The sequence below is a fragment of the Onychostoma macrolepis genome, chromosome 03 (assembly GCF_012432095.1).
Source record: "Onychostoma macrolepis isolate SWU-2019 chromosome 03, ASM1243209v1, whole genome shotgun sequence".
Taxonomy (NCBI): Eukaryota; Metazoa; Chordata; class Actinopteri; order Cypriniformes; family Cyprinidae; genus Onychostoma; species Onychostoma macrolepis.
In genome coordinates this window covers 28,462,683-28,584,578 of record NC_081157.1, presented here as the reverse complement: position 1 = coordinate 28,584,578, position 121,896 = coordinate 28,462,683, and the positions used below count along the sequence as shown (strand labels likewise).

General features: G+C 36.7%; 6 protein-coding genes across 13 annotated transcripts; 2 read left to right on the top strand and 4 right to left on the bottom strand.

Moving 5' to 3' along the window:
- Positions 1-1,695: 1,695 nt before the first annotated feature.
- ubfd1 (ubiquitin family domain containing 1) lies at positions 1,696-11,204 on the bottom strand. 3 transcript variants are annotated; one of them, XM_058769927.1, is made up of 7 exons: positions 11,072-11,204; positions 9,892-10,173; positions 9,161-9,369; positions 8,977-9,042; positions 5,453-5,558; positions 5,286-5,368; positions 1,696-4,126 (listed from the first exon to the last, which is right to left on the bottom strand). In XM_058769927.1, exons 1-7 carry the CDS (start codon positions 11,085-11,087, stop codon positions 4,016-4,018), a joined length of 873 nt encoding a protein of 290 aa, XP_058625910.1. In that variant the 5' UTR covers positions 11,088-11,204; the 3' UTR covers positions 1,696-4,015. The 3 variants fall into 3 exon arrangements, with proteins under 3 accessions (XP_058625910.1, XP_058625911.1, XP_058625908.1); XM_058769928.1 differs by having other exon boundaries at positions 11,055-11,079; XM_058769925.1 differs by lacking the exon at positions 11,072-11,204 and adding an exon at positions 10,941-10,980.
- A 493-nt stretch (positions 11,205-11,697) lies between these two features.
- Positions 11,698-22,226, top strand: LOC131536803 (UNC93-like protein MFSD11). Its single transcript, XM_058769920.1, has 14 exons — positions 11,698-12,020; positions 12,466-12,646; positions 13,698-13,753; positions 14,287-14,394; positions 14,483-14,562; positions 15,034-15,130; positions 16,396-16,454; positions 16,636-16,780; positions 17,137-17,186; positions 17,343-17,408; positions 17,497-17,622; positions 17,751-17,925; positions 18,284-18,419; positions 20,367-22,226. The coding sequence occupies exons 2-14, from the start codon at positions 12,557-12,559 to the stop codon at positions 20,517-20,519; spliced, it is 1,341 nt and encodes a 446-aa protein (XP_058625903.1). The 5' UTR covers positions 11,698-12,020; positions 12,466-12,556; the 3' UTR covers positions 20,520-22,226.
- A 132-nt stretch (positions 22,227-22,358) lies between these two features.
- On the bottom strand, positions 22,359-36,641 carry LOC131536804 (uncharacterized). 3 transcript variants are annotated; one of them, XM_058769922.1, is made up of 9 exons: positions 36,572-36,641; positions 36,086-36,159; positions 34,714-34,849; positions 34,457-34,620; positions 34,158-34,297; positions 26,359-26,515; positions 26,188-26,281; positions 25,997-26,063; positions 22,359-25,887 (listed from the first exon to the last, which is right to left on the bottom strand). In XM_058769922.1, the coding sequence occupies exons 2-9, from the start codon at positions 36,147-36,149 to the stop codon at positions 25,435-25,437; spliced, it is 1,275 nt and encodes a 424-aa protein (XP_058625905.1). In that variant the 5' UTR covers positions 36,150-36,159; positions 36,572-36,641; the 3' UTR covers positions 22,359-25,434. The 3 variants fall into 3 exon arrangements, with proteins under 3 accessions (XP_058625905.1, XP_058625904.1, XP_058625906.1); XM_058769921.1 differs by lacking the exon at positions 36,572-36,641 and adding an exon at positions 36,256-36,561; XM_058769923.1 differs by lacking the exon at positions 36,572-36,641 and adding an exon at positions 36,373-36,561.
- A 1,417-nt stretch (positions 36,642-38,058) lies between these two features.
- LOC131536802 (uncharacterized) lies at positions 38,059-44,215 on the bottom strand. Its single transcript, XM_058769919.1, has 10 exons — positions 43,959-44,215; positions 43,798-43,871; positions 43,207-43,333; positions 42,950-43,113; positions 42,633-42,793; positions 42,367-42,523; positions 40,516-40,609; positions 40,339-40,405; positions 40,144-40,229; positions 38,059-40,034 (listed from the first exon to the last, which is right to left on the bottom strand). The coding sequence occupies exons 2-10, from the start codon at positions 43,859-43,861 to the stop codon at positions 39,242-39,244; spliced, it is 1,713 nt and encodes a 570-aa protein (XP_058625902.1). The 5' UTR covers positions 43,862-43,871; positions 43,959-44,215; the 3' UTR covers positions 38,059-39,241.
- Positions 44,216-44,462: 247 nt separating this feature from the next.
- Positions 44,463-54,658, top strand: nsmce1 (NSE1 homolog, SMC5-SMC6 complex component). Of its 4 annotated transcripts, none has more exons than XM_058769932.1 (12): positions 44,463-44,607; positions 44,753-44,837; positions 44,933-45,084; positions 48,830-48,974; positions 49,376-49,501; positions 49,746-49,884; positions 50,088-50,194; positions 52,981-53,058; positions 53,386-53,532; positions 53,664-53,780; positions 54,032-54,158; positions 54,269-54,658. In XM_058769932.1, exons 6-12 carry the CDS (start codon positions 49,767-49,769, stop codon positions 54,364-54,366), a joined length of 792 nt encoding a protein of 263 aa, XP_058625915.1. In that variant the 5' UTR covers positions 44,463-44,607; positions 44,753-44,837; positions 44,933-45,084; positions 48,830-48,974; positions 49,376-49,501; positions 49,746-49,766; the 3' UTR covers positions 54,367-54,658. The 4 variants fall into 4 exon arrangements, with proteins under 4 accessions (XP_058625915.1, XP_058625914.1, XP_058625912.1 ...); XM_058769931.1 differs by having other exon boundaries at positions 49,444-49,501; positions 50,076-50,194; positions 54,269-54,655; XM_058769929.1 differs by having other exon boundaries at positions 50,076-50,194; positions 54,269-54,655.
- A 498-nt stretch (positions 54,659-55,156) lies between these two features.
- On the bottom strand, positions 55,157-60,559 carry kdm8 (lysine (K)-specific demethylase 8). The gene is made up of 7 exons (XM_058769924.1): positions 59,674-60,559; positions 58,898-59,070; positions 58,689-58,821; positions 58,536-58,583; positions 55,833-55,982; positions 55,648-55,740; positions 55,157-55,522 (listed from the first exon to the last, which is right to left on the bottom strand). The coding sequence occupies exons 1-7, from the start codon at positions 60,130-60,132 to the stop codon at positions 55,358-55,360; spliced, it is 1,221 nt and encodes a 406-aa protein (XP_058625907.1). The 5' UTR covers positions 60,133-60,559; the 3' UTR covers positions 55,157-55,357.
- Between the last annotated feature and the right edge of the window lie 61,337 nt (positions 60,560-121,896).

Below are 121,896 nucleotides of genomic sequence, written 5' to 3'. Positions count from 1 at the left end.
CAAAAAATGTGTGTACCTATGATTTCTCAATGTTCACTTATTGCTGTTGTAGTCCTAACATGCAAATCACTTTGGATAAAGAGTCTGTTACCCGTTACCTTCTTTATTGATGAGAACATAGGTTAACGAGGTTAAAAAAAAAAATCCAGTTGTGTTGTACTGCCGCCGCCCACTACACACCTGAAGGCATATTTTTCATTCCTCAAGTCAGCGATAGTGGTCAAAACTTGTCTCTTTTTTCCTTCTTAACCTGAGCTGTGCACCTGTGATCCATGACAACAGCAAATTTTTGGAAAGCAAGTACTCAAGTAGCAAAAAACATATTAAATGTACTGTTTAATTGCAATTGAAATAATACATCTGAGATATATCCGTTTAATTGGGACCGCTCAATAAATTAGTTCAAATGGAAGCTTTTTAGCTATATGAGGTTAAACAAAAGGATAACGTGTGATTGAGTTGCATGTAAATAAAAACATTTACACAAAATAGAAAAAAAGTACTTAAGTATTATTTTGCTGCATATATTCATGAACCAGCTGTGTAATGGTTTAATATTCAGAATATTTGAATGTAGCACTTTTTTTACATTATGTAATACTCGTATTTTCGTTCAGAGGCACTAGTTGATACTGAAACACTTTAGCCATCAGAGAGTATTTTGAAATAAAATGCTAAACCACAGACAGCTGTATAATCTTTCAAATGAAATATAATTCTAAATAATTAAGTAGCTTACTAAGGGGGTGATGCATCTAACTTTCTCATAATAAATAATACGTTAAGGACTAGTTCACTCAAAAATGAAATTTTGCTGACTGTTTACTCACTCTCAGGCCATCCAAGATGTAGATGAGTTTGTTTCTTCATCAGAACAGATTTGGATAAATTTAGCATTATATCATTTGCTCACCAATGGATCCTCTGCAGTGAATGGGTGCCGTCAGAATCCTAACAGCTGATAAAAACATCACAATCCACATGGCAAGTGTCTTGTGAACGAAAAGCTGCATATTTAATAAAATAAGTAAAATAATAAATAATATTAGTATTAAACAAAACCATCATTTGTAAATGAATTTGTAATAAAGCATTTTAACTTTAAACCATCTGTTCTGTCCTAAATATGAGTACACCTCTTGTCCTCTCGCATCAAAATCCTCCAACATATTTGTTTAGAAGTGTTTTGGACTGTTTTCACTTGTAAACAGTACTTGATCTCTGCATATTTCTCTCCTGATTCAGACGAAGTGACCTTTTCACTGGAGAAATCAATATTATGAACAGATGACTCTTATTTTAGCAGGAAACAAAGGTTTAAAGTTAAAAAACACTGTAATGATGGATTTGTTTCTTACAAACATACAAATTTTCGCTTCACATGATGCTGACTGGACTAAATTCATGTCATTACTTGTGGATTATTGTGATGTTTTTATCAGTTGTTTGGACTCTCATTCTGACGACACCCATTCACTGCACAGGATCCATTGGTGAGCAAGTGATGTAATGCTAAATCAACATCTTGGATGGCCTGAAGGTGATACATCTTCATTTTAGGGTGAGCTATTCCTCTTTCTATTGAACTAGATACATACTCTCCTGAACAAAATCTTAAGATCGGGGGAATCGTAACCAGGTTGTAAGTACAGCTTCAAAATGCCAAAAGAAGAAACAGGAGCGAGCGACAAAAAATAGAGAATAGGCAATTTATTGAAAACTGCATTTACAGGCTGTTCATCAGCTGATCAAAAGTTTAAGACCATATAGCCTTAAAAAGTCAAAATCTGCACAAAAATATGGCTTTCATGTCATTGTCCTTCAGGCAAACACACTGCCATGATCTCCTGATGGCAAAGGCAAAAAGTCCTTCTGTCTTTGAACATGGCAGGATTGTTGAGCCACACAAGCAACGCACCATCGCTGCTGAGGTTGGACACAGTAAGACAGTCATTTTACATTTCTTAAAAGATCCTGAGAGTTATGAGACAAAAAAGTCAAGTGGTAGACCCCAAAATAGACCAGGGGAACACGCAAGATGGTCCAAAAGAGTGACGTTATTCTCCTGGAAGAAGTCCTTTCGTCAGGTGGGTGTTGAGAACCGCAGCGTTGTCCTGTTGAAATACCCAGTCGTTAGCGCACAGACAAAGGCCCTCAGTCAAGAGGGAAGCCCGCTGCAACCTAAAGATCCATTATCCCATTGAAGGAAAAAGCACCCCAGATCACGATGGAGCCTGCTCCATTGTGCAGCATAGAAAACATCTCCAGTCGGATCTCCTAGTCATGCCAGTAACATCGGAAGCCATCAGAACCGTCCTGGTTTTTTTTTTTTCTCGTCAGAGAATAAAACTTTCTTCCACCTTTCAATATCCCATGTTTGCTGCTCCCTTGCAAATTCCAAACGGCAAGTTCGTGGCGTGTGAACAGACGTGGCCTTTGAAGACGTTTTCTGTTCTTTAAGCCCTTCTCTCGCAGATGCTGTCTTATGGGTATTGGGCTGCAGTCAGCATCAGTAAGGGCCTTAATTTGGGTCGAGGATTGGCCTGTCTTCACAGACAGCCCGTCGGATCCTCCGGCGCAGTGCAGGTGAATTTTTTTGGGGTCTACCACTTGACTTTTTTTGTCCCATAACTCTCAGGATCTTTTAAAAAAATGTCTTACTGCGTCCAACCTTAGCAGCGATGGGGCGTTGCACGCGCACTTGCTTGTGGGGCTCAACAATCCTGCCACATTCAAAGACAGAAGGACTTTTTGCGATGATTTGAGATCTGCGCAGATTTGAACTTTTTAAGGCTATGGTCTTAAACTTTTGATCAGCTGATGAACAGCCTGTTTGAGTTTAAATGCAGTTTTCAAATAAAATTGCCTATTCTCTATTTTTTGTCTTTTGCTCCCGTTTCTTTTTTTGTCATTTTGAAGCAGTACTTACAACCTGGTTACGATCCACCAGTGCGAAATGCAAATACTTGTAATGCTTCCCCCGATCTTAAGATTTTGTTCAGGAGTGTTTATACTGAAATATGGTTTAGGAAGAATTTAAATTGTGAGCTGATTCATAGTTTGAAAATTAAAAATGTAAGTATACAGGCAAATTTATTACAGAAAGGTCACTGAAATTCTTCCTTCCTTTGGGCTTTATTGAATTAAAAATGCTTATCATTGGTTAGCACCATGTTTGAAAAAACAACATGCATGATCAAAATAGTCAATCATCAGCAACTTAGTAAAATGACTGAGTATTAAGGGCACATTAACATTATTTTCCCTAATATAACATCTGATTTGAGAGGGACTTGGACCTAGAGATGTTGCTGCATTTAACCATGAAATATTAAGATATTGCCTTTGTCAAAGTATCATGTGGTTGAAAGTACAGAGACTGAGCAACTGTACTTTTGGGTTGTAATTCTGCATCAAGGCTCCTGCTGTCAAGGCAAAATGAGATGAGCTCTCCATGTGCTATTAAAAGTCTTGAAGAAAATGCAGAATTTTTTGAACCACATAAAATGCAACAATGCTCTTTTCACCTGGATTAATACCATATTTGAGAGTTACATCGTTGCTGTTTTACATGTAATCTATAATCCGTGCAATGATAAAAGCTGATTGTAAAATTAATAACTGAGTGAACTATTGACTTTGGCAAGATTGCTCGAGTTGTATGGTAAACCGAGGAATATACTAGATAAAATCTTTCTACTGCATCGATCATTTTCCTTAAATAATTTTTATTTCTTTCAGAATAACTACGAGAAATGTATATGCAAGTTCTGTACAATTTTCTGCTTATGCTTGGAATTGCTTTAAAAAAAACGAGAGGTGAAACAGTTTGAAAAACGGGATGCTGACACTTAGTGCACTTAAAACCCCCAAAATATTTTGTCCAACAGCAATCCTTCGGTTTGCTCTGGATATACTTCAGAAAAATCGGTTCTTCAGATTATTTTGTTGGCTCCAGTTAATGTTTTCAATCTTTTGATCTGAATCCCAATTCTTCAGTGTCTATAGAGGCACGTTAAAAATACTGCCATTTTCCGAGAACTGTGTCTTTGATTGCATCAACAAACTGTGTAGGCACCCAGTAGACCCAATATTGTGAGGCTTCTGTTGGACCCAGCTGAAATGCCTAGGGTGACAAACAAACAAACAAAACATATTTATATAGATAGATAGATATAGATATACACATTGTCAAGATTCCCAACCGCATTCTCGCATTCAAAGCTGCGCTGAATGAACGGAACAGCACGGGACATCAAGTTGCCTATATAATCATGACGGGTTTAATTCACCCACAGAGACGGAGAAGGAGAAATGATTCGCGTTCATCTGAAGATCCACCGGAGCTCTGAGACGCGCGCACCAAACGCGCTCTCTGCACTCACTAACAAAGCATTTAAAGTCATTGTTAGTTGTTTAACTGTGTGATGGATTGGACAAGCCTCGCCTGGGCTCATTTATTTAGGCTGCCGACTATGATACAACTTTCTGGTGTTATGACTCCATTTTTTTATTCTGTCGCTCTAGTGTCCTGAATGCGCTTGTGACTTCAGCTGTTCATTCATACAGAGATGTATTCAAGCAGATGTTTTAATCTGCTGAATAAATGAAACATTTCAAGTCTCTCACCTGTAAGCAACTGCTGTCAGTCCCAAACAGTAACTGTGAAAGCAGCCATAAAGTGCATTTCTTTTGATTGTATTGCATCACTGCCCTGTTATTCTTTCTTTCTTATTTCTTTCTTGCTTCCTTGCTTTCCTTTTCTTTCTTTATTTTTTATTAATTTATTGTTATTATTTTTATTTCTCTCTTATTATTTTTTTATTTAATATTTTCTTTCTTTCAATTTAATTTTTTATTAATTATTTATTGTTATTATTATTTCTTTTTCTCTCTTTTCTTGTTATTTTTTTATTTCTTGTTATTTTCTTTTTTCTTTGTTATTTATTTTTTGTAAAGTATTAATTATTAGAAAATGTTTGAATAAAATATTAAAAGATTAATAGCAGAAGTTACTGTTATTATTTATTGATAGTTTAACTAAAGAATTAATCAACTGATAAGAAAATAATAAATGGATTAACTGAAAAAACAATCGATAGATTAGTCGACAATAAAAATAATTGTTAGCTGCAGCCCTACTGACTAGAATCATCAGTTTTGCGTGATACAAAGGGGATAAAGCTTCTATTTCACTCGTTCCGCTCTGCTGTCCGTAAGTGTTGGGCTTATTTACATCAGAGTGCGCAAACACAAAAAAATAAAACGTTACGATAAACACATACCATCATATGATAGTCCTCGTGACCCTCTATTGGCTCAGTCACAACATTTTTGATGGAACCCATCGGGATTTTTTCTGTTCTTTCTGCAGGCCAGAAAAAACAAATCAAATCAACATAGGCATAAACCGAGTATTGTGGATAAATGATTAATTAAATGATGAAATCACCTTTTGTTCCGATCCACAACTGATCCTGTTCCAGTTTAAAAGTGAGTCGTACTTTTCCGCCAGATTTGTTGTACATTCCTGATAAAGGCACTGTTGGCAGACGCTCCTGTTCAACGAAAAAAGAGATCACTCAGTTGTCATTAGTGTGCACAAGGAACTTATTCTGCGTCCTTAAAAGAACCTTACAGCTGGGGAAATGAAGGGCATGATCACTAAACCACCATGCACATGATGCTGTAAGACATTGGGCCTCATTCATGAAACACGAGCAGAACGAATTTTTGTGTAAATCGTTCATAAAGCCATGCTGATGTAAACTTTCGATTTCATGAAAATGTTTGTATTTTCAAAATGTTAGTTGGTACGAAAGGAATGTGCACCTGCTTCCTACCACACCTAAATGGTGCGAAAAACGTTCTGTGTTCTTTTTGGCAAACTGATGACACTGAATTTTGATGCACTTTTTTATTTTTTTTGCATCTGAGTTGATAACTGTAAAATGCAGCGCTCGTCACTGTCACTATTTACCCAGAAGTAAATAGAGGACGGGTGGGACAAATAGTGATCAACCATCCTACTTATACAACGACTGCCTACAGCAATGGAAGTAGGGTGACCAGATTTCTCATGGTTCAATACGGGATGGGGTATAAGTTTTAACTAATAAAAGTTATTTTTTATATAAAAATAAAGAAGCAAATTACAAACCATAAGACAAGTAGATAGACAATAGATACAAAATAAATATTAAATACAACCCGAATTCCTGAAATGGCATCAAATTTGAAATGAGCTCATTTTGTGCATAAAATTTTAAAATTTCTCAGTTTAAACATTTGTTATGTTCTCTATGTTCTATTGTGAATAGAATATTGGCTCATGTGATATGAAAGTCTTTTAGTTGTCATTTTATTCAAATTTAAAATACGTCCCAACATTTCCGGAATTCAGGTTGTAAACTCGTTTTTCTAATACAGCAGGTTAAACGTATACATTTATTTAACATCTTTTGTTGTTTGATTAACATTTCATGAGACAGACAGGTAGGGCTGCACAATAAATCGAAATGAAATCGCAATCGCGATTAGACAGAAGCTGCAATTGTCATGCGTATCTTTTAGTGAAGCACGGTTCTGTGATCAGCAGTAAATCTCCATCCGAAGGCCAGAGGACGCTCTCGCGCAGAAACTCCGAATACACCCCACAGAAGAAACCCAGGAAATGCCTATCCCAACTTTTTCTTCAGTACGGAAGTAAGCCTATGGGTGAGACTTCCGGTTCATTAGCTGCTATAGGTAAATAACGAGGAGAATAACAACGTGCAGTAAACGGTAAAACTGTTTGCACTACAAACCAGTGTGTTCATAATTAAGATAATACATTAAATTAATATGATAAAACGCACCAATTTTCAATATCACTTTGAATTCTAACCGGTAGTAGTAGACCATCCGGGAATCTCTGGCATACTTTTTTAAACATACTATGATTTGGGACATACTAATTCTATTTTCGAATACAATTTAGGACGGATAGTATGCGAACTGGGACACAGCATCACACTCTCAGACCCCTGCGCTTCCGCTAGTGACGTCACTTGCAATCTTTTTTTATTTTATTCTATTTATTTATTACCTTTAAATTGAATCGCTCAACATTCTACAACAGTAGCCAGGCGGTGAAGACAAGAAAAAAGAAACTAAATTACAATGTGCAATCGCGACTTGCACTTTTCGCTACTTGCGAAGTCACTTGCAATCGACACAAATTGTGCGTGTTGCCAATGGAGACAAGACGCTGTGGTGGTTAATCGATTAAATTTACTTAGTACCATAACGCACAGGGTCCTGCAACTCATCTGTAGGAGAAAAAGACACGACTCGCAAATCAGTGGACACAGAGCAGCAGAATATGAATGCAATGCGCAAAGTCTCTCGTTAAGCATTTTCCTCCCGTAGAAAACCATAAACACATAATATGGCTTAATGTATTAAGATAGAACTATTAAAAGATCAAATTCGATACTGAACTGATGATCGCGCGGGTTCAAGTTAATCGATAACGAATTGTGATTGAATTGTAATTTTGTTCTACGACAAGCTTGGCTACCTTTGATTAAGCTGTTTTTGTGTAACAGAACACTTCTACTACTCGCTCTGATCACCCAGTGGTAAAGAAATTTTGAAATGGGACAAAAACATGATTTTTTCAAAATAAGTCGGGACACGAAAAATAGAGCGGGAAAAATGGGACGTCCTATGGAAAAGTCAATATTACTGGTTACTGCTTTTTATATTTTGTAAAATGTAAAAAAATGAGATACTAGTAATAGTTGCCGCCGTGGATATCCCAAATCATAGCACCTAAAGTGTCTCAGCTGGAAAAACGCTGTGCCACCAAAACGTTTTCAAGCGCCATCAGCTGGTCGTTTTAAGAAGAGTGCCTGACATTTTTTTCAGCTGGCTAAAAACTCTTTGGTGGACACAAACTTATTGAATATTTATTGTTAGGCATATGGCCTCTTAAGTCTTTTTTGCATTTATGCAATATACTGGAGCCAAACCTGAGAAAGCAGACCCACAAAAGATAATTTAAAGCCATTATTGCGTTAAATGTGATGCGTATTAAATAGACATAACAAAAAGTACCTTTAGAAAGAAATATTTTGATTCATGAAAATGTATTACACAAATGTTTAGGCTACAAGAGCCTAATATAAACTATGGAACATAAAAGAAGATTATTTGAGAAAGTAGATAAAAACATCTCAGTGTTTTTTATTCATACAATGAAAGTTATTAGTAACCAAAGCAGCTTGGTTACCAACATTGTTCAAAATATCTTCTTTTATGTTCAGCAAAGGAAAGTAAGTCATGTAGGTTAAAAATGACGTGAGATTGAGTAAATGATGACAGAATGATGTTATTTTTGGGTAAACTATCCCTTTAATGTTTATGGATACTCTAAATGAGAAATTAAAACTGCCAGTCGGTGGCGGTAAATATGAGTAAGTCATTAAGTCATTCATTTGATTTGTTCAAATGGCTGATTCATTCAGAAACCAAACACCGCTGCGTGATGCTCAGAGACGTAAAACCGTTCTGCTATGGCTTTATAGGTAATATTTTCTTGGCAAACTTGAGCAATAACAGACAATGCTGTGTTTAAAATAAAACAATATTAACTTCTTATTTACTAAACCATTGTTTGAAATCAGATTTACACTTGTGCTATTCGGGACAAAAACTCATACGGACATTTCTGCCCCAATATCTTGAATTTTAGGGGCCCATAACTGCATTTATGGATTATATTAAGCAGTGAGTTGCTGCACTTCATGTTAGTCAACAGGTCAAGGGCGGGGCCAGTGCATTAAATACATTCAAATATTTTAATCACGTTATTTTTTCATAACTAATTAATTAAATTAACAGCCCTAATATGCATAAAAGCCATTTGGTATGGCATGTGTGCATGAACTGGCACAGTCTAATCATATCCTATGCCTCACAGCTTTTGCATACCTTAGCTCCTTTTATAGATGGCATGACATCATCTGGTTTTCCTTTGTCCAAAACTTTTCTATGTTGCTGAGAAAAAAAGCATCCACAAGTACATTTATAAAATAGAAGTACATGGGTAGTTATAGGAATCCTTTCCATCATAACTTGATAGAGTTCACATTATATAAATAGGTTTCCCACCCACCTTTTGCCTGCACAATGGCTCCTTTTTGTTCTCCTCAGCTTTAACCTCTTGCTGAATAACTTCTTTTGGTGTATTTACAGCTAGTACATCATTTATTGTAGATCCAACCACCATAATCTTTGCACCATTTGTAACTTTGATTTCTCGAAGCGTCTTGTCCTCTGGTAGCAGTCCTTTGTACATCACTTTCTGCATAGCAGGTGGAAGACCTGATAACCATACAAAACACACGCAAAAAGCATTTGTATACAGTAATTTCAATCCTGATATGATATGGTGGTTTCATATTACATTACATTATGAAGTCTCACCATGAAGCATTTTATTGATGTTTTAGTAGTGACATGAGACAGACCAAGGTAGTTTTGTGCTCAAAAATAACAATATACAGTTCAAAAATAACAATTTGGTAGTCAGGTTTGGACACACCAACTATTTCTATTTACTACATTTTAAAATGATAGTCATTGCTGGAGGATGTGCATTCTGGGATGCTTACGAACTCTTTTGAAACCGATTTAAAAAAATCTGATCATATATCTTTACATGGGATTGTTTTTTACTTGGATAATGGATAATGACAGACTCTGCCAAATTAATTTAAATATTGACGCTACTGTCTACTGTAAACATGCTTTACAGCTGGAATTGAATTTGTTTCATAATTGGTGAAACAATTTTATATTGTCCTCAGAAGAGGTTTGAATGATATGACATGATATGATGATTACCGGTGAGTGTGTGAATCTTCTCTTTCAGTTTAGAACCGGTGCCATCTAAAGGCATTTTAAGGTCATATTTGTTCTTGTTCCAAATGATTTTCACTTCCACCATCTCTTTCCCCTCGTCACTTTCCTCTCCGTTGCTGACAGCAGCGGGCTGAGCTGATGTGCTTTCACCATCGGTAAGAGATGCTTGTTCAGTCCCTGCTGCATCTTCTTGTCCAGCAGCTTCGCACAACACTTCTGGTACCATCTGCGTGACCTCAGCCTCCATTCCTACTACCTCACTTCCTGTGGGAACAATTATCAGATAAGGAATCATATTGTTAAGGAAATTTAGTTTTCAAGGTGCAAATATTGACCCGTTTCAAAGCACTGACATGACAATGTCAAATTGTAATATTAAAACAAAAACTAATCTTCATAGGACAATACTTTATAACCAATACGATACACAGCTAATATTAACACTTCTGAGAAAACTAGGTAACTATATAAACCTTACAGATAAAAGCCGAATTAGTGTTTATTCTAGAGTCCCACCCATTACTTGTACGTTTTACTTCTCAAATAGTCCCAACTAGACCGTCCCTACAGATTTGAATAGCTAACTGACTAGCTGCTGTCCAAAGGTTCAGAAACATCTAGTAAATTCCTTTATCGTCATTTGAACCCAACTGTTGAACTAAGACCAGTAACTGACTGCAAGCATGAACGACACGACTGAGCCCGTGTTGTAATCGTACACAACTGACTCATCGGTAACTTAGCCAGCCCGCTGTGCTAATATTCGCAAGCTCATATCAAGACTGTGCCTCAGAATTCAGTGAGCTGTCTATGTAGACAGCATCTTTGGGTACTGTGGGTTCGATTGGAACCTTCGTTTAAACGTTCCAAACGCTTCCGCGATGCCCATAAGCGTTAATCGAAAGTTCCAGAAATGGTCAAACGTTTCAGCATCCCTCAAAATGCTGTCTAGTTAGACTGCTCTCTATATTTTGTAACACAGCCGAAGTTTTCGACATGGCTAATCACAGAATATCTAGCTATTATTTCACCCTGACAAGTTAAAAGAGCATCCATTCAGTGTAATACAAGTGTCAAATAACTGGAACCGATGTAATACGCCGCAAAATAACAGCGCAAAGACTGTGCAAATGGCATTTAAGTACGTTTTCACGCTACCTACCATCCTGCGCCGCCATGATGATTGTGTACAATATGAGGAAAGGCTTCTGGGAAAGAGCGTGCTGTCAGTGAATGAGCTCCGTGGCTTCCCGTAGTGACTTTGCGATTTTAAAACCTGCTTTATGAAACGTAACGAGGACTTTTTTGGAACCGTAAATTCAGTGATATGGAATGGACAAAATTCTGACTTATTTGACAAAAAAAAACAAAAACAAAAAAAAAGATAAAAAAGTTGCTGAAGTTCCTTTTAAAATGATTCATCACAAATGCCCATTTATTGTAGAATTGTTTGTTGCAAGTTGCAAAGCATTGACTTTTCTAATTTAGCAAAAATGAATTTATCCCCAAATAACCGTATTAGCAATTTGTTTAGTGACTCTTTGAAAATAGACCATTTTCTTAAGTTTAGATTTTTTATTTTTATTTTACATTCATAAATGTAAATTTCAAGAAATGTGCTGATTCTTAAAAAAAAAAAAAAAAAAATCATATTATTTATAAGATTCTACGGTGTAATACTATAATTTCAGAATTTCATGTATTGTGACCCTCTTAGAATATTTTGTTTATTGTCTTTTTGCTTCTAAATTGTATTCTTTGTTGCAAATTCAAAAAGAAAAGAACATAACGAGGATCCCAGATGTGACGTAGCCTGTCAACCTTTGATGATTTCCACATATTAGAGATTGACTCGCGCGCGCTCTGTGGATATTGCTTATAGATCTACGGATGATCTGCGCGTAAACCTATCCTACCTTTCCTTGAGGGGTTGGTGATCTTTCAGCGCTTACACAATCGACAACCTTTGAAAGCAATATGTAAACAAGTGCAGATGATTTCGCGCACATTCTAATGTTCATAAGTCATAAAGTTAATCGCTGCTGATTTTTAAAGATCGCGCGTGACCGATGCAGCAGCAACAGCGCTTAAAGTTAGGCTTTGTGAATCAGGTAAGTTATTGCAGTGATACAGTGTTATTGACAGCATGTGTAACTAACTAGCACAATGCTGTAGCTAACCTCAAGGATACAACTCGAATGTATTAAATAGCTCAACGATACAAAGAGAATTTATGAGTTCATCATCAACATTTACACAATAAATCCAAGTAGCATACTGGCAAGGTTTCATATCTATCTATCTATGCTTTTTATATTTTGGTATTTATTAAATTTTGCGCCATGCTTCTTCTGAAGTAGTTGCCACGGATACCATCACATGGATTTTGCATTCCAGTAACTTTCATCTCATGCTTGATGGTCACGAGGCGCGTGCACGTGAACTTGTATTCGCTCAACTAACATTCAACTACTGTTATGGATATAATGCAATAATAGTGTAATATACATGCTCTAGATCACTAATTACTCAACTGTCTGGCTTGTTTTCTAACAGTTTGCTTTCCTGAATGCTGATTTATTTACGTGGACAAAGACACACTCGCTGAAACTCTGGCATCTTACATGAGGATTTAAATGAGCTGAAGATGGCGGATATTAGGACGTATAATGTTGTAATTTTGGGAATAGGATTTTTGCTCATTTTTACAGCCTTCACCACTTGCGGTAATATCGAAGTAAGTTATGTTTCATTCTTATTGCATGCTATAGCCTATAAACTATAAGACTGAGAGGTATGATAGGATGGCATTCTTCATTATGCTACTGTTTCAAAATATGTCTGAAAAGTTGATTTTTGTTGTACTGAAATTTTAGCAGTTCTTATGCCAAAACTTTGCAATTGCAAGCCTTTAAAGCTTGCAGCAGTTTTAAGTTTTTATTAGCAATAGTTTCTGCAAAAATACAGCAAAAATTAAAGTTATTTATTGCGATTTAATTCACAGTTTTATTGCAGTAACAATACCATGGTAAATAGCACGTGTTTTTTTTTTTTTTTTTTTGTGAAAAATGACATTCAGTAAAGTTTTTCAGTTAGACTATCTGAAAACAGTCTATTGTTGAGGTAAATCTGGGTCAGGCGCATCTCGTGTTTTTGATTTTCCCCATCAGTCAATGAATTATCCTGCATGACTAATGGGAGAAATAAATTCAAATGTCATGGTGGACTCATGTTAACCTCACAGTCACCCCACTCAGAAAAACCCACAAACTCAATTTAACCACGAAAGGATGTCTTCTCATAAGATTCAGCAAATATTTTTAGTTACTGAAAGTTCAGTTACACTTTATTTTAAGGTGTTCTTGTTACATTTAAGTACTGAGTAATATCAATTAACTACATGTACTTATGGTTAGGGTTAGGATTAGGGTTTGGCTTAGGGTTGCATGTAATTATACATAGTTTATTGTTATTATAATAGTAATTGCATGTAACGTGTAACAAGGACACTTTCAAATAAAGTGTTACCAAAGATTCAGTGCAAATTAACCATCTTTAAAATATTCACAATGACATAATGGTAGTTCAAATATCAAGCAGTGTCTTGCAGTATATATGCTTCATGTACAACTATTTTTAAATAGCATTTTTTATAATTATTTTAGTTTTTTAATGCATGTAGTTTTTTATGAGTTTGTATTCAGTACTTTTTTTAACTTTATTTGTCATGCTACAGGGCTATTTAGGTCAACAGCAAAAAGTTTGCTTATTTGTTTATTTCCTTTTAGCAAACAGTGGTGAAAAGCTTGAATAGCACTAACTTCACTGGGAGTGGGTATCACAGGTAAGATCTCAGTCCCTCACCTTTTCTACATCCCATATTCATAATTTAGAGATTTCTGATGGATATGCAAAAAAACAAAAACATATATATATATATATATATATATATATATATTTTACAGATGTAAATACAACATATTTGTTTCAATCTAATTCAACATATCATTATGTTTATTGTACTTGATTTATTGAGACTTCATAGCTTTAACTCGGTTTTCTTCATTGGTAATTAGACTATTGTAATTAGTATTCATCGAATTCATCACAGGAAGTTGGCACTAGTTTGATTAGCAATTAAACTTATGTCAGTTGAACACTGGTGAGTTTGTGATTGTGGCAAAGAAATGCAAAAGAGACCATATGCAGCAGTTTAATGGTGCATTATTCCACACTGCAATATGAATAATAAGAGAAGTAGAGGCAAAAAGTGATATCACATTTTCTAATGTCAGAAATTGAAGGTGCTGTAATATAAATTCTAGGTGTATATATGATGAAATGGGATATCCAATAATTTTCCCTTTTTCTTTGCAGCCTTGGAATAATATATGGAGTTTTTTCATTCTGCAATGTGTTAGCTCCCACTATCGTTGCTATAATTGGACCACAGTTTACAATGTTCCTGAGTGGAGTTCTTTATAGGCAAGTATCTCAGATTTCTTTGTGACTGTTCATCTTCTAGTCATCATGCCACCATTGTCTGTGTTGTTCACTTCTGTGTGTTTTTCAGTGGTTATATAGCTGTATTCATCATTCCATCCACATGGTCCTTTTATTTCACATCAGTGGTAATTGGCATTGGAGCAGCCAGTAAGTAGATACTTAAAACACACAAGCACATTCATAGTGTGTTTAAGGTCACCTGCAAGCTAATAATTGACTTAATAGTTCACCCAAAACTATTCAGTCAGTTATCACCCTCAGGCCATCAGATCGATTACTTTAACCACATAATTAATTAAATGTTTTTTCTCATTAAATACAAAGCTTGTATGCAGTGCTGCAACATTTTCTCAGTCAGTGTGGTTAGTCTTTTGTGTACAGTACACACTTCTATAGAAGTAAGTGTTTCAGATTTTTAAATTTCTTGATATGGTAGAGGCAGGTAGTTGCCACTCAGAAAAAGGTAGTATAATTGCATTTTGTTACACTGTTGAATCCATTATAGTCGGTCAATATGAATTGCAGGCAATAATTTAAATGACAGTTAAAGGTTATTAAGAGGTATTTATAATTAAGTAGTGCAACATGGCTCATATTAGCTCTTTTTTCTATCCACAGTGCTTTGGACAGCACAAGGGCACTTTCTAGTGGAGAACTCTGATGCTTCCACCATCAACAGGAATACAGGATTGTTTTGGGCTTTACTGCAGTGCAGGTCAGGAAGAGACAGCAGCAGAGAATCAGCCTGATGCACAATTACCCTGGAATTATAATCTGAGATTCACTTTAATATGTGACCCTGGACGACAAAACCAGTCTTAAGTGTCATATTTTCTAAATTGAGATGTATACATCTTCTGAAAGCTGAATAAATAAGCTTTCCATTGATGTATGGTTTGTTAGGATCGGACAATATTTGGCCGAGATACAACTATTTGAAAATCTGGAATCTGAGGGTGCAAAAAATCAAAATATTGAGAAAATTGCCTTTAAAGTTGTCCAAATGAAGTCCTTAGCAATGCATATTAATAATAAAAAATTAAGTTTTGATACATTTACGGTAAGAAATTTACAAAATATCTTCATGGAACATGATCTTAACTTAATATCCTAATGATTTTTGGCATAAAAGAAAAATCTATAATTTTGACCCTTACAATGTATTTTTGGCTATTGCTACAAATATACCCCAGCGACTTAAGACTGGTTTTGTGGTCCAGGGTCACATTTATTACCCTTAATCATCTGTGATCATCAACAATAAACTAATATGGAATGTTAGGAGTCAAATCAATAGATATTTATCAGCAGCATCCAGATTAATAACTCTCTCTTAAAGCTGTAGTTCATCCAAACATACTAGATGTTGTTCCAAACTCATGTTATGTTCTTTCTTCTGTGAAAGAACACAAAAATGAGATATTAGATAGAATGTCTAATTTTGTCTCGTCCATATAAAATGAAAATAAATTTAAACTGCCAAGCTCTAAAAATAAAACAAGAACATCATAAATACAGTCCATATTACTCTATATTTCAATGTACTGTATGTTTCATTTTACTTAGTTTTAGTTTTGTTGTGTTTTTGTCATCGTTTTGTAATGTCTATAGTTTTTATACATTTTATTTCAGTTTTAGTTATTTTGGCACATCATATAAATCTTCATGACAAAGAGATATATTGCCTTGGCAGCTAGTTTAAGTTTTTAAAATAAGTTTTTTTTTTTTTTTCTACAGTGGTTTTAGTTTTAGTTTAATATAATGTTTATATTAATTACGTTACTTCATTGTATGGAAAATGGCAGCTTGGACATTCTACCTAAGCCCTCCTTTTGTGTTTTACTGAAGAAAATAAGTCATATGGGAGGAGTTATGCAAACTTACTAACCAAATCAGTAAAACCATCAAGAGCTATGTTTTAAGCACCTAAAACTGTCCATGATTCCTGTATGAAAAGTTCTATTTGTGCTTTCTTTCCAGTATGTTGTTTGGAAATCTATACGTTTATTTTGATTGGAAAGGAAAAACTGAAATTTCAGGTAACATGATGGTTTGAAAATTGTGTTTTGATAAAAGCTTGATTGTGCTCACTCTTTTATTTTACTCAAGTTAATCAGCACTTATTTGATCTCTGCTAACCACAATATATATACTAACTCTCAAATGACAAAAATATTTCAAAATTTAAGCATAAATTGAGATTTCTTTTTCTCTCCACAGATAGAGACAGAAAGATTATGTTTATTGCTCTGCTGGTTATCTCAGCACTCGGGACACTGAGTTTTCTTGCACTGAGGAAGGTCTGTCAGCAGGAAGAGGTTTTCTCTGAAGAGGAGGGCCAATCTCTTTTATCAGCAAGATTGAAGTAAATTCACTCATTCATTTTTCCACTTTGCAACAAAAACAAAAAGGTTTTACATTTCCTTTCACAGATCCAACAATAAGGTTTTGTTTTGCTTCCCAATCTGGCCAGAAATTCAGATTAATACTTTCATGTGTGATTTTATGATCTTCATTTTAACAAACAAATACATACATTAATAAATAAAATACAACAAATAATTTTAATTGGTTTTTAATGTCCAATAGTTACTGGAAATGATAACCCCAACTATAAATTCAAAAACTTTTGTTGGAAAACTATGGTGATTGCTACTTACTGATTCTTATTGTTTGATTTATCATTGGTAGCTGATATAAACTTGTGTAATGTTATTTTAGATATAAACAAAGAGCAACATCTGCCGTGACGGAAGCTAAAACAGAGTTTAGTAAGTTCATTTGGCTTAATTTTCACATTTGGAACATAATCTGCAATTTTTTTTAATAAAATTATTTAATCAAAGAATTAATCAAATAATTATTAAACAAATTGTCAAATTGGACATCCATTCTAATGCATCATGTGTTATTTTTTCCCCCTTTAGAGACGATTTTGGAAATCTTCAAAACAAAAACCATATTGTTGTTAAGCTTCTGCATGGCATACAGTGGTAAGGACATCACTAAAGGAAACAGCCATTAATTCCATGAGCATTTGAGCATGATGAGTATGTTTTGATTGCTGCTGTCTCATTGAAGGTTTGGAGCTGTCATTTTACAGTGGCGTGTATGGAACCTGCATTGGAGCCACGGCACAATTTGGTGATGCAGCAAAAAGCTTAATTGGCATCTCAGGCATTGTGTTGGGAATTGGAGAAATAGTTGGTCAGTGCACCTTCAGTATGCAGAAGCATCTACCTTGATTACTCTTGGTATTCTGGACATCTAATAACAAGCTGGGCAGATACGTTAATAGGATTGGATTTTGATTAGATGTTGTCTCTTGTTTGCAGGGGGAGGACTGTTTGGCCTTGTATTGAAAAATAACCGTTTCAGGCGCACTTCAGTTGTCTTTTTGGGGATGGTGGTGCACTTTGTGGCCTTCTACTTGATTTTCCTCAACATACCAGATGATGCACCTGTGGTTTTCCAAACAAGCTCACAGCATAAGCCATATCTGGTACCAAGGTAATAAATAATTTAAAACAAAACACAAAAACTGGCAGGGAATGCATTACCTAAGGGGTGGCAAACTCCGGTCCTGGAGAGCCGCAGAGTTCAGCTCCAACCCTAATTAAAATTCACCTGCGTGTAGCTTCCTAGTAACCCTTCGGACCTTGATTAGCTTGATTAGGGTTGAAGCAAAACTCTGCAGGGCTGCGGCTCTCCAGGACCGATGTTCACCACCCCTGCATTACCTGATAAAATTGATACACTGAATCCAGTATAAGCTGTTTTGGTTAATCTGTTGTGCTAAATTTTGTTTCCTAAAGAGTGCAGTGTTGCATTGTTGAGCTTTGCTGTGTTCATTTATTCACTCGTGTAGCGTGTCCATCGCCCTGCTGTGCAGCTTCCTGCTGGGTCTTGGGGACAGCTGTTTCAACACTCAACTCTACAGCATTCTGGGCCGGGCGTTTGCCGAGCAGAGCGCACCAGCCTTTGCTATATTCAAATTCATACAGGTAACCGCAGTCTGCATTAACTTAAATTGTATTTTACTTGAGATCAGCAAGCCTGCTGTTATTGAATCAAAGAAGTACAGGCCAGTTTGCTTGCATAATACTGTGTCGTAAAATATTGAGCAGTAGAAACTGTGTAAGGAATATATTTTTTTTTAATTAATTAATATTTGATCAAATACACTTGATCAAAAGTGACAGTAAAGACACTTCTTTTAAACTTTCTATTCATCAAAGCTATTCAAAAAACCCTGAAAAAATGTAGCAGTTTTCATACAAATATTAAACACCACAACTGTTTTCAACATTGATAATAAGAAATTGAGCAGCAAATCATATTAGAATGATTTCTGAAGGATCATATGACACTGAAGACAGAAGTAATGATGCTAAAAACATCCAAGGAATAAATTACATTTTAAAATCTATTGCAATAGAAAACAATGTTATTGTTTTTAATGTGCCTTGGTGAGCATAAGAAACTTCTAAGAAAAGTGCGTGTTTAAGTGTTATATAATAAATAAATGAAATAATCATTAAAAATCAACACGTGTGCATCTATGTATCTTTGTGGGTCTAATCAGTAGACTAATGCATAGCCGACAATGACTGCGTTTACATGCGCACGAATATTGCGATTATTTCCAATAATCAGAGTAAGGACTTAATCGCATTTTGATGTTTACATGTCAAGAGCAAAGCTCTTACTCCCGTTTACATGCAATTTCCATTATTCTTATTATTCGCTAAGAATTGTGGTTAATTTTTTCACTGCCATTATTCACATACCCCACTGGACAGCACAAATGATGGACTCAGAAAGAGCAGTGTTACTGGTCGCTGTTTTAATCTATTTACGTCTAATGCATAATGATTTTGTATCGCTGTATTCCACGCTTTTCGGCGCCATGATAGAAATATGATGGAATTTGTTTGCCTATACGCTGCCGTCGCGTTCTGTTCGTCCTTTCTGGATGAGGGTAAGGACTAGAGCAACCTGATCTCACAGAATTCCGTGTAATGTTCACGGACTTAATTAACCCCGAATCTGTGGAGCCATCACGGAATCGCCGAAAGTTCCGTGATGGGCTCACAGAAGGCATCAGCCGTGGTCCATGCACGGATTCACTGGTTTCCGTGCGTGGAGCACGGCTGATGCCTGTCACTGACTTACATTGGTATCATTCTGTGAGTCCATCACGGAATTTTTTCTGTGAGTCCATCACGGAATTTTCGGCGATTCCGTGATGCCACCACAGACTCGGGGTTAATTAAGTCCGTGAACATTACACGGAATTCTGTGAGATCATGTTGCACAGAGACTGCTGGCAGCTTGTTGTGTTTTCCTCAGAATGCGATGCTTTCTTCCCCTCCATCGTTTCTAATCTCCGTATTATTACAGGTGCGTGTCACGTTATTCATATATGTCACAAGCGCATGCGCACTTTGGTCAGAGCGGCAATACTGCGATTAAGGTGTTTACATGCCTGTATATTCCGATTAAAATCGGCGTACGCCACCTATGTTAATACGATTATGCTTGCTGCGATTATAAGCTTAATCGTATTATTTAGATCGAAGTATTGCGTTTACATGAGGTAAAGCATAATCGCAATATCGCCAAAATCTCATTATAATCGCATTAAGAGGGTCCATGTAAACGCAATCATTGTTACATCTTAGGCTACTTGAATGGATGATGGTATTTTGAGAATTTGTGAACTCCTGGTTTACGTCAGTAGAATATCTGATTAGTATGTAGAGATTCTGAAAGTTTGAAAAAATTCTGTGCTTCATTAAATCTTTTTATTTTTCCCTTAAGTTTGGCACATTAAGTATACCCATGACCTTAATGAAGAAAATGCATTTAAAGTTTCAGTGGCCAATAAATAAGGTGAAGAGTATTTGATATGAATTGGATTCAGTGTCAATAAAATCTCCCTCTCTCAGTCTGTTTTTGCAGCTGTGGCGTTCTTCTACAGTGGTTATGTTCTGCTGACCTGGCAGCTCCTCGTGATGGTCATCATGGGATTCACGGGAACGCTGTGTTTTTTCATGGTGGAGAGAATGCAGAATTTGTCAGCTGACACACAGGAGTATTAGGTTGAAATCTTTCTCAGGACACATTTCAGTAAGTGTGCTACTTGCACTATTTGATGTAAGATGAAGTTTGTATAAAACACTACACGTGACTTGTGCAAAAGTGCCTTTGTTTTTGTTGGACTTTGGGAACTTAATATACAGATGGGATTAAAATGATTATTTTCTTTATTTACATGCTATGATAGAAAATTGTTAGTTGGAGCTGCATTACAATTTTCCATCTTTAATGGAATTGTATTGCGTTAAATTTGATATATCAAATGATATTTCATATATTAAAGGTGCACTTGGTTTGGTTATGCTCATGTTGTGTTGACTGATGTGGCAGTCGTCTTATACTGACACCTAATGGCGTAGTTACAGCTTCATGCAAAAGCGAATGTGGAATTTCCCTTGACTTATTTATTCCATGAGCATAAGTGTCAGATAACAGCTGGGTTGGCAAGATAAAACTAGTATTTTGCTGGTCATGTGATTTCATGTCTGTCTCCATGATTGGACCTGCTCCATGTAAAATATAATGGCTTTTATTATGCTACTGATATGACTGGAGCCTAATTCTTATGAGATTTTAAACAGATTTTATGAAGTATTATCCATCTCTTTATGTGTATTATGTGCTAAACAAATACATAATGAGTAAAAAAATACTGAGTGCACCTTGTGTAAAATAATGTTGGTGACAATCAGATGATGGCTCCGTAATTAACCTTTAAACTGAAATATATGGACAGTACTATACACCATACAACTTATACTCAAAAGTACAGAATCATTAAGTTGTTTTATATTTTTGAAAGAAGTCACTTATAAATGTATATAGAAAAAAAATTGAATTGTTTATACACAGTGGAGCTGTATCATTTCAGTTAAGAGAGCATTTTTCTCAGGGTCCTGCTGTATAATTGTGTTTTTTTTTTATAGGATCTGTAACTCTGAAAGGCTAATGACATGCCAATTTGCTTTCAAATTTCTTTTCTAAAATGATTTTATACTTCATATACACTCTGTTCTTTATTGTGAACTGTTTTAAAGTTGTTAAAACCATACCAGTTAAGCTGGTTCAGATACTGCAAGTATTAGATGCCAGACAGTGATATCACAAGACTGGTTTAAACAATGTTTACACAAAGGTCGTCTTCATGACAAATGTCTTGAAGACACAAGTCTTCTTGGCTATATACATGTATTCTATCACAAAAGTGGTGTTTGTTGTAAACCAATATGTATCTGAAACAGCTCTCTAGGCATGAAGTTACATGAGATTATTTGTTCTGGAACCAGTTTAGTAAATCTGACTTTTTTAAGATCCAATTGCCTATAATAAGGAAGCAAAATAATAATTGAAGTAAGTTTTACATTACATTTTACATTGCATAAAATGTGCTGAACATTACACAAATATCTTATGCATAATACATGATGTAGTTCAATCTGCATTTTGTATGTTTTAATGTGTAATTTCAACGGCATCATGTCTTTTTGCATTTGTACTACACCCCTGCTACACACTAGCTACATTTCATTAGATTGCAGCTATGTAATAATTTGTGTCATATTGTAAATATTTGTGTTTGGATTTAAGCCTCTTTGTGACAAAATTTGATTTTTGCATTTGTAATTGACAATCAATATGAAATGTTCTAACCTTCTGGGTTTGATTTGATGTTTTTAATGCATTTCAATAAAGAAATATTATTATTATAATGTGTACGTGTGTGTATAAATTAAACATGTTCATGTCTATGTATTTCCATGTACATGGACCTTTTCAATGACCATCAAGATGTTGTACGTTTATATTACTTTTACTAAGTCTTTTGATTATAATTTGTCCACATTTTAGTTTTAGTGCTTGGCTTGGTGTGAAAAGGAAGCCCTTCACTTCGTGAGGAAAGAAAATCATCAAAATATCAATAAAATCATTGGATTTCCAGTACTTTTTTCTTTCGTTGACTTACATTTTGATGCATCTTAATTTCAATCATAGCTATTAAGTGAGACTGGAGGCATTTCTAACTCTTCTAACAAAGAGTGTCATCCACAAAAATGCTTAATATATACCCAGAAGACAGTTTTATTTATTTAACGGTGCTGCTAGTGGTGATGAGTTTACAAAATTTCCAGAATTTGTTGTTTGAGCATGTGCTCACTACAATTCAGGAAAATGTACCATATTTAAGTGCTGAATGAGGGACTGACGGTCTAAAGTTTCACCAGTGAAATGCTGACCAAAAATCAACATTGATTCAATATTTGTCTTTTCAACACTGAAAAGCATTGAATTATCAACATATTGATCCAATATTATTTAGCATTGAATTTTCAACCTCAACCAAAATGACGATTCTGATGGAATTTCAACATTGAATCAATGTCACCTTGCTATCTACCAACGAACGACTGTATTTTCATAACAAAGATGAATAAATACTGTAATAAATGTATCGTTCATTGTTTGCTGTTAGTTAACACATTAATGAAATCTTATTGTATAGTATATAAATGTATAGGCCAACAGATAGGCTATGTTTATTTGCATCCTTGCATGTGTCATTATATTATTAACATTTCACCAAAATCGAGTTCAAATACGAAGGTTTTGACCAGCGAATGTTTTTCCCTTCATTACCGCCACATCAGAGGCAGGCTACGTGCATCACATTTACGTTTTCATGAACTTGCAGGTTCTGTCTCTATGTGGGCGCTCAGTTTTTTTCTGTTATTTGGCCAAAATATCATATTATAAAATATTCAGCACTTCGCACAAGCTCTTTGGCTATGACTCGACAACAAATGATAGACACTCTCTGCTACTTAAAAACCAAAAAACAAAACCAAAAAAAAAACCACATTAGCCTTTATTAATATAGTGTTTTTTGAGTAAAGAAAACGCTGTACTTATTAAATCAACAGTTCTTTATTTACCTCCAGACAGCAAACAAGCTGAGATGCTCTAAACTGCGCGCCGCACTTCATTGACCAGAGAGGCGGGAGGAATAATGAGGTTTGACTGACAGTTTGAGGAGCCAATGGCGTTACGAGCTTTAGTGGCGGAGGGGTCACTTACTGATCCAGGATCAGTGATTTGTAGCAGTTATATTTCTGATTTGAGCTTGAATCTCAGAAATGCTTTGGAAAAATGTAACGTTAGCTTTTGTTGACGCTACCGCACTACTTGATCAAAAATAGAGCTTCGCTACTGAAAAGCTATTTGATTCAGAAAGCAGCGACGCTACCACCACGCTACTGAGAAATGTAGTTAAACTAATACTTGTAGTGACGCTACTGCCTAACACTGAATAATGGTAATATTAATATTCAATTCTACACTAACAAATGTAACTCTCAATGTGCATCAAACAATAAAAGAAGTCAAAAATATAGGGGCCAAGCCCACGAACGGCCCGTAGCGTGGCGCACAGCGGGAAGAGTGACAACGGCGGAAATAGAATGTTCATCGAAAAAGCAGATAGGTTCAGAAGCGCAGAAGTTCAAATACGAACAGAAGTTCAGACGAGAACGAACAAGCGCACGTTTCTGATTCAAGACGAATGCGCACGGAAGATGCGACGTCTGGAATAAAAGCAACGTCTGCACCGCTTCTGGCCACAGTACCTCTTGGGGTCTGGCCACGTTCCACCCTGGATTCAAACCTATGACTTGATAGGCTCGGGGCCAGTGTGATAGCTTACCGTGGACAGGTTAAGGTGTGAGAATGAGAATTTTTGAACTGCTGGTGGCGCTATAGAGTTGGTCCTAGAGACCCCAATGTCGGTTAGATCACTAATCATGGCCATCATTACAAGTGTGCCAATTTTCATCATTTTCCTATGTTCCCTTCATTGGCAGCCATAGACTCCCATAGGCCAAGAAGAAGAAATTAGACAGAAACAAGGTCCAAAATTCGGCATGACCCAAGGAATCCATATACATCAAGTTTATATTTTTCTGACTGACAGTTCAAAAGTTATAAGCGAAAATGTGAATTTTTGGTATGTCACGACCCATAGGTGGCGCTGTTCCCAACTTTGGCATGGATCCTCAGATCATGGTGTTGATGAAGCGAACCAAGTTTCGTTTCGATTGATCAAAGTTTGGACGAGATACAGCCTCTGAACCAATTTTGGGTCGACTTTGTTAAGTTCACGTCATCATAACTTTTGAACAAAGATGAATAAAAAAAATCTGTTCAGTCATTTCTGTGCAGCTCAGTCCAAAGATCATCTGAGCCAATTTTGGGAAAAATTGGACAGATTTTGAAGGAGGAGTAGCGAAAACAAAGAATACTGTACTTTTTAAAATGGCTGCTACTGTAATGGGTGGAGTCTTAATGTAAGCTATTTGAATGTGATCAGCATGAAGAGAGTAATCGTGTACTAAGTTTCATTTTTCTAGAATTAGGGGTTCAGGAGTTATTACCATTTTAATGTTGAATTTTTGAACTGGTGGTGGCGCTATAGAGTTGGTCCTAGAGACCCCAAAGTTCGTCAGATCACAATTCTTGGCCATCACTACAAGTGTGCCAAATTTCATCATTTTCCTATGTTCCCTTCATAGGGCTGCCATAGACTCCCATTGGACGAAAATATATTAATACAATTACAATAGGGGCTACAGCCCATTCTGGGCTTGGCCCCTAATAATAACATATGACCTCTTTAAGCTTGAGATGCCATACAGCCTCTGACTGTTCAAAGTGTAACTTTCAAATTCAAGGTTTTGGAGTCTAAAGAAAGAATTAGCATTTAAAAGATAGCTCTTATTGCTCTTGCTGGTCTGAATTGTTCAACACATTTCACTAGAAATGGAACAACTGTAGATTACTGGAAAAACTGGTCATTTCAAACGAATGATTCATTGTAACTGTTGACAAACGTTTCAGGCATGTACTTATCATTTGTTTTTAGAGCAGTTAAACACACTGATATGAACTGTCTATTTGAATAACGGGAATAACGAGCAAAGAAGTGGCCCAAGAATTTTGCTGCGCAGATGTGGGATCTTGGCCAGTGCTCTGGGGGAATTTCAAAGCTCCACATGCATTAAGTGCTTGTTCAGTACTGACGCTCGTGCTCAACTGTCCTTCTGTGCTCTTTGTTAAGCCTTGAAAAGCCTGATATCCTTCATCACTTGGTGTGACGCTGCCATCATGCATAAAAAGATTTGAGCAAGCGATAAGATTCTTCATGATACACTTCTCATCAGCACCAACATCATCTGAAAGGTTCACACAAACATCTGCATCATTTCCCTTTTCCAAAACACTGAAGCACTGATACAATTTCTCATCCTCCTGAAGGTCTAGTGTTGGAATCTCTACATGGATTGGAGAGAACTTCATAACAGATGAAGGCAAAATATGACCCTGTTAAACATGAGAGAAAAAAATAAAAGATGTATTTTGATCATCATTATGATGAATTATTAACATTATTTATTTATTTATTTTTCTGTTTTCAGGATTTTTCTCCCACCTTCTCCTCTCCAAGATTGCCATCTATTTTTGGCTTGGAGATTTTGTCCCACCAATTCGTCTTCATTCTGTAATGAAGAAGTAAAGTGTGTCAGAACTGAATTTGTCAAGGATGCATGAAGGAATAGCAATAGCAAAAATTTAAGAAGTTTTGTTATCGAATGACGGAAAAACACAAAACAGAGAACTCACCTCAAAATGCAGATGAAGATAACAAAAATGATGATGATTAAACCAAAACAGAGAGGTGTAATCACCATTTTGGCTATTTCATTTGGGTATAAAGCTGTAGAACATGTATAAATTGATCAGGATTACCTACGATGATTAACACAGATGCAATAATGACAAATATAGACTTACAGGTGGTGAACTCAACTGGTGCGCTCTGGTCACTAGATATATGATGATCATTATAGTCTGTGCTCATTGTTGCTGTCAGAATGTAGTTGGTATTTGGCTGGAGATTTTTGCCCACAATTTCAAAGGATCCCACAGTGTTCAGCACCTTCTTTGATATCTGTGAACACACACACACACACACACACACATACATACATATATATATATTAGGGCTGTCAAGGTTAACACGTTAATGCATGCGATTAATCTAAAAATTTAACGCGTTAATTTTCAAATTAATCGTTTGAAAATGTTTGACCCCAACTTCGTGCCGTTATCGCAGCGTGGAAGGTTATCTATCATTGTGTGATAAGGGTATAGAGTAGAGGTCTTCACGGGTCCACTTGGATCTGAAAACCCAAGGCGCGAGTGGGTTTGGGTCCAAAACTTCCACGGGTCAGGTTCGGTATTAGCAGCCTCAGGTCTCGGGTAATTAAAATAAATGTGCTTTTCACAAATGGACCTGATTAGACCCGAATTCTTTTAAATTTTCCCAGATGCGTATAGCCATGTGCGTTCATGTCAAGTTCATTTTTGAGAAACGCACGTAAAAAAATCTTATATGAGATCCATCAGGAAAATCTACCCACTTCGTTACGCTGCGTGTCAATGCAAGGCTTTTCTTTTTTGTGTGCAGAAGCCCTTCACTGGAGATGAGGTAAATAATGTTGCAGACAAAACTAGCAAATCCTTGATTTATTAACCTATCGATTTAATTTTTATAAAACTATCACGTTTATATTTCAAATCCACTGATTACAATTGAAAGCCAAACTCAGAAATAATATGTATCCATCAGGCAGGCAAAAATATAAAGTAATAGAATAATAAATAAATAAATATTTAATAAATAAGTAAATAAACTGAATGAAAGTAATGGAGCAGTGGCCAAATCAGTCAGCAGGACCCCAGGATTTTTCCAGACTGATGCGGGGCTGCAGGCTGTGCACATATCAATGCCGTTTATGTTCGGGTCCAGTTGGGTTCGAAAATAAATGCGGTCGGGTTGGGTTGGTCTAATTTCATTGGGTCGAGTCGGGTACGGATTTTAGGACCCGAGAAGACCTGTAGTACAGCGAACCAGTGTTGCCAAGGTCGCAGTTCCCTATCAATTTAGGTCTCTCGACGTCAGGTAAACTGACACTACGGGGAAGCAACTTTCTCCTGAAATACTGAAGCCTGATTGAATAACGCTATTGCGTTGCAATAGCCAATGGCATTCAAGCGCGCGCATATGGGAGTGGCACCGCCCCCCTATATAATGCTTGGCGCCATTTCCTCAGAATCTTTCTCCTTCATACTATACGTTAGAAGCTTCTCGTTGTGGATTCATCACCGAATAAGTGGAATTTTATTACAGAATGAGTGTATATTTTTTCTCCTTCGAGCATTCCGGTGAGAACGATGTCGATTAAAACTTGCGGAGTCTGCACGGGACCCATCGAGGGCCGCGTCCACACGTAGGCCGCAGTCATCGAGTCCAACTGCCCTCATTGTGAGGAGATGAGCATTAGAGCCCTCCAGACGTGGATAGCCATCTTGCTCAACGAGCAGCCCACCCTCAGCTCGCAGCAGTCTCCCCCCACCAGCTATGCTGGGCCGTGGAAGACGAAGGGTGGAAACCGGCAGGCCTACTGATGAGCACCGAAAAAGCACCGAGCACCGAGCTGGCATCAACGTCTGCACGTCTCAGTTTTCTGTGTGTTCCCCCTGCCCCACTGCCCCACTGCCTGTTGCGGGTGCCAAGAATGTTCTAAATTGTTCTATTGTTTGTTGTGCAATTAAAACAAAACAACCTCACAAAAAGAGCTGTTTTCCTCTTCCAATCACCACTCACACTCTATGCAGAAAAGTGGAGATCAAGGTGGGTCATGAGTATTATAGAAAAAGGGTACACATTGCAGTTTGCCCGCAGACCACCCCGTTTCAATGGCATGGTGATGTCTGCAGTTCACGCTCAAAACACCTCGTTTCTGAGAGCGGAGATTCACAGCCTGCTGGAAAAAAGGGGCGATAGAGGTAGTTCATCCAGAAGAGCGCGAGAGTGGGTTTTACAGTCGTTATTTCCTGGTTCCCAAGAAAGACGGTGGACTCCGCCCTATTCTGGAACTGCGCCAACTGAATCAAGCCCTGGCGAAGCGCTCGTTCAGGATGAGCACTTTGAAACAAATCCTCTCGCTAGTTGGACCGGGGGATTGGTTTGCTTCTGTGGATCTCAAAGATACCTCGTACTTCCATATCCATATAGCCCCCCAACACAGGCGCTTTCTGAGATTTGCATTCGAAGGAGTTGCATACCAGTTTACAGTCCTTCCGTTTGGCCTGTCCCTTGCTCCACGCACTTTTACAAAATGTATGAACACCGTTCTCTCCCCTCTACGTCTGAACGGAGTGCGCGTTCTAAACTATCTGGACGACTGGCTGCTGATGGCTCATTCAGAGAGTGTGCTGGATGTTCACAAGTGTATGCTTATCAACCACCTGCAGTGTTTGGGGCTTACGATCAATTTTCGAAAAAGCAAACTCCAACCCACTCAATGTATTTTGTTCCTGGGCGTGAGTCTCGACTCTCTCTCTATGCAAGCCCACCTGCTGCCGGAACGCACGTAGAAGATTATGAATTTGCTCGCGGCATTCCGGGAAGTGAAGTCACTACCGTTGAAACGTTTTCAAAGAACACTTGGTCTGATGACAGCAGTCTCAGCGGTATGTCGCCTGGGTATGCTCCACATGCGCCCACTCCAGCTAGGTTTAAAAGCCCATGTCCCAGCACATGCATGACATTAGGGATCGATGTGCATGCAGGTGACTCACAGATGTCTGGAAGCGATGTCCCCCTGGATGAGCGACGTGCTGTACAGAAGGGGCGTGATGATGGGACAGGTAAGCAGGCGCAAAACTGTCATGACGGACGCATCATGCAAGGGAGGGGAAACCCTTTGCGATGGCAACCCAGCTTTCGATGTCTGGACTGGAATTGAAGGCGGTTCATTTAGCCCTTGAGCAGTTTTATGCTCAAGTCCATCACCAGCATGTTCTCATTCGTTTGGACAACATGGCAGTTGTGGCAAACATAAATCACCAAGGCGGCCTCAGCTCGCGCCCCCTCTTGAGGCTCGCGACGACTCTCCTGTTGTGGGCAGACCAGCATCTCCTATCTGGGAGTGGATGCGCTCGCCCACCGCTGGCCGAGAGTGCGCAAATATGTGTTTCCGGCTGTAAAGCTCCTCCATCAAGTGTTGTGCAAGATCAGTGAGGTGTAAGGGATTTATCCTTTATTTATAATTTTAGCTTTTAGGGAATCAAATCGTAGAAATTCGATTTTGATCTGATTAATTGATATTAATCAAAATGTATAATTTATACCTTATTAACGACTCGACCAGCGAGTATTAATACAGTATATTTTAGCAATTCGGCTTATTGTCGTGGCCACGATAATAATACAGAATTGATTGGGAAATTTTGAGCAACAGGTAACACGATCTTTGGCAATAATTTAAGATTTGAAAATCACGGCACCAGACTATTCATTAAAAATGAATCGAGAGTTTATTTACTATTCTAGGATACAATACAAAACAAAACACATACACACGTTCTGGCAAGATGAAAGCAGTTTGAAGAAAGTTTAAGCTATTCTCTTTCCTGAGAATAAAGATGACCTGAAGACGTCACAAACAGAAGACTCGACTATCGTTATCTTTTAAAGATTCATTCAATTCAGCTCAACAAATAAAGATTGTTTGTTTGTTTACTTGCTTTGAGTTGAGTTGAAGGCTGTTCTTCTCTCTGGATGGCTGCGTGAGGGAAATCCCGGACTTTCGCACTGATGTGTCGTTGTCGCGTGACGTCACTCTGGGAATCCTCTTTGGATTCGTGGCTTTGAAGTTCTTACGCTGTTTGCCTAAGTTCTTAGGCTTTGCAAGTTACTTTGGTCAGACGTGGACAGAGTGTCCCTTGAGATGTCCTTTGAGATGATCAGCTAGATGTTAAGTCTGTAGGCGGGTGAGGCGAGACCAAAGTTTCCAAGCAGCCAAGTTTTCCAGCTCAAGTTTTTCTTCCGCCTAGCATGCAAAGCGGGGTGTCTGTTTTTTTATCGGACTGGTGTGAGTCCATCCCATACGCTGTCTGATCCAATCACATTGTCTCTGTAGGGCGGAGCCCCACCCAGCACGGCTCCTTTTCGTGCATACATTATGTTAATGTTTCATCCATCATGTGAGGAACATTTCTTAATAACTTCTTATAAAAGAGACTGAAAATCGACATATGATTCCTTTCAACTTCCGGCATTTGAGACAAGCTTTAACCCAATACCACACACGGCGATCTATTCAAAAAGGCAGTTATAAGGCAAAGATCAAACTAAAACACACTATGCATAACATAAAACACCAAGCATTTATATAGATATATATAAGACATCAAACATGAGGTATTTGTCATATCGAATACCTATAATTTTACCTACTAAGCGGGTTAAGTCATAGATTAAAATATCCTAAGTTCTAATAACCACAGAAAGAGAAACAAAACATAAAATACCACATTCATATATATATATTGTCTCTTGAGTATATTGCTTTAATAGCAGCGATCTTTTCTTGATTGTCCTTTAGAGATCCTCTGTGTAACTAGAGTTTCTTTGTTGTAAGAGAAAAGAGGCACATTCCTTTGTAAGGCGGGAGACCAAGCTGAGGTCCTGAGGTCATTAGGAGTATCACGTTGTGTGGCTCTGGTGATCTTCCTAGCTCAGACGAAGTTGTAAGTCAGTTACTTTCTTGTTTATCAGAAGATAGTTTATGGTAAGCGGGGTCGCAGTATCGCGAACGCTCTGGTTCTGGAACCTCTCCAAAGAAGTAGTTCTTTGTTGTTAACTCCGTGCAGATGTAGCGCGGTCATTTCATCGTCAAACTTATCATGGTTTACGAGTCTCTCGAGGTGATAAGGAGCGTATGGCCTGATGCTAGTTAGAGAATTGTGGTGTTGTGTTGGTCATTTGTTCATTTTATGAGTCGATGATGGAAGATAAGTTCCTTGGAATGTTCTGAGTTAAGCTTATGTTTGTGCGTTCTTTTTGACCAGGTTCTACACAGGAGAGAGAAACAGTGCTGTTGGTTGCGCCGAAATGGCCTATGCAGCCTTGGTTCCCGGACCTGCTGGAACTGCTGTCAGGGCTGCCTTGGACAATTACACTAAGGAAGGACCTTCTGTATCCAGCAAGGGGCTCGATCTGGCATCCCCAACCAGAGCTATGGGATCTGTATGTTTGGCCGCTCAGCAGAGCTCTCCGATAGCAACACTCCCTCAGCGCATACTAGATACTATTGCGGAAGCTCCTTCTACAAGATGCCTGCATGCTCACAAATGGAGGGTATTTGAGACCTGGTGCAATTCACGAACGGAAGACACGGTAGGTTGCCCAATGGCAGTTATTCTGTCCTTCTTGCAAAAGAGCTTGGATGCAGGACACGTGCCTTCCACGCTCAAAGTATATGTTACCGCTATATCTGCAGATCATAACGGCATTGACTAGTTGGGAGGAATGATCCAGAAAATCAAATTTTTACGAGGGGCGAGATGGATGAACCCCTCTCGCATGCCCACTGTCCCCACTTGGGATTTAGCTTTGGTTCTAAAGGCTTTGACATGCCCACCGTTTGAGCCGCTTCAGTCGTCTTCATTAAATTGCTCTCTTATAAGACCGCACTTTTGCTAGTGCTCGCATTAGTAAAGCGCGTGGGCGACATACATGCTCTCTCAGTTAGCAATTCTTGTACAGATTTCGTGTACTGCAAGGTAGTTCTCAAACCGAGGGAGGGTTATGTCCATAAAGTGCTCTCAACACCGTTCAGAGACCAGGTTATAACTCTGTCAGCATTCGCCCTGAGTGATTTTTCAACATGAGAATCCCCCCCTCCACAACCGCTGCCCCGTATGCGCTCTGGCTGTAAGGCTTACAGTTCACAAAACATGGAGTGCCCTACAGGTCTGCGTGCCCACTCTACAAGAGGGATCGCTTCGTCATATGCATGGGCTAATGGCATACCCATTGAGGATATTTGTTCTGCGGCTGGATGGGCTTTGCGACAACATTTTGCCAGATTCTACAACCTGGATGTCTCTTCGCTAGCCTCTCGGATTCTGTCCGCACAGGAGAACTGAGCTTAAGGTATGTTGCCCATTCTCTTGGCTGTTGTGACATAGTTCGGAATATAAACCATCCCCCTATTACTATTTTAATGTGCGAGTCATTAATCATTCATTCAAACGGCTGATTCATTCAAAAATGAGGCAAGTGACTACTGTCTTTATGAATGGGTTACTGAATCATTGACTCACTTGATTCGTTCAAAAACGTGGATTCATTCTCATTATCAAAACACCGCTGTGTTGCTCGGAGACACAAAACAGTTCTGCTGTGGCTTTGATTGAAACTTCGTCAGCGAACTTGAGCAAAAACAGTCAATATTGTATTACAAATTGCAAACGTTGTGTCTGCTTAACTCACAATGAAGAATTTCCACGCCGACGACATGTTTACATGTGGATGTGAGCGTAGTGTGCCGTCAAAACGGGCTGTCTGCGAGATGAGGTGTGTTCGATTTGAGGCAGCACCGCGCAGTCCAATCGGACATCAAAGTTCCGCGAGAGTGATTCGAAAGCGCGCGGCGCCATCTGTTCATAATCAGGCTGATGTGCTCAACATTGTGAATATGAATGGGAATATATTTCAGATATATTTTACTCATAAATATTTCTAGGGGTGCCAATAATTGTGTCCAACGTGTATTTGAGAAAAAACATTTATTTCATACTGATATTTCCCCCCATTTTAAATTCTTATTCTCCAATGAAAGGTTAGATTTTTGTGATTTAAAAAAAAAAAGATCAAAAGGATTAACAATGCACATTTATATTCACAGCCTTCTTTGATCATATTTACCAAGGGTACCAACAATTCTGACCATGTGTGTATATATATATATATATATATTACTATTACCAACAGGACAATGCACCATAACTATACTGCCAGAATCATCAAGGAGTGGTTCGAGGAACATGCCTTTGTTTCTGCATTTGTAAAATAAAACCTCAGAATTTTGAAATAGAGGCTGAGCCTTTCAGGGGAATTTCACACTGGTTTTCACAGGGCTTTTGTTTATATGCTGTCTGCTATGAACCAGGAAGCAAAATTGTTTTTCCATGGAAGGCACATCATATACTGAAGTGCATGTTGAGACTTTAAACTTAATAAATGAATGATACTTTATGCAAGTATGTCTGAACGAGGGACACCTTTGTTCTCTAAAAAGTGGTATTGTAATCCAATATATATATATTACTATTACCAACAGGACAATGCACCATAACTATACTGCCAGAATCATCGAGGAGTGGTTTGAGGAACATGATGGTGAATTTCTGTTAATAACTTGACCTCTAAATTCACCATGAACCCATTTGAAAAACAGGTTCAGACTACATCACCACCACCCCTCAATGTACAGGAACTGGAGGACCTGCTGTTGATATTATGGTACCAGATACCCCAAGAGATCTATCGCCACCTTGTCAAATCAATGCCTCGCAGCGTGGCTGCAGTTTTGAGGGCTAAATTATATTTTAGTTATTAGACAGGTGGTCATAATGGTTTACTGGTGTGTATACATTTTATATATAATAAAATATTATTTATTAATTATAAAAAAACGATATCAATGTGGTTCATATTATCTATATATTATCCTTACATTTTCATGTCCTCCTTTGATGCCATAGGTCAGATTTATTCTCAGACCATTCAGTCTTATTTCATACTGGTCATCCCAAGATACATTAAAGTTTCCATGTTCAGTCTTCTGCACTGATAAGACTGGAGTTTTCAGTTTGACTACAGAAAACAACAAACACATATTTAAAAGTGTGAGATAAGATTGGATTAAAGTTTTTAATTCCTTAAAATGATCATTTTAGAACTAAAAAGCATGTAAATTCTACAAATGTCATAGAAAAGTTTTAACAATAACTTGTAGACAACACTTATACTCACTGAAGTGTTCAGTCTGGAATGTTTTGCTAAATAAAACATTTGTTCCTTCCAGAAGTGTAGTACTGAAGATCTCTGTTACAACAAACCCTTGCACTTTAATTTTGCACTCACAGTTGTCACTGTGAGGACTTCTCTCAAAGATACATGCGTGCATGCTTTCTAACCTGCAATTTAAGAGATATTCATGTCAACTGATTGCTAAATGAACAGCAATACATTTAGTTATAGAGGAACTACAAGCCTCCACAAACACTCACATATTGGATTCTGTATGTGTGATGTTGAGCTTGTATCCAGAGCAGCTTTTGAGACGGTCAGTGGAGAGACTGCATTTCATTTCTGTCTCATAGTCATTAAAACACTTCAAGTCCTCCTTTGTTGGCTCTACGGTGACTGAAAAATAAAAGACGGAGTAAGATCAATCACAAATGACCACAGCAGAAGTTGCTGTGCAAAAGTAAAAATGGTTTAACAGTGAAACACAGTGTAAAAAGTATAAAGGATTCATGTGCCAAAACGAATTTTGGGGAGAGCAAGTAACAACTCATGTCTAAATAATAATTTATGATCATATTAATGGATTTCCCAGCATATGCTGGTTAGGTAGGTTCTGAAGCTTGGATGCTGGTTTGAGCTGGTCATGTGCTGGTCCTGAGCAGGAGGGACCAGCTTAGGACAAGTACATGACCAGCTAAGGACCAGCTTCAACCAGCTCAAACCAGCATCCATGCTTCAAAACCTACCTTTTTTCAACAGGGTTTAAAAGTTGTATCTCAATCATCTGGTTTTCTCGTTTAATTTAATATATAATATTTCACAACATTTTCACCATTGGGTGCCACAAACATGATTAATGATTGATAATATATTTACTACTTATGACCATTTACTATGGATGTGTTTGATTATTTCATGATATGCCATTTTTTTAAGACAACTTACGACAGATTTGTAAAATCATTAGCATATTACTTAATAATCATTTATGAACACATATTCATGTTTTGTAAATGATTAGTTCATAATTAACTAATCACTTATAAATGACTTACAACTGAACGTTATTATAAAGTGTTACCGAAATATGTTGTGGCAAAGCGTATAAAATGCAAAAACTGTATTACTTCTGAAAAAGGTTTTTGTTTTATCTTCCCAGAAAAGTAATAATTTTGATATAAGTTGTGGAAATAAACTGAAAAAAAAACAACAACTGTTATTTAGCAAAAAAAAAAAAAAAAAAAACCTGACAAAATGTATGTAACATTAAAAATTTATCATGAACGCCCAATGTCTTATGTAACATTACAGATCTTTCACCAGGAGGGGTTGTATTTCAAAAACAACTGCAGAAACATGCTATAAGTGGTCCATTTAGTCTGTTTTATAAGCCCCATAATTTTCCTATAAGGAGAAATTGGTCCGGGTTCTTATGGGTTAATTTAATATATAATATTTTACAACATTTTCACCATTGGGTGCCACAAACATGAGGGTACACATAAAATATCAGTCTATAAAGTTACACTTGACACAACTGTGACATATATTAGGCCTACATACACACGCTATGTTTTCAGAGGTTAGAGACTGTTTAGATGTATTTGTTCTAAACAAAAGTATGAAACTTACCAAAACAAAATGCCAGGCAGAAGTGTGTGAGGATGATCTGACTCACAAGAACAGTGGAAAACATTGTGACCGAGCTGTAAAACAAACACAAACAAACAAACAAACAATAAATACGATTTCTTTTGAAGAAATATCTTGCGTTGTCATACTCTCTGTACTTTAGGCCTTACAGTACGTTGTTCCGTTGCAAAGTAAACAGTTTACAACTGAAAGATTTTCAAATGAAACATACGGTTTCACTAAAAAAACACATAAAATGCCCAGTTAATGCTCGGTTTAAACCCTACTCAAGACCGCAATAGCATCTTGGATTTTGGTCACATGAATTTCAGTAAAGTTGGTGTCGCAATTCTTCAGCAGAACTGACGCCTTTTTTGGTCATCCGCCCGTGTTTGGTTTAGGCTATATAAGCTAGGATGCCCATTCTTGCCATTTTTCCCGGACGGATCCTGGCTAGGATTTATATATTGCTTTAATTCAAAGTACCTCGAGAGCGTTTCGAAAACATAAGTAACCGATGTGATACACCGCACGCAAACAAGCCAAAACCTAGATATTTTAGGCAATATAGAAATCCTGGCCAGGACTCATCCGGGAATAATGGCACATATGGTCACCCTAATATAAGGGATATTTTTTATTTATTTATTTATTTTAATATAAAGGCCTCCTTATAGCCTAACGGGTTACATGTCTACTAGTCTGTGGGATGTGAAAGGGGGGAAAAACATTTTTATATAGGCTAATGAATGTATAATTGTGATATTGATGAAAACCAGTAGAAAGATGCCGTTTTTTTTTTAACTTCACGTAAACGCCCTGCAGATGGCGCTGCAATCATCCAAATCAAAGCTCCAAAACAAAAGGCTAGTAAAGTATGTTAACATAAAGATATGACAAAGATTTTTGGTACACATTATCTTTGATGTGTCTAGTATTAATATATGAATTCACATATATTCAGTTTTGTTGAGAGTGGTCATAGAACGAGTAAACACGTTGATGGTCACAATAGTGATAGGTGGGATAACAGTGAACTTACGTATACAATATAAATCCAGTTGCAGTTGTTAGTGAAAATTACACCAAAATGTTGCAATGACAAAATATTGCACTAAATTAAAAAAGTTCAAATGTTACAAATAAGTTACAATATCAATGTTGTAATACTGGTAGCACTAATATAAAAATATGGTGATATATGTTACAAAATTTTGAAATATGTTGATGGTTGTATTTTATCTCAGTTTTTTTTTTTTTTATATGCATAATAGTAACCCTAGAATGTGATCAAACAGTTTGAAATAGCTGGGCTAAGATGTATAAAAATGATTATGACTGCAGAAATATGTTAATTCAGTACACACATTATCCCACAATTGTGACCGACCATAAAACACAATTTTTCACACACAACCAAAAATAAAAAAAAATTCAAAAATAATTATTGATTATTTCAAAGGGTTACTAATGACACATCATTTGGATATTTTCATGTCTGGGAAAAATTTGGGATTAAACGGATTAATACTAAAACAGAAGTAAAAGTGCCATCCACACCTAAATGTATCATAAAAGATGATGCCAATTTTGTACTGCACATTAACGCCACCAAGGGCTACAACTGTCCAACTAACTATTCTAAAATTTTTCTGTCGCATGACAAGAACGTTATATTCCAAATATGTATGATCATCTTTTATCTCAAGACACTTTTCAATAATTACATACTTTAGCTTTCATAGCCTATTATTATTGACTATTCATATCGCATTGGATTACAATACCACTCGTTCAGACATACTTGCATAAAGTATCATTCATTTATTAAGTTTAAAGTCTCAACATGCACTTCAGTATATGATGTGCCTTCCATGGAAAAACAATTTTGCTTCCTGGTTCATAGCAGACAGCATATAAACAAAAGCCCTGTGAAAACCAGTGTGAAATTCCACTGAAAGGCTCAGACTCTATTTCAAATTTCTGAGGTTTTATTTTACAAATGCAGAAACAAAGGCATGTATTTACATTGCTCTTATTGAGAAGTGCTTTAATTTTTGTTAGAATACCATAGTGTAGGTGGAACAACTTTAGATTACATACAAAAATAATGAAATGTGTCATACACATACCAATCATCTGTTTGACAACACAGTTACTGTACACGGGCTGACAATAACTGTCTGTGAACTTAATGAGATGTGAGGAGTTTTTGAGAAGCAAGCCATTGTCCTGTTGATGATAGCAAAACAAAAAAAACATTACAGAGTCATCTACATTTAAATGCATCCTATATACAAATATCTTTTTTTGTTGTTGAAACAGCCTACAGAAAAACACAAGTTCAATTTACAGACTGAGACAGCAAGCACAGGCCCTGTAATGAAGCCACAGACCATGCAATAATGCCATTAGCAAATGCCAAATGTGAATGCCAAGAAAAATAATACATGACTTCCTAGTGTATTTAAGTCGCTGTATAAGCCCTTATTGTTGAAAGAGGGAATCCTCCAAAGTTTCTTATTACTGGTAATATTTTCAAAGAAATTATTCATTGCAACTGTAGAGATCAATAGTTAAAAATGTAAACATAGCCATTATTTGTTTTTACAGCATAGTTAAACAGAATAAGAACTGTCTTGTTATCATGCCTTTAAAATTTGCATTTGCAAATTTGACTCAGTTTCACATTTGACATTTTGTGTTACATAAGAGTAATATAGAAGTATGAATAACAAGAATAATTACTGTACATGATCCCTACAGGCATTTAAAGTGATACTCCACCAAAAAATGAATATTCTCTCATCATTTACTAAGATAAACTTGCATTATATAGACTCACTGAGATGGATTATTCCTTTAAAAAGCTTTGTTTGTGTTTCACAGAAGAAAGTCATTTGGGATGGCATGAGATCATTTCAATGGGTGGCGTATCCTTTTAAGGCACTTTTCAACATCTTTCTGTAGAAATAGCTGACACAACCTAAGTTCAAAACCTTGGCTCTGCGTCTAAACAAACAATGGACAAAGTTTGCATGGTTCTTCTTACTGGTCATACTTTCAAAGGAATGATTCATTGTAACTGTTGACATTACATGCAAAAATGAATTCAATTTTTCAGGCATGTACTTATCATTTGCTTTTAGAGCACAGTTAAACACACTGATATGAACTTTCCATTTGAATAATGGGTGGAAAATGCAAAGAAGTGGCCCAAGGATCTTGGCCAGTGCTCTGGGGGAATTTCAAAGCTCCACATGCATTAAGTGCTTGTTCAGTACTGACGCTCGTGCTCAACTGTCCTTCTGTGCTCTTTATTAAGCCTTGAAAAGCCTGATATCCTTCATCACTTGGGGTGATGCTGCCATCATACAGAATCAAAGGAGGATAGAGTGGATTTGTGCTGGTGATGAGATTTTTCATGAAAGATTCATCTGAAAGGTTCACACGAACATCTGCATCATTTCCCTTTTCCAAAACACTGCTGACATGCTGATATTCGTCTTCCAGAGTATCAATAGTGGGAGAGTTTAACTGGCTATCTCTTGTATAGGAGTCTGAAACTTCCCTCTTCAGCTGCTCCAGGAATAAAGAATCACTCGTGGCTGATTCCAAATATGACATATTGCTGAAAACCGATGAGCCAGAGCAATTGCCCGAATCTTGGCTTGCACGGTTGCGTTCTCTTGAGGAACTGATACCGTTAACACTCTTGTCTGACCTGCTCGTAGTAACCTGATTGTAGGAGGATAATATTGATGGGTTGTTTGTGATTGGAGGTAATTTGAACAACTCATGCAAGGCATGCTGGACACGTGATGTGATGTTAATGGTGCTGATGTTCTCTTCAGGGCTACCAGAGCCAGCCTGGCCGTAATCCACTGGCGCTGACTCAACACTGTGGGAACTTTTCTCATTGTTTGTATCTACTAATAATGCTGAGATCCTGTAGAGAGACAAACATGTTAGAATGAACTAGTGTTAGAATGACACTAGTTTGTCATGTGTTTCTGAAGTTTTTTGGGGAAAAATAACGAAGAAACAAAAGAACATACAATTTCTTATCGTCCTGAAGGTCTAGATCTGGAATCTCTACATGGATTGGAGAGAACTTCATAACAGATGAAGGCAAAATATGACCCTGTTAAACATGAGAGAAAAAAAAACAAGGGATGTATTTTGATCATCATTATGATGAATTATTAACATTATTGTTTTCTTTTTTGTTTTTTGCAGGATTTTTCTCCCACCTTCTCCTCTCCAACTTTGGAATCTATTTTTGGCTTGGAGATTTTGTCCCACCAGTTCGTCTTCATTCTGTAATGAAGAAGTAAAGTGTGTCAGAACTGAATTTGTCAACGGTGCGTGAAGGAATAGCAAAAGGTTTTGTTATCGAATGACGGAAAAACACAAAACAGAGAACTCACCTCAAAATGCAGAAGAAGATAATACAAATGATGATGATTAAACCAAAACAGAGAGGTGGAATCACCATTTTGGCTATTTCATTTGGGGATGAGGCTGTAAATCATATGTACATTTACATTTTAGTCATTTGGTTGACGCTTTATTCAAAGCGACTTGAATGAAGACAATAGAAGCAATATATACAGTGGGGCAAAAAAGTATTTAGTCAGCCACCAATTGTGCAAGTTCTCCCACTTAAAAAGATGAGAGAGGCCTGTAATTTTCATCATAGGTATACCTCAACTATGAGAGACAAAATGAGGGAAAAAAAATCCAGAAAATCACATTGTAGGATTTTTAAAGAATTAATTGGTAAATTCCTCGGTAAAATAAGTATTTGGTCACCTACAAACAAGCAAGATTTCTGGCTCTCACAGACCTGTAACTTCTTCATTAAGAGGCTCCTCTGTCCTCCACTCGTTACCTGTATTAATGGCATCTGTTTGAACTTGTTATCAGTATAAAAGACACCTGTCCACAACCTCAAACAGTCCAACTCCAAACTCCACCATGGCCAAGACCAAAGAGCTGTCAAAGGACACCAGAAACAAAATTGTAGACCTGCACCAGGCTGGGAAGACTGAATCTGCAATAGGTAAGCAGCTTGGTGTGAAGAAATCAACTGTGGGAGCAACTATTAGAAAATGGAAGACATACAAGACCACTGATAATCTCCCTCGATCTGGGGCTCCACGAAGATCTCACCCGTGGGGTCAAAATGATCACAAGAACTGTGAGCAAAAATCCCAGAACCACACGGGGGACCTAGTGAATGACCTGCAGAGAGCTGGGACCAAAGTAACAAAGGTTACCATCAGTAACACACTGCGCCGCCAGGGACTCAAATCCTGCAGTGCCAGACGTGTCCCCCTGCTTAAGCCAGTACATGTCCGAGCCCGTCTGAAGTTTGCTAGAGAGCATTTGGATGATCCAGAAGATGATTGGGAGAATCAGATGACACCAAAATAGAACTTTTTGGTAAAAACTCAACTTGTCGTGTTTGGAGGAGAAAGAATGCTGAGTTGCATCCAAAGAACACCATACCTACTGTGAAGCATGGGGTGGAAACATCATGCTTTGGGGCTGTTTTTCTGCAAAGGGACCAGGACGACTGATCCGTAAACGAAAGAATGAATGGGGCCATGTATCGTGAGATTTTGAGTGAAAACCTCCTTCCATCAGCAAGGGCATTGAAGATGAAACGTGGCTGGGTCTTTCAGCATGACAATGATCCCAAACACACCGCCTGGCAACGAAGGAGTGGCTTCGTAAGAAGCATTTCAAGGTCCTGGAGTGGCCTAGCCAGTCTCCAGATCTCAACCCCATCGAAAATCTTTGGAGAGAGTTGAAAGTCCGTGTTGCCCAGCGACAGCCCCAAAACATTACTGCTCTAGAGGAGATCTGCATGGAGGAATGGGCCAAAATACCAGCAACAGTTTGTGAAAACCTTGTGAAGACTTACAGAAAACGTTTGACCTCTGTCATTGCCAACAAAGGGTATATAACAAAGTATTGAGATGAAATTTTGTTATTGACCAAATACTTATTTTCCACCATAATTTGCAAATAAATTCTTTAAAAATCCTACAATGTGATTTTCTGGATTTTTTTTCTCATTTTGTCTCTCATAGTTGAGGTATACCTATGATGAAAATTACAGGCCTCTCTCATCTTTTTAAGTGGGAGAACTTGCACAATTGGTGGCTGACTAAATACTTTTTTGCCCCACTGTATACAGTAGTTTGATCAGGATTATAAGACTATTAACACAGATGCAATAATAACTTTGAGACAAATATAGATAGACTTACAGGTGGTGAACTCAATTGGTGCGCTCTGGTCACTAGATACATGATGATCATTATAGTCTGTGCTCATTGTTGCTGTCAGAATGTAGTTGGTATTTGGCTGGAGATTTTTGCCCACAATTTCAAAGGATCCCACAGTGTTCGGCATTGTCTTGGATGTCTGTATGAACAATGTTTTTTTTTTTTTAGTTCTTTATCATAAATCTGTATGTGAATATGTGTATTAGGGTGCATATGATTATCTGTTTATCATATATTATCTTCCTTACATTTTCAAGTCCTCCTTTGATGCCATAGGTCAGATTTATTCTCAAGTATTCCAAAAAAGTTCTTCCTACCAAATCACTTATTTTATACTGGTCATCCCAAGATACATTAAAGTTTCCATTTTCAGTATTTTGCACTGATAAGACTGGAGTTTTCGGTTTGACTACAGAAAATGGAAAACACATATGTAAACGTGAGATAATGTCGTATTAAACATTTTCACTTTTTAAAATCATAATTTTAGAACTAAAAACATGTGAATTCTACAAATCTAATAGAAAAGGATTAACAAGAACTTATAGACAACATTTATACTCACTGAAGTGTTCAGTCTGGAATGTTTTGCTTAATAAAACATTTGTTCCTTCCAGAAGTGTAGTACTGAAGATCTCTGTTACAACAAACCCTTGCACTTTAATTTTGCACTCACAGTTGTCACTGTGAGGACTTCTCTCAAAGATACATGCGTGCATGCTTTCTAACCTGCAATTTAAGAGATATTCATGTCAACTGATTGCTAAATGAACAGCAATACATTTAGTAATAGAGGAACTACAAGCCTCCACAAACACTCACATATTGGATTCTGTATGTGTGATGTTGAGCTTGTATCCAGAGCAGCTTTTGAGACGGTCAGTGGAGAGACTGCATTTCATTTCTGTCTCATAGTCATTAAAACACTTCAAGTCCTCCTTTGTGGGCTCTACAGTGAGATTTAAAGATTTAAAATAATATCACACGACACGACCAAAGTAAACAGTTGTTTTGTAAAAATAAAAGCAGTCCAGTACACGGTGTAAAAAGGATTTAGGACATAAATCCTACATTTTGAGGTATGAAAGTAAAAGTAAACATTTGACAGAAGTGGGGTCGTGCAATCGGCACGTTCTTGTTTAATTTGTTATAAAACACCCACATGAGCTTTTCATCAACATGTTCTAAGCAAATAAATTAACGAATAAATAGAAATAACATGTTTGAGCCGATGGGGAAGTTTGTAACACTTTTCACAGTTATCTGAAATCTGGTGCTTTTACTGAAGCTACAAAGAAGAACAGTACACAGAGCTACATTTGACACAATTGTGAGAGTGAAATCAGCATATAATTATGGATACTTTATATCCAAGTATACACAGAGGAAAAATTTAGCGAAACAAACGCTTACCGTAACAAAATGCGTGGCAGATGAGTGTGAGGATGATCTGACACTTAACAAATGTGGAAAACATCCTGTACGTCCTATGAAAACACACATATCATAACTTCTAACACATTAAAAAAAAAAGATTCCTCGCAAAATATAGCCTAAATGTTACGTTTTCATACCTTTTTACTGTTTTTAACAGTCCCTCGCCTCTTCCAATAAGTAAAAATAAAAGAAACAAAGTTTACGAACCACTCAGTAGGCAAATTAAAAACGGTTAAATACGGTTTTAGTCACAAAAACCAAAAACCCCAGGTAGGCTAAATCTAACAAATGCTTCCCTATTCGCAACATGGAAGGCGCCCTTAAGGGCGTATCGAAGTTTCCTGGAACACACACCGCAGTTCTGCAGTTCCACGGACTCCCGTCAGACAGAAGTGCCGCGCTCGCTCGCGCTGATCTCCTGCTCAAACACAGCAGAATTCCACGGAAACGCATCAGAGCCCGCGTCAGAGATCAACAAGCATGATTAGCCCATGTATGAGACAGCCAAAGAAGTCATTATGCAAGGACCACAAAAGGAAGCGCAAATTGAGACTGCATTTCAGAGGAATTTTTTATGCAGTTTCAGTTCCTCTACTTATTTAAATATGAATATTCAGCCTACCTCAATTTGAAACTGAAAATATATTAAAATTTTATATTATTTATTTGTACATTTCTCCAGCACATTTTCAGTAGGGCAAACAGACAGAGGTTTATTTTAAAACAGAATGAGCCATATGCGTGTGGTCTGTCTCTCTGTGTGTGAACCGTTGCTGGAAAAAAAAGGTAACTTCCATTTCGTTCAGGTTCAGCTTGGTGACGCCTTGTGGTTAAGACCGTCGGATGGCTTTATTGATTGCTATAGGCAACATAAAAACGTAGTTATGTTTGCTGGGGATGCCTTACATATGGGTTTTGATATTTTAATTAGGCTACCAAGTAACAGTGAGAGTCCAAACACATAACAATAATCCACAGACTCCAGTCCATCTTGTGAAGTGAAAAGCTGCGTGTTTGTAAGAAACAAATACATCGACATGTTTTTTTTTAACTTTATACTGTTGCTTCAAACTAAATACAAGTCATTTTTCTTTAATTTTGCTTTCTCTAGTGATTATTGTAGTGTTTTTATCAGCTGTTTGGACTCTCATTGTGGTGGGACCCATTCACTGAAGAGGATCCATTGATGTGATGTCATGCTAAATTGCTCCAAATCTGGTCCAATGAAGAAACAAATTCATCTACATCTTGGATGACTTGAGGGTGAGTAAAAGTATTTAGTATAAAGTATTTTTGGGTGAACTATACCTTTAATGATGACAAAATTACATGAAATTTGTGCTTTTCCTTCTGTTTGTGTCTGTTTTAGATTATAGGCCTACTGCGTGCTGCCTATAATTACTGGTCTAGTCAGCTATACGTAGGTGTTTGTAGATGTTTTCATTGTGTATGTGTCTTCCCTGTTGAAAAAAACAGCTTATGCTGGTTAGGCAGGGCTGTCGACTTTTGAGTTCAACTTAACGGTATGTGTGTGTGTGTGTGTGTGTGTGTTTGTTTCTATCTATGTATCTATCTATCCATCCATCTATCTATCTATCTGTCCATCTATCTATCTGTCTATCTATATATATTTTGGTTACACTGCGCAGCACTACAAAAACACGTTCTGAATAGAATCTTTTGGCGATTTTCCAGAGTGAGAAAACACATTCAATTAAAGATTATTTGTATAGCGCTTTGCATGATACAAATCGTTGCAAAGCAGATTTATAGGAAATTAAGTTTCTACAATATATTTAGTAGTAGCTTATCAGTGGTGACTGTCAAGTTGATGTACATATGGCAGAAATGTACGGTAAAAATCAGTTAAAGATGTAATCAAACAGATGATGAACACTATTAACAGCAATAATTATATGTTGCAATCAAACTTATAGCAAAATTTTGTAGTTCCAGGGTTGGCATCCTCTGAGGGGTTGGCATCATCTCTTCTCAGGTGTTCGGTCATCTCAGATCTTTTAAGGGTTGGATCCAGACTGAAGCTTCTGTCATTATTAGTTACCACGGGATTTCAATCCAGTGGCAAAAATGAAACAGAGAAACAAATAGAGACATAATTAGCGTAGCTGCTGTTCCAACCAAGCAAAAATGATTTGTTCAACCTAAGCTAAAGAATAATAATGATATAACTGCAGTACAAGATTATGAGATGCTTTATATAAATGCTTGTCTAAAGAGATTCGTCTTTAATTTAGATTTAAACAGAGAGAGTGTGTCTGAACCCCGAACGTTATCAGGAAGGCTATTCCAGAGTTTGGGAGCCAAATGTGAAAAAGCTCTACCTCCTTTAGTGGACTTTGCTATCCTACGAACTACCAAGAGTCCAGAGTTTTGCGACCTTAGGGAGAGTGATGGATTGTAGCGAGATAGAAGTTAGGTACACAGGAGGTAAATCATTTAAGGGCCTTATAGGTAAGTAAGTAAATATTTTGTGACCAGAGCTGGGTAGTAACTGATTACATGTAATCTGGATTATGTAATCAGATTCCAAAAATTAAGTACTTGTAATTAGAGTAAATTACATTTTAAAATACTCGTAGTCAGATTAGTTACTTTTTTTTTGGATTACATGATTCATATTATTCACACAATAGTAATAAATTATTTATAATTTATTGATTCTCTCTAATTCCTCTTTTTTATATCTTTTAAATTTTCCTTTCTAAAATAGTCTACCACTTATATACACTCAGAAAGTCCAGTTTTGTGGACATTCACACACAGACTAGTCATTAGTCAGGTGGCAACAGAGGATTTGACCAATGGATTTACAAAAATCATTTCAGGTTTAAGAAGTGTTTCAACATTGCACCAACTACTGATGAACACATTCATTTTTATTTGAATTATCACTCCGTAGGTTATTTAGCCATGTATTATGTATTATTGAAAGGCTTTTGTCTTTCAAACTCATTAAAATGCACAATTCTTGTTTTTTCTTATTTGCAGACATTCTCAAACTTTTTGTCATCTGAACCTAACGTTGTCAACTTTCACCTAATATATTTACTTTAAAGGGGTGGTCAATCAGCAATTCTGTAAAAGACTATCTCCCTTTGCATTGAACTTTGAGCATCGTAACTTTGCAGATGTTGTTTGTGCTCAAAAAGTGAAATTATAATCAATGACCACTTTAAAATAAATATTTTAATAATTAAGTATATCACATTTGCATGTTCACAGTTCTCTGACATCGGCTAATGGTCTTATGGCGTGCAGGTAAACATTAAATATTTCTTCTTTTTTAGTGAGTGAATTATTTTGATTGTTATTTTAAAATGATTTATTTTAATTTGACATTTTTATGATTTAATTACATTTTTGCCTTTCATTAAACTCACAAACCCCCTGCAGTTCCTTTACGAACCCCAGTTTGGGAAACCTTGATGTAATATAGTGTTTAATGCACTTCATGTTGTTAATTACAATGAAAGGAATATATTTTCTCAGTCTTTGTATTTTTACATCATTATGGTACAATATTATCTTGTTTAAATCAATGTGATAAATGAGTTAGGTAAAAAATGATCTAAATGTAATCTGATTATATTACCTAAAGTGTGTAATGTAATGGATTGCGTTACTGACTACAATTTTTGTCATGTAATTTGGAATCAGTAACGGATTACAATTTGTAAGTAATCTACCCAGCTCTGTTTGTAACTGATACGAAACTTAATAGATAGCCAGTGCAGAGACCGTAAAATTGGGTAATATCATCATATTTTCTTGACCTGGTAAGGACTCTAGCCGATGCATTTTGGACTACCTGTAGTTTGTTTATTGAAGAAGCAGGACAACCACCTAACAGTGCATTACAATAGTCCAGTCTAGAGGTCATGAATGCATGAAATAGCTTTTCTGCATCGGAAACAGGTAACATGTTTTGAAGCTTGGCAGTGTTTCTAAGATGGAAGAATGCTGTTTTTGTAACATGGGAAATATGATTTTCAAAGGACAAGTTGCTGTCTAATATAACACCCAGATTTTTGACTGTAGAGGAAGTAACAGTACATCCGTCTAGTTGCAAATTGTAATCCAAGAGATTCTGTGTACTGTTTTTTTGGTCCAATAAGTAATATCTCTGTCTTATCCGAATTTAATAGGAGAAAATTATTGGTCCAATCTTTTATATTTTTAACACACTCTGTTAGCTTAGATAGTTCGGAAGTTTCATCTGGTCTTGTTGAGATATATAGTTGAGTATCATCAGCATAACAATGAAATCTAATCCTGTATTTTCTAATAATATTACCAAGGGGCAACATGTATATTGAAAATAGCAGAGGACCTAGGACAGATCCTTGTGGTACTCCATACTTTACTGGTGATAATTGAGATGACTCCCCATTTAAATAAACAAAGTGGTAGCGATCGCATAGGTAGGATCTAAACCATCTTAAAGCCAGCCCTTTCCTATTACAGTTTTAACTGAAGGTGCTTTTGACTGCGTGAGAAAAAGGATGTGTGGCGTGAGGGCCTGAGTCTCACGCACGAGTTGCAGCCCTGCGGTTAGGTATGTGTTGAAGCTGCGCTACAAAAGGGCAGCTGGCTTGAGCTGGTTTAAGCTGGTCCCGAGCAGGAGTGTGCACAGATGTCACTTTTATACGTTATAGTTTTTGTTGTAGTTTAATTTAACAAACATGCCCTTCAGTTGTCACACACACAACTTTTGTCAAATCCTAAGGTTCTTTATATAAAAAGATAAAGTATTTTATATTTCAGGAAGGAGTAAATGTAAATGTACTTATCTTGTAGGCCTATTAAACATTGCAACTATTAATTGTGATCAAGTAGCCTATTATGTTTATTTACATCAATTTATACATATATTTATTTGCTTATATTTATATTAAAAGCATAGCTACATAGATTGCGTCGTCATATAAGTGTTATCCATCGTGTTTGATTTGTATCGAATTTTGTCAAGTGAAGTGAACTTTTCCAGATATCCCCTGCTAAGTGCGTAGGATGAAGTGTACACTGCGTAGGAACCTTCTGAATGGATCAGACCACGTGACCGGAAGTACTGTTTCTAGTGGGAACGCGCGAATGCTGCACGAAGTGACAGCTCGGCGCTACATTGAAAGCAGGTGAGAAGCAGCACTTTACAACAATATGTGTTTAATACAAACCTGTTTCGGCCAGACTACGATGTCGGTCTTTGAATGTTCGGACAAACGCACGCTTAATTTGATGTAGCATGTCGTATTGAGGATGTTGTGCAATTTAGCTCGCTGCTTGCGGTATTTTTGTACATTTATCCGGTAATACAACCACAAGTTTGCATGCAACGTTACACTGGGAAACACCGAGTATGATTTACTTGAAGGAAGCTTGGAAACAGTTTTCACCCAGAAATTTGTTAGTAAAGTTCATAAAAATATTAAAAAAAGAAGCAGCAAACCTGAAACTTTGAAGTAGAAAGACCAAAATAGTATTTTCTTGTGAAACGTAATCCCACAATCTGTTTATTTACAACCTAAAATTTTAGTTTTACAGTGTATATTACCACAATCCCTTATCCTGGCCCAAAAGTCTGTAACAGTTAGTTCTCTGTAGACGAACATCTACCATCGTAAACATCCGGTTAAAGCTACAAGCAGGGTGATGAACCAGGGTGAGTCAACCAGATCTTAAAATGCAACCACCTTTGTCCCATTCTGGTGGGAACATCATCGCTTGATTAACACCCATTGGTGGAGGATAGCACTTGATGCTATTGTAACTATTGTTTAATTTGAATTTGTTAAATATTGTCTTGGTAAAGCATAATGGTTCTACAGTCATTTTCAATCATATCACCATTTGCCTGCTCAGTATTGGCAATTTTGAGAAATTTAATCAAGAAATGTCTTCTCCAGCTCAAGAGGGCATTAAGCAGAATGTCCAGAACAATGGGAGACAGTCACAAGCGCTTCTTGCAGACCATAATGAGCAACGGCATCATCGGTGCATCTCAGGCCGTAGCATTACACAAACACTGCTGTGAGACTCATGGAGGTATGAGACTCTGACCGCAATTTAGCCAAATTCTGTTGGCAAATTAAAGGCAAAATGTGAAAAACTGAAGCAAAACTATCTGTTATTTTTTTCTTTAGATTTATTACTTCTATGTCTCTCAGACCTGGAAATTGTATATCAGTTGTATATAGGTGTCTTATTTGAATTGTGCATTTGTCTTTCCTTTCTAGCACACTATACAGAGAGATTGGATGATTTCATTAATGTTATCAACACTCAACTTCAGCCCTTTTTCATGCATATCAGGAAAGGCATGTCTGAAGAGGATGGTCTTGAGTATTACGCCTTGGTTAGTAGAAGTCTGTTTTTATATAAAGTCATGGCCAAAAATATTGGCACCCTTGGTAAATATGATCAAAGAAGGCTGTGAAAATTAATCTGCATTGTTAATCCTTTTGATCTTTTATTTTAAAAATGCACAAAAATCTAACCTTTCATTGGATAATAAGAATTTAAAATGGGGGGAAATATCATTATGAAATAAATGTTTTTCTCTAAATACACATTGGCCACAATTAAAGGCACCCTTTTATTCAATAATTTTTGAAACCTCCATTTGCCAGTTTAACAGCTCTAAATGTTCTCCTGTAATGCCTGAAGAGGTTAGAGAACACATGACGAGATCAGAGACCATTCCTTCATCCAGAATCACTCCAGACCCTTTAGATTCCCAGCTCCATGTTGGTGCTTCTTCTCTTCAGTTCACCACTCATTTTCTATAGGGTTCAGATCAGAGGACTGGAATGGCCAGCAGAAGCTTGGTTTTGTGCTCAGTGACCCATTTTTGTGTTGTTTTTGAGGTTTGTGTTTGGATTATTGTATGGTTGGAAGATCCAAACATGGCCCATTATAAGATTTCTAACAGAGTCAGTCACTTACTGATTTTTTTATCTGTTGGTATTTGATCAGAGGCGGACAAAGTACACAACTTCCTTACTTGAGTGAAAGTACAGATACCACTGGTCAAATACTACTCCACTACAAGTGAAAGTTGTAAAGACAGATTTTACTTAAGTGAAATGCGGAAGTACATGTTTTTAAAAGTACTTAAGTATCAAAAGTGAAAAGTAAATGCATTTTTTTATTGTCGCATTGTTGTATATTTACAATACCTTATGCTACTAATGCAACCTACTGAATACACTGATTAGCTTGTATTATCTTTGGAATTAAGAGCGTTTATGTTACAAAACATATTAAAATGGAACAACTGAATGAAGATAATCATCTTTATTTTTATCTAACACTCCTACAGCTACATTGAACTCATTTTAATACTTGTTTAAAAGTTACAAAGTTCTTTTTCAAAGAGATATTAAAGTCTATGATATGGTTCATTTTACACAAACAAAGCAAACATTGAAAAGAAAACAAACTATAGGTTACTATAGTGAGATAATAGTAAATTTGTGGATACTGTGATTTTACTGCAAATACCATAGTTATGGTTACTATAGTAAAAACATGGTTAATTTTCCAAAGGGCTTTAATGAGTTAACACATGCCTTTTTAGAGCGCTTTTAGCTGTGCAGTAGCGCGGACGTTTACATTAGTTTAGCAGGGAAGATCCCGAGGTTGCCAGATTTGCGTAACAAGTATCAGCCAAATGTCCATTCAAAGCTAGGCGGAAAACTGCAGGCTTAGAAATACTGTAAGACTTGGCAACACAGGAAGGTCCTGGCAGATCGCAGGCCGGATTTTCGCAGAAAAAAAAAAGGGTTCAGTGAATCTGAAAATGCACTCATTGTAAAAACTGCTACATATAACGACTTTCTACTTGGGGACCTTGATATAAATGTAGTTGAGTAAAAAGTACGATATTTGTCTTTCAAATGTAGTGAAGTTAAAGTCGCAAGTTTCCAGAAAAAATAATACTCGAGTAAAGTACAGATACTCAAAAAGTGTATTTAAGTACAATACTCAAGTAAATTTACTTCGTTACTGTCCACCTCTGTATTTGATAGAATCCATGATGCCATGTGTCTAAACAAAAAGTCCAGGACCTCCAGCAGAAATATAGGCCCACCACATGAAAAATACAGCAGTATATTTCATTGTACACATGGGGTACTTTTTATCCCTGTGTTCACCAAACCCTTGAGTGTTTGCTGCTAAAAAGCTAATTTTTTAGTTTCATCTGACCATAGAAGCCAGTCCCATTTGAAGTTCCAGTCGTGTCTGATAACTGAATATGCTGGAGTTTGTTTTTGGATGAGCGAGGATAATTTTTCTTGAAATCCTCCCGAACATGTGGTGATGTAGGTGCTGTTTGACACTTTTATTTTTTATTTATTTTTTTTTTATAAAGGTTTTCTGACCCTGAGACTCAACTATTTTCTTCAATTCTCCAGCTGTGGTCCTTGGAGAGTCTTTAGCCACTCTAACTCTGCTTCTAGAGTTTATATAGAGACACGTCCTCTTCCAGGCAGTTTCGTAACATTTTATGTTGATTGGAAATTCTTAATTATTGCCCTGATGGTGGAAATGGGAATTTTCACTGCTCTAGCTCTTTTCTTAAAGCCACTTCACTAATTTGTGAAGCTCAATTATCTTTTGCTGCACATTAGAAATATATTATTTGGTTTTTCTCATTGTGGTGGATGATTAAGGGAATTTGGGCTTTGTTTTCCCTTCTATTTATATTTCTGTGAGACAGGAAGCCATGGCTGGATAATTTCATGTTCATAATCCCCCTGGAGTGCTCAAAATTGTGAATATGAATGGGAATATAGATATTTTACTCATAAGAATTTCTAGGGTTGCCAATAATTGTGTCCAACGTGTATTTGAGAAAAACAGTTATTTCATAATGATATTTCCCCCCCATTTAAAATTCTTATTATCCAATGAAAGGTTAGATTTTGTGAATTAAAAAAAAAAAAAAAAGATCAAAAGGATTAACAATGCAGATTAATTTTCACAGCCGCCTTTGATCATATTTACCAAGGGTGCCGATAATTTTGGCCATGACTGTATTATTAATTTGTTAATAGTAATATTAGTATTATATTATATTTACATGCTTGGTATGATATTTAAGTCAAAAAAGAAATGACAAATGCATCTTTTATTCAGGTAAATGTGACAGAGACGGACATAACAAGAATGGCGTCTGATTATGCAGATAATGAACTGGAATTATTCAGAAAAACGGTAAATGCTTATTCACAGCAAATGTTTTATATATATATATATATATGTGTATATGTATATATATGTGTATATGTATATGTGTGTGTCTTTAATGTCTTTATTGAACACATACCATTAAACATTTATAGTGCTGTGGAAAAATTCAGTGAACTTTACTTTGTTTTTGTTACCTGGATGATCCACAAGGTTTTTTTTTTTTTTTTTGTATTGTGGTGACTTTCATGAGTCTCTTGTTTGTCCTGAGAATATGAGAATTACAACTTTTTTTTTTAGGCAAATACTGTTTTGTTTTCACAATATCTCTCAACATTTTGTCTCTGCGTTCAGATGGATCTGATTGTAGACTCTGAGAGCGGTACTGCCTCCTCCACCGATATCCTAAATTGTGCCGACAGCCTCCGGACAAAGAAACTGAAGAAAAAAGAAACCGAGCTTGTCTTAAACAAATTTGTCCAGGACAAATGGTTGAAGGAGGTAGGCTATTCATTTTAAAATTGGTCTTTTCCCATATATTGGACAAAGTTATTTTAAACAACTCACTTGCTAGTCACTACCTCCAAAAGCAATTAGATACTTTTATCTGTTCTTTTGTTTTGCTGCTTTAGAAAGACGGTGAATACACTCTAAGTGTGCGCTGCATTGTGGAGATGGAACCGTATATGCGCACAATCTACCAAGACCTCATTAAAGTGTGTCATGTGTGCCACAACATTGCCTTGCAGGTAAAGACATGAACATGAATAAAGGTTGAGAAGTTTTATTTATTGAGGAAATCCAGGCTTTTAGATCTCCATCATTTAATTTGAAAGGAATAACTCACTGACCAAAAAGTCATCGGTATTTGAGTAGTTGAATTTTTGGCAAGTATGTTACATGTATTGAAATTTTATTTCTATAGAATTGACTTAGGGGTTACCTGATAGCATTTTCAAACAGAGGAAACTGCAAACAAGAACTTTTATTTTACATTTAGTGCCAGATGTGTGAAACCCCCGCCTGTGGAATCAAGATGCACCTCCCGTGTGTTGCTCGATATTTTAGAGCACGCAGTGATCCTCGTTGCCCGGCATGCAATGATTTCTGGCCTCATGAGATTCCAGGTGAACTGTTTTTCTTTAACATCACTCCACTTATTAAAGATTTAATTTGAACTATTTGTTTAAAAGGTTTTAGATTCCGATGTTTTCATATTTCTTTTTCTCATTTGCAGAAATGCGGCATTCCCAGTCACAGAGTTCACAAAATCTGCCTTCATCATCCAAAGAGAACACTGCTCCCACGCCGTCACGCCGGTCAAGAAGGACGTAATCTCAAAGCCTGCTGATTCAGCGCTGCAGCTGGCCTTTTTAACATTGAGGATTTTCAAGTGCATTCTCTGAGTTTAAACGTTTTTTTTTTTTACATGTTCTATTAATAAAGAATTGTTATTGAATAGGTTGTTTCTCAATTACACATTATTTTTGTTGGAATTCTGATTTAAGAGCAAACTTAATTTATTTGCTCTTGTATGGAAACATTTGCTGTCTCTGTAGAATGAGCATTTTGTACAGTTGCTAAGATAAAAAAAACTAAATAAAAATTGAGAAGCGCACTGTTCAAATATGTCTGTTTAAATATGTCTTTTCAAAGGAAAATCTTAAAAAAAAGATTACTTCAAGTTATTAGCAAAGTTCAAAGTGTTGCAACTAAATGTGGGTAACCATTTAGTTCCCTACATATTGTTCCTGTAGATGAACTGATAGAAAATTACACAGCAAACCAAGACCACGAGTTCAGATGATACAGAAATATATGTACTATTCAATATATAGCTTGAATACATTGCTGCTTCGGAGAAAATATCTGAACAGATGTTAAAAAAGTAATGCTTTTGGCATGTTAAGATTTACATTTATTAATTTAGCAGACAAATTTAACCAAAGTGATTTACAAATGATGACAGTAGAAGCAATCAAACCAACAAAAGAGCAACATTATGTAAGTGCTGTGACAAGTCCCGGTTAGTCTAACGCAGTACATGTAGCACTTTTTTTTTTTTTTTAATTAATGTAATAATTTTAACAAATTAAATTATTAAATATAAGAAATAGGGTAAAATGGGGGATGATGTTCCCCTTTAAGAACAATGTGCATTTACATTTAAATAGTAAGATCTAATTCATGGGAATACTGAATAATAACCCCATCATTTACAGTAAGTAATACATTTATATATGTGTATAAGAGTCTAAAACTTGCCATTTGTACAAATAAAGGCAATACAAGGCTTGACAACACAAGATGTTTTATTCTGTACAAATCAGGACCACCAAAAACTGACAGAAAAGCTGAGCTCTAGAGAGCGTACATAATGCCAGTGCTGTTGAGGGATGAAGAGGACATCTCTGGGCCGGAGAAGACACTCCTGATATGAGGCTTTAGAGAAGTCTGGGAACGCCACCAGGTCTGGATTCTCCACCTCCACCTGGTGGTGGTAAAACAATCTTGTGTTTTTAAATTTTTTTTATAAGATATAAAACAAGTTAGATTGTGTGATTATTTCAAAACACTTTAAGAGCAAGACACTTGCTGTCATAATTGGGTCTTTACCTGACTGGTGTTGTGCAGTAGCTGCGACTGATGTGGATAGAGATATTTAGTTTCATCTGGGCTGTAGAGCCTGATGTATTTCCTTCCAACCACCTGACGTCCAAAAACAAAACCAGAATTCTATGAAACGGGGAACAAAAGCCTTGCCTTTCAAATGCCAAATGAACCATTTGTCTCTTGTTCACCTGTGCCAAAAAATTCTGTTGAGGATCCTGATGGAGAGGAGACACAGTCCCTCCAGGCCCAAACCAGGCATTAATTGTAATGTCATCCTCATCTCCCTCTCCAAGACAACAATAGTCTGGGATGCGAATATCTTCTTTCAGCTCTGGAACCTATCAGGATGAATAACAGCCAGAGTGCTATTGGTTTTGCATGATGCTACATCCATTATTAGTATAATTGCAAATCTAAAAAGACTGCTATAGAACAAGCTAAGGTCACACTTTATATTAGGTGGCCTTAATTACTATGTACTTGCATCAAAAAATACAGTGAGGAAAATAAGCATTTGAACACCCTGCTATTTTGCAAGTTCTCCCACTTAGAAATCATGGAGGGGTCTGAAATTGTCATCGTAGGTGCATGTCCACTGTGAGAGACATAATCTAAAAAAATCCAGAAATCACAATGTATGATTTTTTAACTATTTATTTGTATGATACAGCTGCAAATAAGCATTTGAACACCCTGCTATTTTGCAAGTTCTCCCACTTAGAAATCATGGAGGGGTCTGAAATTGTCATCGTAGGTGCATGTCCACTGTGAGAGACATAATCTAAAAAAATCCAGAAATCACAATGTATGATTTTTAACTATTTATTTGTATGATACAGCTGCAAATAAGTATTTGAACACCTGTCTATCAGCTAAATTCTGACCCTCAAAGACCTGTTAGTCTGCCTTTAAAATGTCCACCTCCACTCCATTTATTATCCTAAATTAGATGCACCTGTTTGAGGTCGTTAGCTGCATAAAGACACCTGTCCACCCCATACAATCAGTAAGAATCCAACTACTAACATGGCCAAGACCAAAGAGCTGTCCAAAGACACTAGAGACAAAATTGTACACCTCCACAAGGCTGGAAAGGGCTACGGGAAATTGCCAAGCAGCTTGGTGAAAAAGGTCCACTGTTGGAGCAATCATTAGAAAATGGAAGAAGCTAAACATGACTGTCAATCTCCCTCGGACTGGGGCTCCATGCAAGATCTCACCTCGTGGGGTCTCAATGATCCTAAGAAAGGTGAGAAATCAGCCCAGAACTACGGGAGGAGCTGGTCAATGACCTGAAAAGAGCTGGGACCACCGCTTCCAAGGTTACTGTTGGTAATACACTAAGACGTCATGGTTTGAAATCATGCATGGCACGGAAGGTTCCCCTGCTTAAACCAGCACATGTCCAGGCCCGACTTAAGTTTGCCAATGACCATTTGGATGATCCAGAGGAGTCATGGGAGAAAGTCATGTGGTCAGATGAGACCAAAATAGAACTTTTGGTCATAATTCCACTAAACGTGTTTGGAGGAAGAAGAATGATGAGTACCATCCCAAGAACACCATCCCTACTGTGAAGCATGGGGTGGTAGCATCATGCTTTGGGGTGTTTTTCTGCACATGGGACAGGGCGACTGCACTGTATTAAGGAGAGGATGACCGGGGCCATGTATTGCGAGATTTTGGGGAACAACCTCCTTCCCTCAGTTAGAGCATTGAAGATGGGTCGAGGCTGGGTCTTCCAACATGACAATGACCAAGCACACAGCCAGGATAACCAAGGAGTGGCTCTGTAAGAAGCATATCAAGGTTCTGGCGTGGCCTAGCCAGTCTCCAGACCTAAACCCAATAGAGAATCTGAGTTGGTTTCTCAGCGACAGGCCAGAAACCCGACTGATCTAGAGAAGATCTGTGTGGAGGAGTGGGCCAAAATCCCTCCTGCAGTGTGTGCAAACCTGGTGAAAAACTACAGGAAACGTTTGACCTCTGTAATTGCAAACAAAGGCTACTGTACCAAATATTAACATTGATTTTCTCAGGTGTTCAAATACTTATTTGCAGCTGTATCATACAAATAAATAGTTAAAAAATCATACATTGTGATTTCTGGATTTTATTTTTTAGATTATGTCTCTCACAGTGGACATGCACCTACGATGACAATTTCAGACCCCTCCATGATTTCTAAGTGGGAGAACTTGCAAAATAGCAGGGTGTTCAAATATTTATTTTCCTCACTGTAAGTACAATGTACTTATTGTGTTCCTATTGTATTGCAAAACACTATTGCTGCTATTGAGGTGGGATACGGGTAAGGTTAGGGACAGTATTGGTGGTATGGGTAAGTTTAAGGGTGGGTTAACAGTGTAATTATAAATGTAATTACAGAAATTAATTACAGATGTAATTACATATAGGTATTTTTTAAAATATAAGTACAATGTAAAAACATGTATGTACACAATAAGTGCATTGTACCAAATAATTAATTTAAATGTAAGTACATAGTAGTTAAGGCCACCTAATATAAAGTGGGACCCAAGCTAAAAATTATTGAGTGCACTTTTAACAGTATAGTGAGAGAATTAAAGAAATATTGCAGCCATAAATAAAAACTTGCTGAAGGCTGATTTGTTTGTTTCTTCACTGGAACAGATTAGATGTTTTTATCAGCTGTTTGGACTCTCATTCTGACGGCACCCATTCACTGCAGAGGATCCATTGCTGAGCAAGTGATGTAATGCTAAATTTCTCCAAATCTGTTCCAATGAAGAAATAAATTAATCTATATCTTGGATGGCCTAAGGGTGAGTACATTTTCAGCAAATGTTTTAAAGGTAAAGTATGTAGATTCTGGTCATCTAGTAGCACCAAAAAGAAATACACCTGACCTGATCAAACAACTGATGCTGAGCCAGATATCCCACTCCATCCTCTGCCTAGAAGAAAATAACCAAAAAATAAATAAATATAGACAGTTTACAGCTTCTCTAGGTAAAAAAAAAACTAAACTAAAAAACAATGAAATTGTAAATAATTCTTACTGTTGCTATAATGTAGCGGTCTATGAACTCATTCACTGTAATGAGCTTTTGTGACCACGCTTCATCAGTGTACTTGGATCCCACTTCAATAGGTACCGTCCGGCAGCCAGAGATAGTTCGCAAGTAGTCTATGCTTAGAGAGAGTTTACAGTATGGCAGTGTACAGATGTTTCAGAAGGTAAAATCTAATAATGCATATTTTTCAGTACCTCCATGGATGCTCTGTGAAGGCCGGCCAGTGGTCAGTAATTCCCTCTATAATCACAGGTTTCTGAGGATCCAGGAAATCTGATCTGAAGCGCTCCAGGGATGGACAATGAATCCTAGGCACTGCTTGTGCTGGGTTTATTACTGGCTCAGACAGACAGTCCACTTTCATTTTCTGTTTTAGAAAAGCTTAATAGGTGAATAGGCTATTGGAACAAGGTTTTAAAGAACATGACATGATTTAGTAAAATAGGACGTGTTTCTAACAATTGATATTAAATAATCACAGGCCAAACCTTATTAAAAAAATTAATTAATTAAAATACCGTAAATCACATTTCTACTTGCCCTGCCAACATATTAACTGATCCCAACAAACACAAAAATTAGGTTTTATAATTTAAATAATATAATTTAAATAATATATTTGTAAATGTACTTGTTTTGTATAAATGTTAATTATTAATCTTTTTTTAATTAAATAAATTCACACAATTTTATCAAATGTTAGATTTTCTTTACAATGAAAAATTGCAATAACAGTAGAAAATTATTAAATTATTATAATTATACACATACATACAAGGCAAAAATTACATTGAAGCGTTAAAATTACTACAACTAAAAATTCAATAAAAAAATTCTAAGCCAAATAGAAATATATAAACAATAAAACTTAAAACATTCATTTCCTTAAAACTAAAATTAAACTGAATGAAACTACTTCAAAAATAAAAATATTTAAAAAAATTAATTTACAAATCCTTCATGCTCTTGCCTTTGAACAGGGTTCTTCACTCCTCTCTGCTTTGTTTGGACTCTTCATTTTCACTTTATTTCTTAAGACACCAACAAGCCTTTGCATAATGTTGTCCATGATGCCTGCTCCCATTAACAAACCCATGTCACATGTTTTAATGGCCTCTTGGATATTGTATTGAGATGGATTTCCATGACATAAACTTAAGACTTTGAATAAGCAGCCGTAAGAGTAAACTCTCCTCCACTGCTTGTCCACATCTCTCCACGTCCCAGTGTTGAGCTTCTCCCAGGAGTAATCGATAACGACCTGAGCTCTTTGAGCAGAAGCTGGGCAATCTGCTTCACTGTACAGCTGATCTCTGGCCAGCTCGAGAACCTTCAACACACTCAATTCAATCTTCTCGCTGAAGTGAAGGGGGAATTCAGACACTGTCGAGGGCAAAAGAGCTCGAACATCAGTCCAGACAGGAGCCATGAGCAGAAGAAACTTTTGCAGATCACTTGTAATTGATTTCTGGTTGAAGATCTGGCGAGAAGCGACCACAGGAATGGTTTACTTGCTTGGGGAGAAACACAACTACTGCTCATGGTATTGAGATTTGGTGACAATAAACGTAATATTTGTTACAATTGTATAATAAACACCGTTTCAAAACAAGGGTAAACAGCTAGCGTTAATTACATAAGAAATGTGCAACTAATGTAAAAAGAAAAGTACTAAAGCGAAAGCCAGTAGCGCAGTTGAATATAGTGCCCGGTATTAATGTCCGGCTGGAAACACAGAAGATACAAACGTTCCGCTTCAGAGTCATTTCATTGCAATCGGTAATTAGTTTACACACAATATATCTTTTGAAAACTTTTGTATGCGGAAATATAGATATCTTATGTGTATCCGCAACTTATATGTGATGTTAAAAGATATTGTAAGTTTTTTGAAAGGGAACTGTGACGTCACTTTGTAGGCGGATCGGCGGTTAGCATGAAACTGGTTCCTTCGACAAAAAGCCAATGGGATTTTTCCATAGGCTTTTGGATAATCGCAAAAAATAAACTCGGTGTTCAATCATAGTTCATGAAACTTACACGTTTTGTCCATCAAGATAATCTTCACAAAATAATATAACTTTGATGAATTTTGAAGCCTAAATAAAAGCGCCAGAACTGAAAAGCTAAACTTAGGCTATAAACGAACTACAGCACCACGGTCGCTCGCTTTCAACGTCACCACCAGCGCGCTCTCGAGAACTGTTTCAAACTTATTTTAAACATGTTCAGTGAAACGTATTTACTCTGTTTATGAATTTGAATCCACACTACATGAACCTTTTCATATAAACTGGAATAAATACAAAACTAGAGCCAAAATAAAACTGAAATGAGACATTAGTAATAAATAGTATAGTGAATAAATGAAATAATCTTAACTAAAGGACATTTAAAGCACGTATTTCTGTACATTTCGAAATAAGGTGCATTGAAAGTCAATATATCCTTGATTAATATGAATATTTTAATTAAAAACGTATCCCCGCGTATTTAATCTTTTAAATAACAGCAGAGTGAGCGAGTCTTTGCATATGGTAAGATTAAACTTATTTTAGTGAACAAAGTACCACATTTCAGCTATCATTTTGTTAGGGTGGGTACACAAAATATTATTTTATCCTTGCTTCTACAATAAAGTAGTCCCATTTAGCAATTTGTTAGCAACCGTCTTTTTTAAGAAACCTAACAGTTTAAAAAAATCACGAGTGTGGTGTGACTGGTGTGTTTTATGTCGTAGAATAAAACGTGAAAGTATCTTGAGCCCGTGTGAACCACGGACCTTATTTTAGGGATTTAACCAAAATCCCATTCAAAAAACCCATTGACTCTAAGACGATGGAACCGGAAGTGCTAAAATGCTAACTCGCTTCCGGGTTTTCGCCTACAAAGTGACATCATAGTTCCCCCACTCTATTAAGGCTCTGCTTTCACTTTTTTATTTATTTATTTTTTTCACGTAGGTTTGTTTGAACTTGAACAAACTTGGAGCAGCTTTTGTTAGTTTGAGGGTGCAAAGTGTTCACAATTTTACATCTCCCTACAATGGCTTATACAAAACTTCCTACATCAACAGGAAGACAGAGGAAGCAAGACCAAAAAGCTGTTGACAGGTAAAAAAAACAACATGGTTTGACCAAGGAGAGACATACAAAGATGGCCTGTCTGTATTTTAACGGAGGAAGTTCTGTAACGTTCATGTCGCTAACACCTGTAAATTCTGGACAGTTTATTTATTAGTTGATTTAAACATTAATTTGTTATCTGTTTTTCTTCTGAAACACCAACTGTTTATTGCCCCAAATTGAGGAAACCTCTCACTTAGGCCTACAGCTATACACTGTAAAAAATCAAAAGTTGAGAAAACTTAAAAGTTAGAAGCAACCAGCTTCAATAGATTTGTGAGTTTTCTCAACTAGTTTTTTAAGTTTTTTTTTTTTTTTCACAACTTTTTGTTGTATAAACTGAAAGCAACAAGTTGAGAATACTCAAAAATCTCCTGAAGCTGGTTGCCTTAAAGGAATAGTTCACCCAAAAATTAAATAATCATGAGACAAATTCATTGTCTATTTACTGTCTACACTGTAAAACATAAAAAATTGAGACAAGTTTAAAGGGACAGTTCACCCAAAAATGAAATTTCTGTCATTAATTACTCACCCTCATGTCGTTCCAAACCCGTAAGACCTTCGTTCATCTTCAGAACACAAATTAAAAATTGTTTTTGATGAATTTTATGTTTTTGATGAGCTCTCTGACCCTCCCATAGACAGTAAGGATCCTTACACGATCAAGGTCCAGAAAGGTAGTAAGCACATAGTTAAAATAATCCATGTGACATCAGGGTTTCAACCGTAATTTTATGAAGCTACAAGAATGATTTTTGTGCGCAAAGAAAACAAACAAACAAACCAAAAAAACGTATGTAAGCGGATACATGGTTTACGTTCAGATCAAAGCGTAAACAACGTAACCGCGTTCATACGTTGCATACTTTGTTTTTGTTTTCTTTGCGCACAAAAAGCATTCTTGTAGCTTCCTAAAATTACAGTTGAATCCCTGATGTCACATGGACAGAGAGCTCTTAGATTTTATCAAAAATATCTTAATTTGTGTTCGAAGAAATTCGAAGGTCTTACGGGTTTGGAACGACATGAGGGTGAGTAATTAATGACAGAATTTTAATTTTTGGTGAACTGTCCCTTTAAAGTTTTCTCAATATTTGATTTTTTTTACAGTGTAGACATTAAATAGACAATGAATTTGTCTCATTATTATTAATGTCCTGATTGCAACTCCTTTCCATGCCAAAGTTTACATGGATGCTATGTGTTCAGTGCATGTAATAGGGGCATTTTTTTTTTGTATATTTTCTATATATGAACTATGAACTTTTTGTATATATAAGAACTATTGTTTATTTATCTGAGGCCTATTTTCCATATGTATCACAGACATGACCTTTTGTTAACCCTGTGATGTATTACATAAAAGACAAAAAGCTACTAAATAATTCATAGTTACAGATGTGCTTTCACGAGGAGCGCTGTGAAGGGCTAAACAATGATCTGAAACCATAAGCCTCAAGAAATATTTAAATTTCCCAAGAAAAAAAAATGATGCAGCACAATATAATGAAAACAGTGATTATCTCTGTGTTCTGCTGATGTGTTCATAAACCTCTGCTGCTGAGTCAACAAGCCTGTTTACAAACTAGGCCACTTGATTGGATGCTGCACATGTAATACAGCTGTATCTTTTAGGTCAGCATCGCTGCAGAAGTGTTAGAGGAGATAATATGAAGCAAAATTGACCGCTAGAATTGGGAAGGACACTCTTTGATGCATTAATCCGTTTTGTATGTTACTTAAATGACAGCATTTGTTTGGTTTTTAATTTACCCTTGATTTCTCCCTTGGCCACTGAGCAGACTGCTCTGTGGAAAAGAGCCAGCTGTTGAAGAATCAGATGTTTGTGCAGCTAGATGATCTGTGAAGGAGTGTGTTTAGGGGGGGCACAGAGAGGGTTTTACGTGAGATTTTAATGGTGGTGAACACTGCAGTTGTTACCTTGTGTTTGTGTGTGTGTGTTATGTATACACTGAATAAAATTAGTGCTGAGAAACACTCAACATATTTCACACATTTAACAATGCAGCATGTAATGTCATGTCCCGGGCAGTGTTGCTGGGCAGCTTTTTTGAGCAATGTTGCTTGGGCACTTTCCCATTGAGAATAGGCAACAAATTTCTATCTGGATAATTTCGAACGGTCGTGGGCCCTGTGTCTCACCTGGTTGCCTGTTGATGGCAACATTGCTTAAAAAGTTACCCCGTGTATCATCACCATCATAGGTGAGATCCCTATTGATACCTTAATAATTAGTCCCAGTCCAAGCATATGTTAAATACATTTTCTTAACATTCTAAATGGAATTAACGAAAACAAAAATATTACACATTAATGCCTTTTTGTTGAATATGAATTTAGTAAAGCTTGCCCTATAATTCTGTGAATGAAACAAAGACTTTAATGACATTCCCTGTATTAAAAAATTGGGGATATATGGCAATTGATGCATTTAAGGAAAATGATATCATTATTTAAAAGAGAAATGTAAATATATGACCTTTACATTTTATGTGACCAGAACACTTTACATTTACATAAATGTTTATTCATTTAGCAGAAGCTTTTGTCCGAAGCGACGTAAAAATGAGGAATAAGCGATTTATCATCAAAAATAGGCAATAAATACAATGTTTCCAACATCGATCAGAAAAGTACAAGGTAGAGCAGGGAGTAATTAAGAAAAAGTGAAAGCATAGAGGAATTGTTTTTCTGCTGGTATTCATGAATAGGGGGTGGGAAGATCATTCCACCAGCGAGTGAAAACGTTCTGGAATGTGACTTTGTGCATTTCTGAGATTGTATCACAAGGTGTTGCTCACTTTCTGCTCTCTTGAGCTTGTTGAAGGCTTGCTGCTGCGTTCTGAATCATTTGTAGAGGTATCATTGCATTTCGATGAAGTACAGGCAGAACAGCACTGCAATAGTCCAGCCTAGAAATGACAAAGTGCCTAGATGTGAAGTCGTGCAGCATGCTCCGTTAGGAAGGGCTTGATCTCCCTGATGTTGTTCAGTGCAAATCTGCATGATTGTGCTGTCTTTGCAGTCTGGTCTTTGAAGGTCAACTGGTTATCAAAGATTACTCCCAAGATTTCTGACCAAACTTGATGGCATAATTGTTTATGAATCTAGCTGAAATTGTGTTGTACAGTCAGTCAGAGTGGCGGGGAAGATGAGATTAGCAACTGTCTTTGCTAAGTTGAGCTTTGTCATGGTTTCTGTAGAAAGTTTTTTTGGGTTGTGGCACTGTCCTTATTTTGCTGATGCCATCATTCATTTTTTAAAATATATAATTTCAATGCAATACATATTTACATTTCTGATCACATTTGTTCTTATAACTTTTTAAAACTTCTGTTGATCTTATGCTAATATTCAGTTGCTCAAATATACTTAACACTACTTCTCTTATAAACGGGTCTGGTTTTATTGACTTGGTACAGTTATGTTTGCAATTGGACATTGTCATTCAAAACAATACCCCTCAAAAATAGTAATAGTAAATTCTGAATTATTCAGAATTATTATTACTATTTGGGATAATTATTATTATTTTTTTTAGAATTTTGTGTTCATATTTTAAAATTCTAATTTTGACTGTGATGGCAAAACCCCATCATCTTCAGCAGCATCCATTACTCCAGGTTACTAGAAAACCTTTTGACTCTAATCATTCTAATATGCTAATTTGATTCTGGAGAAACCTTTTTTATTACTAGCACAGTTGAAAATGTGGCTTAATGAAGCATGGAAATTGCAGTACAATGTGTTTTTTTTTTTTTCAGTTGCTGAAGTATTGTGTTTCTTGCAAGTCAAATTTTGGTTTAAAAAAGTTACTAAGAAACATGAAACTCATCAGTCTATTGTTCTGTTGAGAGATGAAGGCTGTTCCATACAAAAGAGGAAAGCAATCTTGATTTAACCAGCACAGAAATAAATATGGTCGGCCTAGATGCACAACAAGAGAATGAGTATATAAGAATCTGTAGTTTGAAAGACAGACCGCTCACTGGTGCTCAGCTGGAAACTGCATTGAACAGCACACACTAAACACCAGCTTCATCTGCATCAGAGAGTGTTCTCAGACACTGGCCCTTTAGACGGAGTTTCAAAGTAAAAGCCACATCTGATTCTCAAAGATGAAACGAAAGGGGTAGATGGAAAAAATAACCAACTTAAAAAGAAAAAAAAAGTGTTATAGATGGATGAATCCATATTTAAGGCGTTGTTAGGAGGTTTGATTGTAAAGCAGGCTGTTGAAAGTGTTGCTATGTCACAATACTATGCTTTTTACTCTATTTTAGATTTAAAAAAAAAATAATACTTGAAAATTCCTTCAGAAACAATACAAAAATATTTTTGAATGGTAGCACATGTCCTAAAACATGGTGTCACCCTGGTGTCATGTAATTTGACAAACTTGTGTTGTATCAATAATAAATGTATTTATTTCTGTGGCTGCAGTTTCTTATGACAAAAGTAATGATTTAAAGGTCCACATGTGGAAGAAGGTCTGTCACATTGCAGATGTAAGCCAGTATCTGTTCATTGAAACACTTCAAAAAATTTCAAATAGCAGGGAGGAGGCCTTAGGTCAGACTGCAGAAGTGCTTTTGTGGCCACTGTGTCCTTTTGTAAAACAGAAAGCCTTTGCTTCTGAGTAAGAGCTACACAGCTTGAGCTCAGTCCTAGTACTTATAAAGTTCAAATACTGGATAAAAGGTGAACTTCGGAGAAAGTGACTGAGTCATCACGTCACATCACATGATCATGGCTTTCTCTTCCTCGCTATTTTGGTCACCTTGCATACACGTTTGTATTAAAATCAGGGTATTCATATTTTTCATATTTAAATTTATGTTCAAATATATAGATTATTATTGATTGTTTTTCCTCTTATGCAATAATTAAGTGACTTGTCTAAATCTGAAGAATTCATGCAGCATGAATAGAGCTGCTTTTGTAATCAATCAAACAACCTTGATAAGGTCCGTCTCTTGAAGATCGATTCTGTGATCGTAAACAAGGTCAGCGTGTGACATGAATTATGTGTGATAATATATACTAAATTGTAAAACAGAATAAATTATTGATTGTTGGTTTAACACTGCTGTGTAAAACAATGTTTGGTTTGAGGCATGATGATTTAAGGGTAATTATGCTTTGTTCAAAGGCATTTGTTACTACAACTTTCATATACTCAAGATAAAGTGAAACACATCTTGATTCTGTAGATCTTTGGACTAAGAATTGCATGAAAGACTTCTCAGCTTTGAGACACTTTTCATGAGTACTGTACTGATGTTTTTGTCTTTTTGGTATTACTATGTTTAAAAAAAAGTAAACTAGAAAAAGTATAGCTAACATCAAGCTCTGTATTTTGACCTGTCTCACTTCAGAGGTCTTGACCATCTCTACTATGACATTTTGATATAATATTTTGAATTGATATTCAATTAATTGTAGTTAAAAAAAGCCTAAACAAAACCAGTTTTACTAATCCAAAACCAAACAATTTATCTGTCCCAAATTTTGCCTGCAAATGTTTCATTGCATGATTTTTCCTGTTAAAAGAAATGAAGCATTCCCTAATTTCTTAATGTTGAAACCCATTTGATGCTTTTAAGGCATTGCATTGCATTTTATGGCATCTCATTTTGTAAGAATTTTATTTAGATGTTAATTTTATTTTTAATGCAAAAAAAAAACAACAACAACTGTACTTAGACATCCCAAAATGTAAATTGTTTTGGTAGCAAGGTTGCAGATATCGCATTTCAAATAAATAGAAAACAAAATTTTTTTAAAAGTGTATTTTTGAAAAAGAACAAGAAGTTTTCAGTCATATTTTCTTCTCCCTGTAACCCCCGCAGTGCATTCTAAGATCACACGGTCTTTCCAGACCTGTTTTGCAGGTGTTGTGCAGCATAGTTTTTACTTTACATGTCTGCCCTTTTATTTAAAACATTCTAGTCATTCTTAACATTTGTGTCAACCACTTGTGCAACTGGTTAAAATTTCCGTTTTAATTGCCAGATTGCAAAAATAATATTACAACATTCGGTCTGTAATAGGAAGTGTGCAGCATTTGGCAATGGCAAGTGATGAAATCCTAATGGTTAGCATTTCTGAGAAAAATGCATTTGCTGAAACATGTGACCTCGTTTGTGCTTGGTGTTGGGGTCTGTAGTAAACATGAATGGTACTGTGGAGCAGACACTGTACTTGTTTAGCCCTGGTTAGGAGGAGGCTGGATTGTCTCTGCTGGAGAGGAGAATGTATTATTCAAATGCGGCACACACTGTGGGGAGGAAGGGGAAGAGGAGGGTTGTGTTGAAGGTCGAGGGCCTGATGATGATGATGATGCCCGTCCGTAGGTTGTCAGCACTCACATCACCTGCTGGCTGTTTTCCTGAGCACACTTCAGCACTTCACCTTCCTCTGCTTCAGCCTCATCCAGCAGGGCAGGCCAGAGTTCGGCCTCCTGGAGTGGTGTGGTTGGCTCCAAATTTTAGCTGAAGATGAACATATTTCATAAAAAGAGGTTTTTGCAATGAGTTTGAAGAGGTTATTAATGGAATGCATACTGGAGACATTATTAACCAATTACCGCTTCATATGCAGCATGCAGTGCGATGAAAAATATGTGTGCTGTTATAAATTCAAGGCTTTTGTTATGTTGTAACATTATTTGTATATGAATATGAAATATTGCTGCACTGAATTTTGTAGATATACATGTGTGAGGTACACAAGCAATCAAGAGCATACGGGGATTGCATCTTATATAATTAATTTATATTGCACCTATAACCATATATTGACATTTATATTGCACCTTTGTCATAACAGCATCAAAAATGTATTATTCTTTAAGGGGAAAAATACTTGCTAACTGGTGAATGTTGGGTATTGCATAGTGGGTAGTTGCAGGAAAACTAAAAGAGAAGCTGAAAAGAGTAAAATAGGCCTATGTATAAAAACCTTTTCTGTGTTGTAGCTAAGGGTTTGTATGGATCAGGGTTGGGTGATGTATCATAATATTTTTGTGATATTAGAACAAAACAGCATTGTGAGCAATTTTTTTTGACCTCCTGAAAACTGCATCATTAAAGATTTTTGACTGTTTATACTGTTTAATAGCACATATAGGTAATAACTACACAGGAATAAAAAAAAAAAATGGTATGGGATTTACTATGTAGTTATTTGTGAAATATATGAACAATTTCTGAGTTTCAAAGACATGGCAAGTAACATTTAATTAAACTGGACATTTTGAAGTACAAAGACTGAAATATTATTTTCTTGTAAAACATACTCCAGTAATATTTGTTTTATTTGCAACTTTTTTTTTACAGTGTTCTTATTACATTAGTGCATGTAAGTGAGTTATTCATTATAGTTAAAGCATGCTTTGCTTAATTTATCCACTTACATTTACATTAGTTTATTTCTTGTTTTAAATATTACTAATCAAATTGGGCCTTTTTAATTCTTTTGATAGGGAAAAAAAATCACTCTACATATTAAATATCAAAATATCACTCAGCCCTTATCCTTGAATAAAAATAGTGTGTACATTTGTATACATTTGATTAATGATTACAGGAAGAAAGTATCTTGAATGTTGACACCTTACCCTGATTTTTATAAGAAATTTCACTCATGGGTTGTGAAATGAACTGTGTCCTAAGCATGTCAGTCAGCCAGCAGATAATCTTTGTGGTGGTAATCAATTTAAGGTTAATCCCAGCATGACACCTAGTTGGCCTCCGCAGTGCCAATGCAGCAGCCGACAGCATTAGCAGCATTAGCACTGCTGCCGGGCTCTTTTCCAGGGCATCAGGGCAATGTGAAGTGTGACCGTAAACAGCACCTTCCCAGGGGCTCACAATAGCAAGTCACCAAGCCACCAGAGGGAGGAAGTAATCGCCTCCATTATGCTCTAGGTGCTCTGCAAAAAAAGCAAAAGGGGAAAAAAGGCAAAGAGCCCTGCAGTTGTGTTGCCGCGGATCAGAATCCAATTAAACACTGTTTAGTTCTACATAAGCCGCCAGTCATAGCCTGTTGACTCATGAAATTAATGCATTATTGTGGCACAAAAGAAACCAGTGCACTAGAATGCACAGCATTTCCTCAGGCTGCATTTCAGACAAATTGACATAGCGTACATACCTGGCAGATGTTAACACCAAAGTGCACACTCAATGACAAAACAACACCAGGGCATCGATAATCCTAATCACGTGCCAGAATTGACTTTTTTATTTTTTGTCTAGTCCTCTACAAAAGAAGGTCAATATGCTTACGCCGTTTTTTTGAGATGTTTGATGGAATCCATTCCTCTATGTTTGGATGCATCCTGGTGCTCCTTCCACGCTGCTGCCTGTCAATGTAAATAATGACCACTGCAGTGCCCCTGTGCATCTTGAAGGCGATTTATGAATGCGTAAAAACTATTAAAGGTTAAGGGTTGCAAACTTCTAGTGTTGTTTCTAATGGACGTGGGAGATGCCCTGCGGAGGTGACAAATGAAGGTCCTAAAGTTAAACGCACTGTGAAATCACAAAAAGGAAAGCTTTAAATGAGTAAATAGCATTCATGAACCTAGTCTGCTTAACACTAGCTGATAAACTTGCAATGTAAGGCCTATATTTTAGAAAGACCACATGAAACCAAAATAAAAACAATGAGTATACTTTTACATGTAATTGTTTTGCACTAAGGATTTTTCCTTTTCACTATCCATTTTCCCCTTTTTTCTCTTTTTATCATTAGCTATATTTACACACACCCAAATGATCTGTTAGTAATCAGATTGATGGCTTAAAAGGATTGGAAATTCTTCATATAAACACCTCGGTCAGTCCAACTTACATTACACTGACTTTCTCTGTTCTAAATGTGGTTTTGTTTGGAATAGCCTACATTTAATGCACATGTAAATGAAAATATGAATCGAATGTAATGCAAAGTTTAGGGTTCATACAAACATAGTCATATTTGATTAATTCAAAATGACGAAAAATAGTGTGTTAAAGTGATAGTTCATCCAAAAATGAAAATTCTGCGATCATTTACTCGCCTTCAAGTTCTTCCAAACCTGTATGAATTTCTTTCTTCTGCTGAACACAAAATATTATATTTTGAAGAATGTTGGCAACCAAACAGTTGCCAGTCTACACTGACTTCCATAGTGTGGATATAAAAATGCTGTGGGAGTCAGAGGGAACCAGAAACTGTTCAGCAGAAGAAAGAAATTCATACAGGTTTGGAACAACTTGAAGGCGAGTAAATGATCGCAGAATTTTCATTTTTGGCTGAACTATCTTTTTAACATAACTAATGACTTGTTTTAAATAAAATAATATCAATGTCAGTGAACCAATACCGTGCAGGTCTCCTGTTGCTCATGCTTAGCAACAATCACTGAGATGAATGGGAATGTTAACTTCCATTGAGATAAATGGGAATGATAGCTTTCCAGACCTTCATGGTTTCTCAAACAGGTTTCTTCTCCCCCATACCTCACTAAACGGAGACCCAGTGGTCAGTGTTAGGATAGAGGCCCTTTTTGCTGTTGCATGGGGCACTTTTGCATCTCCAGCTAAGCAGGTGCTCAGTAATATGTGTTGAGTGTCTGAATGCCACACCAGAGCACAGGCAGCCCTGTCTGAACCACTTTGGATCAAATTAATTCAACCAGGTGTGCCCCCACACTGCTGGGGTGCAGGTGACACCTGCTACATTCCTTTAATTAGAGGTAAAACAGCTGTTTCTGGATGGAATAAACCCCCTCTGCCCACGCTCCCATCGGAGCATCTCCTTTGAATCAAGATGCAACGAGTATGAGTGACTTTTGACTCTCAGGGCCATCGTCAGAAGGACACAATGCAGGATGCATAAAGAGAAAAGATCTAGAACGTTTCCAAGAGGTAAAGCTTTTCATCGTTCAAAAGTCTAAATATTGTCTCAGATGTTTGGAAATGCTTCAGTGAAAGACAATGATTCAGATGATTTGACTCTGAATATGCATTTGGAGGTGAGATTGAGAGTGATAGTTTGACAGTATGTGTTTGTAGCAGTTGCTCATTGCATAGAGAATGTCATGAATTGCCCACTGACTCAGATTGACTGGACTGTGGCCAGTCCTAATGGCAGAGCAGCAGGGGGATTTCATTCACACTCAGAGTAACAGCAGGGAAAATCCCATGAGACACTGGGGGGAAGGGACGGTTTAAGAGAGCTTTGATGGTGCTTCACAGTGACAGAGTGCTCTCTGTATGGAGTCCAGGTCCCTCTTGTTGGGTCAGCAAGCTTTAATAGGTGACTTAAGGCCTGTTCTCACCGAGAGGATTGTTTAGCGCAAAATTTCAGGGTGATAAACATTTTGACTGCATCTGAAATCGCATGCTTCCCCTCTAGTTGAAAAACAGTATGTGAACAGTAGTATGTCCGAATTCTCAGTATTTATAAAACAGTATAGGCAAAAAGAACCCAGATGACCTGCGGTTTCTGGTGAGATTTTGAAGTGCACTTCCAGTGGACACTTTACAATCCCATAAGGCCATGGGAGGGGATTTGTGAAAGGCACTGAATCTAAGCAATTGACACTGGTAAGTGACATGAGAATGACAACATGCCGAATGTACTATATCTGGATTACATTCATACTACACACATTTATATTAAATTGAACATACGTTTTTTTTTAACAGTTGTGAAGTAATTTATTCAAAAGAAGCAATTCTAGGTGTAAGCGTTTTATTTGTTAATAAATGTTTAGGTTGTTAATACACTAATGTTCTAGCCTAATTTCTTTTCCATCACACTGAGAATGAAGCTGGTCAACTTTTGGTCACAAGAGCTGCTGCTGTTACATAAAAATATGACTTGGTGGCGCTCTTGAACACTGAGCAAAGTGGCAGTGAATATCAGAGGAAGTGGCTCTTGTCTCTGTACTCTTGTATTTGATGGTGTTTAATAAACACCACAGTGATTTACAAAATTGCTAATGGCAGACGAACTGAACGAAAACAAATTCAACCTTTGACTGTACGTGGCGCTTAAAAGCATAAATACCCCTGTATTAGAAAACATGTAAATACTGTTCGTCTTCCTTTCTTCTCTTTTTCAAGTGTCAGAAATGGAAGGTGTACTGGGGTATTTTCTGCTTTTCTGTAAGCATCACCTACTGTCAGGGAGTAAAATTGAATTTTCATTTTGCCCATCTGCTGTTTTTACTCATTGGTCTGAATGAACAAATCTTATGCAAAAATCTGTCCAAATTCTTGTGTTAAACATTTGCGTTGATGTGAACAAGCCTATTAACTGCAGAACTGAGTATATGTCATAGCTGAGCACTTACGTTCCCTTATTTTGGTTATAAAAAGTTTTTATCCTTGAATTCTTTTTCTTGTCTCATTAATAGAAACCAGACAAAGTTGTGGGTACAAACCCAATAAATGCACTCTCTCAAAATTAATTGTCTTCCGCAGCACAGCTGCACGCACAGTTATTTATTAGCAGTGAGAACTGTGAGTTATTACAATGTAGCTTGTTTCTAATAAGTCAGTTCTTTTTCCTGTTTTCAATTTTGTTGGAAATGTAATGATCCGCTTTCATTTTCATTGTGGTAAATGAACTGATTCTTTGCTATGGTATGCAAGATGATATCAATAATGAGAAACAAAAACAAAGCTGTTCTGATTTATTTATTTATTTTCTTCAAAGGGTGGATTTAGGACAAAACTGTTAATGGAGTTTGGTGCAACTATTAGCATTATACATACATGTGACCAGCAGAGGGCAGTAGTGTGGCAGCAATGTCACCAGACCCTGTGGCTCAGCACTGCATTAGCAAATGTGAACAGAATGGAAAAGAATCTCCCATTTTACCCACATGTTCATGGCTGATGGCTCCTTATTGTCAACATGTATGAAGTCTGTTATTCTATTTTCTGTCACATTGAATCCAGTGACAGTGAACATCACCCTCTGATTTATAATAGCTCTAAGAGCAAATACAAAATGGTATATGAGATTGAAAGTATTCAATAAGCCTCATTCATTCAGGCATACAGTGAATTTCAGAAAGAACATGGCAAAATAAAATGTGTAGGGATCTGAAAACATTAGAAACGTCATTGCTGGCTGTGTAACATCTAAGAACATCAGTACTGCTAACATGTCGCACCATGTATTTCCATGTGGACAGTGACTTAACGTGAAGGTTGTATATAGTGCACAACACATTGTATCACTGAACTAAATTATGTGCTATTTCTTCTATCTGCATCGCGGGCACAAACATCTGTCTATCAGGGTCCACATGCAACACAATCTCAGTCATGTTTTTCACGTTTCATTTTTCCATCTACGTGATCCGAACATATACATAAAATCGGCAGACGGATCACATGATCTCCACTCTCTTGCCTCCGATGGTTGCGTTCCTGCATTGAGTTGATCCACATTTGCATAACATTTTAATGTTTGCATAAACTTTCTTTAAAAATCATTGTGTTTAGGTCACACTTTATAGTTATAAGCTGGGATAGACATAACGTAATTTAACATTTTAAAAACGACACGCATGACTGCTAAGTCCCATTCACACCAACAACGATAACTATAACTATAGCTAGCAAACAACGCACAATAACATAGCCTACTGTTTTTTATAAGCAAGCAATGCAGTTAGGTTGAGGATTCCAAATGCCTTTCAAAAACTTTTAAAAATAATTGTGAAAGTGATTCTAACGATATTTAGAATGATTTTTTTTTAAACTATATTGTTACTGTCCTTGGTGGGAACGGGCCTTAACGGTGAGCCTGATTAATGCATCAGTGCAAAAGCGATAATAGCGTAGTGCGTCACGCTGTTGTTCCACTTCAGTTCAACAGAATTCACAAACAACGCCAACATTCATTATACGCGCATATGTCCCACAAGACTTTGTTATGTAACTCCGACTGAGCCAGCAGTTGCCTACATTCCCTCCCGGAGAACTCCCTTTCTAGTACACACCTGGCATAAGGACTGCAAAAGATGGCTTGTGGCAGTTTGCGAACAAACAAAACCTTTTGGGTGTGTGGGCGTATGACCTTGGGACACATGCCCATTTTCCAACTGGGTCAGCAGTTAACTTCACAGAGCCTGTGCTCTTCTCCAGCGCAAGAATCTCATGCCCGGGGTGGATGCCTTTCCCGTCTTCAGGCTGCACGTGGGAGGGGAAGCGTTTGTGTTTGTTTGCCGTGGGAGTGAGAGATTGATAATTCTTCTGGCACCTGTGACCTGCCTAGCTTTCTGCCGCTGCCAGCTGCCTGGTCACATCACGGCCACATGAGGAAGATGCCCTGTGACAGAACAGCCAAGTTTTACAGCAAACACTGTTCTAGGCCACTTATTCTTCTCAGTGTTTCTGAAAAGCTCTTCAGCCGTGCGACGTTATTGTGTACGTAGGTGCAATTCTGGCTGTCACGAGTTCTGTCGGATGAAGCCAAGTATCGTTTGGACCCCGAGCGCAGTTGAATCTTATTAGTTGTGCTTGACTCATGTGTCAGTAGACTGCTGGAGTAATGGCGTTGAATCCCACCAGATCATTTAAACGCAGCTCCTAGTGTTATATACGTCCAAGTACGCCTCTCCAGGTGTCATGTTCTCATGTTCACTGAAGCGTTTAAAAAGATGTAGCTTTATTTGGGATGAATGCAAAGCGACTGGGCAAGATACATTTAAGCATAAGTAACGATTGGTTGGTTGACTGATTGCACACAGTGGTTTAAATAGTTGTTTGAATCATATAGGCTTTGTACTGTGGATCATTTTAGTGTTTAACTTTTACACAAACATTTAAGTTGGGTTTAGTTGATCTATGATTACTGTAGTTATTTTTAGGATGGGGAAGCTTTTTTTTTTTTTTTTTTTTTCTGATGAAGCGGATTGTGTACAGGGTTAGGACTATTTCACACTAAGAGCAATACCTATAATAAAGATAAACTATTATAATAACTGTATTATTGTGCACACTAACAAATGATAACACGGGTTATAAGTGCAGGCTGCAGCTTTGTCATTTGCTATTTTTAAAGTTGCATGGACACTGATTGGTTGTAAATGTTTTTATCGTTCATCAGCTGAAAAACAAAATCTTCCTGAAAGTTGTTTCTCTTTATAGTTGTGATGTAGACTGAAAGAATTACAATGATTATTAAAACTTACTAGTTATAGCTATCATTATAGTTATTGTCCTTGGTGTGAATGGGCCTTTAGTATTAAAATGTAAAAATAAATAAATAAATAAATAACTGGCAGTCAAGTCCTGAAGTCAATAAGTGAATTGAGGACTCCAGCAGAGGTGTAAAATACTTGAGTAATTTTACTTGATTACTTTACTTAAGTATTATTTTGGGGGATTTGTATTTTATTCAAGTACAATTTAAACTGGTTACTTGTACTTTTACTTGATTACATTTCTGGAGAAAAAAACAGTACTTTTTACTCCTTACAATTTTATTTAATCTTAAAAAGGACATTACATTTTAATTTTATCTTATGCAGAATAAATATGGTTAACAGAAGTTCAAATGTGTGTGCTTGATGTGAGAACCAATGATCACTGTTTTCACGCATAAAGCATTTCTACTTCTTTTGTGACTTTCATCAGATAAATGTCAGGCTTCAAAAGTTCACCATCAAATCTGAGGAAGAATATTGAGATAGCAAAGTTGCGCTGTGTAATATATTGGCTGAATGCACAAGATTGAGTGCAAATAAATCAGTGATGAGAATTTAAATACAATTAATATTTTTGTGGGAATGATTTTATTTTATTTTTTTAAATGTTTAAAATCTCCAAAAAAAAAAAAAATCTATTTAGTCACAAATAATTATCAATATTTGCTGAGGAAAAAAACAAAAAACCTTTAAATGCCCCAAATAAACAATTAATAGTTTAATTATTCTTTTAGACCAGGGGTGGGGAACGTTGATCCTGGAGGGCCACTGTCCTGCAGAGTTTAGCTCCAACCCTGAAAAAAACAACAAAAAAAACAAATTACCTACCTGTATCCTGAAGACCTTGATTAGCTTGTTCAGGTGTGTTTGATTAAGGTTGGAGCTAAAGGGATGTTCCCCATCCCTGTTTTAGATAGTGATGTTGAATAGACAACACAAAAAAGTGGCCTTTCAAAACATTAATGCTGTATGTTTTAATTCTATGACTCTCCTCATTAATTCAACACATTCCTGTATTCTGTCTGGAATATGTTTTTAGCCTCTGCATCACATCTTGCTCTTCAAAGGAATAGTTCATACCAAAATGAAAATGTTCTCATCATTTACTCACCCTCATGTCGTCCCAGATGTTTATGACTTTCTTTCTTCAGATGAACACAAGAAAAGTCTGTATGTCTGTTTAGTCTGTATAATGCAAGGGGACAGAACCACTTCAGAAACCACACAAAGTGAACACAACGGTCAAGTTTAAAATATTGGTATTTGTGTTTTTTGTATTTATCGTTTCACTAAAGAAGACACTGATTCATTAACAAGGGTTGTATGAGTTACATATTCATTTTTGGACGACCCATACACTTGCATTATTCAAAGAGAGATTACTTTTTTTCTAAAACTCTTAGTTTGTGTTCATCTGATAAATGAAAGTCATATATATATATATATATATATATATATATATATAGGATGGCATGAGGGCGGAAAGGACAGTTTCCTTTTAATCCCTTCCCTGTATTTGTGTGTGTGTGTATTCCACTGTGCTGCATTTTAAATGTTGTTGTTGCACTAGATGTATGTGTTTGACCTGCATTTTGTTTCGTTTTCTCCCTTTAACAAAACGTCTGTATATCTGTTAGAAAAAGTACTTCAGTTTAAAGTTGTACTTTTTTACTTTTACTCAAGTATGTTTTTGGTCAGATACTTGTACTTTTAATTGAGTAAAACTTTCTTTGAGTATCTGTACTTTCACTTGAGTATAATTTTTGAGTACTTTTTACACCTCTGGACTCCAGTTTTAGTTTGTTTCAATATACAAATACCATCTTTATTTAGCAAGTAAACTGCCCCACCATTCTTCATTCTTCATTCTATTCATGTACTGACAAACAGTCTGCAGTTTTGATTGGTTAAATTAAATTAAAATTAAATGTTAGATAAATCATTTCTGGGGCAAGTTTTGAACCAAATCTCTTGCATTCTGTAAGCAAATAGAGTAGATAAATCAAAAAGCTCAGCCCTCCTAAGGCTGAACTCCGCATATAGCTTCCAGAAGTTTGTTTATTGAATGTGTATCTCTTCATTCAAGAATATGAACACAGAGTTGCATTATCTTCAATGTTCCCTGTATTAGTTGCCCATAGGCTGCACATTACCTGAGGAACATCTGCAAAATGTACCTCTGTGATGATTTCAGAAGTCATAAGCTACCAGTAATTAGTGATCAATGAAACAAAAAAACAAAAAGGTAATGAAATCTGTTGAAAATAATAACTAGCTGGATAGATTTAAGATGAGAATAATAAATATGAGTAGTAAACAATGAGTTATTTTGATTGTAGTTCAGCTTTGTTGATGATGCACCAACATCATTCATTTAGAGACATGTCTTGAGTTTGAAAGTCTTTTCTTCTTCATCAAAGTAGATGACTTGTACCCTTATGGTGAGCTAATTCTAGAAAATGAATCACTTTGATCACCTCAAATAGATTTAGTCTACACATTTCTAATGTTAGACAGAGGGCTGTTTGTTATAAATGTCTGAAATTATCTGTATCAGTGTGCATATATATATATATATATATATATATATATAAATCATTATTCAGTGTTCAGTTTTGCATTCGTTTGTTCTCACATTTACATTTAAGAGACTTATTTACACACTAAGAGACATATTGCAGATACAAGATAATGAATAAATCTGTTTTTATAATTGTTAGTGTTTCACCTTAAGGTGAGTAGATTATCTAAATGAGTCTGAAGGTGCAAGTTGTTAATTATGATGATTTTAGTCAGTGATTATTATAACTATTTTTGTGTATTTAAATGTGTGCTTTTAATTTTATGTTAGTTATATGCTAATGTATGCCTTAAATGTTAATAATGTAAGCTTTGCACACTGACAGACACTTACATTTGATACTTTTTTTAACAACTAACTAATTTATGAATAAGCATATTTTGAATCGCACCAGCATAATTCCAATAATTTATTCTGAACTATAACATTCCTGCACACTAGACGTCTTGTTTGAAGTCCACTGCAAGCAGTTGTACTGTTCTACCTCTATATCCACGAGGCTTATGAATACCACTGTGTTTGGAGGTTATTCTTATTCTGAATGGGAGTAAGGGAAAGTCAGAAATGAAGCTGAAGAACTATAAGTGAACTGGCTGAAGGATCACATTTTCCCATAAGCTCCTTATACTACCCGCTACCTCACAGCTCGGCTATTTAATTGTTTTCTATTATCTGCTGAGGAACGTTCCCATGGGCGCTGTGTGCTGTCAGTCTATGAAATAGTTTAGCTGATTGATTCTTTGACACCAGTAGAGCGACAGATTTGTACTTTCTTTCATGTTAATAGTTTGTTTTATGATCTAAAACGATGCCATTGCTCAAGTTTGAGCTATTTTGGAAGACATATTTTGAAAATGTCCATTTTTCACTGACTTCACAAACCTGGAAACACTGGAATGATCTTAAATGTCTTCTAATACAGTGTTTCCCAACCTTTTTTCAGACGCGGCAGTTTTGATATGCAAAAAATCCCACGGCACACCACTAAGCACTGTAATATATATATATATATATATATATTTAGAAAGGGGGAAAGGTTCAGAGTTGGTATTTTGGCTTTATATATGATCAGACACTTGCACTTAATTTCTTAAAATCAAACTCAAATGGAGTTAACAAGGTTTTCGACGACCGATTGACAGAGATCTGTGTTTTGTCCATCATTAGAACGGCCGCATCTGAGCATCTCGTTTTCATTAGTTTGCAGTTTTACATTTTATTGTAGCTATATGGGCACTCAGTTTCTCTTGTTGTTAAATACATTTGACCAAAATCTCACGATATAATAGACAAACCGCTATGCACAGGATATTTAAAACATACAAAAGTGTATTGGCTACAACTAGACAGAAAATGCTAAGACAGACTGCTCTTTAAACATACAAAAACATTAGCTTTTATAGACAGCGTTTCTTGAGTAAAGGAAACGCTCCTCTTATTCAAACATCAGTTATTTACCCTTGCATTGTGAAGAAGTAGACGTCTGTCTTCAAGCGGCGCGTCGAGGCGGGGTGGAGTTATGAGGTTTGACTGATAATTTGAGGATCCATGGCGTTACGAGGTTTAGTCACAAGCTCTTTTGAATGCTTTTCATTGGTTAAATATTTGTAAACCCCACAAACAGACATAACGATGACCAATAGCACTGATTTAAAATAATAATAAGTTTTAGATAATTTTCCACGGCACACCCGACAACCCGCGGCACAGTGGTTGGGAAACACTGATCTAATACATGGTTCAGACCAGTTTAGAGTCTGCATGTGATCTCAATAGGTGGCTGTATTTGGTTATAGCATATACCTTTTCATACATTTGCATAGACTCTGAAACATACACTATTAAGATGTTAATGGCATCTGAAAAGTAAGCATTTTACATACAAAAATCTTTAGGTTCATATAAATGAATGGAATTAATAGTTTGATTTTATTATGTTTAATCAATGAGGTGACTTAAATATGTTCAATAACAGTTATGTAAGCAGTTAATTTGTAGTAATTTTTATTCTGTTCTTTGTGATTTCTGGTTTTCAATTAATTTCAAGCAATTCCATCACTTACTTTAATTAAAAATTTTAATCAGTTAATAATTACTCAGTTGTGTATTTTATGCTTATTTATTCTCAAAAATGTCTATGCAATAGTGGTAATAAAACCATACAATATTTTTGTAATTTAAATATAATAGAAATATTTTGATATTTATTAAGCTCTACATTTATAATTTCTTTTACATTTTAGATGCGGTTAGTATGTCCATATTTTACATTATAGCAATTGTATACATAAACGTTACATATGAATATTAATAAGATCATGTTGCAATGACTTGTCTTGATCTATTGTAATGATGTTGCTGGTAAATTATATGAGAGTTAAAAACATAATGGTATGTGTATATGAAAAAACCTATTATTATTATTCTCATACAAATCATCTGGATGTATCATACAGGGTTATTAATGTTAACAAAAACTGAAACCATAAAAATGTACAAAACAAAACTTACGGACTGCAGCTTTAAGGAACACAGGCCTGAAAACTGTCACGATCAAACACATCCTGCTATTCTGAATGCAGACGATGTCTTTTTTTCTTTCGACAGACACAGAAAACAAAACCTCTGTGTTTTACAATGCTTGACTTGGACAGTTTGCCATCGCTTAAATCTACAGTGGCCATCTCAGTACGTGCCAAAGACTATTGTCTTTAAACCTCGACGACAGCACATCTCAAAAAGAAACATGACTCCATTCTGTCTTCGCAAGCACATCAAAGACGCTTATCAAAGGAGCTCTCGTACACCTTCTCAGAGAAACAATGGAAATTAGGCAACAGGCACCATGAGAATTACAGCGATTGCTTAAGAATCTGTGTCAGTGTTTTTTCCCCCCTCAAAATAGAAGAGGAAGCAATTAAATCGCAAATGACTGTCTTCTTTTGTTACTAAAACATCAATCCAATTCCCTCAAAGGCACAAATAAGGGCATATTATTGATATATTAACAACTGTTCGCGGTGAAGTGAATTTGGCTTGTTAAATGTTTTTCTGTACAGTAATGCTGCATTAAACCGATTCAGTTCCACAGTGGAAGAACTCCATGTTCCCATTTCACACCCTGTTTGACGGTCTTAATGGCAGAATAGGTTTCCTGAACTTTGTGTACCATCGCAGCCTGTCCTCAGCCTCAGGCATCAGAAATGCCGTCACACACTCAGGGATGCGATAACCGCCCTATACCTGTGCAATAGAGATGCTTCCTTAGTGGCTGACGCTCCCTTCTTGCCTTCATTAAAGCACAGTCATACATCTTCCACGCACAACTGTGGTGTACAGGGAGCTATGCCTTCATCCAGAGAAGCTCTCTGACATACACACTGTATCATCTGTGGCAACCTATCAGCACTGGGCTAACCTTTCTAATGCTGATTGAGAGGGAGATCTAATGGGCTGGGGAAAGGTGCGGATGATACGCTCCCCCCCTGCTGAACAAAAGAGCCCGTTGAGATCTCTTGTTCTCTGTGAGTTGCACTATGAACCGTCAATGACAAGACTTTTGCTCCCTCCCTGCATTGTTGCTATACTGAAATCCAGAAACTAGGGGCCTTGATCAAGTAGTCAATTTCTCGACTGTGGCCTGCAATTAGTGGTGTGATTCTCGAATATTCGTCGTGGTACTCTCGTTCTTCTATTCGACTGACACGGAATAGAAGAAATTGTTGAATTAAGTTGTTATTTTTGTTTTCTTGGCAAATGGAAAAGTATTCTAATAGCTTCATAACATTAGTTGAACCACGGATGTCACATGGATTATTTTAATGTCCTTACTACCTTTCTGGGACTTGAATGTGGTAGTTTCGTTGCTGTCTATGGAGGGTCAGAAAGCTCTTGGATTTAATCAAAAATATCTTAATCTGTGTTCCGAAGATCAACGAAGGTCATATGGGATTGGAACGACAATTTGATTTGGAATTTGGAATGATTTGCTGCTCAAAAAAAAAAACAAATTCTTATTAATATGAATGTTGAAAACAGTTGTGCTGCTTCTCTGGAAACCGTGATACTTTCCCCTCCAGAATTCTTTGATGAATAAAATGTAGAAAAGAAAAATGTTTATTTGAAAATAGAAATTTTGATCAGTTTAGTGCATTCAACAAAATACACAATTGAAGTGTTCAAACTGGAATACACTGGATTTTTATTTAAAAAATGTCCAGATAACACTTATTTTAGTTATTACAAGTTATTTTAAATGCTAAGGACAATATTCTGAGGCTGTAAAACATAAACTATAGACAGTAGACTTTTACTATTACTATTTATTACTAGAAGTATTTGGTAGGGTTAATTCAGTGACTCATGAAATTTGATCAATACCCAAATGTACATCCATGATAGTTATAGACAGCCACTGCTCTCCAAGCCAGTGTACAGGGATATACTGTATGTTCAGGCAACCATTCCATGCCTATAAGTTGAAAATGAGAACAAAAATGTAACTAGTTTAGATTTATGTGCTCACAAATTATTTCACTTTACGTTTAGAGAGCAAGTGAAAACCACAGAAATCTGTGCTTATGGACAGATATTTGATCTAAGGAAAATCTGAGATAGTTGGGGGATGCTAGATTGGAGAGATCTCTGGGTTCAAACAGAATATAGATTCGTGAAAGCATTGGCTCCCAGTGCTCTGGTGCCACATGTTGCTTCCCAAATCCCTTTCTAGCGCGTGAATGCAGCCGGTGTCAGGGGGGACTTCGGTACGTGAGGATTGTGGTAATTGAAACAATCTGTTCCCACGGCCTGCAATGGAAGGAGGTTCCAAGGCTTGCCAGTGTGTTTGAGGTCAGAACCCAGGTAGGATGTCTTCTGTTTCTTTGAGCCCTATTAGGGATCTGCAGGCCTCCGTCTGATGAGCTGAAGCCCTGGTCTGGTCGACTCCTGGCTTACTTGTCTGAGTGGGTCCTTAGGAGATTCCACTGCTATCATTTGCTATCTCTCTTGAACCGACAGTGCTCCTTCAGCATTCCTTCATCTTAGAGATGAAGTCATGTAGACCCAAAACTCTCTGTCAGTGGTTAGATTATGAATCAAGTGAGTACCTTTGATGGATTTTCTAGCAATGCCATGTCATTAAGTCAAAACCATCTTGATGCAGGAAAATGTCACCATATACTCCAAAGCTTATAAAACTTACTGTTTGGATCCAGGTAACTTTTTAGTTCGCCGCTACTGCAGTTTAAACTTTTTGTATTGCCAACACAGACTCACTTTTTTGTGACTCACCTCTAAAAGTAGAAAAACTAAAAAAACAAAACAAAAAACAACAATTACATTTGTTATTCTGGCTTGCTTGGCTTATAAATTTATAAATACAATATATATAGTGAGGAAAATAAGTATTTGAACACCCTGCTATTTTGCAAGTTCTCCCACTTAGAAATCATGGAGGGGTCTGAAATTGTCATCGTAGGTGCATGTCCACTGTGAGAGACATAATCTAAAAAAAAAAAATCCAGAAATCACAATGTATGATTTTTTAACTATTTATTTGTATGATACAGCTGCAAATAAGTATTTGAACACCTGTCTATCAGCTAGAATTCTGACCCTCAAAGACCTGTTAGTCTGCCTTTAAAATGTCCACCTCCACTCCATTTATTATCCTAAATTAGATGCACCTGTTTGAGGTCGTTAGCTGCATAAAGACACCTGTCCACCCCATACAATCAGTAAGAATCCAACTACTAACATGGCCAAGACCAAAGAGCTGTCCAAAGACACTAGAGACAAAATTGTACACCTCCACAAGGCTGGAAAGGGCTACGGGAAATTGCCAAGCAGCTTGGTGAAAAAGGTCCACTGTTGGAGCAATCATTAGAAAATGGAAGAAGCTAAACATGACTGTCAATCTCCTCGGACTGGGGCTCCATGCAAGATCTCACCTCGTGGGGTCTCAATGATCCTAAGAAAGGTGAGAAATCAGCCCAGAACTACACGGGAGGAGCTGGTCAATGACCTGAAAAGAGCTGGGACCACCGCTTCCAAGGTTACTGTTGGTAATACACTAAGACGTCATGGTTTGAAATCATGCATGGCACGGAAGGTTCCCCTGCTTAAACCAGCACATGTCCAGGCCCGACTTAAGTTTGCCAATGACCATTTGGATGATCCAGAGGAGTCATGGGAGAAAGTCATGTGGTCAGATGAGACCAAAATAGAACTTTTGGTCATAATTCCACTAAACGTGTTTGGAGGAAGAAGAATGATGAGTACCATCCCAAGAACACCATCCCTACTGTGAAGCATGGGGTGGTAGCATCATGCTTTGGGGGTGTTTTTCTGCACATGGGACAGGGCGACTGCACTGTATTAAGGAGAGGATGACCGGGGCCATGTATTGCGAGATTTTGGGAACAACCTCCTTCCCTCAGTTAGAGCATTGAAGATGGGTCGAGGCTGGGTCTTCCAACATGACAATGACCAAGCACACAGCCAGGATAACCAAGGAGTGGCTCTGTAAGAAGCATATCAAGGTTCTGGCGTGGCCTAGCCAGTCTCCAGACCTAAACCCAATAGAGAATCTTTGAGGGAGCTCAAACTCCGTGTTTCTCAGCGACAGGCCAGAAACCTGACTGATCTAGAGAAGATCTGTGTGGAGGAGGGCCAAAATCCCTCCTGCAGTGTGTGCAAACCTGGTGAAAAACTACAGGAAACGTTTGACCTCTGTAATTGCAAACAAAGGCTACTGTACCAAATATTAACATTGATTTTCTCAGGTGTTCAAATACTTATTTGCAGCTGTATCATACAAATAAATAGTTAAAAAATCATACATTGTGATTTCTGGATTTTTTTTTTTAGATTATGTCTCTCACAGTGGACGTGCACCTACGATGACAATTTCAGACCCCTCCATGATTTCTAAGTGGGAGAACTTGCAAAATAGCAGGGTGTTCAAATACTTATTTTCCCTCACTGTATGTAGTGAAGTTTTCGTTGTTAAACTGCTATAAAAACACATTTTCTTTCAGCTTTTTTTTTTTTCTGGATGAGTAAGGAAGAAACTTTATGAACTTTTTTTCTGTTTAGGTCTACATTCTTCTGTTATTTTCTGTATTTTCAGTGTTACAAAAAAGCCTTAAGAAAGCTTTAGAAACCCTTTACAATAAGGTTTCATTTATTAAAAATAACTTTCTTCAAAAGTAAGTTTTGCCTCTTTGTCGACATTTCTGTTTGAAAACCTGGAATTGCAGCTTTTTACGGAATTATCTTCCTTGCGTGGGTTGTGAGTTGGCATGGCTTCTGCGCGGATGAGTCTAATGTTTTGAGGTGAACGTGTGGCAGTCAGTTACTGCACCGATGTAGATATTTACTGTACTTCGCAATGATAGATAGCCTACATCTTGGAATATATCACCTTATATTGCCATCTGAACAAGTAAGTAACAAGTCTGTCACGTCTGTTCTGACCAACTGAGGAGAAAAGCATTACCATAAATTGCTCTACCAATGGTGATTTAATCTAAAGATTGGTTAGCTCATATCACATCAAATCGTGCAAATTATTATTATTGTTATACTTTATTCTCAAATTATTAATTGTTAACAACATCAGCATTGCGTGACTATGAGTATAGTGTGTATTAGTGTGTAGATTTCAATTTCTGTACAGTCTAATCTAATTTCATAAAAGCAAATTATGCTCCCTTTGAACCGGTTTTCTTTAAAGTGCAAATCTTGTGTAATCCCAGGCTATCTGTAATCAGAAGCACATTTAAAACTAGAGTATAATTTAATTTCATTCACATGTTTCATAAACACACAATCCTTTCTGGATCACAATCCGCCATCAAAATGATACATTTTAGTATTCCAGCTGCTGTGAGAAAAGGCTATAAATGATCGGCCACCTGCAGGATCCTCACATGCGATAGCCTACAAGCCAGGACAACTTTTTACGTGTTTACAGACGTGACGTAATGAACAGTTTTGGGGAGTAACTAGTTACATGTAACGGAATTACATAATTTAATTATTAAATAAATGTAATTGTAATCAGTTACAGTTACTGAGAATTAAAAAAAAAATTAAATTACAGTTACTTGTGAAAATGTTAAGAATTACAAAGGAGGTTACATCTCCCACATACAGATTTAATTGATTTATTTCATAAATTGCATTGACTGCTCTAAAATATGAGATACCATTGTTTCAGGAGTTTAGGACACATGCTTATTTCCTATTTGGATTAATGTATTTGCTTTATTTTTTATGATGAACTTTTTTTTTTTTTTTTCTAAGCTATTGTCTGATGCCAGTGTTTCCTGTCATAACTATGAAAATATTTGATTTCAAAAACATTATCATAGCTATTAAACTATTTATTGTTATGGTTTTAAATCTTTATTTAACCTCAGAATGATCTCAAAGTAAGTCTGATTTTGTGGTGGCTTTGCTATAAAATTTAATTATTATAATCTTAATACAAGTGATGAAGGATTTCGAAAGTCTGACAGTGTTGAGTACTACTGTAAGGTTAACCCTGCCTGGTTTACATGTTTTAAAAAGATTTAAAAATGACATTAGAAAATATTAGAAATTTAGAAAAGTAATCAAAAAGTAATCAAATGTGATCAGTTACATTACTTTAATAAAGTAATTGAAAAGTTACACTACTTATTACATTTTAAATAGGGTAACTTGTAATCTGTAACCTATTACATTTCCAAAGTAACCTTCCCAACACTGTTTTGATAGTTTTGAACACTGGCTGGTTATGTACTTGCTCAAATATTGATTTTGGATCATTTTTAACCAAAAAAAGTTACGGACTACAGCTTTAACTACATGAACTTGTCGTGAACAATATTTTACAAAGAAAGTTTAATAAATTCTCTAAAAATGCACATTGTTAGTCCATGATAGTTGTTGCTGTAACTAATGTTTAAAAATGAGACGTTATTATAAAGTGTTACCAAACATTTGAATTGTGCACGGAAAAATGTCTGTTCTGCATTTTGAAAATCTGATTGCACAGCAAGGGTGATTGTAAGTTTTTAACTTTAAACCAAATGCCTATTGCAACATGGGGTTCTGGAAGAAAAATCCTATTCGTTTTAAATTTAACTAAAACATTAAATTAATAATAAACATTAAATATTATTTCTACAGAAACTTTTTTTTTTTTCATTTTTAATTACATTTACATACATGTCTATTACATACACAACCTTGTACATTTATTTTTGTCTGATTTGTAATTTTTATTGTTTTTTGCTTAAGTTTGTAATGTTTCAATTCACCTCGTAGCTGGTTGGTTTGGTTCATGGCTTATAATTCTTTAAAAGAAAAATCCCATTCATTTTACTTACTTTACTTACTTCCCATAATTTTTTACTTTACATTTTTGCAATAAACGTTAAATATTGTTTATATATATATATTTTATATATTTTATTTAAAAGTTGTTAGGTAAACAGTCTTGTACATATATTTTTGTCTGATTTTTAAACTTTTAATTTTTTTGCTTCAAATCAAAGTTTATAATGTTGTGATTGCTAGGTTGTGAGCTAGACAAGACGAGCATTTGAGGTTAAGAAGTATATAAATTGTAAATTATTTTTAGATAATGACAGATCGTTTCACTAGATAAGACCCTTCTTCCTCGGCTGGGATCGTTTAGAGCCATTTGAAGCTGCATTTAAACTGCATTTTGGAAGTTCAAACTCGCGGGCACCATAGAAGTCCATTATATGGAGAAAATTCCTGAAATGTTTTCCTCAAAAAAAATAAATAAATACAATTCTTTAAGACCGAAGACAGACATGAACATCTTAGATGACAAGGGGGTGAGTACATTATCTCTAAATTTTTGTTCTGAAAGTGAACTACTCACTGAACTAAGACTTTTTAAATGTTCTTATTGGAAACAGAGAATGAAGAAGAAGAAAAAAACTTCCAGAACTAAAGCCACTAAAAAGTGTGGGGCACTATTGCACTCTATAGCCCATCAGTGATAGCAATATATAGTTTTTTTATGATTGTTGCATAATTTAAAATCTATACCTGTTGTGACCAGCAGGAACTCAAGCTAGAGAGTGTCAGTGTGATGTACATTTGGAGTAAACCTTGACCTTGAAGCCCAGTTAAACTGTTCTCTTTAGCTCTTTAGCAAACAGTGAATTTGAACTTGCTCTGTCTCTCATCCTGATCATATTTAATTCATGCTTTTCATTCAAGGTGCTTCCCCTCTTTAATATATGATTCTATATGCCCAGAATTTTCATATACAATTATAATAGCTAAACGAAACTACCTCATTAAACTTCTTTCAAATGTTTTCACCTAAAAGATATTACTTGCTTAAAGCACCCCTCTGCTCAAGGTTTAAGTGTCTTTTTATCACCCATATTAGAATATGGTGTTAGCGTAAGGCCTTCCTGCGCTGCATCGTCTGATAATCCTTAACCTGCCAGTGTCTATCTGATTTAAATTGCCATGGATAATGTGATCATCTTGTCAGGGAGAAATCAGGCATTCAGCACACTCCAGAGCAGAGGAGTAGGAGGGAGAGCGAGAGCGAGCGCGGGGGAAGGGAAAACGTCAGGCAGGTCTCAGGTGATCTCTGCAGAAGTGTTAACTCATGTAATAGAACAGGGCCATGCTCCTTCAGCCGTAACACAGCATACATAAATGGCCACATAAATCCTACATTCATATCAGAGTCAATGGACTCCCATCAAAGAGGCTTGGGCAGATGCATTACATTTTCCGGCTCATTTAAACGTTTTGTTCTCTTTTTTTTTTGCCTTCCGAATTAGACATGCTTTGTTGCCGAAGACACGTCCGCAGAGGAGGACTAAGTGTGATGGGTCTAATTCGAGCTGCTGAGATAGGTGTGATCATGTTGTGAAACAGTCCATCTGTCTCCCTCTGTACTCATTGATTGTTTCGGGGGCGAGGTGCTTCATTATTGTGTTGCGGCTAATGCTGTCCATGAGTTTAGTAGGAAAAAATGGTTAAATATAATACTTGTGCCCCCTCCTCCCAAAAAACTTCATTTTAAGACACCGTTAAATATGATTTGCCCCTGCTTGCCATAAATGAATAGCTGAGCCATAAACAAAAATCCAAACCATTATCTTCCCTCAATGACAGTTGAAGGAGGCTTCCTCATCAAAGCTCTTTAATTGGATCAAATTACAGGCAGCGAGAGCCTGAGCCCTACTTGAGTTCATGAAGCCTAACTTTCAAATCACTTCTAATAAGACCTCCATACTGCCTGACAAAGGCAAAATGCAGTAATTTTGCCAACACTGGAACTGAAAAAATGGCTTCAGAGATTTGTTGTTAATTTTCACACCCAGTTTTCTCAGAATCTGAACGTGGTGGATAGGAAGCCAATAGCTGACTGGACCTGGCAATTGTCTGTTCATAAAGTTTACAGTTCCTTTATCTGTAAAACGTAATAGTGCTCCACATTAATGTAATAGTTTGAACATATTATGTTGTTTTCTTTGTATCGATACACTTTCTGTTTTCTTTCTTTGCACACAAAATCCATTGTGTGCTACCGTGAAGTTGAGATGAAACAGAAGTTGTGACTTCCATATTGTGACATACATATAAGTGTAGTGGAATATCAGAAAAAAAGTAGGGCATAGACATGGTTCTTTCCATCTGTTGTTGACAGAATTTCAAGATGTGGACGTTTCACTTAAATCATGCGGAGGGGCGAGGTTTAAAGTTACCGTGAAATCAAAAATAGGAAAATTCCTATTTTTTAAATGGAATATTGAAATGTTTGTTATAAATAATTGGTCTTTTTTTTTAAATGCACGTGTCCTCATAATATTTACTCAAAAGCGATACTTCTCTTCTCTCATGATGTGTACTCCAGCGCAAGAGCAGGACAACGCCTTCCCTCCAGCTACCAGTCATGTCACTTACATGAGTTTGCAGCAATTAGCGAGCGACAACGAACTAATGATTCAACCAATTCCAGATGGACAAAGTCAAGTGTTGCTCCCTAATTTTTTTCTAGTTCAAGAAGCTATTTTACTTGGATATATGCCACAAAAGGAAAGAAAAGACAATTTCTATTTCAATTTTAAGTGGACTGGAGAAGTCTAGCATTCATCACTAGAGAGAAGTTGTTTCAGCCAAATTAGTTCATGAAATCAATAACTTGCATTTACAAAATGTACATATTATGCCAACTAGTACCAAACATGGCGTAATAGAGTAAAATACGTATAGTAGAGTAAAAGACAAGTTGCAGGTGTTAAAATATTTGGTGTGCTTGGCCCATGTCAAGTTCTAAACTTCCACATATGGGTAACAACGGGAGTATTGCTGCAGATGGTGGAGCGCTTTGTCGCTCAGAATAAAAACTGCACGTGTGGTGGCATGCTGTCATTGGATCTGTGTGCTGCTTTTGTGGTGAGCAATGGTATGGGGAGTTGAAAAGGAAGCCAGCCTCCAAATGAGGCCAGTGCTCTGGTATCTCAGAGCTCAGCGAAGGGGACAGAGCCAGGGGTGAAGGAGATGTTCCTAAGCCGAGTGCCGCTGTGGTCATCATTCACACTTACCCTGCTGACAGTACACCATGGCAGGGCTACTTATCTCGTCCTTGCCACAGAGAGAAAGCGAGCTCTGCTAATGTCCTGCACAATTATCACATGCCGAAGTATTAAGGGTGCGCTTTTCTTTCCAGTCCTTCGGGTGTAATTGCTGTTTAAACCAGCAGTCACGTATGTGTTTGCGCCAAAGTGCCTTAAATGTGCCATCTTTTTTCTTCATTTAAGGGGCTGGTTTAGAGATAATGATAAGAAAGTAATCTGCCTATGCAAAAATGCAAGGAAGACCCATGCTGAGGTTGCTTCAAAAGCCTTGCCAATGGATCTGTGGAAAAGGATGGAGTCCTCCATCTGTACTGGGAAGATATATCTGGAGTGACATTAGGCCTCTCCCAGAAAACCCTGGGATGCCTTCTTAACTGAATTGCCTGGTGCTACTCAACTCACTTGACACAGCGTGTCTTATAATGAAAGCCAAGACACTGTGCTTTCCATCTTGGGTAATGAAATTCAAAGGTGTTCTTGGTTCTGTCTGGTGCTTTTCAATGCACTCCCGTGACTTTTCTCGTATCACTCAGAGAGCATTTACGTAAGCCTCTGAAATATTCATCTCTGATATATCTTTAATGATAATGATTGGATAAAGATGGCAAATGGGAACAAGACTTTTCGGACTCGCTTGCAGAAGCGGAGGAGAGAGGGCAGTGCAGTCTGCCGCTGTACATCCGGTCTCTGTGGAATCTGAAGACAATCGAGAAGAGCTGGAAGATTGGCTTCATTGTGATATTAATGAAAACCCTCTCACCCATAGACAGTGAGCTGTCATCAATTATAAATCATCGGGCTCATTCGACTTGGTGGTTTGGAGAGGCGGAGTTAGGAGAAATGAAAGAGAATGCACTTAATCATTTCTTCCCCAGCCCATTACATAGCATGAGCGCATTGCCGAAAGTTATTAGTGCACTGACACAAAGATACGCTCTGTTTATGGAAGACGAGTCACAGCGTTTTATTTCATAAAGCCCGTTCTCCCAGCTGTGCTGTGGATCTAACTGTTTCAAAATGCTCATCTAGCATGAAGGGTCATTCCAGCGATATTAGAAGAAAGCTTATTACATTCCCACTGTTTCTGAGCCATACAAATATAATTGTTAGATCAATCAAGAAGGGGAAAGTTGTGGCCCATTGCATACAATTTTACAGCCTATATAGCCAGCGTGACTTGAATTAATTCTTTAATTGAAATGATTTTTTTTTCCCGGAAACACTATATTCCTCTTCGAATACAATCTCTTATTCTGCTGAACACATCAGGAGCAATTTCGCCATGTATATTTACTTTCTGTGAGGAAAAACCAACGGAGTGAAATTGGATATTTAACCTCCCTTTTTTTCAGCTGCTCAGAGGAAGCTGCCCGTGGCGTTTTCGCCCGGCCACTCAGTCATTCGATAATAGTTGATCAAACAGCAGGTTTGAAATTCAGAGACTAAAGTATACTTACAGTATTTGGCGAGAACAGATGATGTGTGCGGCTAGTGTGACCTTTAAAATCTGTTTCATTAGTGCTAACAAGACATTGGAGCAGTCAAGGGTAAGTGGGGTAATCTGCTCGGCCCTTTTCCGCCACCTCTGCTCTGAATCTCAGACTTTGTTCGAATGAACTCTTGATTCCCGGCAGTCAGAATGTGACTGTGAAAATACATTTACATTCATTCCAGCCGTTTATAAGTAGAGTTTGTCAGCTTTATTCAAAGAAAAGCTGTTATTTTGCCGGCAAAGAGCTCCGAAACAAAAGGGGAACAGCAGGCTGGTGAGAGCTACTGGTGTTCAACCATGAAATGAATGGGCCACGTTGGGTTCTGCTGCCGAAATTCAACCTGTCAGTGTGATCCTTGATCCTTCGGTGCCATAAACGCATGGGAGTGCCACTGTTGGCCATTCATGTGCAGTAACTGTTATCCCATTGACAAAATAAGTAGAGGCAGTTAGTCACAGGAAAATAACCCATAATGCACAAAAGCACAGTCTGTAATTTCTGTAAAATATAAGAGGGAACAATACACATAATGCACACCATTATATATGGCAAATGAACCCATGCTGAACATGCTCTTTTTAAAGTTATGCATCAATTAAGAACAGAAAATTCTGCAAAAAAAGAAAGAATCCCAATAATTAGCATTTGCAACAATTGTTCTTTTTCTTCCCGAACAAAACCTCTGCAATACAAATATAGAGCTCTGGTAAGCTTTTTGTTGTGTTGCAGTTAAAAGAGAAGCAGGCGAAATTCAAATGAACTCTTTAGGGGATGGGGGGCTGTGTACTGAGACTTTCAGCTGCTTTGAAGTTGCAAAGCAACGCTCACATGTTTATTGTTGACACTCACTGCAAAGCAGTTCTGTGCAGTAGCTACAGGTCATGCGTCTACCCAAACAACAAGCATGAATAATAACGCAGAGCACCATCTGGGGCACTTCAAAGCATGCTTTTCAGATAGACATTAACAATGGAGGTGTTTTGGGGTCACCTGTTGACGTTTTGACTCTGTGAATTAACTGCCGTCTATCCAGCGGTGGAATTGTGCTTTTGACTGAAGGAAACCTGCATCCCTGTATTGCTACAAGTGTGTGGAGGCACCGATGTGTCATCTTAGTGTGATTTGCGCCAGAGGAGTTATTCTGTTATCCTGCAACGCTCTTTGTTTGCTGCAGACGAGTATTGCTTTGCGCCCTCAGAGGAATGAGAGGACATAGGGTGGCTTGCATTAGTATGATCTAGGCACTGACACATTCTGTTCCCACCTGCACGACTCTACCTGGGGGCCGACACTCTCCTAGAGGCGAGCGTGTGACTGGTAAGCTCTCCAGTTGAAGTCGCCCCGTCTTATGAAAGCACAAAGTATCCCTGAAAAACCACCATGCTTGCTGCTGCTTCAGGGAAAGGCAGACTTTGGAGGTGGCTGTTGTTACAAGTGCAGACAAGTGCTGCCTTTCTGAGTCGCGGTGTCCTTGAGAGCAAGGTTTGTTCTGCTGCCTTTATTGGCATGAAGAGAGAATATAGAAATATGGAAAAGGAATAAGTAAGATTTTAAGTCAGAAATATGGTTCTGAATCTTCAGTATAATGCTTCTTGTGTTATCAGAGCTGACATATATGATTTTTTTTTTTCACTGTAGCAAAATGTTGTGGGAGAACATTGTTGGAGATCATTACTTTTTAAAGTAATGGATTACAATATCCTGTTACTCATTATAAATGGCAATTGATTATAATACATTTGTTTAATGTAAAGTTATCTCTCTCTCTCTCTGTGTGTGTGTGTTTCCTAATGCCACTGGTATTTTTCTTGTTTTAAGCATGAACCTCAGTAGGCTTTGCTAGATTTATCCTTAAAGCCAGAAAATGCCAATAGTGTTAGAAAAATGCATTTCGTGACTTTTTCATGTGGCATAAGAATGTTTATACAAGAATCACAAACCCCAACATTCCAAGTTTGACAAAAATAGACTTAAACAACAAAATTTCCCTCTGAAGCACTCTGATTTATTTTCATCACCAGCAGTATCCGGTAACTTGTTATAAATAGCAACTATAATTATATTACATAATTTTATGGAAAATATTATTTTTTACTTTTTATGGACTTTTCCTTTTATTTGTATTTTGCCTTATTGTCCAGTAAAAAATATCTAAACAATGACATTTATTTGAGCAACTTTTCATAAAATAAGACTTGTTTGCAGAAAATGTAACTAAGTTATTTATATTTATTATTTCATTTTATTTAATTTTTTATTTTATGATTTTATTATTTTTGTATAAACATAAACATCACACACACAAAAAAAATGCATTTCCTGCCTTTCTTGTGGCTTTTCATGTGGGGTATGTCTACAGAAGTCACAATTGCACATGTATGAAGTACCTGAATGTTTCAATTATAACATAAATAGACTTCAACAGCAAAGAAAGTACAGCTGGATTCCATTGAAGTGCTTTGATTGATTTTCATCACCAGCATAAATCTCAAGACATAAAGGGATAGTTCACCCAAAAATGAAAATACTGTCGTCATTTATTCACGCTCATGTCTTTCCAAACCTGTATGACTTTCTTCTGTGGAGCACAAAAAGTTAGTCTTGCGCCGTACATTATTGAGAAACATGACACACACTCCCTGGAGCTACAGTACCCATCATGCACATAAATATTCCCAGCAGGAAAGGGGACAGACACTACAACATACTTACTCTATTTTCCATAATACACACTGGGGAACAGCAAGTGCACTATTCTGGAACAGACATGGCAAAAACAAAAATATCAAAGTAGTTTTATGGTCAATGAATGTCAAACATTTTCAGTTTCAGGTCACGCTATTGAACACGACTTGACCTTTTCCATCTAGTTTTCTTCACATCAACCGTTTATTGCTGGATTTATTTAAAGTGCCTGTTATTTCCAGGATGAAAAGGGGCAGATGAATAAAAAAAAATCAGAGTGTGCCATTTTGCAGAAGGGGATTTGGTCCATGCATCGACTGTGCTTGCAGAGGACAGACTGTCGGGAGAGAATAATGCAAACTTAATTACCGCCAGCTAATAACTTCAGGCAATCAAAACCTACTCAGCTCTGAGACTCCATCTAATTGTCATGACAACTAAAACCTTTTGTCTTCCATTTAGTCTGAGGCTAAGCAGGACCTCCAGCCCTGTAAATTTCTCCTAACTGGTGTGACTCGTGTGATAAGAGTGGCTGTGATGACTGTGGCTCAGTGGCTTTATTCTGCTGCCTGTCTGTTCAGAATGACTAATTGCGGTGGAATGTGAACACGCTGGAGATGAAATGTGTATTGCTAATCCAATCATTTCCAGTAAAGCTGCAGGAAAATGAGGACTGAAGCGACACTCGGGCACCGGAAAAAGAAGGCGCGTGTGTGCCTTGGATCATTTCTTATAGAAAAACCCATTTTTTATCATTAGACTTACCTACTCATTTGCAAGGCATTAGTCTGCTCTTTAAATGCTCAGCTGGTATGACTCATCTCATACTGCAGACGTTTAACGATGCCGTTGCTGGACCACAGACATTACATCACTGGGCATTTATGGCTCACTGATCAACTTCCTGCTCTATTTTTTTTTAATGTTGAGGTTTAGCGCATTTGAGAAAGTCTTCTTTATACCTCTCACCCTATGGGTCAAGCTTTGGCAGTCAGTTTTTACTGGTTTATGACAGAACTACATTATATGGGAGAAAAAAAAAAGCATTGACACTGGAATTAGCAGTGGATTTTAAATAAATAAAATTACTCTTGTTTTTAAACATGTGAAGTCATCCTGTTTGATTCATGAGGCTTTTATGGCTCATGTCTACTGACTAATCAAAATGCATATAAATATCACTTTATCTCCTAATAACTTCTTAGTAATATGATATTTAGATGTTTTATGATCAAATGCAGTTTTAATTGAGAGGGGCAAAATATATAATTCAATGCAATGCAGTGATGATTGAGAGATGAACAAATAAACATTCCTCAATAGTCTGATATATTAGTCATATTTGATACATTTTAATATAATTTTTATAAAAATGATGTATGGATAATCAAGTAAAACTAAATTTCTTCAATCCAGTGAGTGTCCATATTGAATATTATTAACAATATAGAATTTATTCTTGTTTTCTGTACTTTATAATGTCATTAAAGATTTCACAGCAAAAAGATATGTGAACCACGACCTGAAGATTGACATTTGTTCAATTATACTGAAAGACTAATACATTATGAACTTGATTGTAATAAAGTATTAACTGTCAATCAAATGACAAAATGCATTTTGTAGATTGTGTGCAACAGGTTTTTAAATTTTGATCATATTGATAATTTAGAGGCCTTAGAATTTTGCATGTCAGTTGTGATGCAGTAGGCTATATAGGGTTAAATGACTCATTTTAATACAGTATATTATAGATGATTTATTAGTGACAATTTTTGGATGCTCTTAAAAGTGTGAAATGTTCTAATATAATATAATATAATATAATATAATATAATATAATATAATATAATATAATATAATATAATATAATTAATATAATATAATATAATATAATATAATATAATATAATATAATATAATATAATATAATATAATATAATATAATATAATATAAAGTAAGGAATAATTGATGATGGTCTGTTGAATTATTAGAAACTAATACAACCTCCGGTGTGAATTACTTTCTAATAATTCAATTGACCGGAGTCAGTTATTCAGCTTGTATTATGGTTACCACACTTCAACACATTGTTCAGATGTTGTAAAGACATTTGTCAGGTTTTTGTCCTGTCTGTCATTCTTATCAAGTACATTTTCACAAATTTAACCTTTCTTTATGTTTTCATGTTTAGGCTAAAAGGGGTTCACATCTTCATCCCTCTTGGATAATGATAGATGTTCAGACCCAATCAATGAATCATCCGCTGTTGGAAGCATCTGTTGAAGGTGTGGAATTCTACATGGACATTTTGTTTTGCCATTGCAGACATGTCAGACTCTACCTAGAAAAAAAGTTCAAAGCATTTGGAAGTTTTTGAAAGCTTTGAGACATGAGGCTCTAAAGACAAAAGGGGATCAGAAACCACTTTAAAAAATGATGTCAGGAAAAGAATCAATACTTAGTGCAAAGAAACACAACGTTGCTACATAGCAAAGCGAATGACTGCATAACCCTTTATTCACTTCAAACCAATACAAAGTGACCCAATATCATCATTAACCGTGACCATATGTTTTAAAGGATGTTCCCAATTTGAAGCATAAGGCAAAATGCATTGCCAATTTATTTACAAAAGAAAAGATTTAATTTGCCCTGGAAAATATTATATATGATCATCTGTGCTCATTTTACATTCTAATAAAGCTTAATCACGGCAGATTAGATATGCTGTAGTAGCAAATTAAATTTGTTCTCATCAACATTCATATCTGTGATAATATAATCAGCTGAATTAGATATAACTGTGAATACTCATTAATGCTTTATAATAAGGTGGGCTGGTTTGATGTTTCTTTACAATCAGAGTCTGTAATTACTGGTGGTGATAATACTAGTATAGAAATGCCTTCAGACATCCGTGTACTAATATGTTTTTTTTTTTTTTTTTTGATTGTGCAATATCAAACAGAAACACATACTTCTTGCCTGTTTTCTTGGGTCCAAATCACTCTGTACTCTCCCGATGTATTCGCAGAGCACCATGGCTACTGTATGAAATACTGATTGTATTATAAATATTACACATCGCCTACGCAATACACAACGCATATTTGCATGCATTAGCATACAGGTGACAGTTGACCATGCAGAGCATCAGGGAGAAGTTGGAGCGTGGTTACTAAAAGTTCCCAATGCTTCGGGAAAAGCTGCATCATCCATGGATGCGCCTTTAGAGAGAAATACATCTTTAGGGATTTTATAATGAAATAATTTTTGTTTTCGGTTCGAATTATTTAGTTTTAAAGTAGTAATTCAGCTTTCTATAGATACTATATTTATCAGTCAGTGAGGCAAATATTCGCTGTGTTTCGGTTTTTCAGAAGTGCTCCTGCTCAAAACCGAAACTGCTTTCCCCCCCCTTTATTTTATAAAAGCACGTTTTGATATTATTTTGAGTGCACACAAATAAAAGTAGACCCTTTACAGTTCCGAACAATGTAGCCTATTACTCTTACCTTTATGAGCAAAAATGACAGCGTTTTTTTTAATGTTAAATTGTTAAATTGTTAAAAAAAAAAAAAAATACATATTTAGTTATATTTAAGAAAAAGGTTTTGTCCCCCAAATTCATGTCTGTGGTGTTACAACAATGGATGTCGCCCCTTTAAGAAAACTGAGAATTATATTTGGATTTCTTCCTGTGTGTAAAGGTCACTGCAGGTGCTGGATGATCTGAGGGGTGCATGGGGAGTACATTCTTTCTTATTAATTTTCTTAAATTTAGCTAAATTTCTGACAATTTCATGTCACATTTTATTAGTGTCTGTGGTGTTATGTTGATAACTTGCAGAACTGACATATTTTAATCAAAATTTTGATACATACTTATTCATATTTCCAAAATGTCCCCTGATCTTGAAATCATCAAGATGGCAGCCTCCATTTTAGAAAAGTCTGGATTTAGGCTGATTTGCCTGTGGTGTTACTGTCTTTTCTGGTAACACCACAGAGCCTATAGTAACTTGCAATATAAAGTCTGCGGTGTTACTTCTAAATGACATAGACATAAGTGGCTGTGTCACCAGTGTTTGATTGAAATTATTTAAAAATCAAAATGTTCTTAAGCTTTCATTTGAATGGATATAGCATATTAAACTAATAGCAATATATTTTATTAGAAAAACAAATAAACAAGCATTTTGACAAATTCTGCCTCTCATTTGCCACCCCAATTGAAGAATAACTCTCTAGTAGGGCTCTAGTATAATACTTTCAGGTTTTAACTTAAATCTTTGATAAAGATATAACCAATTTATTTTTAATACTCTATATTACAGTACACAGAAAAAATGTGAAACGATGAAAAGATAGTGATATGATCTACTCTGGAGTTAAAATATGTTTGTGTCAAAGGTGGGTTTAACTAATTTATTGTAGTGGGCTAATGGGGAAAATAATATAATTATAAGTTGATATTATTTGATATTCACTAACAAAATTAACCCTAATTTGCTGAACCGTAATGTTGTTCCTTGGCCCTCCTTGAAGTGTTGCAATGTCTTTCTGATTTGTGAACAAAATCATCTTTTTATTTATTTATTTTTTTTTTTTCCCAGTGAATCTGTTGATCCAGATTAGAAAACAGAATGATTCGTTAACAAATCAGACTGATTCAACTAATCAGTTTAGCTCAAGGCCCTCCGGAGGGATTGATTATGAGTAAATAATGACTTTTTAACATTATTTCAGCCATACAAAGCTGCATACCAGAAATGTATTGCATGATTATGGACTAATTTTATTATGCTTTTGTATCTGCATGGAAAAGCGCAGCTGGCACATTATTAAGAAATTCTCCTTTTGTGTTCCATGGAATAAACAAAGTCATATGTGTTTGGAATAACATGAAAATTTTTTTTTTCATGTGAACTATTCCTATAACCTCGCAACCTGACCTCATCTAAAGTCATTATATCTTCAGCCGAGTTTGTTGATGCACTGAGCACTAGATGCACATCCCATTATCAGCTGTAACATCACCCTACAGGACGATCCCTTTATTGATAAAGAAAGCTACACTCAGTATTTCATCAGCACAACCTCCATCACTGAACTCCATTTAGGTGCGGTGTGAGATGATTGGGTCGCCCTGATGGGAGGTCACTGCTCTCTGTATAACTGCACTACGGAGAACTTACACAGTGGGGGGAAAATATATAGTGGCGCCATTTATTTGCCATCCCAGAAAAGGGCACCAGCGATCTGTGAAATCACTTTGTTCGTTTGAGATGGTTGCACATTCTGTCCATTTAGGTCTGATAATGACTTAGATTATATGCCTCCCTCTCTGCCTGCCTCTTTTTGGCATCTGCAGTTATTCAGACTGCAGCATCTCCACACCCTCCCATCTACATTTAATTCAGCTCCTGCCAAAAACCCTAACAGCCTCTGCCCCATACTAATCAAGAGAATGCATTCAAGATGGAAGTCAAGTCATTCATTTGGTTGCAAAAGCGGCCGTTTGTTTTCCGTGATCCATGTGGTAATCTACCTGTCGAGATGTCGTTCCTCTGATTTGCATTTGACTTCCGTTTTAACATGGATGTTGTTGTCTGCCTCTGTGTTTTGTGGAAAGTTTCAGATTCTGTGGTATGCTTCTCATTCGTGGTTCGTCTATTTAACGAGGGATTCCTAAGGCTTGAATAATTATCGCTGTGCTATCACCAAAATACCTACCATCGCTCACTCTTGTATTCCCTTCTGATGGTAAACACCGTATGCTTAACAGTGCCAGCGTCATTTCACGCGGCACCTCGAGGTAAAAACAACAACACTTCTATAAGGAGATGTTTTTAGGTTTCTCTCTATAGAATGTCATTTGGAGTGTTGTCACTTTTTTTTGAGTGGCTTTTGCAAGCAGTTGTAGTATTAAAGGGATATTCCACCCAAAAATAAAACCACTGAATTTTATTATGGTAGTTTTCATTACATAATATAATGTATTAAATACATTATCGATGCAATTCATACACACAGTGACTTGAATATGCATACAACATATCATGAACATGTTTTTAATAAAAAGAAAATTAAGGTGATAAAACTGTCCTAAAATCAATGATTGAAACCTTGAAAATTGGCATAATATATTATTACTTGTTTGAAAAAAAAAAAAAAAGTTAACAAAACTTCATTGCTTATTAATGTTTAAAAAACGTATGACTGCCAGTGAAAAGCCATCATATACAAGCTGCTTTTTAAAAACAATATTATAATATATATTTTGCATTTATATTGTGTGTGTGTGTGTGTGTGTGTATGTATGTGTGGCACACAAGAAAATATATATATTTTTTTAAATTGATGGTCACTTTTGCATAAAAAAGAAATAGGTCTTTCAAAACCAACCAAATTAAACCAGTATGAACACAAAGAGTATACAAATTTTGCCCTTTTTTTTTTTTTGTCCTCTTTTTAAAATGAGATTTTCCTTTGTCATGACTGGGCTAATCTTATTTTAATATTTAAATCATCTACAGTATTAACGTTTTAACTCAACTGGTCTAAAAGTCAGCATGAAATGAAAATTCACCTTTTCTATTTTCAAAACCATTTAATCTGCTTAAATCCGCCACTGCAAGCTTGTGTTCATCTGCCTACATTTTTGAGTTCAGTGCTCACATTGCAAAATCCAATCAACAACCAAAGCACAGAACCAAGTCCCACCCCACATTTTTTGTTTTTCAATAATATATTACACTCGGATTGTTCATCACAATACAGAAGAAAAAAATCTGTTGCTACTTACCTATTACATCACAAGGGTTTTTTTTTCTTTTTCTTTTAAAGCAATAAACTGAGCACCCCTAAATAGTACACACTTCTATAAGGCATTAATAAAGTGCAAGATGTAACATAGTCATATTTCTTGATAAGTGATCAATGGAATTTCATTATTTGCTCAATATCAGCATGTCATTGTTTGCTGCAATTATGGTAATATTAAAAATAAACTCAGCTGAGCTTTAATTGCCTTTTTATGAGGGCTACCAGGTGCAAATTCCAGGCTGCTGAATGAGGTGTAAAATATGAATGAAGTGTCAGTGTGCCTTCAGTGGGTGTGCTGAAGCTGAGGTGCAACTGGCTGTAATATGAGCCATCTTTGCAAAGAGATAAATCTGGATTTCCATAGCGCAGAGACTTTAGACAGGGTTATTTCAGACTTTTTGAAATGATTTTGAGAGATTACCAATGTTTGTGGAGTGCTGCATGCAGATGCTTTTATGATTTGAGCACACCACATTTCAGAGTTCAGCACACCAAACTGTTTATTATTCAACCAATAAATATGAAATGTTTCTCTTTATTTTCTGCCCATCCACCTGTTCCTGCTTTGGATTGTTTGTGGCGGGAAATAACTTCAGATCGATGGTCTATGTACTGTACAGTAGTTCATTTACATCAAATGATGGTAATTTGTAGAGCTGGATCACATGAATTACTATGCTTAAACAAGTTCCTAGAATACCTAAAGTGCTTCTGGATAGACTCCTGGACAGCTGTAAAATTTTGCAACAACACAGGACCAGGGATAGGCTGATACTTTGAAATCTTCTTGTAAAAACTTTAAGACATTACTCTGTTGGGTTTTAAAGTGGCATACAGTAAGGGTCTGTGCTCGGCTAAGCCCCTGCTTCTGTGTACTCACACAGAGAAATAATGAAGTCCAAAAACGGTCAAGGGGGCCTTCAACAAGCAGCCTTACTCTCAGGGTTGAGTATCTGACACTGCTTTGAACCTACATGGAATATTAAGGCATGCATCTGGAACTGACAAATACACATTTGAATTCCACACTTGGATAACAACTTCAGCTCACAATAAGGGGATTTTTCCTGCTCCCTCTCTGTTCTCTTTGACAAAAGCTGAGACGAACCCAATTAACCCGAGTTAGAGAGAGAGCAATACTACCAGCAATGCCCTTATCCAACACTCAGGAGATCAGTCTTTACTATTAGACGGAATACACTAGGATGCTTCACGCTTTCCTAATTGAAACCTTTGGGACTGGTATTTTAAGTCTTGAGAAAACCATGTATAACTGTGAGCATTGAGCATGTACAATCAAAGGTTTCCTTCTACTTGAAACACACAAGCAAAAAGGGGCTTTTTCTCTTGTTATGAAAAGGGCAAGTTACGTCAAGAGCCAAACAACATGTTTAGCACCTTATTAACTCAGCTGCTTTCATTTTCGATGTAGATTGTAAAGTACCTGCAACATGTTATGTTTTTAGCCTGTATTATTTAATGTGGTCTGCATTTGTGCAGTTTTGTATACGATTTTAGAGGATGAGGACAACACACAAGCTAATAGTTATTAATAATACTAATTATTAATTAATAATTCATATAGTTTTCCCCCAAAATAATAATTGAAAAGGGAAATGGGGTCAGTGACAGGGAACACTTTTAACTTATTACAAAAATGCATATTTCAAATAAATGTTGTTGTTTTTTAAACTTTCCTGTTCATCAAAGAAAATTTGAAATTTTCACAAAAATATTAAGCAGCACAACGCAATGTTAAAATTAGAAAAAAAAAACGGTAGCTGTCATCATACTACTACTATTTATCATAATGAAACTTCAGCGCTTTTTAAAATAATGCTCTTGACTTTCAAGGAACCACATCCCACACTTTTGATCTGTACGCCCATGGCTATGAAACTTCTGCTGTATATTAATATGAGAAACAGGTGTGTTTAAGGCACAGGTGCTTCTTTGTTCCAAGAGAAAGAACTCAAGATGATGCCTAAGAGTGTAGGTTTGGTTTGAAAGTCGGTAGAGACATATTGCAAGGAGGCAGAAGACAACCCTAAGAATATAATTTTTAGTGATTAAATCAGTGAGTCACAGGACCTTGATGATCATATGCAAAATGTTGGTGTTAAGAAAATGTCATTGCGTGGAAGGCTGGTAATATAGACTCATTTTACATGCAATTTTCTACCCCACCATATTAAATATGATTTTTTCAGTCATGGCGAATTGCTCACACACACTTAAAGCCTTCCAAAAGGGGGTTTTCACTGTGTTGCCATAAAATAACCATTTTGGGTTCCTCAAAGAACCTTTCAGTCAACCTCTTAATAATCTAAAATACACTTTTCCATGATAAAGAATCATTTGTGCGATGAAAAAGGTTCCATGGATATTAAATATTCTTATAGACCCTTTTTGCGCCGACGTCACGATTACGTCACCGCGCTAGCTGGAGACAAAACAAAGGGAAAACTGAAGGCCCATTCAAACCAGCGCAGATTCGGCTACATGAGGAGCTTAAAATATCATATTTTTATTATGTTGGATGCAAGAATCTATGTAGTACAGGCTCCAATTTGAAATTTTAACGCATACCTGCTGCCACTCCCAGACAAAAAAAAAAAAAAACGACGACAGCTGTGGTTAAACGAGATAAAACGAGCGGACTGGACAGAAACTATCGTCAGAAATGCTCGCGTTTGCAGCACACACTTATCAGAAAAGGTTAAATAAAGTATTGTCTTTTGTTGTTATGGATTATGGTTTGTGTTACGTGTCTAAAGATTTCTTATGCATCTCACAACTATGAAATAATGTCTGTGTGCATGTGTGTAAAACAACAAACTGACGATGTATATGCTTAATAATCTGTAATTGTTGTGATTGATAGCGGCTGGACTTTCTAAGAACTCAGTAAGAAAGAATATTCAAATACAGAAAGTTCAAAATTAATTTCTGGAATTTTTATTTCTAGAAACTATTCACATCTTCCTTTAAATGTACTGTATGTAAAGTATTGTAAATTTAACTTACATAATTTACAGGATGTATATACTTTAAAATAACTATTTGGCCATGATACATACATCTTCAAATAATATATCATCACATTGAATGTTTAACTTTTTGTATTTTGGCCCAGTTCACTCTCACATAACGTTAGCTGTAAAAATAGCTTGCTAAAGTTGAAATATACAGGTGCTGGTCATATAATTAGAATATCATCAAAAAGTTGATTTATTTCACTAATTCCATTCAAAAAGTGAAACTTTATATTATATTCATTCATTACACACAGACTGATATATTTCAAATGTTTATTTCTTTTAATTTTGATGATTATAACTGACAACTAAGGAAAATCCCAAATTCAGTATCTCAAAATATTAGAATATTACTTAAGACCAATACAAAGAAAGGATTTTTAGAAATCTTGGCCAACTGAAAAATATGAACATGAAAAGTATGAGCATGTACAGCACTCAATAATTAGTTGGGGCTCCTTTTGCCTGAATTACTGCAGCAATGCGGCGTGGCATGGAGTCGTTCAATCTGTGGCACTGCTCAGGTGTTATGAGAGCCCAGGTTGCTCTGATAGTGGCCTTCAGCTCTTCTGCATTGTTGGGTCTGGCATATCGCATCTTCCTCTTCACAATACCCCATAGATTTTCTGTGGGGTTAAGGTCAGGCGAGTTTGCTGGCCAATTAAGAACAGGGATACCATGGTCCTTAAACCAGATACTGGTTGCTTTGGCAGTGTGTGCAGGTGCCAAGTCCTGCTGGAAAATGAAATCAGCATCTCCATAAAGCTTGTCAGCAGAAGGAAGCATGAAGTGCTCTAAAATTTCCTGGTAGATGGCTGCGTTGACTGTGGACATCAGAAAACACAGTGGACCAACACCAGCAGATGACATGGCAGCCCAAATCATCACTGACTGTGGAAACTTCACACTGGACTTCAAGCAACATGGATTCTGTGCCTCTCCACTCTTCCTTCAGACTCTGGGACCTTGATTTCCAAATGAAATGTAAAATTTACTTTCATCTGAAAAGAGTACTTTGGACCACTGAGCAACAGTCCAGTTCTTTTTCTCCACAGCCCAGTTAAGATGCTTCTGACGTTGTCTCTGGTTCAGAAGTGGCTTGGTAGCCCTTTTCCTGAAGACGTCTGAGCGTGATGACTCTTGATGCACTGACTCCAGCTTCAGTTCTCTCCTTGTGAAGCTCTCCCAAGTGGATGAATCGGCTTTGCTTGACTGTATTCTCAAGCTTGCAGTCATCCCTGTTGCTTGTGCACCTTTTCCTACCCAAATTATTCCTTCCAGTCAACTTTGCATTTAATATGCTTTGATACAGCACTCTGTAAACAGACACACCTTTCAGTAATGACCTTCTGTGACTTACCCTCTTTGTGGAGGGCATCAATGTTCATCTTCTGGATCATTGTCAAGTCAGCAGTCTTCCCCATTATTGTGGTTTCAAAGAACAAGAGATACCCGGAATTTGTACTGTAGGGATGGTCATTTATTGAAACTCAAATGTAAATATTCTATTTTGAGATACTGATTTTTGACTTTCATGAGCTGTAAGCTCTAATCATCAAAATTAAAAGAAATAAACATTTGAAATATATCAGTCTGTGTGTAATGAATGAATATAATATACAAGTTTCACTTTTTGAATAGAATTAGTGAAATAAATCAACTTTTTGATGATATTCTAATTATATGACCAGCACCTGTATGTACATCTTCATGACTAGATAGACACAGGTGAGTTTCTCTTTACTACTGGTTAGGTTTCTCTAACGAGTCACTCAGTCGGAGGTAAGTTAACGTTAATCCTGTCAGATCGTCCAGCCATGAGCCTAGGGTCAGCCAATCTGACTTTGTCCGTTAAAGTAAACTTATTTAAATAACAATAATGGTCCTGCACAGTGAGTGACCTTACATATGCAGGTAAAATCGGATTTTCTCCAGCCATTGTTAAAAAAACAAAGTAAACAAACTTCATAGCTAGCATTAGTGAAGCGGTCAGTGGAATCTTTCTGCCTCCAGCTAAGCCCCGCCTACAGAAAAACGTCACATTGTTTACTAACACAAAAAGGGTCTATACTACGGGGCCGTTGAATGCTTGAATCTGATTGGCTGCCGAACGTTCTAAGGTGTGCAATTATTTTCAGGGAAACGCACGCCGAATGTAGTTCCAGGCAGCTCTTGACCGCATTACATGACCATATCACTTCGCCAAATGATTTCTGTTATTTCAAAGGTCTTACAACAGCAAAATAACCAAGACCCACAACGACACTGGCCAAATAAATAAATATAGTAAACAATATGATAAAAACGGCAGATCATGTCCATGTTTTAGCCACAAAATTAGGCTTTATTATGTACGGAAAGCACATACTCTATCTCTCCCGCTCTCTCTCCCTCACAACAGTTTGCACACACTGTAACATAAGCGCTAATGTTGTTAGCGCTACTCTGACGAGTTTATCAGTAAACAACTTAAAAACTACATGACTTATCAAAAGCGAGGGAACAACAAGGGCGCTGTTCGTGAACAAAAGGAACTAGTTTCACTATAACTAGAGACATTGCTGCCGAACACTATTGAGAGACGCACAGTAATCTCTCTCTCTCTCTCTCTCTCTCTCTCTCATAACTTAGTTATTAACTGTATTAACTGCATTAATCTGTTATCAACGGCTCAAGCCTCTGTTACTAGGTTTAAAATGACGTTTTGTAATTAGCAACAGAGGCGCTGGATGAAATGTGGAAGAAATAATCCTACTCACAATAGCGATTTAAGTAGAAGTACTGGATGAATGCCTTGAAATATATCATCTGATTGATGTCTTGAGGTGTGGCAACCATAGTATAAGTGGAATAATTGACGACGGGCCATTGGATTATTAGAAAAATAAAGCACACCGGAGGTGGTGATGCGGTCACTAAGCGAAGCGGAGTTACTTAATGGAACCCATAGGCACACAATATCATAAGACGTTGATATTTGGTTAAATTTCGGGTTGCGGCATCGGGTGACCAAAATGTAGTGTCAATTCAATGTCTAATGTTAATTTGATGTCCAATACCAACATCAGCTGATGTTGATGTTTGTTGTTTTTAGGTTGTGTAACCAAAATCCAACATTAAGTCAACATCAAATTGCCGTCAAATACTGATGTCAACCTGAATTTCATTCTCAACTAAAATGCAACGTCTGTCCAATGTCATCCTGACGTTATATTGATGTCCTGTGCCTGCCAATCAATGCCAATGAGAAATTTTGGTTTATTAGGCTCTTGTGGCACAATCTCTATGGACCTTTATCAGTTTAGATACCATATTGAATTGAACACAAATGAAAATAAGGCTGTGAGGGTTACATCTTTACAATGGCAAGCACTGTATAAAGATCGTATAATTTTCACAATTTTAAAATGTTCTATGGAGTTTTTGACTACTAAAAGTTTTTATTTTATTTTAATTTTTTGGCAGTTTGAAAAACTGGGGGTTGATTGCAATTTCACTTTTTAAATGTTAGTTAGTGTGTAATATTGCTGTTTGATCATAATCAGTATCTGCAAAGTTACGACACTGAAAGTTTAAAGCAAATGGAGATATCGTCTTTTAAAATTATGGCAGTTTAATGCCTACAAAAAATGGCTTGTAGGGACTACAACGAGCTACTTTCCGGGTTTGTGACATCACAAACCCTGAAAAACCCGCCCCCAGGAACACGCAACAAAGGGGGCGAGGCCATGTTGCGCTGCTTTAGAGAAGAGGAAGAGTTGTTGCCATGCCATCAAAACTAGGGGTGCACGAAAAAATCTATTTATATATGAATCGTGATTCTGTCTTATACGATTCTATGGATTCATAAGTTTCAAAATCAGTGCTCTAAAGGAGCCGTTCTTAATCCTGTTCCTCACATCCCCTGCTCTGCACATGCTCTGCATCTATCTCTCTCTCTCACCTGACCATCAGCTCGTCGACTCCAATAAACTGTGTTCCAATTATGCGTTTTATGTGTATAGACAGACAGATATTTTTCACATAAGTTAGCTATGAGAAGCGTTATACATGGATGCCCATGCGGTTGCCATGCTGTATTATAGCTTTAATCAGGATAAAACCGTATATTAAAAGCTAACATAAGCAGTAGCATTTACAAATAAAAGCGTATCTAAAAGTATGAGACAACAATAAACAAAAAACATACCATTAAGAGCCGTGATTGCACAGGTTCTGCGCGATCCTCTTCTCTAATATCCTCCGAGTCTCAATCAGGCTCAAATTGATAAGCAATATAGACAACGCCATTCTTTACAATACAACCGGAGCACATGCCGCTGAGGTGAGGGGCGTGACGTTTAGACGTACACTAGAGGCGATTTAGCGAATCACAGCACACTGGGCCAGCTAACCAATCTGAGCCCACTGCGTAGTTCTTAAGATTAAACACAGTATTAAAACATGTTAGACTGCACCCCATAAACACAATCAAGCCTAGAAAAAAACCGAAAAAAAACCCATCAAAAGTTAAATATGGTGCCTCCTTGACTAAGGTTTTGTTTGGGACATTTTCAGTTTTCTGAAGTTGGCCGTGTTCCTACCATCTCTATGATTATGCCCATAGCAGTAAAATGAGGGGCTTTGCAAATTTTGGGAAGTTTGGGTGGATCGATGGCCCAACTCATTAAGAACGCAGCACACTTTAAGGAAAGACCCTCACAAATCCATTAAAGCACTGTGGGATTAAGAGAAAGAACATTTGTCAAATTAAGTGCAACCTGTGCTATTGATTCCTGCTAACCAAGGTAAATGAAAGGGAATTAATTAAAGCGGATTAACGGATAAATGAGGGCACGGCAGAGGCATTTCCTTGGGCGCTTTTAATGACCCACAGGGCAGATGAAAGGACTTTTGGTACACTTTATTTGTGTCTGCTGGATAATACCCCACAGCAAGTGTTTCATTATTGTTATGTATGACAGGCTGATGGAAAGTTGGCATGAAAAGAATAGCGAGGGGAGAGCAATGACTGCATTTTTAAATTCAGGTCAAGTGTTTTAGGTGAGAAGAGTTGTGGTCGGTGCAGCAGTAATTGCACTTCTCTGGGGCTGGGGTCATTTGTCCGCTGACAGTGGATTACTGGTCTTACTGTTTGTGATTAAGCCTACAAAAAGCCGTGTGGTTTCCGCATGGGGCTCCAGGCTCCAGCCTCCTGAGAGGAAACAGCTGTTCGGTCCTTCTGTCTTCAGGTGGAAGATGAATCATTGGATCCCTTTGCAAGTTTCCTTTGTCACTTTAGCTACCACAAATGATTTTTTAAACACAGCTACTCCAGAGTCCATGTGTTCAGGTGTTGACTGTAAGTGTCAGTCAGAGCATACACATGACTACTAATTACAGGTATGGGAGAGCGAGAAAAGATGTGTACATTACTAATTGACTGTGAGCAGGATGCTTTGGACCCAAATCCAGGAAATACCATGACATTGGTCACACTGAACATTTTGAAATTGGATCCATAAAAAAAATGTGAGAGGGCACTGACAAAAAGAAACCCATCATTTTAACACACATATCAAGGATTATTCCAAGGATTAGAAGTTTTGTCCTGAAAAAGAAACTACAGTCTTTCAAAGCTTTCTGGAGCAATAAAAGATTTTCTATCAAGAATTCCACTTTTTTTCACTACATTAAATTATTCTGAATATTAGGCCTTGTCCGGGCTATATGTTTACATATGGAAATATTTAAGAATATTAAATAAAATGCGAAGTTTTGCAAAATAAGTTGCCTTGAACTACACTACTATTTGAAAGTTTGCGGTCAGCAAGATTTTTTAAAATTAATACTTTTATTTAACAAGAACACATTAAATTGATTTAAAAAAATGACAGTAAAGATTCTTACATAGTTACAAAAAAAACCAACTTGATTTCTGAAGGAACATGAGACATTGAAAATTCAGCTTTGCTTCACAGGAACAAATTGCATTTTAAAAATAGAACAATTATTTTAAATTGTAATAATATTTCATAATATTACTGTTTAACTGTACTACTCTGTGAACATAATAGATAGTATGTAAGTATATCTGTATTTTATCTCTGTCTCATTTATTTTTGACAAGTATAACTTCAGTAAACAGTGGCATGGCTCTCCGCTGCTGTCAAAGCTGTGAATAACTGTTGAGATTAAGGTCTACAACAGGGTGTAACATTCACTGGTGGCGGTCCGAAATGGGAGTACCAGCAATGTTTTATTACTATACAGGTTCACTCCCTTTTCAGTACAGCACGTGCTGCTTAAATGTGCACTAGAGAGACAACACAATGACCCAATAAAGCTTTCAGTAGCAGAAACACTAGTGCAACTCCTTGAAAAACAATATCTAAACTCCTTTTTTAAAGCAACTGAAGTGCCCACAAATCATTTCCCAATGTGTGGAGCAAAAAAATCAATGAAGAGTTCTGCAAATTGAGTTTGCAGCCTTCTTGACAAACTTCATGCTCAGGATCCATTGGAGCAAAAAATCTAAATCAAGTTGTCAACAGGCGTTCTATCATGACGGAACACAGATTTGAGAGCGTTTTAAAAATTCCCAGTAATCGCTCCTAACGCACACCAGACGTGAAGAAGAGGGTATGGACATGAAATCTCCCAGGAAATAGTCCATATTCCACTTTATGGTGCCAGAAGCATCAAGACATCCCAGAGCGACAGAGTGTATTCTCCTTCATAAATACCATTTTTATTGCATGTAGACGGAAAGCTATCGGCCTGCTGAGAGAAAACACAGCCTGTTGTATTGACTGTCATCTGAGATCTCAAAATTAAACTCAGAGGAGTCTGAGTGCAAAAAAAAAAAAAAAATGGTTTTATAGGTTTTATAGGGAATTAAGCAGCCTGAGAGAGTCTGTGCAGATTAACTGTCTTATTTGGCAGCAAGAAACATGGTTCCTGGGCATTCCCCCCTTTTCAATTTGTCAACCCAATGCAGAATGTTCCTCCTGAGCTTGTTGTATCTCCATAAATTTGCAACTCATTTGCACTTGCCGATTTTGACAGAGACCCCTGGACAGCGGCACTTAAACCGGTCATTATTTATTTGATCTCATTTGGTGTGATTTAAGACCGGACCTGGCCGGTAATTAAGCTGTGTCAGCGTGGAGACGTGTAGCCGGTATGGGTGCTTATTGATTTACAGTAGATTACCATCTTTAGGGGAGGAGCGGAGGACAGTCGTGATTCACTCCCACATTCTCTTTCCGCTCAGGTAATAGTGACGGCTGACCCTTTCTCTTTGTCAGCCGCTCTTTATTGCTACACGCAACGGACGCATTCACGGTGCCGTCCACGTATCGGTGTGTTGCAGCGTTATATTTGCATAACTCATTTCCAGGAATGCGGGTGTCTGTTGCTGCGCTTGACAAAAAGGCAATATGAAAGAAAGGCGGCCACTACCTGACAAAATATTAATAAAGTAGACGAGGCAAACTACACTGTGGCAGAAGTCAAGTGTCATTTAACGATGAACAATGACACATTCTCTGGCTTGCTGCTCCGAAGGGAATAACAAAACATTACTGAATGTACTCCTGAGCACGAGGACGGGGACGGTGAAGGGAGGAGAACTCATGCGATGAGAGTCAAAAATTACATGGCGCTCTCGTCTGTCTGCAAGCAGCTGTTTTTGCTGTGGAAGTCAGTCGGGCCTTATGTATATTGAACCTTAAAACAGTTCTCACAAAAAGTATGTATGTATATGTATATATATGTATTAAAAATGATTAACTGGTGTTTATTAATCCTTAAATCACACACTTTACAACACACAGTAACCTTTATTTAATAACAATCTCCATTTATAACATTTTTCATACAGACTAAACATACAGGAATGAAGAAAAACAAAAGTCGCCTACATCTTGGATGGCCTAAGGGTCAGTAAATTAACAGCAAATTCTCATTTTTGGGTGAACTATCCCTTTAAAGCTCCAGTTGACAAACATTACATCTGTAATACAACTGCAAAATTCAGTTTAAACTTTGTTTAATGAACTAAGAAAAAACTAAACAAGCTAAACAAAATGTTAGCAAACAAACATTTACAAATATTATTACTGTTCACAATTATATCTTCAAAATGAGGTAGAAGTAAAAAAATAAATACATAATAAAATGAACCAAGTGTTACAGTATATAAAATCAAATCAAGTCACCTTTATTTATATAGTGCTCTATACAATACTGATTTGTGTCAAAGCAGCTTTACAGTCAAACAGGAAAATAGTTAGTCAATAATGCAAGAGGACATTAAAAAGTAATTTTTCAAGTTAAAATCAGTTCATTGGTGATTCAGTGTTGACATCATCCAGTTTAGTTCTCTTCCAATAATGTCTGTGCAATCAGCCATGCGTTCCCAAATAAGCAGGCCAAAGGCGATAGCGGCAAGGACCCAAAACTCCATCGGTGACAGAGATTGATTAGAAAACCTTGGGAGAAACCAGGGACTGTCGGGGGGCAGTTCTCCTCTGGCCAGACAAAACCAGCATGGCGTGGTTTAATTGTAGACTGCAACACAGGTCAGATTGAGCAGAGGACTCGTCTGGTTCCCGTGGTTTTCTCCCGATGGCCAACGAGGTCTGATGGATCTGTCTCTGGGGCTCATCTAGCTGACATGGCCTCCGCTGACATTCAGGGCTGTAGAGGTCATTTCTAGGTGTTGATCTACCATCTGATCTGGATACGGACTGGATCCGGGTGGCTACATTCACCTCGGAATAAGAATGAAACAGACTAATATTAGCGTAGATGCCACTGAGAACAGTAAAGCACATTATAATTGTAGTAAAAATTATAAACATTTACACACATTACCTGGAACGAAAACAATAAACTCCTAGTCTTGAAAGTACACACACAGTATGTAGTTGCAGTGGAGCGGTCTGGTCAAGAGCCAGTGTTTGGTGCCTTGGAAGAACTGACTGGGTTGCATCTGAAATCTTGTAATGATGACAAATCACCAATGAAACCTGATGGAGAAACAAAAGTACATTTTAAGTTAAAAAAATTAAATTATGCCTTTTAAATCATTTACAATGTATCAATATCAGTTGATTTAAATTTTTGATGAAACATTTTTCTTTTATTTTTTTGGCACAAATTCATTCCACAATCCATTGCACAACAATGAGCATTGATGACTGGATATGTAATAGAACATGTACATTTCATATTATAGGGCTAAATTACCTCAAATAGCATAAAAATAATATCAAAATATAACGGTCCTGCCTGTTGTTAATAAATACCAGTGGTGACGTTTTACAAATTGATTGATCAGTTGTCCCAGTGTTTACTGATCACGGTCTTTTCCAGTGCACGATCTACTGATCACTACCAAGGGAACTGACTGAGACGATTTGAAACGGCCTTGTGAAATGACTCAGTTGTTCATTTTAGTTCGGAACGACGAACTTCTCTTCCGAAGCGCCTTCAAGAAACCAGAAACACCGTGTAATGTTAATCCGCCCAGTTGTTAGTCACGTTTAATGTCATCTTTTTAGTTCACGGGACAATTGCAAAAGTTTACACACGCAAAAACCCATTCAACACGCCCATGTTAACTTCAAACGAGTGCATTACTGTGGTTTCATTTCGGTTAAACATAATGGCTTATAAAAGAGAGAAAGACCATGCGATCTCTTCATATTTTTTCACGTCACGGAAACACAAAAAATCATACAACAGGCCAAAATTAGCTAAAATTCATTATAGTAACACAGCTTTTGACATTGTGTTTTATGGATTAAACAAGGTGAAAGACCACATTCCCTTCACTTAAATTTCCCTCAGACATATCATACAACGCTTATTCGATGTTTTTATATATGTTGTACGTTTGTGTATAAATATATACCTTTTAAATATACGTTTTGATAAATTCAGTCTAAGGTTAAGTACAAATATGTATTCAGTGAAACCCATAACTAACGTTACGTTACTACGTTACGTTACGTCTTATTTTTCTTCGGATATACAACTCATAAAACACCTTCTAAATGTCCACTCAAACATGATTTTCTCATTAAATTTAGTCTAAAAAATAACATTTATGGAACTCACCTGAAGCGTGAACTTGACAAGATGGCATCTTGACATGATCTCAGTGTTGGCTAGATTTGTTTTTATTAGCTCAGTCAAACATTGGCATTCTGAATGTTTACTGGATTTAAAAATAACCATTCATTTAATGTTTTTAAAATATATTTGTGCAGACTTAATATAATATGTCTTCTCAACTAAGCCCGAGCAATAAAATTAGTTCAACTTAAATATTTTTGCCCTTCCAACATTTTGTTAATTGAAAATTTTTCATTGTATACCAAAAATATCGGCACCCTTGGTAAATATGATCAAAGAAGGATGTGAAAATTAATCTGCATTGTTAATCCTTTTGATCTTTTATTTTAAATATTCACAAAAATCTAACCTTTCATTGGATGATAAGAATTTAAAATGGGGGGAAATATCATTATGAAATGAATGTTTTTCTCTAATACACATTGGCCACAATTAACGGCACCCTTTTATTCAATACTTTTTGAAACCTCCATTTGCCAGTTTAGCAGCTCTAAATCTTCTCCTATAATGCCTGATGTGGTTAGAGAACACCTGACAAGAGATCAGAGACCATTCCTTCATCCAGAATCACTCCAGACCCTTTAGTCAAGTCAAGTCAAGTCAAGTCACCTTTATTTATATAGCGCTTTTAACAATACAGATTGTGTCAAATCACTTAACAGTATCAAATTGGAGGATAGAGTGTCAGTAATGTATAATGATAAGATTAAACACTCAATTTTCAGTTAAAGGCATTTCATTATTGCATTCAGAGATGTCATTGTCTAGCTCAGTTTAGTTTAAATAATATCTGTGCAATCAAATCGGCGATAATCGCTAATTCGGCGAAATTAAGTGTCCCCAACTGAGCAAGCCAGAGGCGACAGCGGCAAGGAACCAAAACTCCCTCTGTGACAGAATGGAGAAAAAAATCTTGGGAGAAACCAGGCTCAGTCGGGGGGCCAGTTCTCCTCTGGCCAGACGAAACCCGCAGTTCAAAAGTTTATATTTCTATTTTTTTTTTATTTTGTTGCAATTTCTAACAATAATAGTATTATGTAGTTAGGTATTTTATTATATTTTTAGTTATTTTGTTATATTTTTAGTTTTATTGTATTTTAATTCGAGGTCTACATTGGGTATATATCTCTGGGGCTCATCTGGGTGTCTGACGATCAGGGCTGTAGACATCATCTCTTGGTGCTGATCCACCATCTGGTCGGATACGGACTGAGGAACAGAATAGGAAAGAAACAGACAAATATTAGCGTAGATGCCATTCTACTTACGATGTAACGAGTACATCGTGTTTTAGATTCCCAGCTCCATGTTGGTGCTTCTTTTCTTTAGTTCACCCCACTCATTTTCTATAGGGTTCAGGTCAGAGGACTGGAATGGCCATAGCAGAAGCATAGCATTTTTTGTGTTGTTTTTGAGGTTTGTGTTTGGATGATTGTACGGTTGGAAGATCGAAACATAGCCCATTATAAGATTTCTAACAGAGTCAGTCACTTTTTGATTTTTTATCTGTTGGTATTTGATAGAATCCATGATGCCATGTGTCTAAACAAGATGTCCAGGACCTCCAGCAGAAATATAGGCCCACAACATCAAAAATACAGCAGTATATTTCATTGTACACATGGGGTACTTTTTATCCCTGTGTTCACCAAACCCTTGAGTGTTTGCTGATAAAAAGCTAATTTTTTAGTTTCATCTGACCATAGAAGCCAGTCCCATTTGAAGTTCCAGTCGTGTCTGATAACTGAATATGCTGGAGTTTGTTTTTAGATGAGTGAGGAGAATTTTTCTTGAAACCCTCCCAAACAACATGTGGTGATCCTTTTAAAGGTTTTCTGACCCTGAGACTCAACTATTTTCTGTAATTCTCCAGCTGTGGTCCTTGGAGAGTCTTTAGCCACTCAAACTCTCCTCCTCACCGTGCATTAGGACGATATAGATACACGTCCTCTTCCAGGCAGTTTCGTAACATATTATGTTGACTGGAAATTAATTATTGCCCTGATGGTGGAAATGGGAATTTTCACTGCTCTAGCTCTTTTCTTAAAGCCACTTCACCAATTTGTGAAGCTCAATTATCTTTTGCTGCACATCAGAAATATATTCTTTGGTTTTTCTCATTGTGATGGATGATTAAGGGAGTTTGGCCTTTGTTTTCCTTCCTTTTTATATTCCTGTGAAACAGGAAGTCATGGCTGGATAATTTCATGTTCATAATCACTCTGGAGTGCTCAAAATTGTGAATATGAATGGGAGTATACTTCAGAGATATTTTACTCATAATAATTTCTAGGGGTGCCAATAATTGTGTCCAACATGTATTTGAGGAAAACTTTTATTTCATAATGATATTTCCCCCCATTTTAAATTCTTATTGTCCAATGAAATGTTACATTTTTGTGAATTAAAAAAAAAAAAAGATCAAAAGGATTAACAATGCAGATTAATTTTCACAGCCTTCTTTGATCATATTTACCAAGGGTGCCATTTATTTTTGGCCATGACTGTGTGTGTGTGTGTATATATATACATACTTACAAATTTGTAGTCCATTACTGATTCCAGCTTACATGACCAAAATTGTAGTTAGTAACGTAATCCATTACATTACACATTTTAAGTAATATAATCAGACTACTTTTTGATTACTTTTGACCTAACACGTTTATTACATTGGTTTAAATAGGATAATCCTGCACCATATTGATATAAAAAATACAAAGACAAAAAAAAAAAATATTCCATTCATTGTTATTAATAAAATGAAGTGCATTAAACATTACATTATGTTAAGATTTCCCAAACTGGGGTTCGTAAAGGAACTGCGGGGGGATTGTGAGTTTAATGAAAAGCTCATATAAAATAACATCAATCAAAATAAAACACTTACTAAAAAATTTAAATCTTTTTTTTTGTGTTTACCTGCATGTCATGTGACCATTAACCAAGACAACTGTGAAAAAATATTTTGCGAAAACTGTGAAAACTATATTTTTAGGAGTCTTTAATAGAAATTCCAAAAGAACAGCATTTATTTAAAAAAATAAATATTTTTGTCATATTATAACTGTCTTTAATTTATTTAATGTATAGTTTTATATGAATAAAACTGTATTAAAGCAATAAGCCCCAAGAAGCTGTGGTTTACAGTGAATTTATAACAGCTAAGGGGCGTTGTTAGGCATGGCGCGAAGCGGAAATAAAAATAATAAAAAATAAAATCTTACTGACCCCAAACTTTTGAACAGTAGTACATTTGAATGGACGTCAATGGACAAAGACGATATTTACAGCCTGATGGTGTAGTTACAGCATCTATCGGCAGGGGCTCACCAGCCAAACCTTGAACCTTTGTTGGATTATCTGAATGATCTGGCTGTTTAGAAGTTAGTAAAGCTACTAGATTTAATAATATGTGATGGGACATTGCCAAAAAGTCATAGGCGGAGGGTGAACCAACTCCAGGGTAAGGCTAAAAGCAGCCAAATGTATTAAACACCATAAACCCGTCTTTTCAGGCGAGAACCAGGCATGGGTGTCATGTAGGTTAATAAAATATGTTTAATGAGACTGAATTTGTATTTAACGTAATTACAATTTAATAAAAAACATTATTGATAATTATATAACGTTTCCTTTCCACGGTTATTCAAACAGCAAATAAATTATATATAGAAAGTGACATTATCACTAACTTTGATCTATCGCGAGTTTAAGAAAAAACTAAACAAAAAAAAAACAACCCGTTATAATCACTGAAATGAATCTCTTACTTACATTGTACTTACATCTGTGCTTTGTTGTTTATGATGAGAGAATTCACGGAATTCAGTCAGTGAAAGTCCGCGCACTCAACAAAACTGATGAGTTTCAGCAATGACTCTCAGCGATGACTCATCTGAACACCTCTGATTGGCCATTGCATTCCTAAGCTCAACAGAATTGTATGTAATTGGTTAAAATGCGAAACACTTTAAAAACACCTAAATGAAATACGGTGCAACATGAGCAGATCTTAATTTAATGCCACTATCGACACTATTCATTTTCACTTTGTTAGCAACATACGTAATATAATTAATTTGTTTGTGCAGGGGCATTTTTGTTCAATTTAGTGGCATTTTTCCACAAGTCCCCGTGGCCTTACACACGCTCCGCCTGCATGAAGTTAAAAATAGGAAGAATTTTTGTAAATAAAAGGTCTAAAACTGACTAAAACAAGCTATGTGGTTTCTAGCATTACCTCCATAATTATTACCCAGTTGTTGTTGTGAAAATGATGCTTTGAGATACAGAGCAGCCATTTTGTGTGCTCTGCATGAGTGCATCTGTTTATCTTCTCAGTCATTTGGAGACCCGTCAATTGCTCTGCTATTTGTAGCTTTCACGGAGTTAATAATGTTGACTGCAACGCCCATGCACCACACAAAGACGTCAATACATCAATACATGGAAGATCTGCTGAAAAAGTTCACGGATGCAGTCGTTTCTCTCTTTGTGCCCATCTCTGCCTCCTCCGAGGTGTTTTGCACAGAGTCCAACCCCTGCTCCCTCTGCTCCGACGCCTGCCAAAACACTGTTTGCACCAAGTTTCATGCTTATGGTCTGCCACTCCCCGCCTGCTGCAGCTTGCTCTAGGGTGGTTCATTCTTTTTATGTGTCTAATATCTGTCCCCTCCATCCCTGTTAATGTGGTTGCAGTCCAAGACATTTTTTTTAGCTGGGAGTGAGTCTCGGAGACGTAGCAGCAGCACCCGGAGGGAGGGGGTGGCCTCAGTTCTCCAGAGACCCGTTGATGATGTTTGTGTTGTCTTGTCGGTTGCTGTCTCTTCCTTTCCCCTCAAGCTGTACGATGTAAGAATACAGCTTTTATCTGAGTTATTTGAGCAAAAACATGTCGCAAATCACAAGTGCAAATGTACATCGTAACACGTATGATTAACCGGCCCTCCGTATGGGCTCATTTTACAGCCAGTAAAACATCAGACTGAGTTACTGGTTTGGGATTTCCATTGGTTACATGCTTTATATTACTTTGAGGGATTTGTTTTGCATCTAGGTTTGGTAGAAGAATTTAATGTAATTCCATCTGTAGCTGAACTATTTGTTTGTTTATTTGAAAAACAGTGCTTTGCTTTTAATTAACTACGTATGTAGTTCACTTTGGTTGAATTGATAGAAAAAAGCTGTATAAAATGAAAAATATGTAATTAAGTTAATACAATTGACAACTGTAATTGTATTTATTTAATGTTATGTATACCAATTTAGAATTAAAATCACTGCATTTTGGTCATGACATCTCTCAGAGAGTTTAGTATGGTTATATCCATGACAATGTTAATGTGTTTGGTCTTGGCGGAATAGATCTGCTACTGTGCTGCTGCGGCAGAGCAAGTACCGAGACTCACTACTGCCAATACATCCACAACATGCTGCCTTGAGCATGTAAGAAATACTGCTGCTGTACATATAACATATATGAGATAACCCCCATGTATAACATACTATCCCCCTGTATAGCAGATACAGGTGGAGCTGGGGAAGGTGGAGGGTTTCTGAAGTGCACTGCAACTGCTTCAGCAAACACTAGCTAAGTATTTGAATGTTGTGCAGTGAGCTCTTTGGCTGTGAAAGAAACCAATCAGCTGCACCATGTCAATAATCATGTGATTATGTCTGATTAAATTAGAACCTGTTGGCCTGTGCCATCTAGATTTCATGACATTTCATGATGGAACTTTGTATTCAATTAATTAACTTTTTTTCAAAAGCAAAAATCTTCAAAAGCAAAAAAATCTGAAAATGGCATTAGAACTGAAAAACTCAAATGCAAAATTTAACACAGATAGACCTAGCTAACAAAACTATGTTCTAAGATCATTTTGCTTATGTTCCTGCTAAGCTATTCTGAACATTCAAAACATCAATAAAAAAAAAAAATTTTCCTTGGCTATATGAATGTTAGAGAAAACATTCAGGGAATGTTCCATTTTATTATTTTGCACGCATTATTGGAAAGTTACTTTTCAATGTTCTCAGAACCATCCGCAACTAGTAAGTATTAACGTTTTAGAAAAGTTAAACGAACATCCAACTAATGTGTTTAAGGAAAATGTTAATTGAATGCTGTATAAGTTAATATTTTTGTGCTAACATTTTGAGAATGTTATTAAAGTCCAGATAACTTTGAATAAACATTCTTGTAATGTTGCTGGAGGAATGTTTGCTCATAACTTTGAGAGAACTTTATGAGAACATTAACCAAAGTTCTGAGAATAGAAATAGATAGATAGATAGATAGATAGATAGATAGATAGATAGCAATTAATTATATGACCTCAGTTTACAGCTCAGACTGAGTTACTGGTTTGAGATTCTCATTGGTTACATGCTGGATATTACTTTGTTTGAGAGATTTGTTTTGCATCTAGGTTTGGC

Excerpts from the sequence above, each read along its gene's own strand:
- ubfd1 (XM_058769925.1), bottom strand. The coding sequence starts at position 10,965 with ATGGATGCTCTTTTAACTTGTCAGG. Across the intron at positions 9,370-9,891 it reads GAAGATTCACACACTCACCG|GTCTTCCACCTGCTATGCAG; the intron begins GTAATCATCATA and ends TATGGTTATCAG. Across the intron at positions 5,559-8,976 it reads CATCTATAAAAGGAGCTAAG|GAGCGTCTGCCAACAGTGCC; the intron begins GTATGCAAAAGC and ends TTCGTTGAACAG.
- LOC131536803 (XM_058769920.1), top strand. The coding sequence starts at position 12,557 with ATGGCGGATATTAGGACGTATAATGTTGTAATTTTGGGAATAGGATTT. Across the intron at positions 14,563-15,033 it reads AATTGGCATTGGAGCAGCCA|TGCTTTGGACAGCACAAGGG; the intron begins GTAAGTAGATAC and ends TTCTATCCACAG. Across the intron at positions 17,926-18,283 it reads AAGCCATATCTGGTACCAAG|CGTGTCCATCGCCCTGCTGT; the intron begins GTAATAAATAAT and ends TCACTCGTGTAG.
- LOC131536804 (XM_058769922.1), bottom strand. The coding sequence starts at position 36,149 with ATGTTTTCCACTGTTCTTGTGAGTCAGATCATCCTCACACACTTCTGC. Across the intron at positions 26,064-26,187 it reads ATCTTCATCTGCATTTTGAG|AATGAAGACGAATTGGTGGG; the intron begins GTGAGTTCTCTG and ends TCTTCATTACAG. Across the intron at positions 25,888-25,996 it reads GCAATCTTGGAGAGGAGAAG|GGTCATATTTTGCCTTCATC; the intron begins GTGGGAGAAAAA and ends CATGTTTAACAG.
- LOC131536802 (XM_058769919.1), bottom strand. The coding sequence starts at position 43,861 with ATGTTTTCCACATTTGTTAAGTGTCAGATCATCCTCACACTCATCTGC. Across the intron at positions 42,794-42,949 it reads ATTCCAGACTGAACACTTCA|TCAAACCGAAAACTCCAGTC; the intron begins GTGAGTATAAAT and ends CATTTTCTGTAG. Across the intron at positions 42,524-42,632 it reads TCAAAGGAGGACTTGAAAAT|ACATCCAAGACAATGCCGAA; the intron begins GTAAGGAAGATA and ends TTGTTCATACAG.
- nsmce1 (XM_058769930.1), top strand. The coding sequence starts at position 49,767 with ATGTCCAGAACAATGGGAGACAGTCACAAGCGCTTCTTGCAGACCATA. Across the intron at positions 53,059-53,385 it reads TGGAATTATTCAGAAAAACG|ATGGATCTGATTGTAGACTC; the intron begins GTAAATGCTTAT and ends CTCTGCGTTCAG. Across the intron at positions 53,781-54,031 it reads GCCACAACATTGCCTTGCAG|TGCCAGATGTGTGAAACCCC; the intron begins GTAAAGACATGA and ends TTTTACATTTAG.
- kdm8 (XM_058769924.1), bottom strand. The coding sequence starts at position 60,132 with ATGGCTCCTGTCTGGACTGATGTTCGAGCTCTTTTGCCCTCGACAGTG. Across the intron at positions 59,071-59,673 it reads GTGAAGAACCCTGTTCAAAG|AAAATGAAAGTGGACTGTCT; the intron begins GCAAGAGCATGA and ends TTTCTAAAACAG. Across the intron at positions 55,741-55,832 it reads AACAGAATTTTTTGGCACAG|GTGGTTGGAAGGAAATACAT; the intron begins GTGAACAAGAGA and ends TTTGGACGTCAG.